The sequence below is a fragment of the Pleurodeles waltl genome, chromosome 8 (genome assembly GCF_031143425.1).
Source record: "Pleurodeles waltl isolate 20211129_DDA chromosome 8, aPleWal1.hap1.20221129, whole genome shotgun sequence".
Lineage (NCBI taxonomy): Eukaryota > Metazoa > Chordata > Amphibia > Caudata > Salamandridae > Pleurodeles > Pleurodeles waltl.
In genome coordinates this window covers 984,265,341-984,409,519 of record NC_090447.1, presented here as the reverse complement: position 1 = coordinate 984,409,519, position 144,179 = coordinate 984,265,341, and positions in this window count along the sequence as shown.

Here is a 144,179-nt window from a genome sequence, read left to right as displayed (position 1 = left end):
ACAGGTTCAGCAAACATCAATTGCCAGGAAAATGGAGTTGTGACAAAGAATAGTTGACAGAGTCAATTCTGTAGGTAGTTATCCATGCACAAGACGAGACATCAGGAAGAGGTGGAACAACCTCAGGGGGAAGGTACGGTCCAGGACATCCATGCACCAGCTGGAGGTAATGAAGACTGACGGTGGGACCCCACCTTCCCCCTCCCTACTTTCACACCTTGGGAGAAGAAGGTCTTGGACATACTGCATCCTGAGGGCATGAAAAGAATACCTGGGGGAGTGGAGTTGGGTAAGTAAACACATAATCCATGTCACTGAATTATCATGTCTTGCATGCTCCCTCACCACCCCAACCCACCCCAATTAACATCACAACCACTACACCTATGTCCAAATCACCTAATACCCCTATCTGGCATGCCACATGTCCACTAAAGTCACCTGCCCCCACAGCCTTTGGATATGGCACTTGAAGTATTGGCTAATTATATCACTACAACTCCCAGAATGCAATATCCCATCATTGTGAAAATCTGGACAGTGCACCAAATATTAAATGCCATGTATGTTAAACTAATTTCCTATCTAAACCATCTTGAATGTTCTAGGGTGGAACAGTACCTGGCAATGAAAGTAATGCAATGGTTCACTCACACTATCATCTCAAGCAAAACACAGCTATAGCTGAGTGCCCATTTATAATGGCCTCAGATTAAAGATTTCTAAGCTAGAAATATACTCACCTGGGTTGGAATGTTGGAAAGTCAGATGGCTGAGTGGATGCATATGCAGTACATTCAGATACAGGGCAATGTCCATTGCTTACTCACATACTGTGTCCCTACAATGACACTAATGTGCATTGTACAGCTCTCATTTATGCTGTCTATCATGCCAGACAGTTCACAAGGTAACAGAGATGAACAGCCATGTCATTAATCAGACAGCATCAGATGCCATCAGCAGTACAATCAGTACCAACCTAGTCTAACAACTCTCTACATGGAGTATGGAATTCAAGATACAGTTTTGTATGTTGTACTAAGTTATTCTGCATAGCAGCTGTCAATGTCATTGCTGGGGATCATGTTAAGACACTGTCTGCAACTCACACAACTGCAACAATACCCCCAATTTATCCTGAACTCTGTGTTCTACTTCTCCCACAGGTAACCTTGCCTGTGTCACCATGGAGAGGATACCTGAGACTATCACTACCCCTGTAGAGGAGGGCACCAGTGAGGACAACACCCCTGGATGTTTGGACACTGAAGCCAAACTTGGCCCATCAGGGATACCTGGTCAGTCAACACCATGTCCACATCCACTTCTCCCACCCCTATTGCATCTACAACACAGACAACCATTCACCCCCCAACCTGTGTTCCAAGGACAGAAACGTTCATTGTGTGCCCCACTGCAGAGATAGCTGAGTCTCCTCTTGTCACCCTTGACATCGACGGGCCTGCCACCAGTGGAAGTGGGCACACTGTGCCAGGGACACAGGCATGTGGGGTAGGCTGTGTGGGAGGGATGCTGTGGGCCAGAGGATGGGATATCAAAGGGACAACACTGACCAGGAAACCATCTCCCAAGTCTTGGAAGCCTCTCAAAATTCCCAAGGCGTAATGGGCCAAGTAATCACAATGTTGGGGAAAATCCAAAAGCTGCAGAGGAACAACCACCAGAAAGTCATGCAGCAGTGGCAGGCACAAACTGCTATCCTGGCTTCTATTGCTGGGTGCTGAAGGACATCAACACTACTGGGATAGGTCTACAGTACAACATCAGGCCTGTTCCACCAGTAATGACTCTTCGGGCCCTTCAACATCTGCGTCTGCTAGGGGAATTGAGGCCCTGCCAGGGGAAAGACATGCCTCAGACACCTCACCCTCTGTAGCTCCTGCAAACATGGACACCCACCCAGACATCCAGCAGGAGCAAATGCCAAGACCAACCCCACTTCTAGGAGGTGAACCTCTCCTGACTTGTTCCCCTCGTGTGCCACAGATACACCCTGTTGAATGTTCTGTACCAATCAGCCTTTTTCCTTTTTTGCAAAGATACTGGACTTGTGTATCCTAATGGTGTAGCAGCTACCCTCCTGATTCCAGCCACCTTGACTGAACCCTGCACTGTTTATTGTGCGTGTGTTTTAAGTAACTAGTCACACACATTGTTTTACTGTTCACAATAAATCAAACTTAAACCCAGGTCCTGTGTATGTGTCATTTATCATCCATGTACAAAAGTCATGCACAGGGTGTACAGGGTTTTTGCACCCTTTGTTATGGACATCACACATGGACTTTATCACCAGGAGACTCATAGCATTAGGACTGTAACATGGACAGATTCTCAAAACGTTGTAAACTACATCTACACACATGTATTGGCAGATATGTAAACAGCACATAGAGCATGATTGAGAAAAACATCAGGATGTTTGCTGAGGTGTCACACACTGCTAGACCACAGGATACAGAAGTAAGGGTCATGTTAGTCTTCCTACAAGGCAGGAGGCACACTGATTGGTCCCCTGTATCACCTGGTAAAGCCTTATCACATACCCATACCATAGCTTCCAAATATTCATATCCCATGGTACAGACAGAGATCAGTACTGATGTCCCCAGTCCAGGGATCTCTCACGTATATTAGTAACATACCTGGAGGCTTGTCACTCACCTATGTCAGTCCACATTGACATGCACATTGGTCTGCAGGGTTAGAACACACTGACAGCTAGGTTCAAGGTAGATTACATACAACAGAAACCATTGTGATGGTAGAGGCTATGGTCCTACATTTACACGTGAGTCAAAAACATATGGAGACACAAATGACACCAGTTGACTACCCCTTGTACCCTACAGGTGAGTTTGATGGGAAAACACATTCCCACCCCTGTGTCCTGACAGTCTAACAATGTTAGTTGCACTCCACATACTCATGAATATTAGTATCTGGTTTCAGGCATGTCCACTTCTCATGTCTGCCTGCAATTCCCACCTGCTTATGACACTGTCTGTCATTTGCCAAGGTTGATGAGCCAAACAGGATCTAAGCAAATCTGCGATTGACAGAGAAAAGGGATAGGACATAGCAGAATACATTCCTCAAATCAGAAGTCATGTCCACAAGTGTGACTTTGCATCTGCTATAACAAAACATGATACAGTAGACCACTTTGTCCTGTACACAATACAGACTTTCAGTCTGCATGCACAACTCACTCATAGGCACTGGAGCTACCTACAACCCCATAGATGATGTAATAAAGGAGGTGATATGCTACCCATCAACTTCAGGTTACAAAATTAAATCACAACATTAAGTAAACATCCCATACCTTTTAGTCAGTTGAAGTACTGATTGATGAGATCTGACCTGGGGTCTCCTGCTTCATCTTCCTCTGGCTCTTCATCACTTGGCAAATCTGAATTTCCACCCACAGGTTCTACTGCCTCCCCTCATCTGGTAAAAATGTATATGATGTCTCAGGGCAAGATTGTGAAGCATGCAGCAGGCAACTATTATTTGACATACCTTGTTGGGTGAGTAGAGGAGGGCTCATCCTGGAAAATCCAAGCACCTAAATCCTGCCTTCAGGAGCCCATATGTCCGCTCAACGACATGCCTTGTCCTACCATGGGCCTCATTGTAACGGACTTCCCCTGGCGTGGTTGGGTACCTCACTGGTGTCAACAGCCAAAGACGGTTTGGATAGCCAGACTTACCTGTGAGCAATTTGGTAGAACATAAACATATATGTGAGACATGCAACATTGTGATGGCAGGAGACATACATTGCAAGCACACATTTCAATTGCAACTTGTCAACCAGCCAGGCACCCTCTGTGTGGATTTGTGTCATCAGCAGTGGGACATTTCTAGTACGCATGATGAAGGAATCATGGACGGATTCTGGATACTTAGCACTGACTTGTGAAATGTACTGGGCTGCCAGACACACCATTTGAACGCTTATGGAGTGGTAGTTTTTCCTGTTCCTATACATCTGTTAATTGGCCCTTACCTGTGTGTGAGGGCACCCGTGCACTATCAAACATGTTGGAATCATACCCTAATGTTTTTGCAAGCATTGGTTCTATGATTCCATGCTCTCTGGTGGCTTCTTAGAGGACCCCCAGTATTGCCATTACAGCCTTCTGAGGTTCTCCAGGCACCCCAAGCTGCTGCCACCTCACAGACAGGCTTCTGCCCTCTGGTTGCTTAAGCAGTTCAAGCCCAGGAAGGCAGAATAAGTGTTTTCAGCCTGAACCAGAAAGAAGAAGGAATCTCCCTTGGGGTGAAGGAGTCACTCCTGTGCATCTGCACCAACTGCAACAACCACTGGCTGCGTGAATCCCCTCTCCTGCTTAGCTGCATAGATCCTGCAACATGGGTGGTAGACTGAAGTGGTCCTGGCAGACCTCTCTTCCAGCTGTCCAACTCGAGTGGAGGGAAGCACGGTCCTGTCCAAGCAGGACAGTACTCACATGCACTGCGTCATTTGCAGCTGCCAAGGCTTGTTGGCATTTTTTCCAAGGGATCTTCAGGTATCTTGAAGCTCTAACCTCCATCACTCCATCCTGTAATGCACAGCTCCCTGAGTGGTTCTCCGGCAGTGTGGGATCCCTTTTTGTAGTGCTGCATGGGCTCCTTCTTTGACTTTTGTGACCCTCTCCTGTGGGACTCCTGGGGGTGCTGCCTGTGCTTTTGTGGTCTCTCCGTGTTGCTGAGGGCCCCCTCTGGCTCCTTCTCCTGGATAAAGTCCACCTGGTCCTTCCTTGTTCACTTTCTTCCAACCGTGAGTTTTGCGTGCGCCAAGGCTTGTTGGTGGAATCCGAAGACTCAACCCAGGCTGCAATCCTCCTCCCAGCATGGGTCATCACGTGCATCCTCCAGGAACTTGACTTAACCTCCTTGGGTGCAGTGCTGACTCTCCTTCATCACCATCGACTCATCTCTTGCATCTTCAGTCTGGTGGGTAGGAGCTCATGCCCTTCCTGGACTCTGCTGTGCGTGTTGGACTTGGTCCCTTTCTTCCACAGGTCCTCTTGTCTAGAAATTCACTGTTGGTGTCTTGCAGTCTCTTCTGGGCTTTATATTCTTCTTCTTTTCTTCCAAGTGGGTGTTCTGGGGAATTTACTGTGATTTACTCCTGCTTTCTGGTCGCTGGGGGGGGGCTGTTGTGGTACTTTCCTTTGGGCTTTCCTAGTACACCCAGCTCCCCTCTACACACTCCACTTACCTAGGTGGGGGACCAATTATATGGTTTGTGCTCCCCCTAAGGCTATTTCTCTCTATTGTGATTTTTACGAATTGCACTGTTTTCTAACTGTTTGTATGCCTATTTCTGCATACTAGTGTATATAATGTGTGTATTACTTACCTCCTAAGGGAGTATAGCCTTTATGGTATTTTTGGCATTTGTGTCACCTTTATTTTTGTAACACTGAGTGTTCTCATTCATGTGTGTAAGTACTGTGCGACTGGAGTGATATTGCATGAGCTTTGCATGTCCCCTAGATAAGCCTCGGATGCTCATTCACAGCTTCCTCTAGAGAGCCCTGCTTCTAGACACTGACTACACTACACTAATAAGGGGTACCTGGACCTGCTATAAGGTGTAAGTGCAATAGGTACCCACCACACATAAGAGCAGCCTCCTACAGATGGGGGAGTGAGGGCAGCACAGCAGCCACAGGGGGGTAAGTACTGACAGAACACGTGTAAGCAAGTTCAGTGTATCATGTCTAAGTATCTCATCTGTGACAATGTAGTAAGTGCTACATTTAAAGTGTCACCTAGGTAGACATAGTATTACAGTTGGCAACACTGAAACACAGGTGTGGCCATTGTATTGTGTATAGGGACAAGTTAATTACCTATGTAAACCAAATAGTATGACTGCATGTGGAGATGCACATGTGACTGTGTCATATGTATCATTCTACTCAGCCATATATATGTCTGTCCAGCTGTGTCATCCTTCCCACCTAGTGCTCCGAAGTCCAGTTACCCAATTGGTCAGTTGTATATCTCTTTGGTCTCTGACCAGTCTTATTCCACGTGATCTTGCTCTATGTGCATCTTTGGGTCTGACTGGTGAGTTACCATGTAATCCTGTGTACTGAAATAGATGAAAACTTCATGTGAGGCTGCCATCCCAATCAGGATTTAGCTATGTCAAACTTACTACACCCCCTTTGAGGTTGGAGGAGATCTCCAATTGCCAGGTCAGATTCATACATTGGGATTGGTGAACTTTGAGCAGGGTGGACATCCTGCATAGTGAAAATCAAATTGGTGATATTACATTGACATTTCAAGACATAACATTGACATGTGTACAAATACATTTTACTGTAATATATATGGTGTTGAGAAGGTAAGTGGCTAGGCTGTTGATCCCTTAGACCATGTATATTGTTCATGCTGCATAGGGCAATACCATACCTATATAGGTGCAACATAAACTGTTTAGTGCCTACATCATGTGTCAATTGATACTTCATGCCTATTGTAATGTTGAAACCTCTTCTTTGCCAGACTTACCTTTGCTAATCTGAGGCAGTTTGGATAGTTCTAGTAATGGATCTGCTCATTTCTTCCTGACTTCATAGTGTAGCAGGTGTTCCATTTCACATACACATGTTGGTGTTATGGATATGTTGTCATTCAATTTGCTTGACTCTAGGTGAATGTGTCATTCATGGTTACATTAGTAATTGGTTATGTAAATGTTAGTTCTGCACTAAAGTAATAGGATTCACATGCCTGGACAGTTGTTAGTGATGTAGGCGTTTAGATGTTGTCACATAGAGGTTTCTAATCCTCATGTATAGTGGAAAGGCATGAGGCCTTCATGCACATTGTTTGGTGTCCATTGTATTGGTGGTGTTGGTATGCTCCCTGTGGTTGTCTGTGGTTGTATCCTGTGTGATAAGTAGGCCCCTATTGCAGGACATAGAATTGTTGTCTATATGTCAATGAGTTAGATAAGTGGATCCAGATACTCTTTATGAACCTTTTTATAGTATTTAGATAGATATTTCAATGACAGGCTATGTCATTTTGTGAGGCACTGTTTGGGTATGGCACATGTGGTGTCTTCATCTGAGGTGTTGGACATTGTGCAAGATGTGGATAGATTCACAAGTTAAGTATGTGTTTGCAAAGCAACATGCTGTGTTGTATTTGAAGTGAGATGAGTTTACTTTCATGGAACATGACTACTGGTGATAGACTGGGCAGGTGTGGAGTACAGGGAGACACGATATTGTGTTGTCAGTAAACTGCATTTCCTAAGAATGATTTGTTGATAGACAGTGATGATCTGTATGGGGAGAGATTTTAGGTGTAGCTAATTCATCTTGTGCATGATGCTTTTGAGTTATTGCTGAATTGATGGGATGATGATGTAGTGGTCAGATAGTTGGCTTATGTTGTGGGTGAGACTGTGGTCATATGGGAATGTTGGAAGTATGTAGTTGTGACATGATGTAGGTTCTAAATGGTTCCTACCTGGGGCTTTATTAGACCCAGATGTATTGTTACTGTTGTGTATGGTGTAATGTATGTATATTTAAGAATGTGATTACCCTCTCTCTCTCTTTATTTCTGTGCATTAGCATTGGCAGTTGAAAGAGACGGGGCACTGCAGAGTGGGGAGGCTGCTGGCCCCGTGACCCGGAGTGCTGATACCACCCACCCCGAGTGACCCAGTGGCCCAGAGGGCACGGGTAGTGCCACAGGGGAGACAGAATCCAGTTAATCATCTTCTGCATCCTCTTCCAGTGGACACCCCCTGGCAGTGATGGACCCAACTGGGACCACCCCAACACTATATCAGTCCACCACCTCCTCCCTGTAGCTCCCCATCCAGTTGACTGTGCCCGCTTACCCAAGATTGTGGGCGTCTCTGCTGCAGGCATCTCTGCCCCTGTCCCTGCCTCTGTCAACCCTGCTGCCCTCAGTTAGAAGGCTGTTGACCTCCTGAGGTCCATCTCTTTGGGTCAGTCTACCATCATAAATGCATTCCAGGGACTTGCAACTCAGATCCAACAGAGTAATTTATTCCTGGAGGGCATTCACAGTGCACTGGCTGGCCTACAGAGATCCTTTCAGGCTCTCCTCCATAATGATGGCAGCCAGTCACCCTTTGTCTTCCGTCCCCCCTCCACCTTCCTCTTCCTCTTCCCAATCGCAAAACACTCTTCCCCGACCCAGCCAAAGCACACCGACGTATAAGCAAGCATCCACCTCAACATCCAAAGGTAGCTCAGACAAACACAAGCACCGCAAGACACACCACTAGCATGCACACAAGCAACATACACCTGCACACACATCAACAGTCACAACCTGCCCTGACATCCCCACTACCCCCAGAATCACAGACAGTACACCTGACACACCTACAGACACCACACCAACATTCACAGATCCAGCCACTACACCTATCTTACCCACAGACAGCACCACAGCAGACCCCCAGACATGCACCACAGTCACCACATCCATAGACACCACAACCACAGACATGCCTACATGCAGCACATCCACCCTACCTGCAGTCACCACCCCAATAGACACTCACCCACCCACAATGGCTTCTCCCAGCACCTCCACCCCCTCCTCCCAGGGCACATACACATCTACAGTCACTCACTCAACAGAAATCCACCACCCACAAGCATACCTCACAAAAAAACATGTACCCAAGACATCCACAAACACCTCAGACAACCACTTCCTCTCCCTCCACACCTGAACTTTTGCTCTGACCATACCTGTGTGTGAAACAAATCTTTCCTTTCAGAGTTTGGCCTTTTCCATACTCCTCTTCCATCCTGTGATACCCCTAAACAGTCTGTGTCACTCCCCAAATCCGACCCTCCCACCTCCAAGGCCTCTCCTGCCCCCCCTGCAAGTTCCAATGCCCCTCCCTCTGTCAAGAAGTCTACCCCTCCACCTAAAAAACAACCTTCCCCTAAACCTAAATCCAAGCCCAAATCCCACCTCCTGAGTCAGATCCCAAATGCACTCCTCTAAAACCCAAACTCAGCCCCCCTCAACCTCCCCTAGATAACCCCTGAGATCCTTGCCTACCCCATATATGCTCCTACCTGTGGAGATTACATGGCAGTCAGCAGTCAAGTTAGGGCCACACATATGTGCACAGCATGCATTCAGACTTCTATTTAAGTACTGGCCTAGGGTCTTTGTTTTTCCAATAGTTTTTCTTTAATAACTTAATCTAACTTGTTGTTGGTTTCCTGGTTACATCTTAGTCATGCATTTCTTTCCCTAGTATGTAGTTGTTCGTAACTGACACTAGTTGTGTGTCTGTATGTGTGTGTTCTGCTTTGGTGTGTGTTGTTTTGGCAGTACATGTGGCTGTGTCCAGTGATTTTGTCCGAAAGTGGTAGGGTATGAGTTGTGTGATGGACATTTCTGTGTTGAAGGGATTAGTTGCGTTGATATTGGCTGTTGTGATGTGTTTGTTGGTGTGTTGTGTGGCTTTGTGTGCATTGACTGCGTGAGCGTTATGTGCATGAAATGTTAGTCACAGAGTTCTTTGTAAGTCGATCAATAAGGAGTACGATTGTGTATTTGTATGTGTGTTTTGCCTATTGGTATTACGTTGTTTAGTCTGTGTGATGTGTCATTGGGTAGTGTCCCCTGTGTGTCCCTGCCAAGTGATTTGAGATGGTGAGGTTGTGTTGTTTTTGTGACATGTTGTTGTGTTGTGAGGGCCTATGCGGTTTTTCTGTGCGTACCTGTATGTGTTTGTGATGTTTGTGTGTGTGTGTATGTGTATGTGGTGTCTTTAGCGTGTATGTTGTGTATATGCAAGTGTGTGTGGCTGTATGTGAGTGTGCATGTTAGTGTGTAGTTACATGTGAGTGTCGCACTTGCATCCCCTTCCTGAATGTATGTTGTATGTGTGTCAAAGAAATTGACAATATACAACAATCAGGGGTGGCTCCTCCAGTGGTACAGTGAGTCCGGGACTATGTCTGGGTATGCCCTGCTCACTTAGGGCAACAAAAGCAAACAAACACAAATGATAGACGGAATACGGAACCAATCACACATTCACCCCAAGTCACAGATCTGGGTTTAATTAATTAATTATTTTCCCATGATCACTGTGCCACTGGATTCAAGCTAGCTTGGCTGAAGAAGGGTGATACCCTGAAACCGGTCCCAGGATGCTTGTTTCTGGTCCAGGGAGGACCTGACCTGGCAGTCCATGCTGGACTGTTCCCATAGGAACAGGGTCAAGACTGATTTGCATATGGCTGGATCCAAATTGGGGTGGCATGGTGAAGAAAAGAACAATGGTTTAAACTTAGATCTGTGACTGGGGTGAACGTTTGAAAAGTTTCAGCACTCCATCCATTATTGTTTTGTGCATGCAATTTTGGTATCTTAAATTGCAGAAATGTGTCATCACATCGATACTATTAATGTAAATTTTGACATGCTGAGCAGTCTAAAGGCTCTACTCTTCCAAATACAAGTAGTGTTGACATCGGCCAAGGTGATGTATGCACTCCAGATAGTGAGATCATCAGCCAAGATAGAGCTGGTCTTCAGAATTTTCAATGCCTTGAGCACAGCAAGGATTGTACACTTCTTTAATGCTATTTGGTCTGGATTTGTTTCTACCTTCCAGACTGTCTTTGAAGTAATTCCTTCAGTTATCTATTCACTTATTTCAAGTGTGTTTGGAGTATTTCCTGTGAATTTGGCAGTGGTTGGCGGAATACTGTTGCTGCTATTCCTAATACGCAGTGGTTGTGCTTTCTCAGCTAAGCACAGTAACGGAGCTACCACCAGCCCAGGTGTGTCATTATCTCATGGTACAGTTCTTTGGTGCTCTGTTGCTGGAAGAAATGGAGCATGATTGATCATTTTCATTCCAATCAGTCCTGTGGTGTGTGCAACCTGTCTTTCATTGCACCTGGTACCTCTTCGGGTGCCTACCTTCGGTGTTATTTGCTATTCAGCCAGTGACTCCTATGGACAAGGAACTGCTGATGTTCCCAATGCGGGTTCATCCACAGTCATGCCCCATGAGACTGAGGTTGATTTGAGATGCCATTTATGAGCCACCGCTTGTGAACTATTTGGTTCCTATGACATCTGGAACTGGTGATGGTGCTGCCTATGCGGGTGATCCTGCGTTTATGGTATCTGCTCACTTTTGCTCAGTGGATTTGTCTGTCAATCCTTTGATCGATCTGACATCTGAGGATGTGGAGTTCTTCCTGAATGCACTCCAATTTCATGACCTCAGAGACATTCTTCAAAATCATGATTATTGACGAATGATTCGACCATTGGCCTTATTCAAAATTTTGAATCTAATACCAAAGTGCCTTATTAATTTGGCTTGCATTTGGCCTGATGTGCTTCTCATGGTTGACATTTTGGGGGTGATTCTAACCCTGGCGGTCGGTGTTAAAGCGGAGGCCAACCCGCCAACAGGCTGGCGGTAAAAAATATGGGATTCTGACCCTGGCGGGAACCGCCAACACAGACAGCCACTTTAACACTCCGACCGCCACGGCGGTACAAACAAACAGCGCGGCGGTCACCGCCAACAGCCAGGCGGCAGCCAATGTACCGCCCACACTATCACAACTCACCAATCCGCCACCTTTTCCGGGGCGGGAGCACCGCCGATAAAAACACGGCGGAAACAGACTACGGACGGGAAAACGCTCACCACTATGCACTCCAGGAGGAAGGAGGACAGCATGGAACCCGAATTAAACATCCTACCTGCTCTCGTCTACCTTCTCATCTACCACGAGTACGAAGTCCGGCGCAGACGACAACGGTGAGTACTGCACCTACGACACACGGGAGGGGGGAGGACGAAAGGTTACGGGCACACACGTATGCGACCCCCCCCCCCAACTATGTACACACCAATGCAGAGCAACAAGTCACAGTGACACCACCCAAACACCCCTGAAAAATGCTAGGACATAATCAAATTTGGAATAAACATTTATGTACCAAAAAGCTCCTGAAAATTATCGTACAACCATGAAAGATATTCACAACAAAACTAATGACATACACATCAGTGTATAACTGAAGTAACAAGTCCTGCACATCCTACGAATTCATCATGTCCGTGGGCCAAAGTTCTGAGAAACAAGGGCAAAGCCCACACAGGAGACCTGAGTCCTTTGGAGAGAACACTGCAGGGGCATCAGATGTAAAAACTACAGGCACCTCAGGGGGAAGGGAAGGGGGGGGGCACCACAGCCACATGAGTCCACGACGCCAGATCCACGAGGAGCCACTATGCCCACTGTACCATCCTGGGGAGTGCAAAGCCACAGTCTCTCAATGTCTCTACAGTGGGTGGGCTGCCTACTGTACCATCCTGGGGAGTGCAAAGCCACAGTCTCTCAATGTCTCTACAGTGGGTGGGCTGCCCACTGGACCATCCTGGGGAGTGCAAAGCCACAGTCTCTCAATGTCTCTACAGTGGGTGGGCTGCCCACTGGACCATCCTGGGGAGTGCAAAGCCACAGTCTCTCAATGTCTCTACAGTGGGTGGGCTGCCCACTGGACCATCCTGGGGAGTGCAAAGCCACAGTCTCTCAATGTCTCTACAGTGGGTGGGCTGCCCACTGGACCATCCTGGGGAGTGCAAAGCCACAGTCTCTCAATGTCTCTACAGTGGGTGGGCTGCCCACTATACCATCCTGGGGAGTGCAAAGCCACAGTCCATCAGGTGGATGACAGTCTCCACTGGTCAAGGAGGAGGCATGGTGGGCACAGTGAACCATAAACAGTGATTGAGACAGCGGTGCCCAGCGGAGCGGTGCTTGAGATGAAGGGCCCAGCGGAGCGGTGCTTGAGAAGAAGGGCCCAGCGGAGAGGTGGAGAGACAGCGGTGCCCAGCGGAGCGGTGCTTGAGATGAAGGGCCCAGCGGAGCGGTGCTTGAGATGAAGGGCCCAGCGGAGCGGTGCTTGAGACGGTGGTGCCCAGCGGAGCGGTGCATGACAGGAAGGGCCCAGCGGAGTGGTGCTTGAGATGAAGGGCCCAGCGGAGCGGTGCTTGAGATGAAGGGCCCAGCTGAGTGGTGATTGAGACAGCGGTGCCCAGCGGAGCGGTGCATGACAGGAAGGGCCCAGCGGAGCGGTGCTTGAGATGAAGGGCCCAGCGGAGCGGTGATTGAGACAGCGGTGCCCAGTGGAGCGGTGCTTGAGATGAAGGTCCCAGCGGAGCCGTGCTTGAGATGAAGGGCCCAGCGGAGCGGTGCTTGAGAAGAAGGGCCCAGCGGAGCGGTGCATGACAGGAAGGGCCCAGCGGAGCGGTGCTTGAGATGAAGGGCCCAGCGGAGCGGTGCTTGAGATGAAGGGCCCAGCGGAGCGGTGCTTGAGATGAGGGGCCCAGCGGAGCGGTGCTTGAGACGGCGTTGCCCAGCGGAGCGTGCATGACAGGAAGGGCCCAGCGGAGCTGTGCTTGAGATGAAGGGCCCAGCGGAGCGGTGCTTGAGATGATGGGCCCAGCGGAGCGGTGCTTGAGATGAAGGGCCCAGCGGAGCGGTGCTTGAGACGGCGGTGCCCAGCGGAGCGGTGCATGACAGGAAGGGCCCAGCGGAGCGGTGCTTGAGATGAAGGGCCCAGCGGAGCGGTGCTTGAGATGAAGGGCCCAGCGGAGCGGTGCTTGAGAAGAAGGGCCCAGCGGAGAGGTGGAGAGACAGCGGTGCCCAGCGGAGCGGTGCTTGAGATGAAGGGCCCAGCGGAGCGGTGCTTGAGATGAAGGGCCAGGCGGAGCGGTGCTTGAGACAGCGGTGCCCAGCGGAGCGGTGCATGACAGGAAGGGCCCAGCGGAGCGGTGCTTGAGATGAAGGGCCCAGCGGAGCGGTGCTTGAGATGAAGGGCCCAGCGGAGCGGTGATTGAGGCAGCGGTGCCCAGCGGTGCCCAGCGGAGCGGTGCATGACAGGAAGGGCCCAGCGGAGCGGTGCTTGAGATGAAGGGCCCAGCGGAGCGGTGCTTGAGATGAAGGGCCCAGCGGAGCGGTGCTTGAGATGAAGGGCCCAGCGGAGCGGTGCTTGAGATGAAGGGTCCAGCGGAGCGGTGCTTGAGACGGCGGTGCCCAGCGGAGCAGTGCATGACAGGAAGGGCCCAGCGGAGCGGTGCTTGAGATGAAGGGCCCAGCGGAGCGGTGCTTGAGACGGCGTTGCCCAGCGGAGCGGTGCATGACAGGAAGGGCCCAGCGGAGCGGTGCTTGAGATGAAGGGCCCAGCGGAGCGGTGCTTGAGATGAAGGGCCCAGCGGAGCAGTGCTTGAGATGAAGGGCCCAGCGGAGCGGTGATTGAGACAGCGGTGCCCAGCGGAGCGGTGCATGACAGGAAGGGCCCAGCGGAGCGGTGCTTGAGATGAAGGGCCCAGCGGAGCGGTGATTGAGACAGCGGTGCCCAGCGGAGCGGTGCTTGAGATGAAGGGTCCAGCGGAGCGGTGCTTGAGATGAAGGGCCCAGCGGAGCGGTGCTTGAGAAGAAGGGCCCAGTGGAGAGGTGGAGAGACAGCGGTGCCCAGCGGAGCGGTGCTTGAAATGAAGGGCCCAGCGGAGCGGTGCTTGAGATGAAGGGCCCAGCGGAGCGGTGCTTGAGACGGCGTTGCCCAGCGGAGCGGTGCATGACAGAAAGGGCCCAGCGGAGCGGTGCTTGAGAAGAAGGGCCCAGCGGAGCGGTGCTTGAGATGAAGGGCCCAGCGGAGCGGTGCTTGAGACGGCGTTGCCCAGCGGAGCGGTGCATGACAGGAAGGGCCCAGCGGAGCGGTGCTTGAGATGAAGGGCCCAGCGGAGCGGTGCTTGAGATGAAGGGCCCAGCGGAGCGGTGCTTGAGATGAAGGGCCCAGCGGAGCGGTGCTTGACAGGAAGGGCCCAGCGGAGCGGTGCTTGACAGGAAGGGCTCAGCAGAGAGGTGGCGAGACAGCGGTGCCCAGCGGAGCGGTGCTTGAGACGGCGGGGCCCTGTTCAGCGGTGCTCTTCTGCACCGCGGGCCCTGTTCAGCGGTGCTCTTCTGCACCGCGGGCCCTGTTCAGCGGTGCTCTTCTCCACGGCGGGCCCTGTTCAGCGGTGCCTATCTCCACGGCGGGCCCTGTTCAGCGGTGCCTATCTCCACGGCGGGGCCCTGTTCAGCGGTGCTCTTCTGCACCGCGGGCCCTGTTCAGCGTGCCTATCTCCACGGCGGGGCCCTGTTCAGCGGTGCTCTTCTGCACCGCGGGCCCTGTTCAGCGGTGCCTATCTCCACGGCGGGGCCCTGTTCAGCGGTGCTCTTCTGCACCGCGGGCCCTGTTCAGCGGTGCTCTTCTCCACGGCGGGCCCTGTTCAGCGGTGCCTATCTCCACGGCGGGCCCTGTTCAGCGGTGCCTATCTCCACGGCGGGGCCCTGTTCAGCGGTGCTCTTCTGCACCGCGGGCCCTGTTCAGCGGTGCCTATCTCCACGGCGGAGCCCTGTTCAGCGGTGCTCTTCTGCACCGCGGGCCCTGTTCAGTGGTGCTCTTCTGCACCGCGGGCCCTGTTCAGCGGTGCCTATCTCCACGGCGGGGCCCTGTTCAGCGGTGCTCTTCTGCACCGCGGGCCCTGTTCAGCGGTGCTCTTCTGCACTGCGGGCCCTGTTCAGCGGTGCTCTTCTGCCCCGCGGGCCCTGTTCAGCGGTGCTCATCCAGCAGGTCAAGGGAGCCAGACCTGGCCTGGACTCCCGGCTCAGTCGCCCTCGGACCGTGACGTTTCTGGACCCTTCGGGGACGGACTCCTGGCCTCCTTAGTGTCCTCCTTCCCAGCTGGGATGTGGCATGTGGGGTCCACCTTCTCCGCGCTCCTGCTGCCCTTCCGCTCCTTTGATGGGGCTCTCGGGCCCTTGCCTCCCCTAGATGGTGTGGGTGGTGAAGTGGCCGCACATTGCTCCTTGGGGGCAGCCCTGTCGGTCCTCGCACGGCGGCCCTTGTTTTTGCGGGTCCTCTTGCCGGGGGGGGGGCTGGACATGTCCTTGCTGCTGATCGATGTGTCACTGCTGGCAAAGGGTGGGCTCCAGAACCCATGCACAACAGTGACACCCGAAGCTGGGCTGGTGGTGGCTGCGGTGCTCTTGGGACTCTTTGAAGATGGATGGGGGAGCTCATCGGGGGGAAAGAGGTCAAGGTTAGCCAGGAAAAGTTTTTTAAGGCCAAGGTAAAGGGTAGGAGAAGTGGAGATGGAAGTGGAGGTAGAGGAGGTGGTTGTAGGAGAGTCAGGTGTGCTGTCATTGGGTGAAGGTGCTGGTGCTGTCGGCTGTCGTGAGGTGGATGGCTGTTGGGTGGGTGGCTGCCTGCGTTTGTGTGTCTTGGAAGAGGGGGTGACAGACACAGTGGGAGAGGACACAGGGGACGTGTAAATGGCAGTGGGGGTGGTGACTGCACGAGTGTGGACTGTACTGGAGGGTGAGGTGGTGATGGAAGCATTGGCTGATTTTGGGGTGCATGCAGGTGTGAGTGTAGACGTCACAGGGAGGGAGGAGGGAGACGAGAAGGAGGGGGACACAGGGGTGGCAGTGGCTGTTGGCATGTCTGCATCTGGGTGTTGCTTGGGTGAGTGTTTGTGGGATCTGTGGTGCTTGTGTTTGGATGAGCTGCTCTTGGGTGTTGAGGTGTGTGCAGGCTGGTCTGATGGTGTGGATGGGATAGGCTGAGGAACAGGAGACAGAGAAAGGCTGGAGGCAGTAAGAAGAGGGAGGCTGGAAACAGGGACAATGGCTGCCGTCAGTGCTGAGGCCAGAGCAGTGAACGCTCGTTGATGGGCAGCCTGACCCGAATGAATGCCCTCCAGGTACGCATTGCTCTGTTGCACCTCCCTTTGCACACCCTGGATGGCATTCAAAAGGGTCGTCTGCCCAACAATGAGCGTCCTTACCAGGTCAATGAGCTCCGCACTGAGGGCAGCAGGGGCAACAGGGGCAGGGGCTGAGGTGCCTGGGGCGAAGGAGACGCGCGCCTTCCTGGGCGAACCGGCACGGAGCGAAGACTGAGGGGCTGCTGGGAGGGCGGGCTGGTGCGCTGGGTGGCGGCTGTACCTTTTGAGGCGGGGGGCACGGATGTTGCCGCCACCGCTAGGGAGCTCCCATCCGAGGACGTGTCGCTTTCGCTGCTCTCACCAGCGGTCCCCGTCGTGGTGCTCCCCTCGCCCTCCGGATCACTGGTGCCCTCGGTGTCTGTTCCTGGGCCCACCGGGGCCTTGTGTCCTGCAGCTCCCTCGTGCTCCGATGCCAAATCTCCTCCGCCTGATGATGCTAATGCACACATGCACAAGAAGATGAAGAGAAAGGGTGGGGGGAGAAAAAAGAAGACCAGGTTGAGTGCATGCAATGTCAACACCGTTGGCGGAGAGGACAGACACAGGAGCCTAATGCACTAAGCCGCGCATTCGGGGTACACTACTCAGTACTACTGACTAGGACAACAGGCCAAGAGACGTCAAACACGCACATGGGAGATGCTGGACCCTCAATGGCTGTACTTGTCACCCTACCGAGGTGGGGCCCGGGGGCACAGGGCCATGCCTAAGGGAGAGGACTACACTACAGAAAGCGCCCTGGCCTAATGTCACCCACAGCCCTCCTCCCCCACCCAGACACCTCCACTGCGCAGAAAGATAGGAGAATGTGCTGATACTCACCCCCTTGTGTCTGCTGTGATGTCTTAAAGCGCCCATCCAATTCTGGGTAGGCCACCGCCAGGATCCGGGACATCAGGGGGGTCATGGTGCTACTGGCACCCCTCCTAGGTTGGGAGGCCATCCCCAGCAGTGTTTCTGCAGTCTTCCTTGTTCCGCGGCGGATGTCCTCCCACCTCTTGCGGCAGTGGGTGCCCCGTCTGTTGTGGACCCCCAAGTTCCGGACTTCCTTGGCGATGGCACGCCAAATCTCGATCTTCTGATGGGCGCTGACCTATTTGACATGTACAGGGTGGAAAGGAGGAAATCATCAATGACCTGCATGTTAGATGTGATTGGCCCCCCCCACCAACTTTGCCATATGGCACATGCTCTCATCTGTCGTGCGTTGCACTCCTCATTCGCCCCCCACCCCACCAACTTACATCCACCCCAATCCACACAGGCATAGCCCATTCCATGTGCACCCGGTGTACTCACTTGTTGGTCTGGAGGACCGTAGAGTAGCGCATACTGGGGGAGGACCCCATCCACGAGCTTCTCCAACTCTTCAGACGTGAAGGCAGGGGCCCTTTCCCCAGTCGCAGCAGCCATTGTATCTTCCAGACCGAGGTCACAGCAGCACTTGCAGTATAGGTCCTCTCCTGTGGATGATCAGGTCTCGAGTGATTAAGCAGATAGAAAATGGCGGTCACGCCCGCGGCGGTGCGTACCGCGGCGGTGCGTACCGCGACCGCCGGCGCACTTCGTCATTGGCTCCTGAAACCCATAGGCTTCAATGTTAACCAATGCGGCTTTGCGCCGCGGTCTTCGACCGCCTACCGCCACGGTGTGCCCCGCCAGCGCATTGACCTCACATCCCATTGTCCCACTTCACAGGTCAGGCAGCCGCCATTTCAAGGGCCTACATGGCTTAATTTTGACTGCGACACACAGGCCTAGGCCTTGCATTGCCACACATACACGCCTTTCAACCCATTGCCATTCTTTAACTGTGCAAGCTGTATGTACGTACCTGTGGTTTGGCTGACTCTGTGCTCCATGTTGTCCTTCCTAGGCACCGTCCGCTGGGACTTGGGATGAGAAGGAGGAATCCTCGCGTGTACCGACCGCTGGTGGACCTGTCGACAATGGAAGAACGCCATATAATACTTCGATACAGACTTGACCGTGCCACTATCCATGAACTGTGTGCCCAGCTGGAGCCAGCCCTGATGTCCCCCATCCGCCAACCCACAGGGATTCCCCCTCTGGTGCAGGTTTTGTCAGTCCTCCATTTTTTGGCAAGTGGGTCATTCCAGACCACAGTGGCCATGTCATCTGGAATGTCTCAGCCTATGTTTTCAAAGATTTTGAGTAGAGTGTTGTCTGCCCTGATGAAACTCATGCGGAGCTACATCATTTTCCCAGAGGAGGGTGACTTGCCTACAGTGAAGGGTGATTTCTATGCCCTTGGACATATCCCTAACATCATTGGTGCTATTGATGGGACCCATGTGGCTTTGGTACCCCCAAAAGACGATGAGCAGGTGTACCGAAACAGAAAAAGTTATCATTCGATTAATGTCCAGGTGGTCTGTTTGGCTGACCAGTACATCTCCCATGTAAATGCCAAGTTCCCAGGGTCAGTGCATGACGCGTATGTGATGCGAAATAGCAGCATCCCCTATGTGATGGAGCAGCTACAGAGACAACGTGTGTGGCTAATAGGTGACTCTGGTTGCCCCAACCTGCCTTGGCTACTGACCCCAGTAAGGAATCCCCGGACCAGGGCAGAGGAACGGTACAATGAGGCCCATGGGCGAACTAGGAGGATCATCGAAAGGACCTTTGGCCTCCTGAAGGCCAGGTTTAGGTGCCTGCATATGACTGGGGGATCCCTGATGTACTCACCAAAGAAGGTGTGCCACATCATCGTGGCCTGCTGTATGCTTCACAATCTGGCATTGCGACGTCAGGTTCCTTTCCTGCAGGAGGATGGTGCAGATGGTGGTGTTGAAGTAGCTGTGGAGCCTGCGGAGAGTGAAGAGGAGGAAGACTCAGAGGACGACACAGACAACAGGGACAGAGTAATAGCACAGTATTTCCAGTAGCACACAGGTAATGATCACCCATGCCATTTAACATTTCCTGAAAGCCTCCTGCATCTCAACTTTGTCGGTTTCCCCCCAGACCTATGGACATGATGTTTGAATTTCCCTTCCCTTTTCTGTGCTGTATGAGCCACTGCGTGACCTCGGCTTGGTTGGCCCATGGACTAATGCTAAGTTACCTCGGTATGTGTAATTCACAATGTTCACAATACGTAATTGATATGTAATGTGTCATACATTTGTAAATAAGACAGCCTGAGTCCTGATTGATTTCAGTGCAATGTGTGATTTATTATTAGTGCATAGATATTGGTACATGATAGTGAAACAGTGATGGGTGGGGGTGGAGTAATGTCCATGGCGGAGTCCAGTTCTCAGTCTCACAGGTGCATTGTCCATACGCCTGTGGCAGGATGGAGCAGGGGCAGTTCAAGGTTTGACAGGGTGGCAATGTGGGACAGTGGGAGGACTTCAGGGGGTATGTGATGCTGGCGGGGGACTTGACATCCTACTCTGTCGGTTTTTTGGATCTCAGGCTCCTTTTGCGGGGCGGTTGTTCTTCAGCAGGAGGTGGGGTTCTGGTGGGCTGTCGTTCTGGTGGGGCCTCCTGTCCACTAGCGCCGGCGGAGGTGGTAGGCTGTTCCTGTTCCTGGCTAGTGACAGGGGCCCTGTGTGATGCCACATGGTCCCGAAACGTGTCCTCTATGCGGTTCAGGGCCTGGACTATGCTCCCCATAGCGGTTGAGATGTTGCTGAGTTGGTCGCTGAACCCCATGTAGCGTTGCTCCTGCTGTGCCTGGATCTCCTGGAACCTGGCCAGTACCGTCGCCATCGTCTCTTGTGAGTGGTGGTAGGCAGCCATGATGGTGGTGAGGGCCTCTTGGAGAGTGGGTTCCCTGGGCCTCTCCTCCCCCCCCTGTCGCACAGCAGCCCTCCGAGTTGCCCTGTTTCCCTGGGCCTCTGTCCCCTGGACGGTGTGCCCACTCCCACTGCCCCAGGTCCCTGTTGTTGTTGGGTTGGTGGGTTACCCTGGGGGCCCTGTAGTGGTAGACACACCGCTGCTTGACCTGTCCTAGAGACAGAGGCATGGGCCCGCTGGGTGGGAGCTGTGCGGTTGTTCCCAGAGGGGGTTGGGTCTGCAGTGGCCTGTGTCTGGGTGAGGAGAACCGACTGCCCAGAGGTCCCCGATGGTCCGGGCTGGTCGTCAGGTTCCAGGTCGACAGAGCTGCTGCATCACTAGTGGCCTGTTCCGGGGGTGGGATGGACATTTCTGGTCCCTCCTGACCGGTGTGTTGTTGTTCGGGTCCTGCATGGGGTAAGAGGGTATGGTTATTGTTTTTGTGTGTGCATTAGCTTGCGTTTTATAGGTGCCCTTGTCCCCCAGTGCTGGCATTCCCTTGGGGGAGGTGTTGTGAGGCTGTTTTGTGGGGGGGGGGGGTGATGGGTATGTGCAGTGGTCATGCTTAGGTGATGGGTGTCCATAGTTTGGGGGTGGCATGCAGGGGTTGGTGTTGGGTGGGTTGTGCTGGGGAGACATTCTCAGGGAGGATGTGTGCTGGGGGGTTGGGGGTGAGGGTGGGGGTTAGCATGCTGGGGGTGGGGTGAAGTGGTTGGCCTTGTACTTACCAGAGTCCATTCCTCCGTGTACTCCAGCGAGGCCATCAGGATGCAGGATGTTGAGTACCTCCTGCTCCCATGTTGTGAATTCGGGTGGAGTGGGTGGGGGTCCCCCGCAAGTCTTCTGCACTGCGATGTTGTGTTGCGAGACCATCGAGCGCACCTTCCCCCGTAGGTCGTTCCATCGTTTGCGGATGTCCTCTCCATTTCTGGGATGCTGTCCCACCGCGTTGACCCTGTCCACGATCCGCTGCCAGAGCTCCGCCTTCCTCGCTATGGTGGTGTGCTGGACCTGTGAGCCGAAGAGCTGGGGTTCCACTCTTATGATCTCCTCCACCATGACCCGGAGTTTTTGGTCCGAAAAGCGTGGGTGCCTTTGTGGTGCCATGGGGTGGAGTGTATGAGGTGTGGGGTGGTGTATGTGATGATGTGTGTGTTGGTGTGTGGTGCTTTGTGCTTCTATGTGGTGTGTGTGATGTTGCGGTGTGCCTCTGTGTGTCTGGCTATCTATTCTCTGATGTGTCTCTCTCTCTCCTTCGTCTCTGGTTTTTGTTGGTAGGGGTTTGTGGGTGATGTGGGTGTGTGTTTTATATGGTATTGGATGTGTGGGAGTGGTGTGTGTATGGGTTTCAGGTGTGTGCCTTTCAAATTGTCCAATGTGGTAGGGATTTGTAAAGGTGTGTGTATTTTGACCGCGGCGGGGTCTACCGCCAATGGAATACCACGGTTGAATGACCGCCGTGTGGATTTGCGGGTCATAATGGGATGGGCGTATTTCTGTTGGCGTGGCGGTGGAGGTTTGGTCTTCTCCAGTTTACCGCTGGCCGCTGATGTGGCGGACTGCAGTGGAGGGCGGATTTTCGGAGGTTTTGCAGTTGTGGGTCAGAATGTCCGTGGCGGCTGACCGCGGCCGCGGCGGTATTGTGGCGGCCTTCTGACCGGCGGTAAGCGGCTTTTACCGCCGAGGTCAGAATGACCCCCTTTATCTCTTTGTATTATTTTAGCTTAGTTTTTAATTAGATTTAGACATTTTAGCTCAGAGCATTCTAGCTTTGGACTCGTGCACCCTCACTAGCGAGTAAGCATCCTGGTTCCGGCAATGGGGATTGTGTTGCGAATCCATTTGAGTTCTTATTGAGACTCAGGAGCTTAGCTTAGCCTTTTGGTTTGCAGGCCTGCGCCCCAGTCACCTAGTGACTTTTAACCTACTTAGCTTTCCCTGTTTTATTTCAATTATTTTATTATTTCTCCTAAGATGGCTACCATTGTTTATATCTTATAAGATTTGTTTTGATTTGAATTCTCATTGCAACTCTGAGAAGGTGTCATTATCAGCATCATGATCAGTGATGTATGTAGGTTTTATTATCATGTCCATTTCTCACTTACGTGTGATACGAACATAGGCCCTCATTATGACCCTGGTGGTCAGTGATAAAGTGGCGGTAATACAGGCAACAGGCTGGCGGTAACTACTGCCAAATTATGACCATGATGGAAAGATCTCCGAAAGACAGCCAATGTACCACACCGACCGCCAGGGCGGAAAAAACAGCCACCATGGAGGTAGCCGCCTACAGCCCGGCAGAAGTCAATGTTCCACTCACCATATGATGACCAGACAATCTGCCAACTTTTCCGGGGCGGTACCAACGTCATCAAAAGCCTGGCGGAAACAGAGCTCAGAAGGGAGAGTACTCATCATTGGAGACACAGGGAACAACCATGCCACCATAGAACCTGAACTGCATGTCTTCCCGATGATCTTCTACGTTCTGCTCCACCACGAACGCCGGCGAAGACAGCTGCCTAGCACACAAGGGAGGGGAAAGGAAAAAGAGAGTGACACACACATGCACAACACACACACCCCCCACACACACCATACACACAACCAGATGCATTATAAAAACAATTTTACCCGGTCACTTGGCTGAATAATGCAAGGACAAAACGATTTAAAAAAAGTGAATGTAATGAGATCAACACAGTATAAAAAATACGCTAGGCAATTAATAGATAGATACATATGTACAGAGAAAGGGACGCAGCCCAGTCCACAATGTTCGTAGGCCACATGGCAACAGGCCAAAGTCCAATACCACACATGTCACCTGCTTCAACACGGAGAGAACACTTCAGGGGCATCAGCTGGTAAATAGGCAGGCACCTCAGGGGGACAGGGGATGGGGGCACCTCAGCCGGGAGATGTTGCAAGACCACTGGTTCTGGAGGGGGCAACATACCCTGTGCTTGATCTTGGGGAGTGATGGGCCACAGTCTCTCAGGTGGGTGTCTTACCAACTGGTTCTAGAGGGGACAATGTGCCCTGTGCTTGGTCCTGGGGAATTATGGACATGTGGGTGTCATACCCACTGGTTCTGGAGGGGACAACATGCCCTGTGCTTGATCCTGAGGAGTGCAAGGCCACATTCTTTCAGGTGGGTGTCATACCCACTGGCTTTGGAGGGGGCAGGCTGCACAGCGGCCCATGGAGGCAGGATTACATACCGTCCGCCAGCGGTGACAGCTGCAAGGTGGTGGTGCTGCTGGTGGGGGGAGGGTCCTGCTCATCCCCTGCAATCTCGGACGGCTGGACAGTGGTGGTGGTGGTGCTGGTGGGGGAAGGCTCCTGCCCAATCCCTGCAACCTCGGACAGCTGCACAGTGGTGGTGCTGCTGGTGGGGGGAGGCTCCTGCCCTTCCCCTGCAACCTCGGATGGCTGCACAACCATGTTTGGGGGTGGGTGCTCCATCACAGTTCCTGTCCCTTGGTCTTCCTGCCTGCTGGTGCAGGCTCCTTGTCTTCCTGGCTGCTGGGGCAGGCTCCTTTCCCTTCTTGCCTGCTGATGCAGGCTCCTTGGTCTTCCTGCCTGCTGGGGCAAGCTCCTTTCCCTTCGTACCTGCTGGTGCAGGCTCCTTGGACTTCCTGCCTTCTGGGGCAGGCTCCTTTCCCTTCTTGCCTGTTGGTGCAGGCTCTTTGGTCTTCCTGCCTACTGGGGCAGGCTCCTTTTCCTTGAGGCTGCCTGGTGCAGGCTCCTTCACCTACAGGGCATGTGACCTGGATCTCTTTCCACCGCGAGTTGGAGTGATCACGACTGGGCCTGTGGACTGTGTGGCTGAGGTGCTTGTCTGGGTTCTTCCTACCCTGGCCATACTTGGAGGACGGGGGTTAGGCAAGAGGTCAATGTTGTATAGGAACCGTTTTTTAGGGACATTGCGGTGGGAAGAGGGAAAAGGAATGGGAGAGGAGTATGAGGGAATGGTTGTTGGAGGTGTTTGTCTGCTGCTTTTGGGTGCAGGTGCATTGGCTGAATGCTGTTGTTAGGTGGACGCTGTTGGATGTCTGAGTGCTTGCCTTTGTGTACTTTAGGAGGGGGGAACAGACACAGTGGGAGCGGACACAGGGGACGTGTGCATGGCTGTTGTGGAGGTGTCTGCCAGTGAGGCGTGTGTTCTGGTTGGTGTGCTGATGCTGGTAGTGGATGATGATGTAGTGCATGCAGGTGTGAGTGTGGACGGAACTGTGTGGGAGGTGGTGGAGGAGGATGAGGGGGAGACAGTGGAAATAGTGGATGTTGGTGTGTCTGCAACTGGATGGTGTTTGTGTGAGTGCCTGTGGGATAAAATGTGGTGCTTGTGTTTTCCTGTGACACTCTTGGGTGTTGTCTTGTGTGCATGCTCGTCTGCCTGTGTGCTTGGGATAGGTTGGGGTTGAGGACAATGGGACTGGGGAGTGGAAGTTGGAGTAGGGAGGGTAGAAACAGGGACAATGGCTGCCATCAGAGAGGAGGCCAGAGCCTGAATCATTCTCTGTTGGGCCACCAATCCAGTGTGAATGTCCTCCAGGAATGCATTAGATTGATGCATCTGGGCTGCCAGGCCCTGGATGGCATTCACAATGGCTGACCCCCTATGGAGATGGATCTCAGGAGGTCAATCGCCTCCTCACTCAGGGAAGCAGGGCTAACTGGGGCAGAGCCTGAGGTGCCTGGGGCGAAGGAGATGCCCACCCTCCTGGGTGAGTGGGCACAGCCAACTCACTGAGGGGCTGCTGGGAGGGTGGTGCTGGTACAGGGGTGGCGGATGTACCTGTAGCTGGGGTCCGCCACCACCAGGGAGCTTCCATCGGAGGAGGTATCTGTGTTAGAACTGTCCCCTCCAGTCTCTGCCGTGGTGCTCCCCTCGCCCTCCGTCCCACTGGTGCACTCAGCATTGGTGGTCTCTGCCTCCTGGGTCCTGTGGGATGCAGCTCCCTCCGTCACCAGAGCCTCTGCTCCTCCGCCAGATGATGCTAATGCACATAAGGACAGGATGACAAAACAAAAACAGGGTGGAAGAAACAAAGGATACACTTGGTCAATGGCTGCACCACTCCACCGTTGGTGTACAGAGCACCCTCAAACACAGGGAACAGCCCTACGCAATATGCCATTGCACTACCAGATAAATAGTTAGCGAACAAGGCATGGGAAAGGGCACACACCGCCAAATGCAGCACACCTGGGACCCACGCAGCCCTGACCAGTAGTATATGCCTACGAGCTTGGTAGCAAGATTTTCCCTTCTGCACCCTAGCCACCAGGGGACCTATGCTGCAATGTCAGGCCTGGCCTAGGGGCACCCACCTACACACATCCCCCACCCAGCTCTGGATAGGCCACCGTCAGTATGCGAGCCATCAGGGGGGTCAGGGTTCGCCAGTACCCCTTCCTCATTGGGATACCATCCCCAGCTGGGCCTCCGCCATCTTCCGTGCCCAGCGTCTCAGGTCCTTCCACCGTTTGTGACAGTGGGTGCTCCGCCTGCCATAGACCCCGAGGCTCCGCACCTCCATGGCGATGGCATGCCATATACCCTTCTTTTGATGGGCGCTGACCTGCTGAGGCAATACACACAGGAAAATAGATTTAGACAAACAGTCCTGCCTGTTAAACATATGGCCCACCATACCTGTTTCCATCACCATTTACACCCACATGGCCCAGCACACAACTTGTATGCCTCCCAGAGGACATCCACCCACCCCCTTACACGAGGCCTTCACACACACAACTCCATGCATTCATGCCACATGCATCGTGCCCACAGTGCACTCACCTGCTGGTCTGGAGGTCCATACCGCAGTCCATACTGGGGTAGGATCCCATACACCAGTCTCTCCAACTCCTCCAATGTGAAGACTGGGGCCCTTTCCCTGGTCACACGGGCCATGGTAGGTTCCAGACATAGGTCACAGCAGCACATGCAGTGTAGGCCCTCTCCTGTGGAAGGTCAGGTAGCAAGTGAAGAATTAGATAGAAAATGACGGTCACGTCTGCGGCGGTGTATACCGTCACCGCCGGTGTAGATCACCATCGGCCACTGTGACCTATAGGGCCCAATTATAACCAATGAGGAGTTGTACGGCGGTTCCTGGCCGCCTCCCGCAATGGCACACAACGTCAGCGGAATTACATCACTTCCACCTTTCCCGCCACACAGGACAGGTGGACGCCATTTCAGGGGGGGGCAGACCCCTGGTGAACTTGGCAACACTGGAGGACATGCACATTATCCTCACCTACAGACTTGACAGGGCCACAATCCCAGAGCTGTGTGCTCAATTGGAGCCTGACCTGATATCTGCTATCCGTCTTCCCACTGGGATCCCCCCTCTTATGCAAGTGCTATTATACTCCATTTCCTGGCAACTGGTTCTTTCCAAGTGACAGTGGGCTTGGCAGCAGGAATGTCGCTGCCAATGTTCTCAAACGTGCTGACAAGAGTGTTGTCTGTCCTCATTAAACACATGTGCAGCTACATTGTTTTCCCCCAGGGTTGAAGATTTGGCCACAGTGAAGGCCAAGTTCTATGCAATGGGAAATATTCCCAACATAATTGGGGCAAGTGATGGAACACAAATTGCATTTGTCCCCACCGCCAGAATGAACAGGTGTTCAGAAATGGGAAGAGTTTCCACTCTATGAATGTACAGATGGTGTGCCTTGCCGACCAGTACATCTCCCACGTCAACGCTAAGTGTCCTGGGTCGGTGCATGATGCCTTTGTCCTGAGGAATAGCAGCATCCCAAATGTGATGGCCCAACTACAGAAGTACAGGGTGTGGCTAATAGGTGAGCCATGGTTCCCTCTAAGTAGATGTTGGTGTATGGGTATGGTGTGGGCCGTATGGGATAGTGTGTGGCTAAATGTTGTCCCTCAATATTTCAGGTGACTATGGTTACACCAACCTATCATGGCTGCTGGCCCCTGTGAGGAATTGCCAGGACAAGGGCAGAAGAACATTATAATGAGGCCCATGGGTGAACCAGAAGGATAATTGAAAGGACCTTTGGCCTCCTGAAGGCCAGGTTCCGGTGCCTCCATCTGACAGGTGGATCCCTGTGCTACTTACCCAAGAAGGTCTGCCAGATAGTGGTGGCATGCTGCATGTTGCATAAGCTGGCCCTCAGACGTCATGTCCATTCCTGTAGGAGGAAGAGGCTGGAGATGCCCGTGTGCCAGCAGTGGACCCTGTGGACAGTAAGGATGAGGAGGCAGAGGATGAGGATGAGGACAACAGAACATCTGTGATCAGACAATACTTCCAATGACACACAGGTAGGACAGTGTTACTTCAAATTTCAATGACATTTGTTTGAATTTCTGTGACACTGGCATGCTGTTTTTTCACACATCTATGCCCATTTACTGTAGCCTTTGGCAATTCCGTTTGTAGATGTTGGTGACCTCACATATGCTCCCGGTGTGATCACTGCAGCCAGCTACAGGTCATTAATCTATGCTCATTTTCTGTACAGTTGAATTGCAATGTTTATACCTTTTTCAATGAATACATAATTGATATTCATGACATACTCCAAACTTCTTTTTCTTTTCAAGGGCATTTATTGAAGTGTTAAAATATAGAGAAACAAGTGCAATGGGATGGGGTGATGATGGAGGAAAGTCCAGAGTAATGTCCCAGTCTGTTTGTAGCACAGGTGCATTGTCCAAGGGCCAAAGGAATGGGAGCAATGGCAGATCAAGGTGGACATGGTGACTGAGTGGGACACAAGGGTGACAATCAGGAGAGTCTCATTTCCTGGTGGGGGTCTTGGCAAGTGTCTCTGGCTTCTGTCTGGATCGCAGGGAACATTTGCAGGGTGGTTTACCTTCTGCAGGGGGAGGGGTGCTGGTGGCCTGTGAGTCCTGTGGCGAGGCCTCCTGGCCACTAGCGGTAGCGGAGGTGGAAGGCTGTTCAGATGTCTGGCTAGTGACAGGGGCCGCTGTTGTGTGACTGCCTCCCTCATAATATTGGCCATGTCTGCCAGCACCCCATCTATAGAGATCAGGGTGTTGTTGATGGCCTGCAAGTCCTCCCTGATCCCCTGGTACTGGTACTGTTCTCCTGCACATTGTCCAGGATCTGGCCCATCGTGTCCTGGGAATGTTGATAGGCTTCCAGGATCTATTCAAGTTCCTCCTCGAGAGTCAATTCTCTGGGCCTGTCCTCCCATTGGCACACAGCAGTCCTCCCAGTTTCCCTGTTGGCCTGTGCCTCCGTCCCCTGAACCGTGTGCTCACTGCCACTGATCCCACGTCCCTGATTGTCTTTGGTATGAGGTGTGGCCTGGGGTCCCTGTAGAGGTGGACACACTGCTGATTGATGTGTCCTGGGGACAGAGGTGTGGGCCCGCTGGGTGGGTGCTGAGGTAGTGTTTCCTGATGGGGGAGGCTTTGTGGTGGTGTGTTACTGGGCCTGGGTAACCGGCGGGCTAGGAAGGTCATCCCGATCCTGAAGACCAGAGTTGCTGTCATCACTGTGAGCCTCTTCAGTTAGGGGACTGGATAGTGCTGGCACCTTCTCTCCGCTGACCTTGGCTGGGGTACTTGTGGGGACGTAAATTATGTGTTATGGTTTCTGTTTCTGACATATTGTGCATCCAAGGCTTGCCCTCGTTGGTTGTATTTGCCCTGGCAGCTTTCACTTGTGTACGTTGGTGTATGGTTGGATGATTAGTTCTTTATAGTGTGCATGCTTTAGTGATGAGTGCCAATGCAAGGCTGTGAGTGGTGTCCATGCACTGGTAGAGTATGCAGGGCTTGGCATTGGGATGAGTGAGATGTGATGGTAGAGTGTGTGGGATGGAGTGGAGTGATGGGAGTGAGGGTGGGGGTATGTGATGGCATGGAGATAGGAGGGTAGTAGTAGTAGAGAGTTGACTTACCAGAGTCCAGTCCTCCTCCTACTCCTGCCAGGCCCTCAGGATGCAGGAATTGCCAAAACTTGTGGGGAACTAGGTGGGGGTCCACCGCCAGTCCTCTGTACAGCGAGCTGGTGTCTTGCTGCAATGGAATGTACCTCCCCCGTAGGTTGTTCCACCTCTTCCTGATGTCATCCCTAGTTCTTGGGTGCAGTCCCACAGCGTTGACCCTGTCCACAGTTCTCCGCCATAGCGCTATCTTCCTAGCTATTGATATTGGCTGCACCTGTGCTCCAAAGAACTGTGGCTCTGATAATTCCTCCACCATGACTCTTAGCTCCTCCTCTGTGAAACAGGGGTGTCTTTGTGGTGCCATGGGTGTTGTGTGAGGTGTGTAGGTGAGGGTGTGTTGGGGTGTGTAATGTAGGGTGCGTGAGTGGTGTATTGGTGTGAATAGCATGTGGCTCTAGTTGTGTCAGTGGTCTTGATGTCTCTCTGCTGGCAATGGTTTGAAATGGTAAAGGGTTGTGGGTACTGTGGTTGTGTGTTTTATAGTGGTGTGGGTGTGGTGTGTGTATGGGTGTGAGGTGTGTGTTGTTTGAATTGTCTAATGTGGTATTGCTTTGTTTGTGTGTGTATATTTTGAGCGCGGCGGAATGTCCGCCGTGGTGATTCGTGGGTCATAATGTGATAGGCGTATTTCTATTGGCGTAACGGTGTGGGTTTTGATCCTGCCAGTTTATCCCTGACCTTTTGGCTGGCGAAGTTGTGTATGTGGCTGAATACTGATGGATTGGTGTGTGTGTCATAATATGATGAACAGATATCCGCTGCAGTGGCGGTAAGTTGGTGGCCGTCAGCGTGTCGGTAAGTGGGATTTACCGCCAATGTCATAATGAGGCCCATTATTTACACTGGCTGGGGATTGTATATATAATTGCGCCACAAGTCTGTGTCCTTATCAGTTGTTTAGGAATATACCTGCATCAGGGATCCTACATTATCTGTTTAACTACATCTCACATGGATGTTATTGGAGGGGGTCTTCCCAGATTCCATCTGCACTGCATGTCACCTTGCTGCAGAACTCAGCCTTTGTGTCACCGTGGAGACTGACCTAGAGACCTCATTCCAGGGTAATAAGGGCTGGGGGGACACTTGTCATGTATTTGGACATGGTGCTGGCAGATTAGGTTTATCATACCTAGCTCTCATTAGGTTAGAGATTAGGTTCTCTTTGCTAGGAATTTTATATCTCATGTTTATTGTAAGATGGCCGGGAAGTTATATTCACAACTCTCATCTTCACAATTATGCTTCTTTTACTGTTCATTATCCTAATCATTGCAGCTCATACATTTAATCGGAGATTGCAATCTTTTCAATACATACACTGAAAACTCCCCTGCATCTCCTTCATTACTTGTGATTGTATGAGACTGGTTGCTAACGTGAAAAAAGGGTAACTGATGTTCCACCATGACTTCCCTGAGATGTCCCAATCTAGAGTCCATGCATAAGGTTGCCATAAATCCCCTTTGCTTTCTGAACTTCGGTGAGGTACTGCTGGTGAGCCGGGAGGGTTGGGCCAACAGTTGCGATGTGTTATAGGAGTGGCTCAGTCACCTACTGAAGTCTTGTCACCCCTAAACCAGCAGTCTTGCCTAGGAGCGAGAGTCCAACTATGAGAAAGTCACAGGGCAAGGTTTGCGTACAACTGGGAGAGCTATTCCAATGCAACCCAGATGCAGGGCTCATTTGCAAAATATGTGCCGAAGCGAAGATTGCAGTTGACTTTTCTATTGTGAAGAAATCGGGTGATGGCTAGAAGCTGGACTACTTGAAACACTGGCTATCTAGCAAAGTTCATGAATATGCTATGGTGTCCTTAAGAAACAAAAGCCCTGCTGTCAGACTGGGTTTTGGAGTGCACACCATGCTGACAGAAACCACCAGTGAGAGATCAAACAGACTAGAAGTAGTTGGACAGCAAAGATTCCTGACCGAAGAGATAAAGATTCTCATCAACAATGTCAAGCAGTCAAGATGAGCACTTCAATGTTGTCTGTTCAAGACATCCTTGACCACCTCACATTGTATGTGAAGATACCAGTCAGCTGGAGGAGCAACAGATATGCTTTTGAGTTTTTGGTGGCCATCAGCAGCATGATCCGCTCTGATGTCATGTCAGAAATTTACAGTGCTCAATATCACACATTGATAATTGATGAGAGCATAGATATTTCAGTTACAAAATGCTCATCCTCTACTTCAAGTTTTGGTAATATCAACAGAGCACAAACACTGTTTGAGGGAATGGTAACTCTGAGTACATGTAATGCAGAGGCTATCACTATAGCTGTAAAAGACTTCTACACTGCCTATAAATTGGACCGAATGAAAATGGTCATGTTTACATCAAATGGTGTATCAGTGATACTGGAAAATAACAATGGTGTTGCTACCCTCCTTAATCAATCATTACCTTTCTAGTTCATCAGCACTGTGCTGCACATTGAGACGATTTGGGAGTTGCTGATGCCTGGAAAAAAGTGCTGACGATCAGGGAAATTGAGACATTACTGAGGACTATCTACACTGTGTTCTCAAGGAGGTCTCCTGTAAGGAAGTCCAAGATGGATGAAATTGCTTTGATCACTGAATGTGAAGCAGTATGCTTCCGGTCACTAAATGAAGTGCAGTGGCTTTCAAGGCATTTTGTTCTTGGTGCACTCTTGTGTAGTTATGAACTTGCTCTCAAATAGTTTGAGCATGAAAATGTTGAAGAGAATGACCCAATTGCTAAATATTGCTACAAAAGAAAATATCTAATGCAAACTACCATATTTCCCTTGCAGCACTGAATAACATTCTGGGTGAACTTGCATCTTTGTGGAAGTTGTTTCAGAAAAGCTATTTGACCACTGTTGAAGCTGTGCAGTATGGAAGAGTGAAAATTGGTCAAATCAAGGAAAAGTATTTGGGTGACACTGCTTTTGGAGCAACACAGTAAGAGATCTGATGGCTTTGTACAGAGAAAACCGAGAGTATGATTGTGAGCCGACATTATCTTTCATTAAACCTCTTTGTAAGGACATGGAAAGAAGGTTCCCAGAAGATGAATTAAAGGAATGGACAGGTTTTGATTTCCATGCAGTAGCAGCACAATTACAGTTTGATTTTGGGGGTGAGAATGTACAAAGACTTTTTGAAAGTATAAGAAGTTCTTGGTCCTGGGTGATTGTGATACACCTGATGATGTTCAGCAATACAGAGATTATAAATATGTGATGGCAGATCATGTAAAAGGCGGGTTATTACGGACCTTCCAAGACATGGTGAATTTCACTCTGCAGAATGCTGCAAAGTATAATGTTGTTTTTCAGTTTGTTGATGTCTGTGCAACTTTTCAGGCTTCAAGTGTAGACTGTTAATGAGGATTCAGCCTCATGAACTCAATCAAGTCTCAATTAAGAAAGAGACTAGAGGAGAGTCATCCATATATGCTGATGAGGACAATGTCCTACCTCTCAAATGGGAAAGTTGACTTAGATAGAGTGTGTCAGCACTGGAAGAATGGCAAGGACCGGCGAAAGAAGCAGACGTGTCACGCATCTAGTGTCGGCACCTGACTTGTCTAAACTCTGACGCGGCTCCTCCTACATTCCATATGTGGCTTGGTTATTATCATTTCTCACCCTGCTCCTTGGCAGGGGCATCATGGCATTTATCAGTAGTATGTGCATCAAATTGTAAATGTTATGTAATTGTACAACTTCCTGTGATTGATGTACAGAGCACTCTGAGAGTGTTCAGTAAAGTTTCATAATGGTTCAACTTCCTGATTTCTGTTTTTTCTAACTGGGGTGTAAGTGTTACTTAACAGGTCATGTCCTTGAGGTGTGCCATTAGGTCGCAAAATTGACTTAATGCCCTATTACATTGAGCAATGTTCGTAAAAATACTCCTAGTTTCTTTAATTATAAAACAAAAGTATGGAGTGGCAAATGCCACTCCTCTGGGAATTGTGAGCTGCACTCACATGAATGGTCAGTTTATTGGCACAGGCACCCTTGGCTGCAGTGCACAGAGACCTTACACTGCCGCACACAGTGGAAAAAAATAGAGGGAACATTGCTCAGCAGCATTCTGTCTTCTTTGGCAAATAAAGAGGTCATCTATGTATCTCTCTTTGTCTCTCTGTTAAGGCTTTAATATCTAAATATACATACACATATATATTGACAGAAAAACAAAGGTTAAAGTCACAAATGTTATATAGGCATTGAAATACTCCAAAAAATAATGTTTCAAACTAGAAAACACTGACGTTGAGCAGTTATATTTCACTGAGCTAACTGTAACTTGTGTCCCCATTGTGCACTGCTAATGACCTAAGATATTACATTAAGCATGAAACATTAAATTATATCATTGATGATATCACTGATGACATCTCAATTTTTATCATTGATAACAACACTAATGACATCATTGATAACACAATAGTCATTTACATCATAGAGTTACTGAGTGTTTCTGTGCTGATACATAGCATGCAAATAGTGTAAGTCTTGGATGAATTTTTTGCATGTTGAAAGTTATATGGTGCAGGGTTTAGAAATCATTAAAGATAAGGGTGGAAGTAGAGCTCCAAGTTAAACAAGGTAAAGGCTGAGCACACCTGACGTAGGTTGTAAAGTTATGATTGAATTTAGGTTGTGGCTTAAAGTTAAAGCCTGTTTCACAAAATCTGTGATAAAGGCTACAGTTACAGTTAACAATAGAGTATAAAACTGTAGATGTCTAGCCATGTGGAATCACACAACCAATACCTAGGTCAAAAAGAGGGTTTATGGGGAAACCTAAGTGATCTTGTTTAAGTCTTTATCCAGTAGTAAATCCAAGACTTTGGACCGGTCGCCTCACCCACAATTTACTGTGGCATACTTTACCACAGGTGACCTATCCATGCCAAGGTAGGTGGATACCACCCTGGCAGATTTGACCACAAATGGGAGTTCTCAGTGAACTTTCACTAGATTAAAGCAGGGATTCAGAGTAATGGAGCAATGACAGGGAAACAAATCATGGTGTCTTTGGAGCACATAATTGTTAGACCTGACAGCCTTAGGGTGGTCACCCCTAACTTTTTGCCTGCCTCCCTCCACTTTTTGGACACTGTTTTTGTTGGCATTTAGACTCTGCGCACTTTACCACTACTAACCAGTGCTAAAGTGCATATGCTCTCTCCCTTAAAACATGGTAACCTTGAATCATACCTGATTGGACTATTAATTTACTTATAAGTCCCTAGTAATGTGCACTCTATGTGCATAGGGCCGGTAGATTAAATGCTACTAGTGGGCCTGCAGCACTGGTTGTGCCACCCACTTAAGTAGCCCCTTTCCCTTGTCTCAGGCCTGCCGTTGCAAGGCCTGTGTGTGCAGTTTCACTGTCACCTCGACTTGGCATTTAAAAGTACTTGCCAAGCCTAAACCTCCCCTTTCTCCACATATAGGTCACCTCTAATGTGTGCCCTAGGTAACCCCTAGAGCAGGGTGCTGTGTGGGTGAAAGGCAGGACATGTCCTGGTAGTGTAAAACTCCTAAATTCGTTTTTGCACTACTGTGAGGCCTGCTCCCTTCATAGGCTAACATTGGGGCTGCCCTCATACAGTATTGAATTGGTAGCTGCTGATCTGAAAGGAGTAGGAAGGTCATATTTAGTATGGCCAGAATGGTAATATAAAGTCCTGCTGACTGGTGAAGTTGGATTTAATATTACTATTCTAGAAATGCCACTTTTAGAAAGTGAGCATTTCTTTGCACTTAAATCTTTCTGTGCCTTACAATCCACATCTGGCTGGGCTTAGTTGACAGCTCCTTGTGCATTCACTCAGACACACCTCAAACACAGGGTACTCAGCCTCACTTGCATACATCTGCATTTGGAATGGGTCTTCCTGGGCTGGGAGGGTGGAGGGTCTGCTCTCACACAAAGGACTGCCACACCCCCTACTGGGACCCTGGCAGACAGGATTGAACTGAAAGGGGACCTGGTGCACTTCTTAGCCACTCTTTGAAGTCTCCCCCACTTCAAAGGCACATTTGGGTATAAAACAGGTCCTCTGCCCTACATCATCAGACACTTGCTGGAGAAGAAACCTGAACCAGAACCTGCATCCTGCCATGAAGAACTGCCTGGCTGCCTAAAGGACTCAGCTGACTGCTTTCTACAAAGGACTGCTGCCTTGCTGTTGCCCTGCTGCCTTGGGGAACTCTTGTCTGGCTGTAAAAGTGCTCTCCAAGAGCTTGAAAGAGACTTGGTTTGCTTTTTAAAGACTTAAGAAACTTTATATCACTTTTCAGTGATATCTCTACAAATTCACATTGCAACTTTATTCGTTTTGACCTACAATTATCCTGATAAATATTATATATTTTTCTAAACACTGTGTGGTGTATTGTTGTGGCGCTATATGGTGGTATTGTATGATTTATTGCACAAATACTTTACACATTGCCTTCTAAGTTAAGCCTGACTGCTCGTGCCAAGCTACCAGAGGGTGGGCACAGGATAATCTTGGATTGTGTGTGACTTACCCTGACTAGAGTGAGGGCTTTTGCTTGGACAGGGGGTAACCTGACTGCCAACCAAAAACCCCATTTCTAACAAGAATAACTTATCTTACAAGACAATAAATGTACTAAATTATTCTGTTTCTTACAAGCATTGTCTTTGTTAGACTTGGCATCATTGGCATGGTCTCCTTTAACTTGTTGCCCCTACTTCCCAGGTTGTTTCTGTGTGTTGGACTTTGTTTTTGCTGTTTTGTTTGCTCTGGCCACTTTACCACTACAGACCAGTGCTAAAGTCTAAGTGTTCCCTGTATAAATTGTATTTGTACATTGGCTTATGCATGATTGGCATATTTGATTTACTAGTAAGTCCATAGTAAAGTGCACAAGATGTGCCCAGGGCCTGTAAATCAAATGCTACTACTGGCCTGCAGCACTGGTTGTGCCACCCACATTAGTAGCCCTGTAAACATGGCTCAGACATGCCACTGCAGTGTCTGTGATTGTAGTTTTAAACTGCTAATTCGACTTGGAAAGTGTACCCACTTGCCAGGCCTAAACTGTCCCTTTTTATACATGTAAGGCACCACTAAGGTAGGCACTCGGTAGCCCCATGGGCAGGGTGCAGTATGTGTCAAAGGTGGCACATGTACTTAAGTGGTTTACATGTGCTGACAGTGACGTACTGCTGAATTCGGTTTTCACTGTTGCAGGGCTATCTCTCTCATAGGTAAACATGGGGGATGCCTTTAAATATTATTAAAGTGCAGATTCCCTTTGGGAGCAGATCGACATGTGGAGATTGGGATCTCTGAACTCACAATTTAAAAATACATATATTAGTGAAGTTGGTTTTGGAATGGTGTGTTGGAAAATGCCACTTTTAGAAAGTAGGTGTTTTCTTGCTTAAACCATCCTGTGATGCTGCTTGTTTGTGGATTCTCTGATAGGGTCAGTTTGACAGTTGGGCTGTTTTGCACTCTCCTCTAGACAGTGACAGAAAGGGAGCTGGGGTGTAGCCTGCATATCCTGAACTGAGGGGAGGAGTGGTCACTTACACCTGAAAGGGCTGTGCCTGCCCTCACACAATGCAGTCTCCTACCCCCCGGTGTGTGTCTGGGGCCTGGGCAGGGCAAGGCAGGATCTTGAAAACAATAGAGACTTCTCTTTGAAGTAGGCCTACTTCAGAGGCAGAAAGGGGTATAAGAAGAGCACCCAAACCTCCTGAAAATCAGATTACTTCAGGAGCCAAAAGGAACCTCTGCCAAGGAGAAGAGCTGGAAGCTGGCGGAGGAGTACTGACCCTTTGCCTGTGACTGTGCATTGCTGGGTTGGCCTACAGAAGCTGCTTCTGGCCTGAGAGAGGACAAATACTGACTTTTGTGTGACTTCCCTTTGGTGAAGAATCTCCAAGGGCTTCAACTGAGCTTGCCTCCTGTTGTTGAAATCTCAGGGACATCAAAGACTTCTCTCTGCCAGCACTTAGGCTTTCTGCTGAGAGTTCTGCCTGCCAAGTGGTTCCCTAACCTGTCTCTGTGCCCTTGAAAGGTGCAGCTGGTGGAAAAGGACCAAACTCCACGCAAAGACCACTGTGCAGGGAAACTTTTGACGCACCAAATGCCTCGTGGCTGAAAGATTATGTGCAGCCGGCCTTGCAGCTAATATCGATGCACCACCTACATTGCAACTGGAAGATCAACACAACGCGGCTGAAGAAACGACTTGCACCATTCACAGCGGCTGCTGTTAACAATGCAAGACCCCACGCAGCACGGTTTCTTGACACCGTGCGATTGGTTTTCGACGCAACATTGTAGGAAAATCAATGCAAAGCCTGCCCGGACCGGAGGTGCTTGTCTGGATCAATGCATCGCTCTCTTGCGCAAGAGAAGAACTGACAAAAGCTGACCCAACCGTAGGAGGAACGACATATGTTCTTGCTTGCAAGTGAGAAATTGATGCATAGCTTCTAAAGTTAAGCCTGCCTGCTTGTGCCAAGCTACAAAGGAGGTGAGTGGGGGTTAACTAAGGGTGATTTTGCTTTACCCTGACTAGAGTGAGGGTCCTTGCTTGGACAGGGGGTAATCTGACTGCCAACCAAAGACCCCATTTCTAACAGTCTTCGAAATGATGTATTGTTCTGGGTAGAATGATGAGTAATGAACTCAGCAGGCAGATGAAATAGATCGGATCAGAATTCTGGCTCTGGCTAGGCTCTGTGACCTGTCCTCAGAGTTGGCTTTAGCTTTGGTTGTGTTACACATATAACCAACAATAACTATCAACCCCTTGCTCTTGCACCCCACGAGATTCATTGTCAATTTCTCACTTCAATTATTGTAAAACCTGTGTACGTCTAGGTTGATAAGAGGTATCACTCTTATACAGTGGTGGATGCTGTCACAAAAAGGTAAGAGACACCTCACATAAGTCACCGTTCATTGCCAGTTGGCTAACAGTCCAACAGACAAGGCTTTTCATCACTGGCACACACCTATTCATGCAAGTTGTGTCCAAAGAGCTGTTTTCATACTGTATTTATACAGACCCTGGATTAGAACCCAAATTAGATGCTTAGATCACTGTGTTAAAGTTGGTCAATTATTTTCAATTGCCAAGAATATTTGCGGCAAATTCATTAGGGCACAGGGACCCCAAGATCACCCACTGAATTACCATCCCAAGGGCCACAGGGTGAATGTCTACCAGTGGACAATTATATTAATTCCTAATAGCAGTTGAACCTTCATGACCACCTGCGGTCCATTGCAGTGCAGATGTTGGCGTAGTGATACTTTCCCCCAATACATCCATGCTCCTCTTATTCTCTTAAATTAACCCAGCAATATCTAGCGATGTTGAACTACACCAGATGGCAGACTATTCCCATTATAATGTACCAAACAACGCCGAAAGGAAATTACATTCTTTCATATATATGCCATGTACAAATATTGTATTACTATTGTTCGAAACACCCTTGCGATTTCTGCGATTACTTTATGTTCCGATGTACAAACTACATGACACAGGATTTCTAACCTTTGATAAAATGCTAATAAAAATACATTTAAAGAAGTGGGGCAGTGAACAGGATCTCGAAAGCATGAGAAAAGTGCATGTTTGGCTTAATTCACCCTGCGGACTGTGTCACATAACGTGAGCTGTGGGGGGAATATCCTACAAAGTGTGCACTGAGAGTACAGTCTCTGCACAGTTTTTCACTATTGTCTTAATTAGTTGAATAGCTGGAGCAGGGCTACTTTACCACCACAGACAATGGTAAATGATTGCTTTTCATAGGACTGTCAAGGCATGTGCTGCTTCTGACTGGACATTTAGTATAATTTGTTTATATATCTAAAGTGAACTACAGAACATAACACACTGCCATAGTATTGCATGCATTGCACCACTTTGTAAATATGGCAAAACATGTTTGGTCTCCCAACACCACATTAGTGTAAAAAAATGATGCTAATGTGGCGATTGAATGGCGCTAGGCCCACAGAAACCTGGGCCATACTGTTTAAATATGAGCTTAGAACTATTTATCTGCCACGCTCCACCCTTGCGACAGGGCCATTAGTGAACTACAAGACAATTTAGTTGTCATGTGAACACTGTATATGGCCCAGATTTGTATTGATCGAGCAAGATTGCAGTCTATTAAATCAAACACAATAGGTTTTTGTACAACTTGTATTCTAAACTTTGGTATTTGAAGGTGTTTTTATTTCTGAGAGAGAATAAGAAGCAGGATCAGTAAAATAAAATATTTGCCCCAAATCACACAGTTTGGTTAAATGGAGAAGCCACGAGCAAAGCAGGTTTTCTAGTTTCCATTTGGAAAAATCAGCCACTAAAACGTTATCTACTTGTCTCTCCATTTTACCTCAAATGTTATTGCTTTGCTTTCACCTGTTTGTGCACGAGGCTAGAGCCAGGATGGCAAGTAGAAACCACACGAAAGGTCGGCTAGTTATGGGGTCGAGGTTCCCTTAGGACCTCGAGCTGATCCAGAGACAGACTTCAGGCTAAAGCCTGGCTGAGACTTTTAGTACATCGTCCAACTATAGTTAGAATTCAACAAAATGCCCAAAAAACGGAGACACACCTAATTGCTGATGTGATGTCTTAATTAGCTTGTTGCAAGTGCATTGAGCTCAAATCTGAACAAAGAACACTACTCTTAATTACGAGCCTAGTTTGATAGTGGTAGCAGATTTAGTGGATGTGATATATTTTTTAAAATAGTATATACTGACTATGATATAATGGTAGAACACCATTGTAGTGCCACAAAACAAAAGATAGATCTTGAAAATCAACATTGAATAGGGCAAATTACTCCCCAAAATATCGCATGCTATTTAGTGTTACAACCAGTAGAATAGATACCACAGCTCACACACCTCAGCACTGCAGCTTCAAGGGAGCAGTAAAAGCAGTGCTTAACATTGACAGGTGTTGTTAAAGGGGACTTGTGAAAAGTGATTTGTTTATATTTTGCTTCTTCTGCATTATGGCCTAGCATGCCTGTTTTGTGACCATCGCACTTACGGAGGTGCACATCTGCTGGCAATCAGGATGTTTTTCACTTTCTTACTCGTCATTCTCCATCTGTTTCCTGGTTCTCACTTTGTAGGTTCCTGCTGAATCTCATGGACAAGGATTTCTTCCCACCTCCTCTTGCCAGACAGACAAGTGGGAGGATGGGAGTGGAGGGAAGCTACTGTTGAAGGGTGCTCAGCTCACTCCGATATCCAGTGTCCAGCCCTGAATTTTTCAATTACAAATCAATGTTTTTGGATGTATTAGTCTGATTAGTTAAATGGCAGCAAAACAAGACTACAACACCCAGAGTTGTTAAGGATATCAAATGAAAGTCCAGTATTGGAAACAGTGTCCATAATGACCTGACAGGAGGTGGTCACCCTATAATTAGGGTCAGTGGAATTATGCACAAGGGGTAGACCAAATTGTGGTGAACAGATCACTAAATTATGCAGCAAGGAAAGGCAAATAATGCTGCATAATGCAGCACTTTGTGTTACAGTATTACGTCCTTATTTTGTCAGTTTTCCTCGTGGCAACACTGTCTGGGCAACAAGTTCACCTCATTAGTACCAGTTTAACAACCAAATACAGCAATATGCAGCAGAAAGGTGACCAGTAAACGTTTGTGAAGGGCCTTCCTTTGTGCATGAACACGTTACAACATTTTTTGCAACCTTTGCTCCTTTTGAGAAACAAATTGTTTTTTTTTTAAATTTGCAGATTATGCAGCAGATGATGAATTATGGGGAAAAAGTGGCAAATCCGTAATTATGTGTGTGGGGGGGGCACAGTACCACAGAATCACGTAATTCATATGGGCACACCTATAGCATACTCTTTAAAGAAGGGGTATGTCATTTAGCCTGCACCAGCCCCCCATTAATACCCTTCACTTAGTATTGTTTCCGTGAAGCAAAGCGACAGGGACTAAAAGAGTGTTGTGCAAAAGACAGTTAATCTCTTATGTCAGTTTCCCAGCATAGAATGACTAGCTTTTTTACGAAACCTACTGCCATTTTGATGTTACTCTTTATTTAGACTTAGGCCTTCATTCCATGAGCCATGCTAATTGTGATGTGGGTGCAAATTAAAGTCTGCAACTAATCAGAATTACAAGATGTGCAATCCAAGCCCCAGTGTTTGTTCCTCTGAACGAATTTAACTGGTGAAACCTTGATGGACCTTGAAAGCAATATCACAATATTCTGAGATTTGTAGCTCAGAACTGAGGAAAAGGTGGTATAACTGTGTTATCCACTATTTTGATTTAAGGTACTATAAATTATGTGCTACTATTACTCATTAGAAAAAGAACAGCACAGTATTGGTAATACATTGGGCAGAATTACCACAACATTTAAGGGCAGCACTCAGAATGAACCATTTTCAGTGAACTGGCCCACATAAAATGATCGGATCAAAAATACCCTTCATAAATAGGTCACGTACAAAAATCAGCTACAAGAGTATGCATATTAACACATAATCCAAAACCTCTTGCCAAAATTCCATTTAAGGAAATTACCCATAAAGGTCGAGCAGTTTATTTGAATACATTATCAAAGGTTAGGAAGCAGATACAAAAATGCCCACAGCACTTTCCAGCCACGCTGTACTGTAGCTAACTGAATACAGTCACAAACACATAAACAAGCATTGACAAACAAAGCCAAAAACTCTGGCCTTGGCAAACCTGGTGAGGTGTTATCTTTTTATTCTTTATTGCAAACATAAACCCAAAAAAATAAGATAAAATGAAAATGTGCTAATGCCTAAATATGGCAGCCGCATGCTTGCATAAAAAATTGTAACTTAAAAAACAAATAGTTGCTCAAAATACACTTAATAAAACAAATGGCTTTTCAAGGCAGTTATATGTACTTAGAACAGGTGTGAAAACCCTTTTTAGTTTTAATACACATTACAGAAAAATTTGATTCATTAAACCTCAAAGAAAATGTACTATTGAATTACTAGAACCTGAGCACAGTGTAAACACAGGCGTCATCTCTGACAGGACTGCACCACAGCAATCAGTACTTCAGTAAGGAACTGAAGGAAGAGGAAAAAAGAAGCTGTGCAGACTGACCATAGTACATTTAAAAAAAAACGAAGACCTAACCTTCTATTAACCATGAAAGAAATACAGATATTTTACAAGAAAACCATTTGGGCAGCCAACAACAATGCTAGGGCAGGGCTATGGAACAAGCTAATTACCTCCTGCAGCAACCATTATCCCAGACTATTCTGGGCAATAATCAATAGGATGTCCAACAAAAACGTGATATTGCGAAAACAGCTTATCACATAAAAGCACAGGGTTCAGTCGTACAAACCGTATATGAGGAACCATCCTTCAGCGGAATTCTATAACTAGACTTTTTCCCTTCCTGTCCGAAACAGTTATATGCTCCTCCTAAAGGCGAAGCCAGAAGAATCCCATTAAATAAGTACTGTCAGTGTGACTGCAGTCGTGAGGGTGGGCCTCCAATTCAGTGCACCAGGCCCTAATGGTCTACCAGCTGTGTTTTTTAACAAAACCTAGAATTGTGGTGCAAGGTGCTCACATCTTTTTTAGGGTCGAGGTTGCAAATCCTTGCACTAGAGCATCCATTTCACTTGAGACACACTTGTTTACAAAAAAGGGCCAAGAGCATGAAAGTATCAAAAATGCATCATGCTTCTTACAAAAAGAAAAAAATCAAACTGTGCAAACATACAAATATCTTGGGATCATTTTGACCGCTGCAGATCCTTTCATGCACACACACTTGCTCTAGAACTAAAGGCTACCTCATTCGGTCAGGTTTTAAAATTATTGCACTCGTAACTACAATGTCCATCCCTTGCACCTTCAATTATAATTATTATCAGACCTGGCAGCTCTTGGCGTGGTTTCTCCTGTCTTTTTGCTTCTGGCCTCCTGTTTTTGATCCTGTGCTGAATTTCGTATTTAGGACTCTGGGCACTCTACCACTGCTGACAAGGGCTAGAATTCAAGAGCTCCCTATCTAAATTGTTTTGCTGATTGATTTATCCATGAATGGCATATTTGATTTACTAGTAAGCCTCTAGCATAGTTCAACAGGTGTGTCTAGATCCTGTAAATCAAAGGCTACTAGTAGGCCTTCAGCACTGATTGTGCTACTCACATGAGTAGCCCTGCAAACTTGTCTCAGGCCTGCCATTGCTGTGCCTGTGTGTGCAGTTTCAAACTGCCACATCAAACTGGCAAGTGCACCCACTTGCCACGCCCAAATCTTCCCTTTTATTACCTGTAAGTCATCCGTAAAATAGGTCAAGGCAGCCACATGGGCAGGGCATAGTGTATTTAAAAGGCAGGACAGGTTCTGATATGTTTTACATGTCCTGATAGTGAAATACTACTAATTTTGTTTTTCAATATTGTAAGACCTATCTTTCCCATAGGGTAACATGGAGATTGCCTTGAAATATCTACTAAGTGTAATAAGGGAGCAGATAGAGATGTGGAGTTCGGGGTCTCTGAACTCTCAATTTAAAAATACATCTTTTGGTGAAGTTGTTTTTTTAATTGTAAGTTTGAAAATGCCAATTTTTGAAAGTGAGCATTTTCTTGCTTAACCATTCTGTGCCTCTGCCTGTCTGCTGAGTACACATCTGGGCCAGGATGACAGTTGGGCTGTTTGTGCATTCACTCTAGATAGTCACACAAAGGGAGATGAGGTGTGCCCTGCATATCCTGATGGCCCATCACCAAGCCAATGGGACCTCTTTAGCTAAAGTGGTGGGAAAAGCTGACACTTGCACCTGAATAGGGGCCTGCCTATCTTCACAAAAAGGAGTCATCAGCCAATTGGAGTGTGTCTGGGGCCAGGGGCAGGGAACAAAAGTGTCTTATGCACTACCAAGACTTCTCTTTGAAGCTTGCCTACTTCAAAGACAGAAATGGTTATAAGTACTGGACCTCTGACACCACATAGTTAGAACACTTCCGGACTGCGGACATTTTGCCAAGAAGAGGAGCTGAATGCTGTAGGAGGGACTGCCACTCTGCCTGTTGCTTTGTTGTGCTGTCCTGCTGCTTCTGCCCTGGGAGTGAAAGGACTGGACTTTGCATTCTACAATCTGCTTTCCAAGGTTCACCCAGGGTTTGAACTGAGCTTGTCTCCTGTTAAGAAGTCTCAGGGCCATCAAAGATTTCATCTGCCAGTACCTTGGCTCTCTTTTTGAGAGTCCTGACTTACCAAGTGGTGCCAAATCCAGTTCTGGGCCCTTGGGAGTGAGTTTTGGTGCAACCAGGAAGAAACTGGTATATCGACTTCCAGAGCGACTTTGGAACTGGAGCCGGTCCCTGACTCAGCGCTGCTGCCTGCACCGAAGTCATGGTCCCCACTGAGTGCAATGACCATGACCTACAACGCAGGACCTGATGCCGCTGCACCTCCAAAGTCTTACCACAGCGTGAGTCCAGAGTACCATGTCACTGACATCTGTGACAGCTGACTCTGACTGTGCTGCAGCACAGGTGGCCTTGTGGTGTAATTGTGACACCGCAAAGTGGACACCTCGCATCTTGACCTGCTGTATTCATTGACCCTGCCTTGTGATAAGGGACCGACGTGCCACCACCAATTCTGCATCACCTCCCCTGCAACGGTAAGGAACCAATGCCTCACCTCCTCTGCCTAGCAGTAAGGAACCGATGCCTCAACTTTCTGGTGGCAGTAAGGAACTGACGCTGCACCCGCTCTAGCAATGCCTTACCTCCTTGACACTGTGCAACCTCTTTGTCTGCTCACCATTTTCCAAGACACTGGAAGCCGGGTCCATACGACTCCTTAGCCAGCCGGCACTTCCTCGCGGTTGGCGCCAGACTGCTAGAAGCGACTCCATCAAGCCGTTGTGAAAGCCCCATTTGGACCTATTGTGTTTCTAAGCACTATACTACTTTTAATATTTGAAAATGGGCATCTTTACTTGTGTATATTGGATTTTTGTTGTTTTGGTCTTGTTTTACCCAGAGAAATATTGACTATTTTCTAAACTGATGTGGAGTCCTTTAGTAGTGTTTTCACTGTGTTACTGTGTGTGTACTAATACTTTGCACATTGCATCTGAGATAAGCCGGACTGCTCGTGCGTACCTACCAATGGGGTGAGCAGGGGTTATCTTAACTGTGTGACTCCTTTATCCTGACTAGACTGAGGGTCCCTACTTGGGCAGGGTGCAAACCACTGCCAACTAGAGACCCCATTTCTAACAATTATGAAAAGGAAAATTTAGCCAACTCAAGCCTACGGTTTGGCTGCCATGCCTGAGGTCATAGCCTCCACAATAAATACTTTAATCTCTAAAATTTACAAGCAAACATTCAGCATTACATCAAATGCTACTCACAACAAATTAAACACTAATTCAACCTATCCAATCAAAAAATAGAAAGATTTTGATCTATACAAAACTCATGCATAAAACCAAAAACAGTTGTCAAAAGTCAGTGGGTTATGTTTTTGAGGCAGGACACAGCCTCATAGGCAAACATACCAAGCAATATGTGGCTGAATCTTCTAATAACGAAAATAGTCCCAATTGAAATGAACAGAACTGAATTTAGAAATCATTCACATAATTGGCCTGTAATGCACTAACTCTCGACCAATGCGGAGCAGGAACGTATTCATCAGACATTCTCTCTAAAATAAAAAGTTAAAGCTAAAACATCATCGTTTTGAGATTTAGCCATGACAGCCCTATGCTCCACTGTGGGTCCTCAAATAAAGGGACAGCTCTTGTAGGTAATGTATCTACCATAAAGAGTCCACTTTACATATTTTATATGCATGTCCTTTTTTTAAGAAAGGCTTGATTGTTTCTTTTGAAATCCCTCTTTTTAGCTCTGAGAACATAAACTTGTCACCAAGCATGCTTTGATGAGGAAAACATCCAGGTGAACTGCAGATTTGTAAAATTTATGTTGCTTGTGGACAAGTCCCTCAGCCCATAGACTCAGCTTTTAATACTGTTTTGTTCTGATCATTTTTCACAACTGTATGTGTATTTGTCTACTTTTTTATTTAAATGGTTTTAAGTAATCCTCCAATAAAGTGTTCACAGATTAACAGTTTCAAACATTTAAACACACAATGGTAACAAAACAATTGTAAAGAGAAAAACATTGTTAAAGTGGTGGCCCAGCAATATTGACAAGCACGTGCACTTGTTTTTAGATGGATGTGCACCTGTGATCTGGAAAAATGCTGTCACTCATGCAACAGAGCCAATGGTTGAAGTTGGCTGATCTGTATGCTGTGGAGGGCAGAAGAAAATATGAATTTCAGCTGAAAGGAACAAAGATTGAATAGGACTGACCCAAACCCTTCTAAGTTTGCAAATATGTACTTATTTTTTATTTATGATTATTTTTGTTACTCATGATTGGCAGAACAGTTAAAACTGTCTCTAGCCCAGAACCTAAAAAGAATGGTACATTTCAACAAGCATGTAAAAGGTGCATGCAACCCAAAGACATACAAATGGATGAGACCCATTCACAATAGCAGAATACAATGCATATAGAAGCATAAAATCTTCATATCCAAAATGACCTCATCATCAAGTCACCCATCTGAGATTAGACAATATTGCATGTGCTGTTTCCATCTCCAAAGAAGTAACAAAAGTCCTGTAGAAGGCATGGAAATGCTGTGCTGCCTCAAATGTTTTCTTTTGGCCTGTTTTACATTTTTCCTCTAATAAACTTGACAATCTGCAGTTGAAATGCGGGTGCTCCATGTTTTTAATGTGCTGTTTGTCAATAGAAGCCTGCTCTGCTGACAAGATGTCAATCATATTGAACCTGAAACCTCACAGCACATTTTGAGGAGCCTTTTTACATGCATACAGTGAGGAAACTGTCTACATGTTATCCACTGACAAGGTAGATCAAATCCTCATAAACATAGGTCCAATGACTATTCTTATGGGTGGCTAGTGTGGATGTTGTAAGTGGATGTCATCACATTAACAAGAGTGAATGATGATGTCCACTGGGACACCACATGAATTTGTCATGAAATGGTTGTCTCCTCACAGACTATCCTTTGTCCATGGTGGACAAGATAGCCTGAGTGTCCCTTACTGAGGTATCCTTACCAGGTGGTGGTGGATTTCCAGACTCTTCCTTTGTTTATTATTGACTTCCTATGATCTGTGGGTCCCCACGCCCCTTCCATTTTTCCATTGCTGGCTTGCATTAATGGTCCTCTGCATAACTTTGCCTGAGAATGCACAACAAGTTGAATAACTCAAATTGTCCAGATATTTGACTCTGCTTTTCAACTTGCAAAAACCAAAGGACAAAGGGAAAGATGCACTTATTCCACATTGGAAAAAGTACTTGAATTTTTGTAAGAAATCTATACTTTGGTTGGCCTAGGCTTTCTTCCTGTAAATACAAAGTGGAATATACATTGGTCTTGTAGTTTTAGTGAGTTGTACATTGTCTGGCTACTGAGGGAACAAAGTGCATCAGCTAATAGCAAATGCTTGCCTGGAGCTGAGGCTATGCTATGTTACAATTTTGATACTCAGAATTAAGACAAGAAGCCTTGCTTCTGTAACCCGTGGAAAGAAAAGGAGAATAGGAGATATCATGACCTGGGAGAAAGGAGCTGTGTTCCCCATTCAGGGATAAATACTGCTGTGGTGTGGAGAAGATCAGTTCAAGGTCAGCTCACTGGAGAATGTGTGCATATAGCACCTCAGGAAAGAAGGTGTCCCTAAATCCACATCATCCCTGCATCCCCATTAGTGGTGAGAATAAGGGCTGAAAAGGCATCTTTCGTGATGTGATCTGATGAGAATTCACTGTTCATGACAAACTTCTAATGCGCCTATATCACTTCTTTCTCCATCCAAGTGAGATGAAAAGTTATTGTGTCGAAACATCCCACCTTGGGGTCAAGTTCTGTTGGCTGGGTGGTGGAGGCTGTAATCTTTACAGAACTAGTTGTACACTCTCCATGGTCCTTACACTTCCAGACAAATCGTCATTTATAATTGAGGTTGAAACCTAGCCCTAAATCTGAGTTTCAAATGGTGACTGGTATAGCTTAGGTTCCATTTGGTGCCCCTGGTCTCATTTCCCCAAGAAAAGGTTCCAGAGTGAACGCTGAGCCACTGCTATGTCTAGTCTGCCCCCTCTTTCTTACAAATATTACCAGACCTTAACTGGGCTAAATGAAAAACTTTCATGGTGTCCAATCTGGACATTAATACTCAGACCCTGGTCATCATTAACTTGGGCACCGAGATTCTGAAGCAACTTTAACCACATTGGGTGGAATCCTTTTCCAGAGGTAACATTTGGGGAACATGTTTCTACTTTCTGTAAATGGGAAATTTAGCTCACTTATATATCTAAGACTGTGCAGCCCACTTCTCTTGAGCTCTTTACTGCCACCATGTGTGCACCGTATTTAAAATTCGGCGTACCATGGCGCAGGGTAGGGGAAAAAGCGTAATTTGTTATGATGCTATTGATATACTCTGCAGGGGCAGAGTCAAAATTTGGCGCTACTCCTGCACAGTACAAAGGGCCCCATTGTAAACAATGGTGTGCCCCTTTTTAACGCCTGCTCTGAGCAGGTGTTAAAAGTGCCCATAAAAATAACACAAGAAAATCTATCAGATTTCCTTGCACCCTTTTTTCACCCCTCCCCACACTGGTGAAAGCCCCCTTTCTATACATTACACCTGGCGCAGGCATAATGTAGCTCAAAGGGTTACAGAGTGGAGCAATGCATGCATTGCGCCTCTTTGTAAACATGGTGCTGGGATTTTGGCCTAGTTGGGCCACATTAGCATAAAAAAATATATGCTAATGTGGCACAAGGAGGCGCTGGGGCTCTTAAATATACCCCTTACTTGCCCAGTCACTCAGCGCAGAACCAAAGGGCCAGGTATATGATTGCAAGGTTGCCACATTGTATCATTTTTTCAGGGGATCGCTTTATCAACTTCAGCTCATGTCAAGGGAGAGGGAGTGATTTCAGAGTGTAATGCACCATTTTACCTAATGTTGTCCACTGTAACATTAAAAGAGAACAGGTGAATCTGAATTTTAAAAAAAATAATTAATAGAATGTTTTTCAAACTATAAAAAAAATTGCGTGAAGCAGCAACGGGCAGGAGGTGGTGGTGGGGGACAGCACCGCATGTGGAGATCAAATGAACTATGAGCACCGACGGGTGCCAAAGAATGCATGCTATGTACATTTTTAACCCAAAAAGAGGATGATGCACATGTGTAGCAATGATGGGCAGGAGGTGGTGGTGAGGGGAACTGCACTGCATGGGAAGATTACGTGAACTGCGTGCTGCGATTAGTGATGTCCTTGGATTCTTAGTTTCTGCAATGTTGATGGTTGCTGCTCCTGGCAGGATGCATAGCCCTGTTGTGTGAGAAAAATATTTTTTTTAGTATTAACCCCTGTACAGTTGTGCACCTCATTGAAAGTCCTGTGATTTAAATCTGCCATCTATTTATATTTTTTGGTGCAGTGCAAGAGACATTTTTCATGGATGTGCATTATATAATTTTTTTAACTTAGTATGAGGATGTTGCCTGTGCAAAGCAACGACGGGCCAAAGGCAGTGTTGGTAGGACCGCACCGCACTGAGAGATTAAATGAACTGTGCACTGCGACAGGTGCCGAAGAATGCGCATTATAATAACAGATTGAGAGTATGTTGCCCATGTGAAGCAGTGATGGGAAGTCACCAAAAGGGAAGCTTTGCCAACCATGACCAGTAATAAAAGAAAAATAATTGTACCACAAAAGAACACATAAAGAACCAAAGTGTAAAGATACAGTACTTGGGTGGTGCTCTGTAGGAGGAATCCAGATCTCTGTGCGGTACCAAAATACCTTGATTTACAAAAAACATAGAGGGACGAGACTGACGTAAAGACTGATGCAGAACAGACATTTCTTCATTCGGGACAAGTGAGAATACAGGGAATGCACAGTGAGTGCACAGTTCAAAATAGCAAAAAACATATCTATTTCCCTTTGACCATTTAATGTAAACCAAGACTAGACACATCTGGAAGCAACATAAACGGTTCTACAATGCAGAAAATTATAATCATGTGCTATCTAATGAGAAAGGGACTCCTTCATATGCAATTGCACCTTTGTCAGCAGGTGCTTTATTCAGAGAAAAGAACGTCTCACCCACATGTGCACTTTCATATTCTTACAGACTGTGACACCACCACCTGTGCAGAGAGCCTTTATGATATTCAAGGGTCATGACAGAGGATTTCACTGGCCATTCTTTCTTGACGACTTTAGCAACTGAAGGAAAGGCAGTCTCCCTCAAAAAATTGCCACATGTTCCAGGATAAGACAGAAAGCTGCCACTTTGCGTACCCATAAGACTTTGATAGCATTTGCTTTATGTATACGCCCACATCAGTGTCACTAAACCCACTAAGAAAGCAGGTTCTTTGATCAAAGAAGAGCAGAATATAGGACACACTGGGAATCACCGGGTTTTAATGTATGAAATAAAATCTAATATGAAGACGTCTTCCTGTTCCTAAAGTTGCACTTGAGGACAATCTGCAACTGGTCCAACTTGAAGTCAACCACCAACTGATCCCTTGATACACAACATCACTTCTACATGTCCTTGAATGCCTGCCACATTTTGACAGATATTTACATAGAGTTGGATTTCCCAGATAACCATTCTGTAAGAAACTTCTATTTAAACAGGCAGCCTTTCGTAGAAACAATGGCAACATGGCCCATGGATATGGGGCCAGGCCGAAATTAGTATGGCCAGCTGTTGTTAACGATCCAGCCTACCCTGCTGCCTTTCTGATCTTGGAGGAGCCTGCACTCCATTTGAGCAGACCCTGAGCAGTTCGGTGTTCCCTGGAGACATCTGGGAACTGATCTTCTCAGTTAGGAGACCGACTATGGGACAACAGTTACTGTCTGCAGCTCTGTAAAGCACAACCTTCAGATTGAGCACCAGGATCAAGGCTGGTGGGTGAAGACTCACTTCCACAGAAGCCATCACTGCATGCAATGTCCTGGTTGACCTTGGTGGGTCTTTCCCTTTCTACTTTCAGTGTGGCTCTGGACGTTGTGGCATGCTGCAATGTTGTGATGACCAGGGCCAGGATAACGCAGAATGGAATGCCATGACACACTGTTGGAAGGCCCGGATCTGAGTGATTCAGCAGGGTTGCCCCATGGTGAATACTACAGCAGCAACCCAAAAAGTATTGGTGTCAGAGCCTCTCCCTGAATTGCTTGATCAGATTCGACGACATACTATGCAGACCTGTCTCAATATAATAATTTGACATATATGAGCTTCATACATTGGCGTAACAAAGACCCCTTCAGCCCCACAGTGCGGGGGCCCTGATTTCCAGGGGGCCACATCAGAACAGTAAAGTGTGCACAGGTGGCAGGCCTCTGACTGGGTCCAGAGGGGCGGGGTCCCCATCAAGGTACTTTGCAGGGGGGCCCCTCAAATTTTGTTACGCCACCGGCTACATACTGACTATGTACAGTGTGATACACATTGCATATTTGTATCACCTTAGTCTGAACCTGAGCACTTTTATTCTTACCCCACTGCTATTTACACACAAAATAATTGTTTTTTTTAATTACTTGCTATTATAGCCTTGTTTTGTTTTGTTATTTTCACTGGCATCATATTTCCTCTTGTTGTTCTCCAAGGATGACCATAAGCGCCACCTAGTGCTCTGCTTGTGTGTCATTGCTGTTATGATGACTTTGTTAACGCGTCCGTCTATGTCAATTTATACACATCAGGACTCGTTTTAGGACGATGAATCTTTGGGCCCAGTGGTGAGACACCGTAGGACGAGATAACTGATCAATATATCAAACAATACGTCAATAACATTGTCAATAGTTAACACCAAAATATATCTTACTTTAGTCATTAATAAACCTTCGGCGCAATCATGACCTTTCAGTCACGAATAACCACACCTTAATGGAGTTTTATGAATTTTATTCCCTATTGATTACAATCTAATAGCAAAAGCATCAATCTCAAAGCCAGGAAACATATAAGCACAGTCACAAGATGATAATCATAATAAGCTTTCAATAATGCATAGATCAGTAGCATAGATAATCAGATGGATATAAGTGAATCGTAATACATTGAATACCTCGAATGTTCTAAGATACTAGTTCAGCATAGCATCACGTCAGTCACGTCGGTTTGTCAGTCAAAATGAATACCTCATCTAACCTCTAATTAGCATTAGCATGTTGGGCTTCATGCAAAACAATTTGAACACCAATTTGGAAAACATCTAAGGTCTCTAATCAAAACATACAGCAGTTGGTACCTAGAAAGAAAAGGCAAATAAATGAATTTTCATTAGCAATTTTATATTTACCCTCCTCTGATTAAGTCAGCATTCAGGATCGGTCTTCGTCTTCAGGACATCAGTTAGATCGCCAACAGTCTATCTAAGTTAAAGGCAAAGACACTCTCCTCTTACGGAGAAAAGTGTAAGGGGCAGTCTATGGGCAAAAATAGTTTTCTCTAAGTCTCAAGTCACCAAATAGAGTGACAGAGTTTCGAGATGCAATCAATATCATTCCCTACCTAATGAACGTTTGTCTCCTGTGTCATGGGTTTTTATCCCTTTTTCGTGATACATTCCCCCAAAATTCTATTGGTCAGCCAATACACCCCACCATTGTTAACCTATCAAATTATACATTAAGTAATGCATTTTGTCATTTTCGATAAAACATTATGTTCTAATTGGTCATCATAATTGACGTATTTTCGTAGGTGGTTCATCCGGAATTACTTCATTGTCTTTACACATATCAGGTCACAAGTTCTCTTCTTCTTCGCTCCATCGTCCTTGGAAGTGTCAAATAATGTTTCGAAGCACATAACTCTAAACTAAAAACTTCTAGCATGCGGATGGGAAAATGTGGTTCTGGTGCAAACTATTGAAAGGAAAAGAACAATCGCTGGGTCATGGTCTTTTACAAGTCAGCACACTGAAGAGACAGAAAATACACTTTAATATGAGAGCTACACAGCTTTGCTTGGCTCATGCTAACTTAAGATATACGAGTTCTAAAGAATGCAGTTTTATACGTTTTAATAGGCACAGTTTTAGCAATCTATGAACGATTATTTCTTATAGTTGACATTAGTTTACACACATAAAATCATTTATGTTAATGTATATATTTCAATGAATATTTTATTTAATGTAGCATTGTTAATCATAAGCATTTCACGTCTATAATATGTAATAAAAATTACGCTCTCTCAACTTTGACATGCCATGTAGCAGTACAGCCTTGGTGCAACCTCTTGTTACTTCGTTGCCACATACGCTACACTAACCTATGACAGCCAATATCAGTGTTGAATGTGATCGGAAAAAACAAGGAGTGTTCAGGCAACTTGTGACATGTGCAGTGCTTTAATCACTGTACATATTCATTTAAGAGTTTTATATAGTGCCTTATAGTGAGCTCTGTACAGTTCTGAATAGAAGTTGAAGATTTAGTAGTGTAGGAGCTATCCAGCAGATTGTTAGGAAGGAATTACTCTGATCCTATGTTCCTCACTCGCTACCAAGTCGTCTGTAACCTGGTCTTGTCCTCTACCAAGCCTTTATCGGAATGCCGTGTTGAAAAGTTCTGCTCTCGAGGACAGATTGAAGAATTCCAGAGTTTGAGGCATGGGTCACCACTGCCCTTCTCCCAACTTTTCTTTATCTGATCTGATCTGATGAAGTTGAAAGTTGGATGACTGAAGGTTCGTAGCAAGAGCGTAGTGGGAGGCCATGAATTGAAGGTGTGGGAGTTATTTGGTACAGTTAGCCTTGTAGAAGGTAAAGAATACCTTTCATTTGATCTTCGACTTCAGTGGGAGCCAGTGGAGGGGTTTTAATGCTGGCTTGGAGTAATCTCTTTTCTACATGCTGAGGCATAATTTGGCTGCCTGATTTTGAGTGAGCTTCCAATGGAGCCTTGTGTACATATTATTAAACTAACCAAAATGACCTAAAGAGTATTGTCCTGAGTAAGAAAATAATTCGGTTTGTACCTTTCACTATTACATTCCTTTATGGCAAGAAAGATACTTCTGTGTTGAGCATGATCCCCAAGTGATTTACTTTTTGTACATTGCCTCGGAAGTGCCGAAGGTTCGAGACACTTGAATGGAATCAATGCATTCCACTACAAGTATCTCTGTTTTTGCTCCATTCACAGAAACCTTTCTTTGATTCGAACAAAGGTGTAGTCAAGGCTTTAGTGATGTGTATCGGGTTTCCTGGGTGTGATTTTGTAAGCATTGGATTTGGGTATGGTCGGCATACAATTTGAATTGGACTGACATACTCCGTAGCATATGGGTGGGAGCACTCAAAATTCACTTTTCAAATTCAGGATTCAACTTGAATGCATTCTGGCTGCCGATGAACTGCACTGGATATCCTAGTTCACTCACTGAGTCTGCTTCATAGGATTTCGTGGTTCACAGTATCACGGGCTGCTGTAAAGCATTAGAAGTGATTGCTTGTCTTCATCTAATGTGATCAGGGGGTCTTCAATGAAATTCGCAAGTGTAGCTTCTGGTCCTCACACAGGACTGAAGCCTAATTGTAGATATAGCATTGCAGATGGCTTGTTGCCTCCTTGTCTAGGTTTTTAATTGAGAAAGGCACACAAACGCATGTACTTGGAGAGATTGTGTGGGATTGACACAGTTTTTTCCTGAGAGCGGCATAATATATGTCAACAAATGTCTGCAGATGGAAAGGGAATGATTTAATAGGTTTGTGGTCCCATCTCCTAGTGCCAATAGGAAATGCTAAATGTAGACTACAGGACAAGTCTGTTTTCCCACGTTAAATCTTTAAAATGTATGTGCTAATATTGTATTAATAAATCAATCACTCAAACAGTAATTGTATATGGCAGCACTGTCACTCCTAAGGGTATCTGTGCGCTTGTCTTATTTGTTCAATTGAATGCAGAGTGGGAAATTCTGATATGGTGGTGACTGGGACGTGGGTAAAATGAATGGACGGTACATGGTTAGCTAAAATGGAATCAGATGAAGGCCACTTTTATTTCAAAGAAAGTCATGAGGTTGTGACAAAATTGTTGGGAGATGTGAAGTCTTTAAAATGTCAGCAACCATATCAGTGTGTTCTTTTCCTTCAATTTGTATTCAATCGTTTTCTATCCAGATTAAAATAATTAATATTTATTTGCTTATGACATTAAGATGATCTAACTGTTATATCTATTAAAGGATTACAGTGAATATATATAATGGAAAAAGAGTTGGGCCATTCAGCTTATGAATGCAGGTGGTGACCAGTCGTGAATTGTCCATAGTTGATGAAGTTAATGGCAGTGTCAGGTGCCAGGACACTGAACCCATGAATTCAATCAAAATAAAAGACTGAAAGAAAAACAAGAAACACAAGTGAAAAATAAACTAGTCACAAAATTTAGAAGTGTTACTGGCAGCACCATTATTTGGTGAAGGTTGTCACCGTTCATTGTCAGTGACCATTCAAAGATTTGTACTGATAGACATGGGAGTGACATTAAGGCTAAATTTAAGATCTGGATTGCCATAGGTACCATGCACTTCATGCATTTCCCTTTTGGTCTATTTGAGAAATTGGGTTGTTGGTTGACTGGGGTGTGAGCCCTGGTGATGCAACAGCCACAATCCCTTGCAGTGTGAACCACAACCAGTTACTAATTTATCCTGTGCTTAACCTGGGTAGTATGGGCACAAAAAGCAGTCAGGCTAAACTTAAAGGCAAAGTGTTAAGTATTTGTGAAGTACACAAACAGCAACACACTGAAAACACACCACAATAAAAATCCCAAATCAATTTTTTTTAAATAGAGAAAATATTAATACATTATTTGACACCAGAAACCATGTCAATCCAATTAGTAGAACCAGAGTTCAGATTTTTTTAAGTTTAGGTTTCAAAATAGCAAGTCCTTAGTTTTGGAAAATGGCCACCTGGGCACTTTTAGCACCACAACCAAGGGTCCCAGAGTGGATGGAGGCCTCGTGGAGGTTCAAGACTCACTCTGGTTGGGTCCAGGTGCATGTTTAAGATGGTGTTTTCCTGTGGCTCAGAAGAGGAGGCCCGCTAAGCTAGCCCTTGGAGTCACTTCTGAGGTCCTGGGTGCTTTTGGTGATGAAGGGCTCTACAGCAGGGCTGGCCTCTGAAAGTTCCAAGCAGGCTCCAGGCAGCAAAGCAGTCCTTCCAGGTACAGCAGCAGTCTGGAAGAGTGCACAGTAGGTCACAGCAGCGGTCAGTCCTCTGAAAGTCCTTTCGCAGGTTCAGTAGTGAACAGAGAAACAGGTCTACGAGCCCTATTTTTACACCCTGGTGCCCTGCTCCTAGAAGTTTGGTTGTTTCCAGAAAGGTTCTCTGAAGTTCCAGGAATTTCCTGCCTCCCCTGCCCTGGCTCCTAGCTGGCTGCACTGACAATACAGGGTCATTATGCCTTTGTTTGGTGGCAGAGCCCAGCCTATTCAGTTGAAAATGGGGCTGTGCTTAACTCCCCCCCCCCAATCAAGTCAGTTAATGATGCATTCGGGCTCTACTAATTATCCTATTGTGTGATTGTCTGGGGTAAATTCACAAAGTCCCAACTGTTATTTACACCCATTCATGTGATCTAAGGCAGGTTACAGACACAGAGGGCAGGAAAATGCCAAGTTTTGAAGAGTGCATTTTCAAACTTAAGATGATAACTATGACTTTACCATTAAAGAGGGTTTATCATTACAAGTTCGTAGGAGCCAAACACAACATAACTAACACCTCCGGTTTAGGAATCACAGCTTAATAATTTTAATAAGGAATCCCCAAAGTTACCTTGAGGGAGGGGTAGGCCTCTCTGTAGTGATAAACAAATTCAGTAGTTTTTCACTACTAGGGCATGTACTAACAAGAACATGTCCCACCATTTAATTACACAGCACCCTGCCCTATGGGCTACTTAAGGCCTACCTTAGGGGTGACTTATATGTAATAAAAGGGGAGTTTAAGGCTTGGCAGGGGGTTTTAAATGGCAAGTCGACATGGCAGTGGTGCACTGCCTTCAGGCTGCAATGGCAGGCTTGGGACAAGTTTTAAGGTGCTACATAAGTGGGTAACAATAAGCCCTAGAGATCCACTGGTAACATTTATTGTACAGGCCGTGGGTATAAGGCATACCACTTTACAAGGGACTTACATGTAAATTAAATACTCCACTCAGGTATATGCCAATCAAACCCTGTTTAGGGGAGTGAGCACATGCACTTTAGCATTGCTTGGCAGTGGTAAAGTGAAGAGTCCTAAGGCCAACAAAGCAAATATTCAGACAAGATGGAGGCAGACAGGAAAAACGTTGGGGGAAGACCACCCTAAGGCTGACAGGTCTAACATTTGTCCCCCACAGCTGAAAGTGGGGAGAGCTACCCAACCTCCTGGCAGTTCTCATCACTAAGGCAAAAAAACGTAGATGGGCCATCAGCATTGGCCTGGTCTGGCCAGGTCTACATTCTACTGTAAAGTACATTCTCTGTAGGGAGATGGACCAACTCAACAATTGTGGATTTTCACCCCTCATTTGCATTAGCCAGTCTATGTGTCAATGTATGTGTAATTTGTCAATTTGATTGTCATTCTTCAATGACTGAAACACTTACTAGACAACACAGAGGTGTCAATGCACAGAAAAATATTGTGTCACACTAAAAGACTCCAAGTCATGGATTTTACATAATTGGCTAGTTCTACAAGGGATGCAGTGATTTCTGCAGCACACAAAGTTCCTTGTGTATACTTGGGCAAAATATCTTTGATATTCAGTTAAGGAAATCATCATGTACAATTATGCTAGCTCACGGAGTGTGGCTCACAGTCTACATTTAGAGAAGCATAACGTTTAGAAACTGCTGCATCTTATTCATTTACCTTTATCAGAGAGCATAAGGTAAGTAAATTTGATTTTCTTCCTAAAGAAATAAGACTACTGTAAGAAATTGGGTTGTTGTTTGACTCCAGTGGGAGCAACCGCAATTCTTGTCTAGATAAGACACAAGAAACCCCAGATTAACCTGTGCTCAACCCCCTGGTGGCTTGGCACTGAGCAGTTAGGCTTAACTTTGAGGCGATGTGTAAAGCACTTGTGGAACACTTCAAAAAGTAGCACAGTGACAGTAAAAAACACCCCACAAAAGGATCCCACATCACAGTTAGGAAAATAGAGTAGATTTTAATAAATAAAACAAGACCAAAAAGACAAAAATCCAATTAGTAGAACCAGAGATATTGAATTGTAACAAGTAAAAATAGGGCCAAAAACCTCAAAGTGCTATTGGGGATAGCTAGTTGCATCGGACCAGGACTAATTCACAAGTTCAGGCCAACCACGATATAGCGTAGTCCAGCTACAGGGACCCAGTTATGCCCAATGGACAAGGTACTTAAATCCTGGGTGCAGAGCGTTGCATGAATCTCTGTCGAAGATGGGTCATGCAGTCCAGGTGATGCGTCAGTTCCGAGATGTGGTGAGGCTGTGATGTGAGGTCCTGTTGCATCAAAGTCAAGGATCCCCTTGACGGGGCTTGAGATGCAAAGGTGCAGTTGAGACAATGTATAATTTCTGAAGAGCTGTTAAGCTGCGATGCGACAGTTCAGATTCCTCATCAAGGCAGTTTTCAATGAGAAATTCAAGGATATGTTCCAGGGAAGTGTCATGGCCAAGATGCAGTATGCAGCGTTAATGTGAGTCTTTTGCGATGTGTCCAATCCACATAGCAGCAATGATGCATCTGTTTTGATCAGGAATGCACTGTTGAACTGAGTAGATGAGTTGCTTCTGCTCAACTATGTGTCACTCAGCAGAGAAGATGCGTTGGTTCATCTGGCAAGCCCATTTGACCCACTTCCAAGGGTCCATGACTAGGGTGGCACGATTCGGCAGAGTAGACTCATGGATGCCAGATTCCAAGTGCAAGAGCAAAGTTATTAAAACTCTGTTATGTCCCTGTGACTTCAGATCAAGAGGTCAGCCAACTACCCCTTGGAGTCACTCTGGGTTCTGGTTTCAAGAGATGCAGGTCCAGTCCTTCTCACCCAGGCAATAGGTCAGCAGGTCAGCATAGCAATGCAGAAGTCCAGCAGAATGCATTCCAGCAGAGTGTCAATTCTGCAGCAGCAGCACAGCTGTCCTTCTTCCTGGCAGAGTATCCATACTCCCAGAAGTGTACTGCAGTGGTGATGCTTGAGGTATACCCAGCAGAGGGAGAATTTAAAGACAAGCCTTTGAAGTGCACAGTGTCCTTTCCTTCCTTCTTTGGCTCCCAACTAACCTCAGTAGATCTGCAGCCCTTTGTGTGGGGACAGGACACAGCCTATTCAGGTGTAATAAGGCTGAGGCTCTTCCCTCCCATCCCTGGCCCATGAAGTCACACCTAAGCTCCCATTGTGTGTGGCTGTCTGTACAAATACACAAAGCCCAACTGCTACTGCAGGCATCAAATGGCTAAGGCAAGAAAATGCCAACTTTGTCAAAGTGGCATTTTTAGAATAGCAATTTAAAATCTGACTTCACCATAAGTAAAAACAATTTAATTGTGATTCCAGGGACACCAAACCTGAATATATTTCCTCTTCCCATTTGAAAATTCCACGTATTAAATGTAATAAGGCAACTTTAATGTTATACTGGGAGAGAGTGGGTAGTAAACAACAAATTGAAGAGTTTTCACTACCGGGATATGAAAAACTAAAAATATGTTCTAGAAAGGAAGATTTGGGCCTGGCAGAAGATTTATTTTGCCAAGTCGAAATGGCAGTGTAAAACAGCACACACAGGCTCTGTAATGGCAGGCCTGAGACTTGGTTGCAGGGCTGGTACAATCAGTGCTGCAGGCACACTAGTAGCATTTAATTTACAGGCAGTGGGCACATTCAGAGTATTTTGGTAGGAATGTATAACTAAACTATATATGCCAAATGCGGATAATGCAATGTCAAATTGTTCAGACTAGAGAAATAATCCATTGAGACCTATTTTCAGTTGAGTAAATTTAAGAACTGAAAATGAAGTTATGAATTGTATTACGTTGTATGAACTATATAGTCAGGTTTGGACAAGGACCTTTATTTTGTGTTTGTACTATTATTTGAGGTCTATCAATTTTGGCCAGGAAATAATACATCATGCACTTTTATTGTGTGTCTATTTCATTTTCAGGCTAAACGTTGACCAAATAATGATTATGAGCACAGTGCAAAGGTTGTCACTGGTCTCTGCTCAGCAGCATATGGTTTCCAATAAACCCAGACTGCTACAATATGAGGCTTCAGCTGAACTGCTTCTATGAATCCTTTCTGTGAAGACAGTGGGGCTGTTCCTTGGATCTACTTTATAGTGTGGTAAATTGAGGATTTTTCTCATGGAAATGAACTACCAGTTTTCTATATTTTTGTTACAGTTCAATGGTTGTATTGTTTACTGTTGCCCACCATGGTCTACAGAAACGGTAACTTCTTGATATAAATTACAATCTGGAGATGCAAATTAAAGAAAGTGTTTCTGTCATGGTGGAAATACCAGAGAACACACATGCTGCTCCTGTGTTCACACTCAATTTACTTGCTGTGATCATTCGCTCTGCCTGCCATGCCTTCCCAACCTATCCTATTATAAACCCAACAATCCAATACAACACTATACATTACTATAGAAAATTCAATAAAAATCACTATATTTAAAAACAAAATAATGTTTATATAAACAATGGTAACACATACAACTAATATGTCAACTGAAACACATTCAAATAATTTAAAAAATAGTTTTTAACTTCTAGATTATTGAAAAAAATATGAAAAACATTGATATTATTGAAAATGATAGTACTTATCTCAAAAAACACCATTCTTGTCAACGATATTTGTATATCATGATAATTGTGCATCACAATATTTATTTTCCAATATTTCTGCCATTCAATATTTTTAAATCGAATATTTTGTCCAAACACCCTTCCTCCTTAGTTTGTGTGGGGTTCCGCCCCTGAAGCTCAGCATGTTTACCCAGACTTTTGGTTGGCTCATTTTTCCATTGCTGAAGTCAAGGAAGTACTTTGTTTTACATTTCATTACCCTGTGCTTTGCCATGGAGCACAGCACCTGATCATGGCTGTGGTTATGCTCTGGACGTTGTCTTACTGCACTTTGTTACACCACACTGGTAGCCACTTTTAACTTTGGCAGCACCAGAGGCTTTTAAAGTCTGCCAGCATTAGGAAAGCCGAAGGAATTGAAGAAACATGTGGGTGCAGATATTTAAAAGAACCAAAGAGCTAAAATGCAAAGCACACCAGAACCAAGTAGTACAGAACTTTAAACTATTTTTGAGAACATATTATTTCCGCAAAAGTTATGTTAGGAATTGGAAAACATGAATTAGTATGACTTTTATGGATAATGCACTGGAATATTTACTATATGTGTATATCTATCCTGCTGTTAAAAATGCAGATTCAGGAGCCACACACACTAGTGTATAGTTATTCTGAATATGAAATCATCCTGCATTCAGATAAGGCACATCAGTGTACATGTCTTGCCTCGCCTCCCTCTCTTCTTCCTATTGTCTCTCCTATTTGCTCTATGACCACCTTTCAGAATTACTTTACAGCTGGGCAGTAGCATATATTGTGCAGGAGGCTTCTTGCAAAGAATCTTAGGTGCATGTCCCTTTCTTTTAAATATCACACAATACACTTATGGTCTCCCTATTTCTTCAAGAAAAGGATCATTAATGAACTCTCTCAGGTCTTCATTGTTTTGCAAATAGCCTTATATGACTGACTTTGCCACTGGGCAAACTTCCTTTTGCATTATGTTTGAATTTATACCTAGTACATCCTCAATGGCAATTATACTCTTGCTTCTGGAATCCTGCCAGGGAAAGGATTTACTGCCTATTTTACATTGTATTATATTTCATATTATTGTTGCATTTGTATAACACATACTACCCCTATGCATGGCACTTAAGCACTTCCTCATGTGCATAGCAAACTACTCTGTATAGGGTGTATATTGCGAAGGTTGTTATTTTTTTGTTTGGGCTGATGTTGGAAGTGTTTTAATGTCATGTGTGATTATGACCAAGGTGAAGGTTTCTTGTTGTAGGAGTTAGGGCCACATGTACAAACCAACAAATGTGTGATTTCCAATTTATGAATCAATGCAAAACGCAAATAGGAAATCACAAATCATCATGTACCTACGATGTGAGCCCAAAAATAGCGTGTCAGTAACAAGTCTCATTGCAATTTTGGCAATCGAAAATAGTGATTACCAAAATTTGGAAGTGCATTGCATATTGCGATTTGAGTTGCAATTGCGCACTGCATCACAAATAGGGAAAAAACAACTTTTGTGGTCATCGGTAATCACCTCTGAATGAGGAAGTGCCTCACAGAACCTGCCTGGAGACCAGCCTGCGTGAAGGAGGAGTGCATCTGCCATATACTGCATAGGCCCAACAACCTCAAGCATCAGTCTTTGCCAGCAAAACTGCAGAGAAAACACCCGGAGGGAGAAAAAGAAAACTTAAATTCACTGAAAAGGAGTTGGCGATCCTCTCAGAGCAATGCTGTGAGAACCATGATGTTGTACTTGAAAGGGAATTAATGCCAGTTTCAGAGTCACAGAAAAAGAAGATCTGGCAGGAAATCCGACCTAAAATAAATATTATTGGAGTCACCACCATGCCATTCATGAAATCTGCAAGAGGTGGTATGACCTCAGGTCATGGACAAAATAAAATATGGTCCAGTGACTCTTGGAATCCAAGGGAACAGGAGGCAGCCCACCAACAGCACCACTAGCCACTGCACTTGAGACCATGGTGGAGATCACACTGGAGCCTGAGGCTGTTGTGGGTATTGTGAACATCAACAATTCTGCACAAGGAACATCACAAAGTAACTGTATAATATTTACTTTTCTTATATCTCACACCCCACATCTATGTCCAAATCCACACAGTCCATCAGCATACATCAGATGGTTGTTCCCTAAATGTAAAGTATCTTATCATGATAATGCATTATGGGAGATGTAGTCAAAAAGTCATTTTAGGAGTCACATATACATTTATTGGGCCACACATCCTATAGGTGAATGTAATGTATCTCGTTTGTCCCACAGAACTCCCATAATTGTTCTTGTGTACAAGCATGGCATCTAGGAAACTCTTAAAGAAACATGACAGGGCACTTTGGGACACCTGACCAGCAACAGCTGCCACCCATGGTAGCTACCGGAGGCCAAAAGGTTACAGTGAGCACAACACTTGCACATGTGTAGCCATGGATATACTTTCTACATGTGGTTTAAGCATATCTATCAAATCTAATATCAAAGCACTACTCAGCCTGTATTTCTTAAAGATTTCTTCTCTGTCTGTTAGAATATGGTAATTCTCATTCTAAAGATCCTTTCCTTCCTTCTCCTCTGTGGAGCAGGCAGGGAATCCTCTCCTTATTACACTCAAGTACAGCCAAATGTTTTCAAGAGTTAAAGCTTGAGCATTCTCTTTAAAAGCTTGAGTTCTGCTAACATTGCTTTTTGTGGGCTTATCATTAATTAATGCTTCCTCAAGGCAAAACATTATTTAGGCATCCTTTCATTTCAATCTGTGTGCTTTTACATTAAGGAATGTGTGCTACAGAACAACTAACATTGTTCATCTGTGAAGACTTTGATGGGCTTCCAACCGGATAAATAAGAGGGTATTTATGTCATGCCTTTGCAGTAAAAATGATTTTTGAGATAGCCACAGGAACTGGATGATCTATTATGTCAGTGTTAAGTATCTTAAATTGCATTATATTCTTTCCAGATGGTGCATATTTTGAGCAGATATGACTCTTGGTAGAGTTAATATGGGGCGTATGGTTACCCAGGCACGGATTTGAGCTAGTGATTCCCTTTTTCTTGACACTGTTATAGTATTGATCATCCAATCACCGTGGACATCTATCTACTTATTCATTTATTTAGGAGTTTTGTTGAGCAACACATATCCGTTTTTAACCACTGATCAGAGCTGTAATAAGAAACAATATATATGAGAGCCAAAGTTAAGGCTCAAACATAATTGGTCTATATCTGGTATTTGACAGTTGCTGCCCCACATGTGACAGGATTTCAGCCGAATGGCAAGATTAAGAGCTGATTCTTCAGGAATTTTTCGAATCAATGGTAAAATAACAAGGCAAAAAGCAATCAAGGAAGCAATATGTTTCCATATTGGACTATTAGAACATTATATTTTGGTAAGATTTTTTCTCTGGGGGTGGCCAACTTAGACATTTCATTAGGTATAAAGAGTATTAAGATTTTTTTGCTTACAAAAAATTAAAATTAAATTATTCTTTTAACCCCTTTGCTGCCAGGCCTTTTCCCCTCTGTTGCCGAGCCGTTTTTTGGCTATTTGGCGCAGTTCGCACTTAGTCCCTCATAACTTTTTGTCCACATAAGCTACCCACGTGAAATTTGCGTCCTCTTTTTCCAACAACCTAGGGATTCTAGAGGTACCCAGAGTTTGTGGGTTCCCCTGGAAGAGATCAAGAAATTAGCCAAAATACTGCTAAAAGTTCTTCTTTTTTAACGAAATGGGAAAAAAGGGCTGCAGAAGACTGCTTGTGTTTTTTCCATGAAAAGGGCATTAACAAAGGGTTTGTGGTGATAAAATCACCATCTTCCCAGCTTTCAGGAACAGGCCGAGTTGAATCAGAAAACCACATTTTTCAACACATTTTTGGTCATTTTACTGGGACATACCCCTTTTTTACCATTTTTTGTGCTTTTAGCCTCCTTCCAGTTAGTGACAGAAATGGGTGTGAAACCAATGCTGGATCCCGAACAGCTAAACATTTCTGAAAAGTAGACAAAATTCTGAATTCAGCAATGCCATTTGTCTTTTGTGTAGATCATTCAAGGTTTCCTACAGAAAGGAGCAGTTAAAATAAAAAAATATTGAAATTTAGGTGAAAAAAAAAACCCATTTCTGTCCACGTTTTCTTATATAACTTCTTCCAACTATATCAGATTTTTGAAAGCAATATACCATTATATCTGCTGGACTCTTCTGGTTGCGGGGAAATATAGGGCTTGTAGGTTCATCAAGAACCCTAGGTACCCAGAGTCAACAAAGGAGCTGCACCTTGCAATGGATATTCATTGAATACCGGGTATACAGAAATTAATTTGATGAAATATAAAGAGTGAAAAATAGGTATCAAGGAAACCTTTGTATTTCCAATGTGGGCACAAGATAAGGTATTGAGAAGTGTTAGAAATGGGGTCTCTGGTTGGCAGTCATGTTACCACCTGTCCAAGCAAGGACCCTCACTCTAGTTAGGGAAAGTCACACACAATCCAAATTATCCTGTGCCCACCCTCTGGTAGCTTGACACTGAGCAGTCAGGGTTAACTTAGAAGGCAATGTGTAAAGTATTTGGCAATAAATCATGCAATAACACACTATAGCACCACCAAACACACCACGCAGTGTTTAGAAAAATATATCATATCTATCTGATAAGATGAAGGTCAATACGATTAAAATGCCATAAGTATATGTAGGGATATCACTGTAAAAGTTATATAAAGTGTCTTTAGTCTTTGAAAAACAATAAATGTCTCTTTAAAGCACAAAGTACCTGGTTCGCGTGCAAAATCTCGGCAAAGAAATGCAGAGGAGGAGATGCGTGGAAACAAAGGGGGTGTGCGTTGATTTCTCGGGCCGCACACAGAGATGAGTCGTTTAGTGTTCACGCAGGGACGGCTGTGTGTGGATTTCCTGCGCTCGGTCGTGGATCCTCTTTGGGTTGCGGGGTTTTCAGATGCCCCGGGGATGTTGCGTGGATTTCCAGTGCTGACAGGATGAAGTCACAGGGGCTGCGTTGATCCGGTGGGCGTTACGTGGAAATTTCTACGGCAATGCAGGCGCTCTTCTCGTTGCAAAGTCGGGCAGCGTCATTCCCGCTCGGCGTGTGGTGAAGTTTTCACAGCGGTGCAGGCTGTGCGTCATTTCTGGCAGGCTGTGCGTCAATTTACACCGCACAAGGAGTTCTTCTTGTAGAGATGAAGTCTTTTTGGTCCGGAGACTTCAGAGAACAGGAAGCAAGCTGTATCCAAGCCCTTGGAGAGCACTTCTCACCACAGCCAGAGAGTAACAAGGCAGTAGGGCAACAGCAAGGCAGCAGTCCTTCACAGAAAGCAGTCAGGTGAGTCCTTTGGGCAGCCAGGCAGTTTTTCTTGGCAGGATGCAAGTTCTGGGTCAGGTTCTCTTCTCCAGGAAGTGTCTGAGTTGGTAGGGGCAGAGGCCCTGTTTAAATACCCAAATGTGCCTTTGAAGTGGGGGAGACTTCAAAGAGTGGCTTAGAAGTGCACAATATCCCCTTTCAGTTCAATCCTGTCTGCCAGGGTCCCGGTAGGGGGTGTGGCAGTCCTTTGTGTGAGGGCAGGCTACTGTCCTTCGACATGCAAGTGTCAGGCCCTCCACCCTCCCAGCCCAGGAAGACCCATTCAAAATGCAGATGTATGCAAGTGAGGCTGAGTATCCTGTGTTTGTGGTGTGTCTGAGTGAATGCACAAGGGAGCTGTCAACTAAACCCAGCCAGATGTGGATTGTAAGGCACAGAAGGATTTAAGTGCAGAGAAATTCTCACTTTCTAAAAGTAGCATTTCTAAAATAGTAATATTAAATCCAACTTCACAAGTCAGCAGGATTTTGTATCACCATTCTGGCCATACTAAATGTGACCTTTCTATTCCTTTCAGATCAGCAGCTACCACTCAAACAATATATGAGGGTAGCCCCAATGTTAGCCTATGAAGGGAACAGGCCTCACAGCAGTGTAAAAACGAATTTAGGAGTTTTACACTACCAGGGCATGTAAACTACACAGGAATATGTCCTGCCTTTTGCCTACACAGCACTCTGCCCTATGGGTTACCTAGGGCATACCTTGGGGGTGACGTATGTGAAGAAAAAGGGGAGTTTTAGGCTTGGCAAGTACTTTTAAACGCCAAGTCGAATTGGCAGTGAAACTGCACACACAGGCCTTGCAATGGCAGGCCTGAGTCAAGGTTAAGGAGCTACTTAAGTGGGTGTAGCATTTAATTTACAGGCCCAGGGCACATATAGTGCACTTTACTAGGGATTTATAAGTAGATTAAATAATCCAATAGGGTATGATCCAATGTTACCATGTTTAAAGGGAGAAAGCATATGCACTTTAGCACTGGTTAGCAGTGGTAAAGTATGCAGAGTCTTAAAACCAGCACAAACAGTATCTAAAAAGTGGAGAGAGGCAGGCAAAACGTTAGGGGTGACCCCCCTAATGCTGTTAGGTCTAACAAGAAGTTTTTTGCACATTTCTGACTTCTGGGGCATACGAGCATGTGATTTACAGGGCTTTTCTCAAATGGACGTCTTTTTTGTACACTGTCTTACATTTGGAAGGAAGAAATGTAGAGAAAGACAAGGGGCAATAACACTTGTTCTTATATTCTGTGTTCCCCCCAAGTCTCCCAATAAAAATGGTACCTCACTTGTGTGGTAGGCCTAATGCCTGCAACAGGAAACGCAACATGGACACATCACATTTTTACATTGAAATCTGACGTGTTTTTTGGAAAGTGCCTAGCTGTGCATTTTGACTTCTAGCTCATCCGGCACCTAGGGAAACCTACCAAACATGTGCATTTTCTAAAACTAGACACGCAGGGGATTCCAGGATAGGTGACTTCTGGGGCTCTCACAGGTTCTGTTACCCAGAATCATTTGCAAACCTCAAAATTTAGCCAAAAAAACACTTTTTCTTCACATTTTGGTGATAGAAAGTTTAGTAATCTGAGGGGAACCACAAATTTCTTTCGACCCAGCATTCCCCCAAGTCTCCCAATGAAAATAGTCCCTCAGTTGTGAGGGTAGGCCTAACGCCCGCGAAAGGAAATGCCTGAAAACACAACATGGACACATCACATTTTCCCAGAGAAAACTGACCTGTTTTTTGCAAAGTGCCTAGCTGTGGATTTTGGCCTCTAGCTCAGCCTGCACCTAGGGAAACCTAGCAAACCTATACATTTTTTAAAACTAGACACCTAGGAAAATTCAGAATGGGGTGATTTGTGGGGCTCTCACCAGGTTCTGGCACCCAGAATCCTTTGCAAACCTCAAAATATGGAAAAATAAAACACTTTTCTCTCACATTTCGGTGCTGCAAAGTTCTGGAATCTGACGGGAGCCACAAACTTCCTTCCACTCAGCATCCCCCCAAGTTTCCCAATACAAATGGTACCTCACTTGTGTGGTTAGGCCCAGTGCCCACAACAGGAAATTCCTCAAAACACAACTTGGACACATCACATTTTCCCAAAGAAAACAGACCTTTTCTGCAAAGTGCCTAGCTGTGGATTTTGGCCTCTAGCTCAGCCAGCACCTCGGGAAACCTAGCAAACCTATACGTTTAAAAAAACTAAACACCTAGGGGAATCCAGGATGGGGTGACTTGTGGGGCTCTCATCTTGTTCTAATACCCAGAAACCTTTGCAAACCTCAAAATGTGGCCAAAAAAACACTTTTTCCTCACATTTCAGGTGTGGAAAGTTCTGGAATCTGAGGGGAGCTACAAACTTCCTTCTAACCAGTGTTCCCCCAGGTCCTTTGATAAAAATGATACCTCACTTGTGTGTAGGCCTAGTGCCTACGATAGGAAATGCCCCAAAACACACCATGGACACATCACATTTTCCCAAAGAAAACTGACCTGTTTTTTGCAAAGTGCCTAGCTTTGAATTTTGGCCTATAGCTCATCAAGCACCTAGGGAAACCAAGCAAACCTATACATTTTTGAAAACTAGACACCTATGGGAATCTAGGATCGGGTGACTTGTGGGGCTCTCACCAGGTTCTATTACCCATAATCTTTTGCACACCTCAAAATTTGGCCAAAAAACATTTTTTTTTTCTCACATTTCGGTGAGAGAAAGTTCTGGAGACTGAGGGGAGCCACAAACTTCCTTCTACCCAGCATTCCCCCTGGTCTCCTGATAAAAAAGGTACTTCACTTGTGTGGGTAGGCCTAGTGCCCGCGACACGGAAGGGTCCAAAACACAATATGGACACAACAAAATTATCTATTACGAAACTACCTGTTTTTGCAAGGGGGCATCTGGGTTTTTGGTCCTGGGCTTGGCAGCCATCTAGAGAAACCTATCAAGCCCAGACATTTTTTTAAACTAGATATCTGGTGGAGTCCAGAGAGGTGTGGCTTGTGTGGATTCCCCTACATTTTCTTACCCAGAACCCCTTGCAAACCTCAAATTTAGGTAAAAAAATCAAATTTTCCTCACTTTTCTTTGTAAGATCACTGGTGCAGCATACATTTCCTGCCACCTAATGTTCCCCTCGGTCGGCCAATAAAAACAGTACCTCACTTGTGTGGGTGACCCAGGTCCCTGAAACAGGGAAGGGCCTAAAACTCATAGAGATTGAGGGGGTAGCACAGCGAGTTGATAAGCACAATTTTCTTTATACATTTGTAGGCAGGCTCAGCTTTGGGGACCCACACAACTGAGGCATAATTTTATTTGGGAGACTGAGGGGAACGCTGGTGGTAGGAAATTTGTGCCAGCGTGGTGATCTTCCAAAGAAAAGTGAGGAAAATGTGCTTTTTTAAACAAATTTTGAGGTTTGCAGAGGAGTCTGGGTAGGACAATTTGGGGGATATATGCAAGCCACACCTTCCTGGATTCCACCGGGTGTCTAGTTTTCAAAAATGTCTGGGTTTGGTAGGTTTTCCTAGATGACCGCCACACACAGGTCCAAGAACACAGCCCCCCCCTGCAAAATCAGGTAGTTCTTTAATAGATCATTTTTATGTGTCCTCATCCTTCTGTGATTCTCCAAACATTCAAATTATGAAAGGAAATGTCCTTAGGTTATGATAAAAAGACCCCTCACCCACCGACCTACTTTCAACCTCAGGGTCCTACCCTAGACACCTAGCATATCACGGGGTGCTTTGACGCCCGATTATAGTGGAGCAAGTTTTTTCATTGTTAATTTTACCACAAATACTGCTTGGATTTGGCAAGAGGGTGAATGATGGTTCAATAGATCAAATTTCATTAACAAGAGATTTTACAAAACTTAAACGCACTGTTAATAACTGAAAGGCCAAAAACTGAACCAATGACTCACAGCTCATGAGCTGTAATGCCACGTCAAGGCACTAACCGCTTTACGGTTCATTCACACACCCATCATACATGACATGCACAAGACAATTCACACCGCCAGCCGTGGGCCAGCACATTACAACACTCACATCAAAAGACAGCGTGATTCAAGGGCACATCACTTTCTCAAGCCCACATCGGTGACACAGCAATCACACCGGCTGATGGAGTCTGTGGACTGGCATTTGGCTAGCTGTGTGACTATTTACACCCTCAGCCAAGCACCATTCCACACACATCGCCATCACTTTTTTAAACAAAAAACAAAACAATAACTAATTATAAGTAAGTACAAAACTACAAACACAAAAGCTCTAACTAAATACATGAATGTAATGCCTACTGAGAAACTGAACAAAAAATATACAACAATGTAGAACAGGCAGTTTACTCTCACGGAAGTTACAAATAATTCTTTTGGGTGTGGTAACTCCTGAAACAGCCGGCCACAAACAGCCCAGGCTTAGAAGGACAATCGGGCAGTACATACGAGTCTCCCCCCCGGATAGCTCTTTGGGCACAGGCTCTACATTTCTTAGTGGGAAAGTCTTTTTCGGGAGTGGGAGGAATCTGATCAGGAAAGTGGCAATCTTTCAATCTTGCCACATCCTCCCCCACTGCTATTCTAGGAACTCTTGCCTGTTCCACCACAACAAGGCTCTCTATCACTGACTCCTGAAATTTAACAAATTTCCTCCTTGACTCAGGCGAACAATGCTTGAACACAATAAAAACATTAAAAGTTGCTAAATGGAACAAGTGTATAACCAACCTTTTTTACCAAACATAAGACTTACGAACTGCAGTGTAATCTTCCAACCTCTGGTCAATTCTATCAACACCACCTCTGTGCTTTTTGTAGTCCAAAATGACCGTATGTTGGTGCACTTCGGCAACCTGACCCCAAACAGTCACAGGGGCAGTTTGCTCATCATGGATGGTAGTCAGCTTGCACACATTTCTCCTGTCTGCAAATTTCAGAGCTAGAAGCTCATCATTACGCCTGGACCGCGCCCAGCGCCAGACCCCCTGGCCCCTGCCGCTGCGAGCCTACCCGCCGGACCTACGAAGCCGCCACCCTCATCGCACTCAACACCGGCCGGATCCCCGGGTGCTGGCGTGCCGCCCCAAGACGCACCCACGGACCCTTCACCTGCCAATCCTTCAAATTCTCCTGCATCCAGACCCGCACCGCGCCCGCCAAACCAAGCACCAACAGCAACCACCTGAGGTGCATCCTGCTTAACACCCGCTCCATCCACAGACACGCCGTGGAACTCTGGAACCTGCTCGATACCACATCTCCAGACGTCGCCTTCCTCACAGAAACCTGGATGAACGCCTCCTCAGCGCCCGACATCGCCATCGCCTTCCCGGACGGATACAAGATCACCCGGAGGGACCGCATCAACCAGACAGGGGGAGGCATCGCCATTGTCCACAAGAACACCATCCGCATCACAACCAACTCCGACGACACCCTCACAGCTGCCGAACATCTCCACTTCCAGATTCACACCGACCCCAAGACCACACTCAGAGGCACCCTCATCTATAGACCCCCAGGACCCCGCACACAATTCAGCGAAGACATCGCAGACTTCATCAGCCCTCACGCCCTCTCCTCCGCCGACTACATCCTCCTAGGGGACCTCAACTTCCACCTGGAGAACAACAACGACAACAACACCACCACCCTGCTGGACAACCTCGCCAACCTCGGACTCAAACAACTGGTGAACACCCCCACCCACTACGCCGGACACACGCTTGACCCAGTCTTCTCCTCCAGCAAGTACATCTCCTTCAGCCACTCCACCGGACTCCACTGGACAGACCACAGCTGCGTCCACTTCAGCTTCAGAAAAACCACGACTCACCACCACCCACAACAGGCTCCCCGCAGGAGCTGGAACAAGATCACCACCGACCAGCTCTCCACATCACTGAGCCAGAACCCTCCCGCCAGCTCAGCGGACCCCAACCAAGCAGCCAACAACCTTACACAGTGGATCACCAACTGCGCTGACAACCTCGCACCTCTGAAAACCCATCCCATCAGGCCCAACAGCAAGAAAGCCTCCTGGTTCAACAACGACCTCAAGAACTCCAAGAAGAACTGCCGCACCCTCGAGAAAGCCTGGCGAAAAAACCCGACTACAGACAACATGACCGCCCTCAAGTACGCGTCCCGTAAACACCACCAGCTGATCCACACCACCAAGAAGACAGCATTCAAAGAACGACTAGACAACAACGCACACAACAGCAAGGAACTCTTCAGCATCGTCAAAGAGCTCTCCAACCCCAGCGCCGGAAACAACGACATCACCCCCTCACAAGACCTCTGCGACTCACTCGCCTCGTTCTTTCACCGCAAGATCACCGACATACACAACAGCTTCGGCGCACAGACCACGCACCCAACCACCAAACCGACGCCCCCCAACACCACCCTCCGCGCCTGTACCCCGGTCAGCACCGAAGACACCATCCATACGATGAACACTATCCATTCCGGATCACCAACCGACCCATGCCCCCACCACGTCTTCAACAAGGCCGACTCCGTCATCGCACCCTATCTCCGGGACATCATCAATTGCTCCTTCAACACCGCCACCTACCCGGAGAGCTGGAAGCATGCCAAACTTAGCGCCCTCCTGAAGAAACCATCAGCAGACCCCACCGACCTCAAGAACTACCGCCCCATCTCGCTCCTCCCGTTTCCTGCCAAAGTCATCGAGAAGACCGTCAACAGACAGCTGGCCGCCTTCCTCGAGACTAATAGATCCCTCGACCACTCACAGTCCGGCTTCCGAGCCAACCACAGCACCGAGACCGCCCTCATCGCAGCCACTGACGACATCCGAGCCCTGCTCGACAACGGGGAAACAGCGGCCCTCATCCTCCTGGACCTCTCCGCAGCGTTCGACACGGTCTGCCACCGCACCCTAGTGCAGCGCCTCAGCAACATCGGAATTCAAGAGAAGGCTCTAGAGTGGATCATCTCGCTCCTCACCGGAAGAACCCAGAGAGTCCGCCTCCCCCCGTTCAGATCCGAGGCCACCGAAGTCATCTGCGGCGTACCACAAGGATCATCACTCAGCCCCACCCTCTTCAACGTCTACATGAGCCCCCTCGCAGCCATCGCACGCCATCACAACCTCAACATCATCTCCTACGCCGACGACACCCAGCTGATCCTCTCCCTCACCAACGACCCAGCCACCGCCAGAACCAACCTGCACGAACGGATGAAAGACGTAGCCGAGTGGATGATGAACAGCCGCCTGAAACTGAACTCAGACAAGACGGAAGTCCTCATCCTTGGATCATCACCCACTGCCTGGGACGACTCCTGGTGGCCCCCTGCCCTGGGCAGCGCACCCAAACCAACGGACCACGCACGCAACCTGGGCTTCATCCTGGACTCCTCCCTCTCGATGACCAGACAAGTCAACGCCGTCTCTTCATCATGCTTCAACATCCTACGCATGCTCCGAAAGATCTTCCGATGGATCCCCACCGAAACCAGGAAGACGGTCACCCAGGCACTCGTCACCAGCCGACTGGACTACGGTAACACCCTCTACACCGGAACCACGGTCAAACTACAGAAAAGACTCCAACGCATCCAGAACGCCTCCGCACGCCTCATCCTTGACATCCCCCGACACAGCCACATCTCCGGATACCTGAGAGACTTGCACTGGCTCCCCATCAGCAAGAGAATCACGTTCCGCCTCCTCACCCACGCACACAAGGCCCTCCACGACCTGGGCCCCAGGTACCTCAACAACCGCCTGACCTTCTACACTCCCACCCGCCAGCTACGATTGACCAGCCAAGCCCTCGCCGCCGTGCCACGCATTAGAAAAGCCACCATGGGTGGAAGATCCTTCTCCTACCTTGCAGCCAAGACTTGGAACTCCCTCCTCATCCACCTCCGTCTTACCCACGACCACCTCTCCTTCAGGAAGCAACTCAAGACCTGGCTGTTTGAGCAGTAGCGGTCCACCCTCCCCCCAGCGCCTTGAGACCCTCCGGGTGAGCAGCGCGCTATACAAATTTTTTGATTGATTGATTGATTGATTACGCAAGGCACTGCACTGTCCCCTCTCAAGTTCTTTTAACAGACAAGCTCCCTTGGATATTCTTGCCGGTTACAGCGGATTGTGCCACAAGCAACAGTGTCCACTCTGAACAATTCCCTGAACAACTGCACTCCAGTGTAGAAGTTATCAACGTACAAATGGTGACCTTTGTTAAACAGTTGTCTATCAAGTTCCCACACACTTTTCTCACTAACTCCAAAACTAGGCGGACAACCAGGGGGGTCAATAATAGAATCCCTACCAGTGTAGCCCCGAAAATTATAAACATATCCTGTACTACTTTCAGATAGCACATACATCTTAATTCCATACTGTGCCCTCTCGCTAGGAATGTACTGCTTAAACACCAAATGGCCCTTGAACAGGACCAAAGACTCATCTACAGATATTTATTTCCCTAGACCATCGACCTCTGAAAACCGCTCTACAAAATGATCAAGGACAGGCCTAATCTTAAAAAGACGGTCAGAATCACGGTGATCTTGTGGCAAGGCTAGAGCATTGCCAACAAAATGCAGCATCCGAAGAAGAAGCAAATACCGATTATGAGTCATGGTTGCAGGAAATATAGCCGTTGCCATCAAGGGACTGGTAGACCAATAAGAAGCCAGTGATGGCTTCCTTATCAACCCCATCAAAAAAGTCAGACCCAAGAACTTTTTCATCTCTTCCGGATTTGGGGTAATCCACTGGGAAGATCCAGACTGTGGCCTCAGTCTGGAAGATTTGTCCCTCAAACACTGCTCTGCATACAAATTAGCCTGGTCAACAATTTCTTCCAAAAATACATTGTCCATAAATAACTGAAAGAAATTGATAGGCAAAAAGTTTTCTGTATTCACTCTACACCCTGGGAGACCCGTAAAGGCAGGCAACTCTGGCTGCTCCATGCTTAGGGCAACCCTGAGTTCAGGTCTTCCAATGGGAAACCTTTCAGCCCCAGGCTGCTGCACTATTGGAACTTCAGTGTCATCCTCTAAAACAGGCCCCTCATCTGCACTGAGAGTGGCGTCCTCATCAGAAGATTCCTCTCAGACAGAAAATCTCCCACTTCCTCCTCTGCCTCAGATGCAGAGTCAGTCTCATGATCATGATCAGAAGACGACTCAAAAAGCATACCAACAACCTGCTGAGCTGACACCCTGCGGCTAGCCATGATCCTTTCTAAGAAAAGTAACTTGACAAATGTGCCAACAACAACCAGCACTGTCTAAAATAAGTAATAAAAAAATTGTGGCTTTATCACAAAGAGTTATGTACTCAAAAACTATGCCACTCACTTGCCTGAAAAAGCTAGGCTCACCAGCAATTACTCTGCACAGACACAGCAATCACTAATGATCTCCCACTAAAAAGAAAAAAGAAAAGAAAATTAGACATAAGCTAACACAAATATCATTGTGCACAAATCTAAGGACAATTTCCCACACAGTCCTGCATTTAGTACACCACCTACAAAAATGTCACTCATGCATGGCAACAATACTCTTTTGGAGTAAAGTGTTTTTTCTTACCTAAAACATGCAACTACTCAAACCCTCAACCACTACCAAAACCACAAGGAGTCACAGGAATGGAATCAAAAGCTTTGAACTAGAACAAAAAGGAGAAATAAACTGTTATATTCACAAATGCAAATACTTTGCCAGTAGACAATTACCCCGTCACCAAACATTAAGAAATGTTCCCTTGTGTCTAGTGGGTCCTGCCCCCCCTTTGGGGCAAATGAGCCTAAAAAAACGAGGCTGACCTGCCTCCAAGGGGGACAGAAATGGCCAACAGTTATGTGTCCCCTTTGGGGGGGGACCCTTTGCCAAGGGACTGCCCCCCCACAAAAAAGAAAATCAATCCCTGGTGCCTTAGTGGATACTGCCCCCCTTGGGGGTAGATGGGCCTAAAAAAATAGTCTGATCTGCCCCAATGGGGGCAGAAATGGCTAACACTTGTGTGTCCCCTTTGGGGAGTGACCCTTGCCAAAGGGGTCGCCCCACCACACACAGAAAACAAGCTAAAAATAAACCCTGACATCTTTGTGGCTTCTGTCTCCCTTGGGGGCAGATAGGCCTAAACAAAATAGGCTGGTCTGCCTCCAAGGGGGGTGGAAATGGCCAACAGTCATCTGCCCCCTTTGGGGGTGCGCCCCTTGGCCAAGGGTCTGCCCCTCCACACAAAAAAAACAGAACAAAAGCAATCCCTGGCACCTTGTAGGATTCTGTCCATCTTTGGGGCAAATGGGCCTAAATGAAATAGGTCGATCTGCCCCCAAAGGGGTCAGAAATGGCCAACAGTTGTGTGCCCCCTTTGGGGAACAACCCTTGCCCAAGGGGTCTCCACCTCACACAAAAAAACAAACTAAAAAAAAAAAACCTCTGGTGTCTTTGTAGCTGCTGCCCCCCTTGTGGGCAGATTGGCCTAAAAATAATAGGCTGATCTGCCCCCAAGGGAGGCAGAAATGGCCACCAGTCATGTGTCCCCTTTGAGGTGGTGACCCTTGCCCAAGGGGTCCCGCGACAAACAAAGCACACACACAAACACACAGATCCCTGGCATCTAGTGGGTTTCGATCCCCCAGGGGCCAGATCAGCAGAAAACATGGCCGATCTAGCCCCAGGGGGGACCAAAACATACAAAAAATTCTTGCCCTCAGGGCAGTCACCCTTCCCCAAGGGGTCGCTGCCCTAAAACATAATTATAATTTAATCCCTGGTGTCTAGAGGGGTTCAACCCCCCCGGGTGGCAGATCGGCCGAAAAAACTGCAGAAACACTGATTGGATTTTGCCCCCCATGGAGCGACCCTTGCCTAAGGAGATGCCCCACAAAATAAACAAAAAAACATCTTTGGCGTTCTAGTGGGTGGATTCCTGCTCCACAAATTGCGGGCCTCATCTGCGATCGTGGAGCAGGAATCCATTGAAAACAGGCAGAGGGGGGGAGGAAAAGCTCTTTCCTTTCCCCGTGTGTCTGTTTTCCACCAACCCCCCCCCCAGGAGAATGACTTACCTAAAAGGTGTCCTCTCTCCAAACATGCTGGAAGCAAATGGCTTCCAGAGCGTCCCTGCAGCATTTGATGACGTTGGTGCGCTGTGAGCACATAGATGTCATCAGAATGCTGAGGGGGGTTGAGGGGTGGAAAGGGAAGCGATTCCCCTTCCATCCCTGCCTTGGGGAGGGAGAGATGGGTGGCCCCTGGGGGCAGCATTAGCGCTCCCCCCTGTGGGCCAATTGTAGGACGAGCTGGTCTCGTCCTCTGCACATGACAACCAAGGGGTTAAACACAAAAATGTGGTATTTGACCCAGTGCTCCAATGACTCGGGGATTTGATCTTGGTTTTTCCACTTAACCAAATACCTCTGTGAAATTTGGCAAACTGCTTTACCTCCCTTGCCTGTAACCTACAATTTGTTTAATGGTGTGTAAGCATAGGCAATGAAATAACTTTTTTATTGTGTGTTTCTCATCCGTTTCCTAATTACATGGCTTCTCTAAAGTCCTTCTTTCTGTCATTTACTTTTAAACAGACGGCACAAAACCCCCCTTTTAAGTGCAACACCTTTTGTTTGATATTTCCTTGATTATCAAATGTCTAAGATAAAGCGCAGGGCCATTGATGGAAAATTGTATGTTTTGCCACATTGATATCTAGAGATGCGACCTTATGAGTGGATAACAAATCATCTAAGGGTGTGTGTTACTCCTTTCTTAGTTGTGGGCCACACCTAAATAACTAGAGCTGATTCAGGAGGAACATTATGTGAGCCACATTTAAGAATATTCCAGGCTTACTTTCAGAAACCCAGAAGAAGAATGTCTTGCTCCTGAAAATTCTGAAAATTCATATGTCACATTTAAGCCTTTAGTAAGACACTCAGAGACATACTCACAAGAAAGTGGTGCATCAGCTCTAATATGCCACTTTTGTTGTGTTGAAGCCAATATGTTAATTAGAGATATTAGTAAGTGTTTATGCATTTTGAATAATAATAATAAATGTATAGAAAAATCATGTAGAAAAATAATGTGCACGTTGGAAAATGTGCCCTCGGAGAGTGGTCATCAAGATTCACAAATATACTAATAATATGAATAACATATGGAATATAGAAAACGTATTTAAATAATATAGTATTATGTCATATTGAGATATATAACGTGTGTTTTGCATTATATTGTAGAGTTAACTTAGCCAAAGTTGTGGCCTACTTTTGCCAGGCCTCATGCAGAATTACTAGCACAATGTAGAGAAGCTAATGTGCTGAACTGACCCTGAACTACTTAATGTTTAATAAAATCTGCTCAGCAAAAATCCTGTGCGTGAACCGATGGACAGGAGATGATAGAATCATAATTGTAACAAGGACTGTGTAAAGCAGATGAGATGTACTTTCCCAGGACTCGAACAATGGAGACATTGACTGGAGAAGAAGATGAATCATTTTTGATACCTGACGAGCCGGATGATAAGGACATTGTACAGTGAACCAATTGACACCTTGAGAACCATGTAATGATAGAATTCATAGATTTGAGGAACTGAATTTATTGGTTAGAGTCATAACCGGTGACTAATTGACCAATTAGGAATTGGGGGATAGTCTGGTTAACTTAAATATAATGTCGTGACAGAGCGAAAAACTGGCAGACCTTATTCTGAAATTGATGTGATATAGGGGAGAGAGATTTGAGATTCTGTCATTGGGCTCATGCTCTTGAGAGTCTGATGGGATGCTGATCGATTGATGACCTGAAGAGGAACACTGACATTGTTGCTGATCCACACCGTGGATAGGTAGCTATGACAATATGACTAATTGACTTTTTGTGCCTTTTCTTTCTAGGTACCAACTGCGCTGTTTTATAGTTTTCTCCTAAGCTAGATGTTTTTCCAAATTCATGTTCTAAAATGTTTTCACATGAAGTACCACATGCTAATGCTAATCTGGGTTAGTTAAGGTTCCTAGTCTGAGACGTTGACATATACAGTGACTAATGATTAACAGAATGATTTGCTGAACTCTGCTACTCATGTTAACATATTCATCGTTATTGGCATATGTTGAGGCATTAGAACACATGTTTTCTCAAGTTCTGATTAGATTATGTTATTGATGGTCATTAATGAATTAATCTTGAGTGGAATTGAATAAAGTTTGAACTAACCTCATGACTTAGTATTGTAACTAATAGGGAAATCAATTATTTTTAGAAAGTATATTGAGTTGTGGTTATTCATGAATGCTGAGGTTATTAACTACTGACTAATGTTTTACTTATTGGCTATTGGTTATGTGTATTGATTATTGGTATACATTGGTTACCCCGTAGTTAGGATACTCCATGTGAATCAAAAGGTTCATCGGCCTATATGCGTCCCCTTGTAAGTTTACTTACTAAAGACCAGGCGCGCTAGCACTTGCATCACCCTGCGCCCCCCAGTGCCACCATGGTAGCACTGTATTTACTATACAGCACACCATGGCACATGCTACCACAATAGTGTCATTACTTATGATGCTATTGTGGCACTTTGCTGGGTTAGCACCATAAATGATGGCGCTAGTTAGGCAAAACACAGGGAGGCCCATAGGTTATTATGGGAGCGTCACTTTAAATCCTGCCATGAGCAAGCATTAAAAATGACAGAAATAATGGCACAGTCCATTTAATTGCGCCCTTTTTTGGGGGTTTCCCTACATGGGAACGCCCCCCTTGCATATATTATACCTGTTGTAGGTATAATGTGGTGCAAGGGGTTACAAAGTGGCACAATGCATGCAGTGCACCACTTTGTAAATATGGCACACGGTGGGGGCCTCCTTAACGCCTCCTTAGCATAAAAAAAATTACGCTTGGGGGGCACAAAGAGGTGAAAGGGACTTGTAAATATGCCCCTCTGCATCACAGAAAACACTTTGTGAATCAGGCCTGGGAATTCATATGTAAGGGACACCCAAGCCAAGCGTGAGAAACATGAACTCAGAAAAAGCTTGCTTGTCTGGCTTACTGCAAGGCGTGCAATTTCTTCATTTAATTGGCTATAATTTGTGAGGTTCTGTAGAGCCTCTTTATTAGGTCTACAGGATATTTTGAGAACTCACCTTACAGTAGGTCAGACTCGGACTATATTTAGCAAAGAGGATGTTTTCAAGTGTTGGCTTACAACACGTCATAGAAAGCTTTGTTTCTCACTAAAGTCTGAGGTGCCCTTCCTTCCTTCAGGCTGCTTCGTCATGGTCTGAACCGGTTTCCTGCTTCCTCCTCTCCCATGACCCCCCTTCCTGATTGTATTGAAAACCTGGAATCAGATAACTCATCGAACCATTCACACTCACTCAGGATTCAACACTTGGCGCCTTTGCACAGAATGATGACGCATTACATATTACGCCTGTTTACTTTGGTGGCTGAACACTAAAGCTTAGTTTGCGTTATCATGACAAACAAAGGGGTGTAAAAGTCAAAAATGTTGCCTCACCACAACTCTTCCCATAAAAATATATTTATTCATTTTTTAGAGGAGATGCTTTAACTGTGCGTGTCTCATCACATCATTCACGCGGTTTTGTAATAATATGACCCTGCTCGTTGTAGGACCAAATGGGAGAAAAATCTAGAAGAGTTTTTGAATGACCAACAAATTTCTCCAGAGGAGGTTACTACGTGCAGATTTCTCTCATGCACATGCTTGCGGATCGCCACCCTTATTGTTTTTAATTGACATTTATGAGGAACTCAATTCACCGAAGTAACATGGGTAACAAAATGACATCATATACGTTTTGATCGCCCCAGAGACATCACAGGGGTTTACATGGTTGCATCGCATGACATATAACGCCCATGAAATCACAGAACACATTATTATGAGATACTCGACACAGGTGATATCGCATGTCGTTATTATGGAAGGCAAAGAAAGGGCATTCCCTCAATCCCATTGTAATACATTGGGATGCAGGTTGGAGGTAGAGGAATAAGCTATAAGATGAAAGATGCCAGTGTTTTGCCCAAATGCAGATGAATGGGCAGATTTTCCAAAAAGATGAGCCGTTAGGAACTATTCTCTTTTCTTACTTGAAGATCTTAGTTCCAATTTAGGTGTCCGTTTTTTTGGACCTCAATTCATGAAAGTGAGCTCCCAGGCAAAATGCTTTTTGTATTGGTAGCAATCAATAAGCAGGTAAAAGCATTTGGCACACAGAGGATTCAACGACTGCATTACCTTTGCAGTGTTAGGTAAGCATCTACCGTAGATAGGAAACCACTGGTAAAATGATATAAATATCGTAAACGTTTAGTTAACTCCATACACAGTTAAGAACAAAAACAAATCAAACAATGTAAATCACAAAAGAAAAGACAGTGACCCAGGAGTTTCCGCGTGATGCCATTGTAATAAACGCTCAGAAATAACAAGCAATTTTCTAGTTTTGAGTTTGCATACTGTCCCTTTTACAAGCGTTCTGAGTGGGAGAGGTAACAGCTGATTTTACTACCCTTCCAGTTGACGTGGTGGTTGCGGTGGGGGCGGGGGGGAGTAGGGGGTACATTTACTGGCTTGCCTCAGTTCCCATGTCTCTAATGCTACCTCACATAAGGAAGGTCATGCTGTTAACAATTTTGATAAATCATACACTAACAAACAACTACAGTTATGGAGAGGCGCGGAACAGTCAGTTGTCTCATGATATCACTGCCTTCCTGAAAATATACCTCGAAAACATAAATAATTATGTTAGTATGGACAGTGAGGGAACTCCAAAACAAAACTCAATGAGAAACACTTAAAGAGGAGCTTCTGCAAGTGGATGGTGTTGTACTCAAATGTGATCCCTGGGTAGTGATAAAACCATAAATTCTGGATAACCATATAATTCAATGTTAATATAATCTGAAGAGTACTCAAAAGCAGTGGCGGCCGGCAGCTTTAGGAGGGAGGGGGTGGGCGGGGCACACACACACGCTCATTCTTTCACACACAGACACGCACGCACATCCATTAACAACACTTATACCATTCAAACATGCACGCACGCACCAAACATTCATTTTAAAACATCACACACACTCATTCTTTCACAAAAGCACGCACGCACATCCATTAACAACATTCATACCATTCAAACATGCACGCACGCACCAAACATTCAATTTGTAACATCACACACATACACACACACACGCACACTTAACTTCGGCCTCCAGGTCCCAGGAGGGTTGGGACTGCTGCCTTCCCTCACTGGCTGACCTGAGGTCAGCCAGTGAGGAAAGGCAGCAGTCCCAGCCTCCTCACAGAGTGGGATGGGGTCAGTGAGACTGCTGACCCCACCCCACTCTGTGACGAAGTGTCACTGATTGACACTCGCCCTAGGCACTTCAGGGCTTAAACTGAAGCGCCCAGGGAGAGTGTCAATTGGTGACGCTTTCCTCGTCACCCAGGGGAGGGCCTCGAGGCACCTTTGCTGGGCTGAGGAGGTCACACCCATAGGAGCTGTGATCTCCTCAGCCCAGCAAAGTTCAGCTCAGGCAGCCAGGAGTCTGCGCAAATCGCGCAAGTCTGCTCCTAGCTGCCTGACCTGAACATGAAGAGTGTCTGTCAGGCTGACCTTTGTTCAGCCTGACAGACACTCTTCATGGGGGGCAAAAGGTGGGGGGGCGTGGCCCCTCCGCCCTAAAGGACGGGCCGCCACTGCTCAAAAGGTACAGGGGATTCTTGGTGCTGAGCAGATAAACGAACAAAAGACAGAAGCATTGGCAAAGCCCCTACGTTTTGCCTCTGCAAAATCTATTGGTTTTGTCAATTGTTTTAAAAATTACTGGGGCATATTTAGAACCCCCTTGTGCCCCTTAGAGCCACCATAGAATCATTTTTTTACGCTACTGCTGCACTAAAAAGGTCCTCATACTGTGCCATATTTACAAAGTGGAGGTGTGCATCGATTGCGCCACTTTGTAACCCCTTGTGTCACATTATACCTGCGCCAGGTGTAATGTATAAAAGGGGAGTGTTCCCCCGCAGGGAGGCCCAAAAAATAGATAGAAAACGACAAGTTTTCACTGCACCATTCTAGTGTCATTTTTAGATGCCTGCTCAGAGCAGACATTAAAGTGACGCCAGTGCATTCGCCTATGGGCCTCCCTGTGCTTTGCTGGTCTAGTGCCAAACTTTTTGGCATTAGTCCAACAAAACACCACAATAGCGTCAAAAATGTTGACTCTTTTGTCCTTATGTGCATCATGGTGCGCTTTATTCTAAATACAGCACTATTATGGTGTTATTAGGGGGCGCAGGGTGACGCAAGGAAACTGGCGCATCGGAGCCGATGTGCCAGTTCCTTGTAAATATGCCCCATTATGTTATCTTATACATACTTGGTATTGCACACAACTCCCTTCTGAAGGAGTATCTCGATGTTGTGCTGTAAAGGAATAGGTAGGGACTGTCTAGAACAACCATGTTTTGGGCATCTTCTTAAAATTCACAAAATTGGGGCACGTACAGATGTGGAAAGGGAGATTGTTCCATTGTCATGGAGACAGATATGAAAATGCTTTGCCTCCCTATCTGGCAAGGTCAAGTGTGTTTTATAGCAGCAGGAGCTACTGTGGAAATGGCTTAAAGTTAAAAATAACCTCCATGAGGTAGGCTTTTTTCTTTTAACCCCTTCCCCACCAAGGACGTAGTGGTTACGTCTGGTGTCTCGGAGCTGAGGAGCAACGTACGTAACCACTATGTCCTGGAATAGGCCCTCGGGGGAAGCATTGGCGCTCGCCCCGAAGGCTTCCCTCCCACCCCCCCAGGGCAAGGCTGGAAGGGGAATCGCTTCCCCTTCCACCCCGACCCCCTGTGACGTCTCAATATGTCAGCGCCCGATCGCGTGCTGACCTCATCACAGGTCAACTCCCATCGCGCTTGAAGCATGCTTCTAGCACAATGCAGAAGAGAAATGCTCAGCATTTCTATTCCACTCGGGAGGAGGGGGCAGGCAGAGGCATGATAGGAAAGGAAAGGCCTTTCCTTTCCTTTCATGTCTCTGCAAGCATTTCTGCTGCCCGATCGCGATGCGATCGGGCAGCAGAAATGCCCACTAGACACCAGGGAATTTTTGATACTTACTCATAAGTGGAGTGGCACCTTGGGCAAGGGCCGCTCCCCAGGGGGCCAAATTATTTTTATGGCATTTCTGCCCCCTTCTTGGGGCAGATTGGCCTAATATAATTAGGCCGACAGAAACCCCCTGGACACCAGGGATCATTTTTTTTTGTTTATTTTTTTTTATGTGGGTAGCGACCCCCTTAGGCAAGGGTCGATCCCGGGGGGGGGGGAATTACTTTGAGGCCATTTCTGCCCCCCTTGGGGGCAGATCGGCCTATTTTTATTAGGCCAATCTGTCCCCAAGGGGGGCAGAAACCACTAGACACCCGGGATTTCTCTTTTTATATACTTACACATAAGGGGAGCGGCCCCTTGGGCAAGGGCTGCTCCCCAGGGGGGTAAACTATTTTTAGGCCTTTTCTGACCCCCTTGGGGTCATATCGACCTATTATAATTGGGCTGATCTGCCCCCGGGGGGGTAGAAACCTCTAGATACCAGGAATATATTTTTTTGTTTACTTTATATTTTTATGTATGGGGAGCGACCCCTTAGGCAAAGGTCGCTCCTCTGGGGGGCAAATTGTATTTAGGCCATTTCTGCCCCCCTTGAAGGCAGATCGGCCTATTTTTATTAGGCCAATCAGTCCCCAAGGGGGGCAGAAACCACTAGACAGAAGGGATTTCTTTTTTTATATACTGGCTCATAAGGGGAGTGGCCCATTGGGCAAGGGCCGCTCCCCAGGAGGTCAAAATAGTTGTAGGCCTTTTCTGCCCCCCGGGGGCATATCGGCCTATTATGATTAGGCTGATCTGCCCCCGGGGGGTAGAAACCTCTAGACACCAGGGATATATTTTTTTTAATGTTTACTTTTGTTTTTTATATATGGGCAGCGACCCCTTAGGCAAGGCTCGCTCCCCTGGGGGCAGATTGTATTTAGGCCATTTCTGCCCCACAGCCTATTTTTGGAAGGCCATACCCCCACCCAAAATAAATAGGGCCAAAGTTGTTCTGCCCACCAGTGGGCAGATGGGGCAATTACTCCCGATTCACACCTGGGGGGGCAGAAAGTCTACTAGATGCCAGGGAATTAAAAAACAATAAAAAACAGTGGGGTGGTGGCTACCAACCAGTATGGGCCTGGTTATTTCCCCCCCCCCAACTGAAGGGGTAACAGTCTTTCAGCTCTCCCCCCGCACACTAAAACATCTTAACCCACGGCAAGCAAGAGGATATATGAATATTTTGGGTTTTGGTTTTACATTTGGGCCATGAGAGCTTGGCTAACTCTCAAAATCATCCCACTTCGAATGGTGAGGGCTGCACTGTTTGGACTTTGTGACGCTGCCATGTAGAAAAATCGACAAGACCTAGACACATCTGAAAACGAAACATCTGGGTGATTCCAGGGTGGTGTGTTTCAAATGCACTCCGCACCATTTTCTTACCCACAATGCCCTGCAAACCTCCAACTTTGCTGGAAATCACACATTTTTCCCACATTTTTGTGATGGAACCTTCCAGAATCTGCAAGAATCCACAAAATTCCTACCACCCAGCATTTTCTCATCTATACCGATAAAAATTCTGCTGCACTTGTCAGCCTAAAAATGTTTTTTTTTCAAACTGCCCTTTTGGACCCGCTTTGGTTCCCCCTCAATTTCGTCACAGGCAGGTGGCCCACCTACACAAGTGAGGTATCGTTTTTACCGGGAGACTGAGGGGAATGTTGGGTGGTAGGAAATTTGTCCCGGTGCAGTGATCCCACGCAGAAATGTGGAAAAATTTGATTTTTTTAGCTAAATTTGAGGTTTGCTGAGGATTCTGGGTAAGAAAACATTAGGGGATCCACGCAAGTCACACCTCCCTGGGCTCCCTTGGGTGTCTAGTTTTCAGAAATGTCTGGGTTTGGTAGGTTTCCCTAGATGGCTTCTGAGCCCAGGACAAAAATTGCAGGTGCCCCCCGCCCGCAAAAACAGGTAGTTCAGTATTTGATCATTTTGATGTGTCCAGATAGTGTTTTGGGACATTTCCTTTCGCAAGCACTAGGCCTACCCACACAAATGAGGTACCATTTTTATCGGGAGACTTGAGGGAATGCTAGGTGGAAGGAAATTTGTGTCTCCTCTCAGATTCCTTAATTTTCTGTCACCAAAATTTGAGGAAAAGGTGTTTTTTTTGCCAAATATTGAGGTGTGCAAAGGATTCTGGGTATGAGAACCTGGTGAGAGCCCCACAAGTCACCCCATCTTGGATTCCCCTAGATGCCTAGTTTTAAAAAATGTGCAGGTTTTGTAGGTTTCCCTAGGTGCCGGCTGAGCTAGAGGCCAAAATCCACAGCTAGGCACTTTGCAAAAAACAGCTCTGTTTTCTGTGGGAAAATGTGATGTGTCCAAGTTGTGTTTTGGGGCATTTCCTGTCACTAGTGCAAGGCCTACCCACACAAGTGAGGTACCATTTTTATCGGGTGACTTGGGGGAACGCTGGGTGGAAGGAAATTCGTGGCTCCTCTCAGTTACCAGAACTTACTGTCACCAAAATGTGAGGAAAGTGTTTTTTTGGCTAAATTGTGAGGTTTGCAGAGGATTCTGGGTAACAGAACTTGGTGAGAGCCCCACAAGTCACCCCATCTTTGATTTCCCTAGGTGTCTAGTTTTCATAAATGTGCAGGTTTGGTAGGTTTCCCTAGGTGCTGGCTGAGCTAGAGGCCAAAATCTACAGCTAGGCACTTTGCAAAAATCACGTCAGATTTCAATGTAAAAATGTGATGTGTCCATGTTACATTTCCTGTCGCAAGCATTAGGCCTATCCACGCAAGTGAGGTACCATTTGCATCGGGAGAATTGGGGGAACACAGAATAGCAAAACAAGTGTTATTGCTCCTTGTTTTTCTCTAAATTTTTTCCTTCCAAATGTAAGACAGTGTGTAAAAAAGACATTTATTTGAGAAATGCCCTGTAATTCACATGCTAGTATGGGCACCTGGAAGTCAGAGATGTGCAAATAACCACTGCTTCTCAACACCCTATTTTGTGCCCATTTTGGAAATACAAAGGTTTTCTTGATACCTATTCTTCACTCTTCATATTTCAGCAAATAAATTGCTGTATACCCGGTATAGAATGAAAACCCATTGCAAGGTGCAGTTTATTTATTGGCTCTGGGTACCTAGGGTTTTTGATGAACCTACAATCCCTATAGATCCCCGCAACCAGAAGAGTCCAGCAGACGTAACGGTATATTGCTTTCAAAAAATCTCACATCGCAGGAAAAAGTTATAGAGTAAAACGTGGAGAAAAATGGCTGTTTTTTTCACCTCAATTTCAAAATCTTTTATTTCAGCTGTTATTTTCTATAGGAACACCTTGTAGGATCGACACAAATTACCCCTTTCTGAATTCAGAATGTTGTCTACTTTTCAGAAATATTTAGCTTTCTGGGATCCAGGATTGGTTTCACACCCATTTCTGTCACTAACTGGAAGGAGGCTGAAAGCAGAAAAAATAGTAAAAATGGGGCATGTCCAGTAAAATGCCAAAATTGTGTTGAAAAATTGGGTTTTCTGATTCAAGTCTGCCTGTTCTTGAAATCTGGGAAGATGGTGATTTTAGTACCGCAAACTCTTTGTTGATGCCATTTTCATTCTAAAAAACAAAAGCCTTCTTCTGCAGCCCTTTTCCCCATTTTATTTTAACAAAACTAAGTTTTTGCTGTATTTTGGCTAATTTCTTGGTCTCCTTTAGGGGAAGCCACAAAGTCTGGGTACCACTAGAATCCCTAGGATGTTGGAAAGGAAGCACACAAATTAGGTGTGGGTAGCTTATGTGGACAAAAAGTTGTGCATGCCTAAGCGCAAACTGCCCCAAACAGCCAAAAAAGGGCTTGGCACCTGAGGGGGAAAAGGCCTGGCAGCGAAGGGGTTAAAACATGTTGCCCAGAAGCTTATGCTGCTGTGTAATGTGTGTAAAAACTGCACTGGGGAAGTGAGTGGTTAAGTAGCATGAGGGAAGGGAGTGGAGGGGAACAAAAAAGACAAGGTGGGTGTAATAACATACAGGAGGTGGGGTGAAAACATACAGGAGGGTGGCAAGGGGGGTGGGACTAAAAACAAATGGTGGGGTGGAGAGGGTGAGAAAACAGGTAGTAGAGAGAAGCGACTGGCAGAGATGGGGAGCATGTACAGTGCCATGCACTTTTATTGAGTGGTTGGCTAAAACTAAAAAAAAAAAGGCCCTTCAGGAGAGCGCACTCATGGAAGAACACTGGCTGCAAACAGGAAGCTTGCTGAGTCAGAACTCCATGCAGGGAGAGAATGCCCAGGTGGGGGTGAGGAGCTGGGAGGAAGCAGGAGGCATGGGCAATGGGCAGTAAAAAGTAAGCAACAGAGACTAAAGTGGGTGCCAACTAATGAAAAGTATTGGTAAGTAATGGATAAGCTCTAAGCTCATTTTTAAGCTTTATTTTTGTATCAACAGCTTTCCTGACAACACTTGCACAATGTAGATGAAACCTAAAAAAACATTGGGGCATATTTATACTCTGTTTGTGCCGGATTAGCGTAATTTTTTTTACACAAATCTGGCGCAAACTTAACTCCATATTTATACTTTGGCGCTAAACCCATCTAGTGCCAAATTCATGGAGTTTGAGTCATTTTTTTACCGTGGAATCCTGCCTTGTGTTAATGAGATGCAAGGTAGGCATTCCAGGGGAAAAAATGACTCTAAGGCCTTTGCGCCTTATTTATACTCCTGTGCGAAAATGAAGCACAGGAGGGGGAGGGCCTTAAAAAATGACTCTAAACTAGTTTAGAGCAATTTTTTACCTCCTGGGTCATGGCAGGCGTTAAGGGACCTGTGGGCTCATTTCCATGGTCTCCGACCATGGAAGCAGTCCACAGGTGCCCTTCCCTGCCCCCAGGGACACCCCCTGCCGCCCTTGCCCACCTCTGGAGGACACCCATGGATGGGGGGACCCATCTATGGTAAGTAGAGGTAAGTATTTTTTTTTTTTAAGTGGCATAGGGGGGCCTAACTTGGGCCCCCTTACATGCCGTTGTGCCCAATGGCCATGCCCAGGGGACAGAAGTGTCATGGGCATGGCCATTGGGCAAGGGGGCATGACTCCTGTCTTTGCTAAGACAGGAGTCATTTCCATGGGGGTTGTGCGTCAAAATATTACGCTAGCCAGGTTTGAGTCAATATTTTTGACTCTAACCTGACTTGCACCATTCTTTGATGCACAACCCCCATTCTTCCCTACACCTCCGCTGCCCGGTTAGAGTCATTTATTTTTACACTAACCAGGCCGCAGCACTGGCTAACGTCATTCCATAAATAAGGCGCCCGGCTGGCGCGTTGGAATGGCATTAGCAGGCGGTAAACGTTTTGACGCAAATCTGCGCTAGCGCTGATTTGCATCAAAAAATATAAATATGGGCCATTATGCGCAAAGAGGGGTCTGACCATCTTGTGAAGTTTGGGAGCCTGCTACAGAGTGGGGCAGACAGAGCTAAGAATATTTGTCAGCACATGAGCATAGCAGAGGGAACATGATAAGAGACACTGGTGAAATTTGGGTAAATCAGGAACAGTAAAAGAATGGAGACGGTGCTTCAGGCATTGGGCTTTATAATGGGGAAGGTTTTCCACCAGCATCCTGTTCGGGGACATCATAGCTGCAGCAAAATAGACTTCCTACCAATCAGCAGTCTAGCAAATGCATTTTGCACTCTCTGAACATTAAGAAGTGCGAGCAATGGGCAGGAGTAAATAGGTAGGAGACGAATGATTCTACACTAACAATCGTGCTAGAATGAAGAAATTATTATTTCCCAAGATCTCAGGTGGAAAACAGGTTGGATGAGTGTTCTCTCTAAGAGGGATACCCCTTGGCCCAATTGTAACTGGCCCAGTGTTCTTGCCTGTGGATTTCCAAAGTGTGTGAATTTCAGAACTGATTTTACTCATCTGCGAATCCAGCTTTGTTTAGGGCTGCAAGTGCAGGCCCTCTCAGATCAGCCCTATAGCATAGGGGAACAGGTCATACTTCCCTGTTCTAGGCCATATCTGCCCCTGACTACTGTAACTGGCTGGAATCTTTATTTCCATCTACATGGTGTTTCGCACATTAAACTACATTGACCGTAAACTTGCCCCTTAGAAGAAAAAGATCACCTTAATACTCTATAATGCTCACCTTGAAAACAATACAACAAGCAGTGAGAAGATCAATAGGTCTGACCTCAGCAAGGTAGCATAGTGGTCACTTTTTATTTTTATCACAAGAACATGCCACAAAAAGGGAAAAAAATATGCTGCCACTTAAATGTGGCAGCTGTAGGTTTACAATAATAAATGCTATTTAAAAACATTGCCCACAAAACTAATAGAAGATTATGGGTGCTTCCTAGCAGGTAGGTGTATTTAAATAAGTATAGGCACACTTTTTAGTTTGAATGCACCGCACAGAAAAATTTGATTCTTATTGGAGATAAGAATATGTACTATTGGCTTTGAATTACTGACATGGAGACATAATATAAGCACATGGATGACTAAAACAAACGAAAAAGTATAACAAGTGATGTGAAAACTGTCCATCAGTTCTGGCACCAAAGTGAAGTTGGTTTTAGGCAGATGTGCAAATGTGATCAGAAAAAATGCTACCATTCATACTGCAAGAGAGCCATTGACTTAACTTGGCTGACTGACTGCCCCATGCGGTATGCTGTAGTGCATTGAAGAAAAATTTGAATTACAGTTGAACAGACAAATGGATGAAGACAACTGACTCAAAACCCCTAAAGAACAGTTCACAAAACTTTGGATCAGTAACCTGCACATACAAATTACATTTTTTCCAGTTTTATTATATAGTGTGAACTCGACAGAAGGTATTGGAGCACTTCACATGAGCACCAGTTATATTACACATGGCCACCTTAATTTTTAAGTTTTAAGCACTATCTTCTACAATGTACTCTCTACTACGCATATTGTATGACCGACTTTTCCACGTTTAATAGTATCTGCATGATCTCTCCTCCTGGAGTTCTTTCCTGCAAGCCTGAGTCTCACTGCACCTCTTTAGGAAAACAAGTTGTTACTGCTGTTCTTATTAAGTACTATCTCTCTTCTTTGCTGTACGTTGGTGTTAAAGCAGAAATCTCGGCTATTTTTTATTTATAAGAAACTAGATAGCTGATTTTATGCTACAGGTCAATGAACCAAAACAAGTCCGCTTTAAAGAAAATGTCAGAGGCATCAAATCAAATATCAAGCAATACTATACACATCATTACAAAGACAATGAAAACCACAGCATGATCAATGTGACCATAAATAACCAAACCAGTTTATTAAGAAGTTAAAAGGTTTATTTCCCTATATTAACAATGCTAAATTCATGAATATTAATCTCAAGCTGAATTGATACATGTAGAGAAACAACGAAGGCTGATTGAGACGGTGAAAGAATCTAAGCTTAATCAATGCAATGAGAATTATTATTTCATTAGAGAATACACAAAACAATAACAATAGAATCTGAGCAAGAGAAATTGAATATATTGAATTAACAAACGGAAAGTCAATGACCATTCATGAGTATGAGAGTAACACCTCACTAACCACCAGTGCTTAATTTGTAAATAAAAACATGCCGGTGCTCAAAGCCCTCCTCCTAAACATGGGGCTGTTGCAATTAAATGTGCGAACATGGAATACTGGGGCAGCATAATCCTGAAGCCACCTCTGGCCTCTTTAATCTATTTAAAGCTTCTCCCTGCCCTTTCAGCTCACTCCTGCAGCTTTCTGCTTTCTCCCATTATGACGCTTTTTCTTTTTTCTCTTCCTCCGTCTTTCCCATATGTGTCTTTTGCTCACAGCAAAAGATTAGGGTAGAATAATAAGCCCCGGCCCTCAAAAATAAGTGCCGGTACTCAGCACTTGAAACAACAAGCACAAATTAAGCACCTCTAACCACTAATTAGCATTAGCATGTTGGGCTTCATGCAAAAGATTTAGGGCCAGATGTATCAAAAAAATTTGCACTCGCAAATGGCAAAATCGGCCGTTTGCGAGTGCAAAATCGTTGTCTGCAATGCATCAAAGGCATTCGCAGACCACAAAAATAGAAATCGCAAGAATTGCGATTTTTTGCATTGCAACCTGGATTTTGCAAATCGCAATTTGTGATTCGCAAAATCCAGGTCGCAAGGCAATTCTGAAAAAATTGCAAATTGCGATTTTTCGCAGAATGGTATTTTGCACATGCAAAATACCATTGTCTGCAACCAGGTGGTAACCTGGTGCAAAATTTAAAAATGCAGTAAAACTGCATTTTTCAATGTAATATGTAAAGCACACATGCCCTTTTGGCATGTGTGTACTTTACATGGTCAAAACAAAACAATTGGGGTGCAGGAGAGGGGGCCTTAGGCCCCCAGCACCCTGGCCTTTTGCATTTCCAAAATTGCGATTTCTGGTTCAGAAATCGCAATTTTGGAAATGCAAAAAATTTGCAGCTATGGGCCAACAGGCCCATATCTGCGAATGGGGCTAGTATCGCAATTTGCGATTCGGTAATAGCATTTGCGATTTTTAAGAAATCGCTATTACCGATTCGCAAATGTGATACATGGCCCTTTGCAAGTCGGTAATAGCGATTTCTTAAAAATCGCAATTACCGAATCGCAATGGGCCAGATTCATACATCTGGCCCTTAGGGCCAGATGTATGAACATATTTTCCCATAGACACAGATTGTGCAAAACCCTTTGATACATCTGGCCCTTAGTAACATGAATTTAGAAAACATCTAGCTATGGCACTATCAAAACAAGCAGCAGTTTGGTACCTGTAAAACAAAATACAAAGACCAAGACATTATTTTATATGATTATCTATCCTAATAGAACAGCAAACGGCTCAGCTTCATCAAAGGGGACAGCAGTGTCAGCATCAGGACAGAAACAGGGAATTGGGTCCGGTTTAGAATTTGGACTATAAGATTACCAAACCATCAGAGTATTAGTTCAGTATTTAACAGGCATAGTAAACTCAGAAAATTATAAACCACCAGAATGTCAGTAGACTGACAAGTAAAGCATGAAGTGCCAAAGTGACAGATCACACCAAGAATACAAAGTCAAGTCTCTGGAAATCAGGAAAGAATGCAATGAATAACAAATGACGACTGATATTAAATTAAACTTACTAAACATTTTCCATTGGTTGAAAATATCATGTGAAGAAAGAATATCCAATTACGAAGACTTTAGGCATCATAAATATACTAAAGATGATACAACAATTATTTGTAATACACTGATTGGCTCCTGCTCCATTGGCGAAATTCATAATGTATCTTGCACACATCCTTCCCTGGCTGCGATCTGGGGACCCATTGTTTTAGCACCTTCCGAATGCGCTGTTACTGGACAGTAGTTACAAAGATATGGAAACATTTTCTTCACACCATATCCTTGAGAAAAACACATGGGTTAGAAACATAACTACAGACAAGTATGTGAATTCAATGAATGGAGTCTGTTAAACAATTGATGTTGAAGTGTACAATTGTATCCACAGTAGGAACACCAAGTGTTAGATAACTTCTCACTGTGGCCTTGTCTGCTTGGGGCCCAGCAGAAAACAAGAAATACTCATTTTATTTCAGTATTTAATTTTACCAGAGAACATATTCTTAAAGATACAGAATATTTTCCATTACAACATTAGTTCAACGTGCAGGCCTTTGACTTAATGGCAGCCACTAAGTAAAGCACAATTTTCATGTTAACATAATTTTTTATAGTTGAATTATTTCACACACTAGTATATAAGTATGATTATGTAACAGATAATTATTCACACTAAATTTTGGCTCCCACATTGGTGCCCTTTCAGTTACCGCAATTATATGTTTGTTTCCCAGCACATGTATTTATCCTCCTGGAGCAAGGCTAGTTGATCCATAGCATTTACATTTTCCAGGTGTGGCACGTCCTCCTTATTCAAACACTGTTGAATATTTTCTTTCAAGTTTGTTTCATTTCATAATACGAGAAATACCAAAATGTGCACAATGAAATCCCCTCCACATTGTTTGGAAATCCTGAAAGTGGGAGTTTTCCTGTAGTATTTTCGTTGAGAATCTTTAGTCTGTTGTTGCTACTTGGATTTCTTTTTCTATCTTCATTTAGTCTGAAGATCACCAAAGGGTATTTTAAACAAGAATTACATTTTTACCAGCACTATAGTCTGTGCATCAGCCAGCATCATAATTGATATGATTTCAAACCTCTTTCACACTGAGCCTGAAACCTCCCTCTACCATAATTTGCTGCAATTTTTTAAATTAGTCTATTTGTGGTGTTTGCTTTCTTTAAGAGGAGGAGAGGGGAGTGTTTGCTCCTTTTTCTATGTATTTACCAGGTGCCTTTTGTTCAGTGCCCTGAGAAGAGATTTCTAACACCACTGATCAGCCCCTGAGGTCCCCATTACAAGATGAAAGGCAGTTGAAGAAAAAGTACTGCGCCCAAAAGTACTAATTACGGCTAGTAACTCCGTCATGAGTTTAAGAGTTTGAAATGGGGAATAACACACAGGACTTGAAATTACCACATCCATTCCTGCAGTCAGTGTCCTAATTATTTGTCCTTTTCTGTGCACAATTTCCACCTGTGTTCAGAAAGTGGCAAAGGTGTACATAAAAGCCAGTGGTGCTGGGACTATTTTCAGTGGGCGTGCTGGCTAGTGGTGTTGTCTCACAGAAGTTGTAAAGATGTACCAGCAACTTTAGAAGCAACCAAGCCAGTGGGGGCATATGACATTTTGAAAGTGGTGGGGCATAAAATTCTGGGTATGACTTTTATCTAACGAGTGATGTGAGCAAGCTCAATGGACAAACGTGGGGTCCAGTGTGGGTCCTCGTCCCAAGAAAAATAAATAAAAAATTATTGACAAATGATGCATTTAAAAAAATATATAATTTAGTGAGAAAGTAAGTTTTATAAAGCAGTGGGAATGTATAGTCTTGAAATATTAATCACATTAAAAATTGCCCCATATCTCACTGCATTAATATGTTCATCCTTGATTTAAACGTGTGAATTGTGCACTGCAGCAACTTCAGGCCCTTGAAAGTGTGTGCTTACCTCGTGTCTTGCACTGTATGCTGCATCAACATTGGAAGAAAATGCTCTAACAAGGCATAAGGAAGCACCCACAGCTGTTGGCTGCAATCAGTCATACAGAAATATGTGCAGACAGGCGTTTAAGTGGGATGAAAAAAGTGGGGCTCTCTAAAAGGTAACACACAAATTACACTTCTGTGAGTCCTATAGAACGCCAACCAGACTGTATTTTGGTTTCTCTCTGATGTTATTGCATCCAGATATAACACAACAACTGACATACACCTAAATCCTGTCAGTACTATTGGCTTTGTCAATGGTTGTTAACTGTTTAAGATAAATGAGTTACAACAATGATTAGTTATAAATATTTAACATTGGAAATGTTTCAATTCTGAAATTGTGAGACTGTGAAATAAATAATACTGAGGCCCGTGGAAGGAGTAGGGCCTTTAGTTATGTGTGCTTTATGTTAGATATATTTGCCCTTTTTTTCTTCACATCTCATTAATCTGCACATTTTCAACCTCCTCTCTCCTCGGTTTAGGGCAGGAAATTGTCAACTTTCTAAAAGTGGCATTTTCAAAATTGAAATCTAAAACCCGACTTTACCATTAAAGAGGATTCCAAATTGCAGTTCATTTGAGTCTAAACACAGTATTTCTACCTACTCCCAATCAAAAGTTAGCACTTATTAAATGTGATAAGGTAACCTAATGTTATCCTATGGGAGAGGCAGGTCTCACAGTAGTGAAAAACAAGTTTGTGAGTTTTTCACTACCAGTACATGTAAAACCTAAAACTAAATGCCCTAGCCCTTAACCATAGTGTACCACACCTAAGGCTGTTTAAGGCATACCATAAGGGTGATGTATGTACTAAAATGGAAGGTTTAGTTTCAGTAAAAGTTTTATCTTGCCAGGTTGAATTGACAGTTTAAAACTGCAAAGGGCTGCAATGGCAGGCCTGAGACATGTTTTTAAAGGGCTGCTGCAATGGGTGGCACAATAAATTCCACAGGCCCACCAGTAGCATTTCATTTTCAGGAACTGGGTACATTTAGTTCCACTTTACTAGGGACTTATGAAAACATGAAATGTGACAATTGGATGTACACCAATTTTACCATATTTAAAAGAGAAAGCACAAGCACTTTAGCATTGGTAGTAGTGTTAAAGTGCACAAAATCCTTATGCCAACGAAAACTAATTTCAGCAAATTGGAGAGGAGAAGGCAAAATGTTTTGGGGAAAACCACACCAAGGCTATTGAGTCTAACAATGATAAATTATGCAGGCCTCTGTTCTTGATAATAAATACAATCATCAAGAGGCCTTGGTGGGAGGTATGTCCGAACAAGACAAAAAAGCCTGTGAGTGTGGGAGAGAGATCTCCTGTAGAGTTGAAGACCCTACTTTGTGTAGGCTGCTTAGAGTATTATATCCCTTGTACAACTTGATGAAGTAACCTTGAATTCTCAGATGAGCTAGAATAGTATTCAAAAGTAGATGACCTGTTGGTGTGGTGTGATTTTTCACCATCCCAGGCAGATAAAACGCACGTTCTGAAAGACTAAACTCAAGAGAAATCTTTATTCTCCTTAGAACACACACTCCCAGTGTTGAGACCCAGACCTCTATCGTGTGTCTGTTGAGTCAGTGTGGAATAATATACCCCTAATTTTAATGTTGTATATCAGAGGAGAGTGTAAATTGGACCAGAATTCTCCTCGCCCTCCCAAGTATAGATGGATACTTCTTATCAGCATCTGGGAAACAATGACATTTTTTAATGGCATAGTGGTCCAGTGAGTGTAATGCCTGCTGCATACATTAGGCAGAGAAAGTACCAATAGCACTGGTCAGAGCCAGGAGAAATATCCCAAAACTGCTAATAAGTAACACACAGCAATGATGTGTGCAATATTTCAACAGACTTGTTATGACACTAGAAATGTGAAAAATTTACTATTTTTTCTGTAATGGGGTAAATTTCCCATTAAAATGTCTAAAAAGTAGCAATGAAAGAATTAATGAGTTAGTGAGTTTTATAAAGCGTGTGATTGCCAGAGGGTGTCTTGGCGGGGAGAGCTATAACATAGTGGAAAAACTGCTGAGAGGCATAACACCTTAGAGAGAATAATAGAAAAACCATGATTTCAGCTGTTTCCAAAATTAGAAAGATTAGATTGATTTCTGAGATGAAAAGGCATTTTATTCCACAGCTGATAAGCGATGTAAACAAAGCTGCATCCCCCCCAGGAAACTTTCTTTATCTTGGGGAGTTGCACATAAAATAATGCAGTTGATTTCAGTTTTCTGATTGATTGGTGCCATTTGAATTTCCCAGCCAGACAGTTGAATTGTGTATTATATCAGGCCTGTGGGCTAGACAATGTGCCTTAAATGCTATGTGTTTCATAACTAGAAGCCAATGCAAATTGGTTAGAACACTATCCACTGAGCTGTATTTGGGGCTTTCTTTAGGAGGCAGGCAGCTGCATATTGCATTGTCTGAAGCTTTTTAGTTCTGATTGTGTAATGTTCATATAAAGGGCATTATAGTAGTCAATGCTGGATAATACCAGAGCAATACCTATGTTTTTTTTTAAAGCTGGAAAGTTAGAAAAGGCAACAATTTTTTTAAGGACCTAAGCACTAAAAAGTAGGATGATGTACATTTGTTAACTTGCTCGCTCAGTAAAGGATAAATCAGCATCTAAAATTACTCCTAAGTTTCTCACCTTGGAGATAGGGTCTGATGGAGATCCCAGTACCTGGGGCCACCAAGACAAATAAGGACTTCCATTTTATCTGAATTTAATTTAAGACAATTGGTGGTCATCCCATGAACAATTGCACTCATACAGTTATTAAACCTGGCTGCAACTTCTTCCACATTACCTGGAATTGATATCATGATCTGAGTGTCATTAGCACATACTACGGAAGCAAAACCTCAGGAATGGATTTCCTTTACTAGCGGTGCCAAATAAGTGTAGGTCTGAGAGGTGACCCCAAGGGAGAGGAAAAGGTTTTGAATGGAATTCCCCAAGAGACAGTGACTGCACTATATCACTTAAGAAAGAGGCAATAAGTTTATGTTCAATACCCCTGATACCAAGCTCAGACAGACGATCCAACAAAACACTATGGCTAACCCTGTCAAATGTGGCAGAAAGGTCCAACAGGACCACAGCTGCTCTGCCTCCATTATCTTTAATAGCTCTAATTTTAACAATGTACACTAAGGCCCTCATTACAACCCTGGTGGTTGGTGATAAAGTGGAGGTAATACTGCCAACAGGCTGGTGGTAAATACTGCCAAATTATGACCATGGCAGAAAGAGCTCAGAAGACAGTCACTTTAACACCCCGACCGCCAGGGCTGAATCGTCAGGCACCACTGCGGTAGCCGCCTAACACCAGGCGGAAGTCAATGTTTCGCCCACCCTACTAAGACAACCCAGTCCACCACCTTTTCTGTGGCGGTACCAACGACATCAAAAGACTGGTGGAAACACTACACAGAAGGGAAATGACTCACCTTTGGACACTCAAGGAAGAACCACGCTGCCCTGGACCCTGAACTGCATTTATTCCCAATACTGTTCTACGTCCTGCTCCACCACGAAAACCAGCGACGGTGAAGACGACCACAGTGAATACAGCTGCCTAGCACACAGGGGATAGGGGGAGGAAAAAGAAAGTGACACACACACACAACACTCCCACCCCCAACACCATACACACAAGCAGATGCAGTAACAGAACATATACACACTGTACCCCTCAGGAATAATTCAAGGACAACACTAATAGACAAAAGTGAGTTTAATAAGATAAATAAAGTAGCAATACATGAATCCAATATAAAAGTATATACATATTTACAAATCAAGGGACAATGCCCAGTCCTCAATGTTTGTGGGCCACAGGGCCACATCACAAAGTCCAAGGCCCCACTAGTCTCCTGCACCAACACAGAGAGAACACTGCAGGGGCATCAGTTCAAAAATAGCCAGGCACCTCAGAGGAACAGGGAATGGGGGGACCTCAGCCGGCAGATGGAACAACACAACTGGTCCTGGAGGGGGCAACATGCCCTGTGCGCTGTCCTGGGGAGTGCAAGGCCACAGTTTCTCAAGTGGGTGACATGCCCACTGAATCTGGAGGGGGCAACATGCCCTGTGCACTGTCCTGGGGATGCTGGGCTGGGTGGGTGTCTTACCCACTGGTTCTTGAGGGGGCATTGTGCCCTGTGCTCTTCATCCTGTGGAGGATGGGGTGAGTGGATGGCTTCTCCACTGGTTCTGGAGGGGGCATCGTGCTGTGTGCTTCTGATCCTGGGGAGGATGGGGTGAGTGGATGGCTTCTCCACTGGTTCTGGAGGGGGCATCGTGCCCTGTGATCTACATCCTGGGGAGGATGGGGTGAGTGGATGGCTTCTCCACTGGTTCTGGAGGGGGCATTGTGTCCTGTGCTCTTCATCCTGGGGAGGATGGTGTGGGTGAGTGTCTTACCCACTGGTTCTGGACGAGGCATTGTGCCCTTTGCTCTTCATCCTAGGGAGGATGGGGTGAGTGGGTGGCTTCTCCACTGGTTCTGGAGGGGGCATCTTGCCCTGTGCTCTTCATCCTGGGGAGGATGGGGTGAGTGGATGGCTTCTCCACTGGTTCTGGAGGGGGCATTGTGCCCTGTGATCTACATCCTGGGGAGGATGGGGTGAGTGGATGGCTTCTCCACTGGTTCTGGAGGGGGCATCGTGCTCTGTGCTCTTCATCCTGGGGAGGATGGTGTAGGTGGGTGTCTTACCCACTGGTTCTGGAGGGGGCATTGTGCCCTTTGTTCTTCAACCTCGGGAGGCTGGGGTGAGTGGATGGCTTCTCCACTGGTTCTGGAGGGGGTATTGTGCCCTGTAATTCTGATCCTGGGGAGGATGGGGTGAGTGGATGGCTTTCCCACTGGGTCTGAAGGGGGCATCCTGCCCTGTGCTCTTTATCCTGGGGAGGATGGGGTGAGTGAGTGGTTTGCCCACTGGTTCTAGAGGGGGCATTGTGCCCTGTGCTCTTCATCCTGGGAAGGATGGGGTGAGTGGATGGCTTCTCCACTGGTTCTGGAGGTGGCATTGTGCCCTGTGATGCAGGTCTTGGGGAGTGCAAGGTCACAGTCTCTCAGGTGGGTGTCAATCCCACAGGATTTGCAGGGGCAACCCACACAACAGCCCATGGCTCAGTGGTGGTGATGGTGATGATGCCGCTGGTTGTGAGGGGAAGCTCCTGCCCATCCCCTACAGCCTCAGGAGGCTGCCCACTGGTGCTGCTGCTGTTGCTGGTGGTGGTTGTGGGGGGAAGCTCCTGCCCATCCCCTGTAGCCTTGGATGGCTGCCCACTGGTGCTGCTGATGGTGGTTGTGGGGGGAAGCTCCTGCCCATCCCCTGGAGCCTTGGACGGCTGCCGACTGCTGGTGGCGATGCTGCTGCTGCTGATGGTGGTGGTAGTGAGGGGAAGCTCCTGCACATCCCCTGCAGCCTTGCACGGCTGCCCACTGCTGGTGGCGGTGCTGCTGCAGCTGATGGTGGTTGTGGGGGGAAGGTCCTGCCCATCCACTGCAGCAATGGAGGGCTGCACCACCATGGTTGGTGGTGGGGGCTCCGTCTGAGTGCCAGCACAAGGCCCCTTGTCCTTTCTGACTGCGGGTGCAGGCCCCTTGCCCTTCCTTTGCAGCAACTGGGGAGTGCTCCTTGCTCTTCTTGGCAGGAACTGGTGTTGGCTCCTCGCTCCTCTTGGCAGCTGCTGGGGATGGCTCCTTGCTCCTCTTGGCAGCAGCTGGGGGGGCACCTTTACCTTCACGGTAGCAGCTGGGGGTGGCACTTTTACCTTCATGGTAGCAGCTGGGATTGGCACCTACTTGGGGCAGACACTCTTTCTGTGTGGCTGCCTGTTGCCCGGGATCCCTTCCCACCACGAGTTGCTGTGGACACTACTGGGCCCATGGACTGGGTGGCTGGGATGCTTGCCTGGGTTTTTCACACCCTGGCCAGACGTGAAGGACGGGGGAAAGGGGGCGGGAAGAGATCAATGGTGGAGAGGAAAAGCATCTTAGGGACATTGGGGCAGGAAGAGGGAGAAGATCTGGGAGTGGAGGAAGAGGGAGTGGTTGTAGGAGGTGTCTGTCTGTTGTGTTTGGGTGCAGGTGCATGGGCTGGATGATATTGTGAGGTAGATGGCTGTTGGGTGTCTAAGTGCTTGCGTTTGTGTACCTTGGGAAGAGGTGGCACAGACACAGTGGGAGAGGACACAGGGGACATGTGCATGGATGTTGGGGTAGTGACTGCCAGTGAGGTGTGTGTTCTGATAGGTGTGCTGGTTATGGGGGTAGTGGATGAGGATGTAGTGAATACAGGTGTGGGGTGTAGACGCAACTGGGAAGTGGAGGACGAGGAGGATGGGGGACACAATGGAGGCTTTGGATGTTGGTATGTCTGCATCTGGATGGTGTTTGTGTGAGTGCCTGTGGGATGAGTGTGGTGCTTGTGTTTGCCTGTGCCACTCTTGTGTGTTGTCCTGTGTGCATGCTTGTCTGCCTGTGTGCTTGGGATAGGTTGGATTTGAGGGGAATGGGATTGGGTAGAGGAAGTTGGAAGGGGGAGGGTGGAAACAGGGACAATGGCTGCCATCAGAGAAGATGCCAGAGCCTGGATTGATCTCTGTTGGGCCGCCAAGCCAGTGTGAATGCCCTCCAGAAATGCATTGGTCTGTTGCATTTGGGCTGCCAGCCCCTGGACGGCATTAACAATGGTTGACTGCCCAACAGAGATGGATCGCAGGAGGTCAATAGCCACCTCACTCAGGGCAGCAGGGTTAACTGGGGCAGGGCCTGAGGTGCCTGGGGCGAAGGAGATGCCCACCCTCCTGGGTGAGCGTGCACAGGCTACTCGCTGAGGGGCTGCTGGGAGGGCGGTGCTGGTATGGGGTGGCGGCTGTACCTGTAGACGGGGTGGGCACAGAGTTGTCCACCACCACCAGGGAGCTTCCATCGGAGGAGGTATCCGTGTCCGAACTGTCCCCTCAAGTCTCCGCCGTGGTGCTCCCCTCGCCCTCCGTCCCACTGGTGCCCTCACTGTCCGTGGACTCTGCCTTCTGGGTCCTGTGGGATGCAGCTCTCTCCATCACTGGTGCTTCTGCTCCTCCGCCAGATGATGCTAATGCACATAAGGACAGGATGACAATACAAGAGGTGGGGGGAGAGATAAAGGATACACTTGGTCAGTAGCTGCACCAACACTAGTGTTGGCATACACAGCACCCTCACACACAGGGAACACCCCTACGCACTATGCATGGCACTACCAGTAACAATGCTAGTCACCGAGGCATGGGGAGGGACACATACCACCCACTGCAACCTACCTGGGACCAATACACCCATGCCCAGTAGTGGATGCCTACTAGCTAGGTTGGAGGAATATCACATCAGAACCCTGCTCAACATGGGACCTACACTGCAATGTCAGCCCTGGCCTAGGGGCACCCACAGGCACACATCCCTCACCCAGATACCACCCCACCAGATGTAAGTAGTAATGATGGGCACTGAACTCACCCCCTTGTTGCTGCTGTGATGTCCCCAAGACCCCATTCAACTCCGGATAGGCCACCGCCAGTGTGCGGGCCATCAGGGGTGTCAGGGTTTGACGGGCACCCCTTCATCGTTGGGAGGCCATCCCCAGTTGGGCCTCCGCCGTCTTCCATGCCCAGCATCTCAGGTCCTCCCACCATTTACGACAGTGGGTCCTCCACCTCTCGTAGACCCACAGGGTCCACACATCCTTCCTGATGACACACCATCTACCTTTCTTTTGATGGGCGCTGACCTGCAGAGGAAATATACACAGGGAAAGGTATTAGTGAGACCGTCCCTGCCTGTTACACACATGGCCCACCATAGCCCTCCTATCCCCTTTTGCACAGACATGGCCCAGCATACATGCTGCCTGCTTGCAAGGGCCCATCCACCAACCCCCTCTACACGAGGCCTTCACACACACCACTCCATGCATTCATGCCCCATGCATCGTGCTCACATTGTACTCACCTGTTGGTCTGGAGGCCCATACAGCAGTCTGTACTGGGGTAGGACCCCATCCGCCAGTCACTCCAACTCCGCTGAGGTGAAGGCAGGGGCCCATTCCCCAGTCACATGGGCCATGGTAGGTTTCAGACACAGAGCACAGCAGCACATGCAGTGTAGGTCCTCTCCTGTTGAAGGTCAGGTAGAAAGTGAGTGAACAGATAGAAGATGGCGGTCACGTCCGTGGCAGTGCATACTGTCACCGCCGGCGTATATCACCTTTGGCCACTGTAACCCATAGGGCCCAATTATAACCAAAGAGGAGTTCCACTGTGGTTCCTGACCTCCTCCCGCAACGGCACACAACGTCAGCAGAATTACCTCACTTCCACCTGACCCTCCATACAGGACAGGTGGATGCCATTTCAAGGGGGGGGGTAGGCCATAGATCCTAACTGCTTCACAGATCACAATTGTACATTCAAGACATATGCCACTAATACACATCAAGCATTGAACTGTACTGGCTACATTGTACATATCATGACCTGCTCCTCACTCTTTTGCCCCATAGATTACAAGCGCTGCGGATAAATGTGAAATGAAGACATCCCCCATGTACAGACCCCTGGTGGACTTGGCAACAAAGGAGGACCTGCATGTTACACTCACCTACAGACTTGACAGGGCCACAATTACAGAGCTGTGTGCCCAATTGGAGCCTGACCTGATATCTGCTATCCGTCACCCCACTGGTATCCCCCATCTTGTGCAAGTGCTATTTGTGCTCCATTTCTTGACAACTGGTTCTTTCCACGTGACAGTGGGCTTGGCAGCAGGAATGTCACAGCAAGAGTTGTCAATAGTGCTGACCAGAGTGTTGTCTGCCCAGATTAAACACATATGCAGCTACATTGTTTTCCCCCAAGTGGAGGATTTGGCCACAGTGAAGGCTGGCTTCCATGCAATGGGACATATCCCCAACATCATTGGGACGATTGATGGAACACATATTACATTTGACCCCCCCCCCGCCAGTATGAACAGATTTTCAGAAATCGTAAAAGCTTTCACTCGATGAATGTGCAGATGGTGTGTTTGGCAGGCCAGTACATCTCCCATGTCAATGCTAAGTATCCAGGCTTGGTGCATGATGCTTTTATCCTGAGGAATAGCAGCATCCCAATTGTGTTGGCCTAACTCCAGAGGCACAGGGTGTGGCTAATAGTTGAGCCCTGGTTCCCACCCAGTGGCTGTTTGTGTATGGGTATGGTGTGGGCCATTTGGCAAAGTGTGGGGCTAACAGTTGTCCCTCGAAATTTGCAGGTAACTCTGGTTACCCCAACCTCTCATGGCTACTGACCCCTGTGAGGAATCCCAGGACAAGGGTAGAGGAATGTTACAATGAGGCACATGGGCAAACAAGAAGGATAAAAGAACGAACCTTCGGCCTCCTGATGGCCAGGTTTTGGTGGCTCCATCTAACAGGTGGATCCCTGTGCTACTCACCCAAGAAGGTCTGCCAGATAATCGTGGTATGCTGCATGTTGCACAACCTTGCCTTGAGATGCCATGTGCCTTTTCTGCATGAGGAGGAAGCTGGAGATGGCCGTGAGGTAGCAGGGGACCCTGTGGACAGTGAAGGTGAGGCAGCAGAGGATGGGGATGAGGACAGCAACAGAACTGCAGTGATATGTCAATACTTCCAATGACACACAGGTAAGACAGTGTAACTTCACATTTTATTTACAGTTTTGTGTTTGCCATTGTCACTGGCAGGCTGTGAATTCCCACTTCTATGTCCACTCACTGTACCCTTTGGCAACTCTTTTTGCAGATGTTGGTGCCCCACTATTGCTCCTGGTGTGTTCACTGCAGCCAACTACAGGTCTTTCCTATGTATACATTACTGTACAGTTGAATTGCAATGTTTAAACCTTGTTAAACTAATACATACTTCAATCATTTGACATACTCCATACTTGTATTTTTTCAAAGGGTATTTATTTAATGCTATGAAGAAAAGGGGGTAGTGCAATGGGCTGGGGTGATAATGGAGGAATGTCCATGGTAGAGCCCAGTCTGTTGGTAACACAGGTGGATTGTCCAAGGGGGCATAGGAAGGGGAGCAATGGCAGTTCAATGTGGAGAGGGTGACAGAGTGGGACACAAGGGTGACATTCAGGAGAGTCTTATTTCCTGGCGGGGGTCTTGGCAATAGTCTCTGGCTTCTGTCTGGATTGCAGGGAATGTTTGTGGGTTGGTTCTCCTTCTGGAGGGGGAGGGATGCTGGTGGCCTGTTGGTCCTGTGGTTGGGTCTCCTGTTTACTAGCGGCAGCAGAGGTGGAGGGCTGTTCAGATGTTTGGCTAGTGGCAGGTCCCTCTGGGGTGACACTGCCTCCCTCATAATGGTGGCCATGTCTGCCAGCACCCCTGCAATGGAGACCAGGGTGGTGTTAATGGCCTTCAAGTTCTCCCTGATCCCCTGGTACTGTTCCTCCTGCAGCCGCATGTTCTCCTGCAACTTGTCCACGATCTGGGAATGTTGGTATGCTCCCAGGATCGTGGTGAGTGCCTTCTGGAGAGTCAGTTCCCTGGGCCTGTCCTCCCCCTGGCGCACAGTGGCCCTCCCAGCTTCCTTGTTGTCCTGTGCTCGGTCCCCTGAACAGTGTGGCCACTGCCATTGACCCCAGGTCCCTGGTTGTCTTGAGTGTGGGGACTGCCCTGGGGTCCCTGTAGTGGTGGACACACTGCTGATTGACGTGTCCTGGGGACAGATGTATGGGCACGCTGGGTGGGTGCTGTGGTGGTGTTTCCTGAGGGGGAGGCTCTGTGGTGGTGTGTGACTGTGCCCAGGTAACGGACTGTCCGGAGGTCCCTGATGGGCCAGATTTGTCATCCAGATCCAAGCGAGCAGAGTCGCTGTCATCACTGTGGGCTTCTTGTGTGGGGATACTGGATGTTGCTGACACCTCTTCTCTGGTGACATTGGCTGGGATACCTGTGGGGATACATACAGGGAGTGCAGAATTATTAGGCAAATGAGTATTTTGACCACATCATCCTCTTTATGCATGTTGTCTTACTCCAAACTGTATAGGCTCGAAAGCCTACTACCAATTAAGCATACAGTATTAGGTGATGTGCATCTCTGTAATGAGAAGGGGTGTGGCCTAATGACATCAACACCCTATATCAGGTGTGCATAATTATTAGGCAACTTTCTTTCCTTTGGCAAAATGGGTCAAAAGAAGGACTTGACAGGCTCAGAAAAGTCAAAAATAGTGAGATATCTTGCAGAGGGATGCAGCACTCTTAAAATTGCAAAGCTTCTGAAGCGTGATCATCGAACAATCAAGCGTTTCATTCAAAATAGTCAACAGGGTCGCAAGAAGCGTGTGGAAAAACCAAGGCGCAAAATAACTGCCCATGAACTGAGAAAAGTCAAGCGTGCAGCTGCCACGATGCCACTTGCCACCAGTTTGGCCATATTTCAGAGCTGCAACATCACAGGAGTGCCCAAAAGCACAAGGTGTGCAATACTCAGAGACATGGCCAAGGTAAGAAAGGCTGAAAGACGACCACCACTGAACAAGACACACAAGCTGAAACGTCAAGACTGGGCCAAGAAATATCTCAAGACTGATTTTTCTAAGGTTTTATGGACTGATGAAATGAGAGTGAGTCTTGATGGGCCAGATGGATGGGCCCGTGGCTGGATTGGTAAAGGGCAGAGAGCTCAGTCCGACTCAGACACCAGCAAGGTGGAGGTGGAGTACTGGTTTGGGCTGGTATCATCAAAGATGAGCTTGTGGGGCCTTTTCGGGTTGAGGATGGAGTCAAGCTCAACTCCCAGTCCTACTGCCAGTTCCTGGAAGACACCTTCTTCAAGCAGTGGTACAGGAAGAAGTCTGCATCCTTCAAGAAAAACATGATTTTCATGCAGGACAATGCTCCATCACACGCGTCCAAGTACTCCACAGCGTGGCTGGCAAGAAAGGGTATAAAAGAAGGAAATCTAATGACATGGCCTCCTTGATTACCTGATCTGAACCCCATTGAGAACCTGTGGTCCATCATCAAATGTGAGATTTACAAGGAGGGAAAACAGTACACCTCTCTGAACAGTGTCTGGGAAGCTGTGGTTGCTGCTGCACTCAATGTTGATGGTGAACAGATCAAAACACTGACAGAATCCATGGATGGCAGGCTTTTGAGTGTCCTTGCAAAGAAAGGTGGCTATATTGGTCACTGATTTGTTTTTGTTTTGTTTTTGAATGTCAGAAATGTATATTTGTGAATGTTGAGATGTTATATTGGTTTCACTGGTAATAATAAATAATTGAAATGGGTATATATATTTTTTTGTTAAGTTGCCTAATAATTATGCACAGTAATAGTCACCTGCACACACAGATATCCCCCTAACATAGCTAAAACTAAAAACAAACTAAAAACTACTTCCAAAAATATTCAGCTTTGATATTAATGAGTTTTTTGGGTTCATTGAGAACATGGTTGTTGTTCAATAATAAAATTAATCCTCAAAAATACAACTTGCCTAATAATTCTGCACTCCCTGTATGCACTGTTATTATTTCTGTGTATGCCATATTGTGCATGGGTGGGTTGCCCTCTACGGTTGTAATTGCCCTGGCAGCTTTTCCTTGTGTGAGTTGTTATGTGGTGGGCTATGTGATTCTCCAGTGTGCATGCTTTAGTAATAGGTGTCCATGCAGGTCTGTGAGTGGTGTTCATGCATTAGTGGTGCATGCTAGGCTTGGCATTGGGATGAGAGGGTTGTGATGGTGGGGTGTGTGGGAGGTGGTGGAGTGATGGGAGTGAGGGTGGGGTGGGGGTATGTGATGGCATGCAGGTATGGGGGGTAGTAGTAGTATAGAGTTGACTTAAAAGAGCCCAGTCCCCCTCCTACGCCTGCCAGGCCCTCAGGATGCATGATTGCCAAGACTTGCTCCTCCCATGTTGTTAGTTGTAGGGGAGGAGGTGGGGGTCCACCGCCAGTCCTCCGTACTGCAAGCTGGTGTCTTGCAGCAACGGAATGTACCTTCCCCCTTAGGTTGTTTCACCTCTTCCTGATGTCGTCCCTGGTTCTTGGGTACTATCCCATTGCATTGACTCTGTCCACAATCCTCTGCCATATCTCCATCTTCCTAGCAATGGATATCTGCTGCACCTGTGCTCCAAATAGCTGTGGCTCTACCCGGATGATTTCCTCCACCATGACCCTTAGCTCATCCTCAGAGAATTTGGGGTGTTGTTGTGGTGCCATGTAGTGTGAGTGGTGTGTGTGACTGTGTGTAGGGTAATGTGTTGGGGTGTGTGTTGTGAGGTGCATGGGTGGTGTATGTGGCTCTGGTTTGTTTGTGCTCGTGCTCTCTCTCTCTGTTGGCAATTAATTGTAGTCGTAAAGAGTTGTGGATAGTGTGGGTGGGTGTTTTATAGTGGTGTGGGTGTGGTGTGTGTATGGGTGTCAGGTGTGTGTAGTTTGAATTGTCCAATGTGGTGCTGTTTTGTTTGAGTGAGTGTATTTTGAGTGTGGCGGTCTGTTCCGCCAATGGTTTACCTCCATTGAATGTCCGCCGTGGTGATTCGTGGGTCATAATGTTGTGGGCGTTGTTCTGTTGGCGTAAAGGTGTGGGTTTTGATACTGCCAGTTTATCACTGACCTTTGGTGTGGTGGAGTTGTGTCAGTGGCTGCATAGTGACGGATTATTGTAGTGTATGTGTATCATAATATGGTGAACGGATATCCACGGCAGGGGTATGTTGGCAGCAGTCAGCATGGCAGTAAGTGGGATTTACCACCAATGTCATAATGAGGGCCTATTTATTCTAATCTGTCTGTAAAGGTAAAGTGGTTTAGCATGTGTGCGATAGTGTTCCTTCATGCATTTTCAGCCTTTTAAAATTCATTGATAGTATGGGACTCCACAATTATAATAACATAAACAAAGATGTATATATTAAAATAAATTCATGCAGTCCCTCAGTGTAGCAGACAGTTGTTGCTCTCACACATATAGTGAGTTAATAGTCCACTTCTTCCAATGAAGGAATACTTTATTATATTATTACTAATCTTTCTTGTGTAGAATATGCAATTCTGTACAAAATATCATCCATTGCATAATCAGGCTGATAAGAATACATAGTGTACATTGTTAAAATCACCTCATCAGACTACAAAAAACAAACTACTGTAAAGAGGGCATTAAAATAAAAGTAGATTGACCACTCTTACTATGGCTACTAAAGTGCACTCATAGAAGTGACATAGAATATGCTCTGCTGTTTGTAAGGCATGCTGAAAAGGAACATACCATTCATAGAGATAGGTCTGTCATAATAAGTCTACCAAAGTGTTTCCATAAAAGTTACATAAAATAATTTCTGCTGTTTTTACAGATTTGTTAATTGATGTATTTTGTTTTGAGTCTTTCATATGTTACATCCATAATCTTATTAGTTCCCTAATAAAGGCAATTGATTGTATTGTAAAACAAGTTGAAGATGCCTCCTTCAGAGTGCACATAGATAGCTTCCTGAAGGAAGTAAATATTTGCTGAGAATATCCCTCAGCCGGGGACAAAGGCAGATAATATGATTGACGGCTTCCTTGTAATAACTGCAAAGTCTGCAATTGGGGGTAATGCGTGGATCTCCATGCACCTTCAAACTCTTTCAAATGAATAAATAGCAAAGAGTATCTGTTTTTTTTGTTTGGTTAATGCTTCTAGATTGGAAACAATATATTGCTGGTTCGACTGAAATATGATTCCATGAGGAGCTCAGAGTGTTTATATTGTAGAGCTTTTAATAAATCTAATAAAGGCAGAGACTCCTGAAGTCTTTCCCTAATAGCTCTTTCATGGATTAGTGCTGACACTTGCTTAAGATCCTCTATAGAAGGTAAAATGCGATTCTGGAGGAACCTATTACTTCCATCACAAGAGAGACACGAGCTAGATACAGAGGGCCTCATTCACGAGGCCGGTGGTGCAGTGCGCTGCAGCAAGTACTGTCTGTCATTCTTATGTCACCTTGAGGTGGCATTGGAATCTGATGTATTCCCAGACTTGTAAACCTGGCAATGCATCAGATTCCTTCAGGTTCCAACAGGGTGGCATCGGATCACCCCAAGCAAGACCCATGGATCGTCCCTTTCACACAGTGTTATGGGTGTAAGGTGTCTAATTTACAAGGCCATGAAAAGCCATGAAAAGTGGCTTTGTGTGGCCTTGTAAATATGGGCTGGCACACTGTGCCACCGGAGCGTCAAAAAACCTAGGCCATCATTACAACCCTGGCGGTCGGTGTTAAAGTGGCGGTAATACCGCAAACTGGCTGGCGGAAAAAAATGGGATTATGACCGTGGCGGAAACAGCCAACATAGACAGCCACTTTAACACTCCGACCGCCACGGCGGTACAAACAAACAGCGCGGAAGACACCGCCAACAGACAGGAGGAACAGTATACAGAAGGGAAAACACTCACCCCTCCACACCCCACGAGGAACCAGGACGCCATGGAGCCCGAACTGCAGATCCTGCAGGCGATGGTCTTCCAGCTCCTCTATCAGGAGCTCCAACGACAGTGGCGATGACCACGGTGAGTACTGCACCTACAACACAGGGGAGGGTAAAGAGAGTGACACACACACTCGCAACACACAATGCCCCACCCCCACCCTCACCCACAACACCATACACACAAACACATGCTGCAACATTACACATACACCCTCCCTTGAATAACGCAAGGACAAAAGGAAATGATTGTAACGAATGTAATAAAAAAAAATCCACCAGTCAAAAATAAAAATCCAGTATATACAATTATGTACACCAACTACACAAGTCTGGATAGTGCACCAATCATTGCCCGTGGACCACTGGGCCCAAAATGCATGGGCAAGGCCCACACTAGATACCTGACTCCAAACGGAGAGAACACTGGAGGGGCATCACATAGAAAATATAAAGGCACCTCAGTGGGAGTGGGGGGGGGGTGCACCTCAGCCTGATGAAAGCACCACGCCACTGCTCCACGAGGGGCTCCATGTCCACTGCTGCATCCTGGGGAGTGCAAAGCCACAGTCTCCCACTGGTGACTTCAGACTCCGTTGTTTCACCCTCCAGGGCCAAGTGGGATGCAGCACCTGCTCCGGTGCCACTGCTCCTGTGCCTGATGATGCTATTGCACACAAGAACAGGGAGACCACAAAAAGGGGGGGGAAGACAGAAGAAAGACATGTTCAGTGCACGCAACACCACTACCGTTGGTGGACACAACAGACACAGCAGCCCTCTGCACTACGCCATGCACTTATAGGTCCTAGATTTATCACATGCCCATGGGGTACAAGGCCTAAGCCCGATTGCTGCACACCTGGAAGTCACAGGAGCCTGACTATGTGTAGATGGCACTAACCACTAGTGGGGTTGGGGTGCCACAGAGCCTGCCTCACAAGGGACCTTGCCTACAAAGCTCGCCCTGGCCTAGGGGGACCCACTGCCCACCTCTCCCGCCCAGATACCTTGTAATGCGTGCAAAGTCAGCAGAATGATAGTGTACTCACCCCCTTGTGGCTGCTGTGATGCCCTCAAATGCCCATCCAACTCCGGATACGCCACTGCCAGGATCTGGAACATCACGGGGGTCATGGTGCGACGGGCACTCCTCCCACGTTAGGAGGTCATCCCCAGCTGGGCCTCCGCCATCTTCTTGCTTCAGCGGCGAAGGCCCTCCCATCTTTTCCGGCAGTGGGTGCTCCGTCTGTGGTGGACTCCCAGGGTCCGGAGGTCCTTGGCGATGGCACACAAAATATTCTTCTTCTGGTAGGCGCTGACCTAGAGGAATACTACAGGGGAAAAGGAAAATCTTTACCCGTCCGGAACGTCATCCTCTTTGGCCCATGTTCCCACCCTTGCCCTGACGCACATACACTCACCGTCCGCACATGCCGGCCCCAGTCCCCCCCCCATTTTTCTTCCATCCACACCACTCCAAACAGGCATTGCCCATGCAGCATTCCCACAGTGTACTCACCTGTTTGTCTGGAGGACCGTACAGTTGTATGTACTGGGGGAGAACCCCGTCCACTAGTTTCTCCAGGGGCCCCTTCCCCAGACACATGAGCCATCATCGCTTCCAGACTGAGGTCACAGCAGCACTTGCAGTGTAGGTCCTCTCCTGTTGAAGTTCAGGTATCAAGTGAGTGAACAGAGAGAAAATGGCAGTCACATTGGCAGCAGTGCGTACCATCACTGCCAGAGTACATCGTCATTGGCTCCTTGGACCCATTGGGTCCAATGTTAACCAATGCAGGATTGCGCCGCGGTCTTCAACCGCCTACCGCGACGGTGTACAACGCCAGCGCAGTTACCTCATATTCCCTTGTCCCACCTTGCAGGTCAGGCAGCCGCAATTTCAGGGGGCCACATGGCATTAATTTTAACTGCTTCACACCAATGTAGGTCGTGCATACACACAGTAACAGGCACATTGCGGATTAATAAATGTGTGCAAATTAAGTTTTGTGATACCTCAGTGTTGGCTGACTCTGTGCTCGCTGTTCTCTTCCATAGGGCACGTCCGCTGGGGCAGGTGATGAGATGGCAGCATCCTCTGGTGTACAGATCGCTGGTGGACCTGTCGACAATGGAAGAGAGACACGTAAGAGTTACCTACAGACTTGATCGTGCAACAATCCATGAACTGTGGGCTCAGTTGGAGCCAGACCTGATGTCAGCTATCCGCCATCCCACAGGGATACCACCTCTGGTGCAGGTCCTGTCAGTACCCCATTTCCTGGCAAGTGGTTCCTTTCAAACAACAGTGGCCATTGCATCAGGGATGTCCCAGCCAATGTTCTCTAACGTGTTGGTCAGAGTGTTGTCTGCCCTGCTGAAACACATGCGCAGCTACATCGTGTTCCCTCAGGTGGAGGATTTGCCCACAGGGAAAGGTGACTTCTATGTCCTGGAACATATCCACAACATCATACGTGCCATTGATGGGACACATGTGGCCTTGGTCCCCCCACAAGAGTGAACAGGTGTAGAGAAACCGTTAGAGCTACCATTCGATGAATGTGCAGATGGTGTGTTTGGCCGACCAGTACACCTCCCATGTGAATGCCAAATTTCCTGGCTCAGTGCATGACGCTTACTTTCTGAGGAATAGCAGCATCCCTTTTGTGATGTGGCAACTCCAGAGGCACCGTGTGTGGCAAGGTGACAACAAGGACCCTATACAGTGTGAATAGTTGTCTGGGTCTGGAGTTGTCCCTACGGGTTAGTGTGTGTCTAACAGTTGTCCCTCGACATTTGCAGGTGATTGAACGGACCTTCGGCCTCCTGATGGCCAGGTTCTGGTGCCTCCATATGACAGGTGGTTCTCTCTACTACTCACCAAAGAAGGTGTGCCAGATCATCGTGGCCTGCTGTATGTTGCACAACCTGGCTTTGCGACGGCAGGTGACCTTTCTGCAGGAGGATGGTCCAGCTGGTGGTCTTGTGGCAGCTGTGGAGCCTGTGGACAGTGAAGAAAAGGAAGCAGAAGAGGATATCGACAACAGAAACAACATTATCCAGCAATACTTCCAGGGAGACACAGGTAAGAAGATGTCACTGCCTCACACATCTCATACTATTGTTGGAGCTGGCATAAGTCTGTCATTTTCACTCAGTGTATGGACCTTGACTTGTCACTTTGCCTTTCCATTTAACAGATGTGGGTCCCACTTTGTGCCCTCTGCTATATTTCCTCCAGCCCTACAGCTGTGTTTCATCGGTATGTGAACAATTAAATTGACATTCCTATATCCCATAGTTATTGCAATTACACATTTGTGAAAGCACAGACTGACTCCAGATTGTTTTGTGACTGAAGTGTGTTTATTTCTGTTCACATAAGTGGAGGGGGTTGTAAAATGGGCAGGGGTGATGATGGAGGAATGTCCATGGCAGAGTCTAGTCTATTTGTTTCAAAGGTGCATTGTCCAAAGGGGCAAAGGAAATGGAGCTGGGGTAGTTTGAGGATGGACAGGGTGACAAAGTGGGACAGAAGGGTGACATTCAGGGGGGTCTCATTTCCTGGCAGGGCTCTTGGCAATGTTCTCTGTCTTGTTCCTGGATCTCAGGGACCGTTTGCAGGGTGTCTCTCCATCTGCAGGGGTTGGGGTGCTGGTGTCATGTTCCTGTGGCGGTGCCTCCTGTCCACTAGCGCCGGCAGAGCTGGAAGGCTGTTCATCATCCAGGCTAGTGTCAGGGGCCCCTTGTTGTGCCACAGTGTCCCTCCTGGTGTTGACGAGGTCTTGCAGCACTCCTGCAATGGTGACCAGGGTGGTGTTAATGGACTTCAGTTCCTCCCTGATCCCCAGATAGTGTTCCTCCTGCAGCCGCTGGGTCTCCTGAAACTTGGCCAGTACCGTTGCCATCGTCTCCTGGGAATGATGGTATGTTCCAATGATGTGAGAGAGGGCCTCGTGGAGAGTGGGTTCCCTGGGCCTGTCCTCCCCCTGTCGCACAGCAGTCCTCCCAGTTCTCCTGTTTTCCAGTTCCTCTGTCCCCTGAACCGCATGCCCACTACCACTGTCCCCAGGTCCCTGATTATCTTGGGTTGGTGGGTTTGCCTGGGTTCCTGTAGTGGTGGACACACTGCTGATTGACGTGTCCTGGGGACCGAGGGATGGGCGTGGCGGGTGGGTGCTGTGCTGGTGTTTCCTGAGGGGGGAGGCTCTGTGGTGGCTTGTGCCAGTGTCAGGGGAACCGACTGTCCCGAGGTCCCTGATGGGTCGGGCTGGTCATCTTGATCCAGTTGTGCAGAGCTGCCATCATCACTGTGGGTCTCTTCTGTGGGGGGGCTGGATATGTCTGGTGCCTCCTGTCCGGTGACATTGGGTAGGGGTCCTGCAGGGGTGTAAAGGAATGATTATTGCATCTGTGTGTGCCATTGTGTACAATGGGTGAGTGACCCTGTACTCAAGTGCTTGCATTCTTGTCTAGGTCCTTGTGTGATAATTGGTTTGGGGTCTGTGTGGGTATCTGTAGTGGACATGCTTGGGTGATGGGTGTCCATGCATTGGTGTTACATGCAGGGCTTGGTTTTGGGATGTGTGGGTTGTGTTGGTGGGGTATCTGTGAGTTGTTGGGGTGATGGGTGTGAGGGTAAGGGTGGGAGTATGTGATGGCATGCAGGTGGGGTGGGGGGATAAGGTATAAAGATTTGCCTTACCAGAGTCCAGTCCTCCTCCTACTCCTGCGAGGCCCTCAGGATGCAGTATTGCCAAAATTTGCTCTTCCCATAATGTTAGTTGTGGGGGAGGAGGTGGGGGTCCACCGCTAGTCCTCTGTACAGTAATCTGGTGTCTGGAGACCACAGAACGCACCTTCCCCCGTGGGTCGTTCCACCTCTTCCGGAAGTCATCCCTAGTTCTTGGATGCTGTCCCACTGTGTTGACCCTGTCGAGGATTCTGCGGCATAGCTCCATCTTCCTAGCAATGGAGGTGTGCTGCACCTGTGATCCGAATAGCTGTGGCTCTACCCAGATGATTTCCTTCACCATGACCCTGAGCTCCTCCTCAGAGAACCTGGGGTGTCGTTGAGGTGCCATGATGTGGTGTGGGTGAGGTGTGAGGTGGTATGTGTTGTGATGTGTGAGGGGATGTGTTGATGTGTGTTGTTTGAGGTGCGTGGATGTTGTGTGAGTGATGATGTTGTGTGTCTCTGGATGCTGCTGTTGTTTAAGGTAGTGTATCTCTCTGGCCTGCTTTCAATTTCTGGTAGTAAGGGTTTGTGGGTGATGTGGGTGTGTGCTTTATATTGGATTGGGTGTGTGGGAGTGGTGTGTGTATGTGTATCAGGTGTGTGTATTTTGAATTGTCCAATGTGGGTGTGTTTTGTAAATGTGTGTGTATTTTGAGCGCGGCTGTGTGTACCGCCAATGGAATACCGCGGTTGAAAGACCGCCGCATGGATTCGTGGGTTGTGATAGTGTGGGCGTATTCCTGTTGGTGTGACGGTGTCGGTTTTGTTATCGCCAGTTTATCACTGACCTTTGGTGTGGCGGACTTGTGTGGGTGTCGGAATTATGGCGGATTCCGAGCTGTGGGTCATAATAGCTGTAGCGGAATTCCGCTGCCACAGTGGTGTGTTGGCGGTCTTCTGCACAGCGGTAAGCAGGATTTACCGCCAGGGTTGTGATGAGGGCCATAATGCTCCGGTGGCGCAGTGTGCCGCTAGGGCCTCGTAAATGAAGCACCATGGTCCATGTCAACTCCTGACATATCAGATGTCTTAAGGAGTCTGCTCTTTCAGAAGCACATTCACAGTAGTAGGTAAACTTTCTGGACGAGTGGGCCTCCTCCATTGATGAGATACTTAATTAAACTCTGATCATTGCATGTGGACTACTACTTCCTCAGGTGAATAAAGAGCAAGCGTTTTGGATAAGCATTGCACTTATTTAGTTGATCTTTTCATTTATTGCTTTTGAGGCATAGCTCAGAAGAGGAATTAGTTTAGCCCTAAAGGCGATTGCGATGTTGCTAGCCTTTGTTTTTTAGTGAGTATAATGTTGTGCAACAGTTCGGTGCTTATCCAGATGGAACCCCAGATGGACAAATGAATTTACTGACTCCACTGTGTTGTTTCCTAACTTCCATTTAAACTTATGTGAACCCCTCACAAAAAAATAATTTTGTTTTACTGGTGTCATCAAAAAGACCATTAATCTGGTTATGTTCATTGAGTACTGTGAGTTGGCCTTGTAATCCTATTGGAGTCTGAGAGCAGATCACTAGGTCATCTGCATATGCCAGATAGCTGACTGGATAGTTTCCTAGTTTTGGTGGCAGGAAGTCTCATATTTGAACGTCTTTGTCCAAGTAAGAAATGTATAATGAAAAAACAGAGATGATGCTAGTAGTCAGCCCAGCCATACCCATTTTTGGTGGTAATTTTAGGGGAGATATGCTGTTTGGGTGACAACTTGATTTGCATCTGTGATATTAATTTTAAGGGGGACATGCTGCTTGGTCAACAGCTTGATTTGTATCCATGAGTTGGTGTTTAAGGCTTTTATCAGGTGTAACAAATTGGAGTCAATACCCAATGTGGAGAGTTTTAACCATAAGTGGTTGTGATCTATTCTGACAAATGTTGAAGAATAATCCACAAAGCAAACATATAGGGGGTCATTCTGACCTCGGCGGTAAAATGCCCTTACCGCCGGTCATAAGACCGCCATAACACCGCCGCGGCCGCGGTCAACCGCCACGGTCATTCTGACCCACAACGGCCAAACCTCCAAAAATCCGTCCTCCACTGCAGCCCGCCACATCGGCGGGCAGCGATAAACTGGAGATGACCAAACCTCCACCGTCACAACAACAGAAATACGCCCATGCCATTACGACCCACGAATCCACACAGCGGTCATTCAAACGCGGTATTCCATTGGCGCTACACACCGCCGCGGTCAGAATACACACACATCACCAAAACACAGCCACATTGGACAATTTGAAATACACACACTTGATACACATACACACACCACTCCCACACAATCAACCAACTATAAAACACACACCCACATCACCCACAAACCCCTGCGACCCTAATTACTGAGAGAAGGAGAGAGAGACACAGCAGACAATCCATAGCAAGACACACTGAGGCACACTACACCATCACACACACCACATAGTAGCACAAAGCACCACTCACCAACACACTCCTCATCACATACACCACCCCACACCTCACCCACACCACCCCATGGCACCCCAAAGGCACCCGCGCTTTTCGGACCAAGAACTCCGGGTCATGGTGGAGGAAATCCTAAGAGTGGAACCCCAGCTCTTCTGCTCGCAGGTGCAGCACACCAGTATAGCCAGGAAGGCGGAGCTATGGCAGCGGATCGTGGACAGGGTCAACGCGGTGGGACAGCATCCCAGGAATAGGGAGGACATCCGCAAAAGATGGAACGACCTACGGGGGAAGGTCCGATCGATGGACTCCAGGCACAACATCGCGGTCCAGAAGACTGGCGGCGGACCCCCACCCACCCCTCCCGAATTTACATCGTGGGAGCAAGAGGTCTTGACCATCCTGCATCCTCAGGGCCTCGCTGGAGTAGCCGGAGGAATGGACTCTGGTAAGTCCCATCTCAACTACTATATCCCCCCCACCCCACCAGCATGCCAACCCACACCCCCACCCTCACCCCCAACCCCCCAGCACACATCCTCCCTGACAATGTCTCACCAGCACAACCCACCCATCCCAACACCAACTCCTGCATGCCAACACAAATCATGGGCACCCATCACCTAAGCATGACCACTGCACTAACCCCTCCCCCCCACTAACTACCCTCACAACACCTCCCTCCAGGGAATGCCTGCACTGGGGGACAAGGGCACCCATAACACGCATGCTATTGCACACACAGAAACAATAACCAAACTCTCTTACCCCATGCAGGACCCGAACGACAACACACCAGCCAGGAGGGTCCAGAAGTGTCCATCCCACCACCGGAACAGGCCCACACTGAGGATAGCAGCTCTGTCGACAGTGAACCTGATGACCAGCCCGGACCATCGGGGACCTCTGGGCAGTCGGTTCCCCTCAGGCAGCCACAGGCCACACCAGACCCGACCCCCTCTGCCGACACCAGCACAGCTCCCACCCAGCGGGCCCATGCCTCTGTCTCTAGGACAGCTCAATCAGCGGTGTGTCTGCCACTACAGGGCACCCAGGCTAACCCAACACCCCAACAACAACAGGGACCTGGGGGCAGTGGTAGCGGGCACACCGTCCAGGGGACAGAGGCCGGGGGAAACCGGGCAGCTCGGAGGGCTGCTGTGCGACAGGGGGGGGAGGAGAGGCCCAGGGAACCCACTCTCCAAGAGGCCCTCACCACCATCATGGGGGCATACCACCACTCCCAAGAGACGATGGCGACGGTACTGGCCAGGTTCACGGAGATCCAGGCACAGCAGGAGGAACGCTACATGGGGTTCAGGGAGGAGCTGAGAATCATCAGGACCGCAATGGGGACCATCGTCCTGGCCCTCAACAGGATAGAAGAGGCGTTGCGGGACCATGTGGCACCACACAGGGCCCCTGTCACTAGCCCGGACCAGGAACAGCCTACCACCTCCGCCGGCGCTAGTGGACAGGAGGCCCCAACACCACGGCAGGCCACCGGAACCCCACCTCCTGCTGAAGAACAACCACCCCGTAAGAGGAGCCTGAGATCCAAAAAAAAGACAGAGTAGGATGTCAAGACCCCCGCCAGCAGGACATACCCCCTGAACTCTTCCCACTGTTCCACATTGCCACCCTGTCCAACCATGAACTGCCTCTGCTCCATCCTTCCACAGGCAAAAGGACAATGCACCTGTGAGACTGAGAACTGGACTCTGCCATGGACATTACTCCACCCCCACCCATCACCCTTATAATCACATGTACCAATATCTAGCCCTGTAAATAAATCACATATTGCACACAAATCAGTTTGGAGTCATGCTGTATTATTAGCAAATGTATTACATATTACTGTTCAATATCTGTTCTGTCAATTAGTGATGACAACATACCAATGTCAATACGCTGTAGTTCATGGGCAAACCAAGCAGAAGTCAGGCACTGCGTCATACAGCACTGAGAAGGGAAGGGAAAATCAAAAATTACCCAAAAATATCTGGTGGGAACTACAGAAAGAACAGATGCAGGAGGCAAGAAGCAATTGGGAAATGGCGTGGGTGATTCTTACCTGGGTGTTACTGGAAATACTGTTGTATCACTCTGTCCCTATTGTCTGTGTCGTCCTCTGAGTCTTCCTCCTCTTCACTCTCCACAGGCTCCACGGCTTCTACAACACCACCATCTGGACCATCCTCCTGCAGGAAAGGCACCTGGCGTCACAAAGCCAGGTTGTGAAGCATACTGCACGCCACGATGATATGGCACACCTTCTTTGGTGAGTACATTAGGGATCCACCTGTCATATGCAGGCACCTAAACCTGGCCTTCAGGAGGCCAAAGGTTCGCTCAATCACCCTCCTAGTACGCCCATGGGCCTCATTGTAGCGTTTCTCTGCCCTTGTCCGGGGATTCCTCACTGGGGTCAGTAGCCACGGCAGGTTGGGGTAACCAGATTCACCTATTAGCCACACACGTTGTCTCTGTAGCTGCTCCATCACATAGGGGATGCTGCTATTTCGCATCACATACGCGTCATGCACTGACCCTGGGAACTTGGCATTTACATGGGAGATGTACTGGTCAGCCAAACAGACCACCTGGACATTCATCGAATGATAATTTTTCCTGTTTCAGTACACCTGCTCATCGTCTTTTGGGGGTACCAAAGCCACATGGGTCCCATCAATGGCACCAATGATGTTGGGGATATGTCCAAGGGCATAGAAATCACCCTTCACTGTAGGCAAGTCACCCTCCTCGGGGAAAATGATGTAGCTCCGCATGAGTTTCATCAGGACAGACAACACTCTGCTCAAAATCTTAGAAAACATAGGCTGAGACATTCCAGATGACATGGCCACTGTGGTCTGGAATGACCCACTGGCCAAAAAATGGAGGACTGACAAAACCTGCACCAGAGGGGGAATCCCTGTGGGTTGGCGGATGGGGGACATCAGGGCTGGCTCCAGCTGGGCACACAGTTCATGGATAGTGGCACAGTCAAGTCTGTATCGAAGTATTATATGGCGTTCTTCCATTGTCGACAGGTCCACCAGCGGTCGGTACACGCGAGGATTCCTCCCTCTCATCGCAAGTCCCAGCGGACGGTGCCTAGGAAGGACAACATGGAGCACAGAGTCAGCCAAACCACAGGTACGTACAGACAGCTTGCACAGTTAAAGAATGGCAATGGGTTGAAAGGCGTGTATGTGTGGCAATGCAAGGCCTAGGCCTGTGTGTCGCAGTCAAAATTAAGCCATGTAGGCCCTTGAAATGGCGGCTGCCTGACCTGTGAAGTGGGACAATGGGATGTGAGGTCAATGCGCTGGCGGGGCACACCGTGGCGGTAGGCGGTCGAAGACCGCGGCGCAAAGCCGCATTGGTTAACATTGAAGCCTATGGGTTTCAGGAGCCAATAACGAAGTGCGCCGGCGGTCGCGGTACGCACCGCCGCGGTACGCACCGCCGCGGGCGTGACCGCCATTTTCTATCTGCTTAATCACTCGAGACCTGATCATCCGCAGGAGAGGACCTATACTGCAAGTGCTGCTGTGACCTCGGTCTGGAAGATACAATGGCTGCTGCGACTGGGGAAAGGGCCCCTGCCTTCACGTCTGAAGAGTTGGAGAAGCTCGTGGATGGGGTCCTCCCCCAGTATGCGCTACTCTACGGTCCTCCAGACCAACAAGTGAGTACACCGGGTGCACATGGAATGGGCTATGCCTGTGTGGATTGGGGTGGATGTAAGTTGGTGGGGTGGGGGCTGAATGAGGAGTGCAACGCCCGACAGATGAGAGCATGTGCCATATGGCAAAGTGGGTGGGGGGGGGCCAATTACATCTAACATGCAGGTCATTGATGATTTGCTCCTTTCCACCCTGTACATGTCTAATAGGTCAGCGCCCATCAGAAGATCGAGATTTGGCGTGCCATCGCCAAGGAAGTCCGGACCTTGGGGGTCCACAACAGACGGGGCACCCACTGCCGCAAGAGGTGGGAGGACATCCGCCGCGGAACAAGGAAGACCGCAGAAACACTGCTGGGGATGGCCTCCCAACCTAGGAGGGGTGCCAGTCGCACCATGACCCCCCTGATGTCCCGGATCCTGGCGGTGGCCTACCCTGAATTGGATGGGCGCTTTAAGACATCACAGCAGACACAAGGGGGTGAGTATCAGCACATTCTCCTATCTTTCTGCGCAGTGGAGGCGTCTGGGTGGGGGAGGAGGGCTGTGGGTGACATTAGGCCAGGGCGCTTTCTGTAGTGTAGTCCTCTCCCTTAGGCATGGCCCTGTGCCCCCGGCCCCCACCTCGGTCGGGTGACAAGTACGGCCATTGAAGGTCCAGCATCTCCCATGTGCGCGTTTGACGTCTCTTGGCCTGTTGTCTTAGTCAGTAGTACTGAGTAGTGTACCCCGAATGCGCGGCTTAGTGCATTAGGCACCTGTGTCTGTCCTCTCCGCCAACGGTGTTGACATTGCATGCACTCAACCTGGTCTTCTTTTTTCTCCCCCCACCCTTTCTCTTCATCTTCTTGTGCATGTGTGCATTAGCATCATCAGGCGGAGGAGATATGGCATCGGAGCACGAGGGAGCTGCAGGACACAAGGCCCCGGTGGGCCCAGGAACAGACACCGAGGGCACCAGTGATCCGGAGGGCGAGGGGAGCACCACGATGGGGACCGCTGGTGAGAGCAGCGAAAGCGACACGTCCTCGGATGGGAGCTCCCTAGGGGTGGCGGCAACATCCGTGCCCCCCGCCTCTACAGGTACAGCCGCCACCCAGCGCACCAGCCCCGCCCTCCCAGCAGCCCCTCAGTCTTCGCTCCGTGCCGGTTCGCCCAGGAAGGCGCGCGTCTCCTTCGCCCCAGGCACCTCAGCCCCTGCCCCTGTTGCCCCTGCTGCCCTCAGTGCGGAGCTCATTGACCTGGTAAGGACGCTCATTGTTGGGCAGACGACCCTTTTGAATGCCATCCAGGGTGTGCAAAGGGAGGTGCAACAGAGCAATGCGTACCTGGAGGGCATTCATTCGGGTCAGGCTGCCCATCAACGAGCGTTCACTGCTCTGGCCTCAGCACTGACGGCAGCCATTGTCCCTGTTTCCAGCCTCCCTCTTCTGACTGCCTCCAGCCTGTCTCTGTCTCCTGTTCCTCAGCCTATCCCATCCACACCATCAGACCAGCCTGCACACACCTCAACACCCAAGAGCAGCTCATCCAAACACAAGCACCACAGATCCCGCAAACACTCACCCGAGCAACACCCAGATGCAGACATGCCAACAGCCACTGCCACCCCTGTGTCCCCCTCCTCCTCGTCTCCCTCCTCCCTCCCTGTGACGTCTACACTCACACCTGCATGCACCCCAACATCAGCCAGTGCTTCCATCACCACCTCACCCTCCAGTACAGTCCACACTCGTGCAGTCACCACCCCCACTGCCATGTACACGTCCCCTGTGTCCTCTCCCACTGTGTCTGTCACCCCCTCTTCCAAGACACACAAACGCAGGCAGCCACCCAGCCAACAGCCATCCACCTCACGACAGCCTACAGCACCAGCACCTTCACCCAATGACAGCAAACCTGACTCTCCTACAACCACCTCCTCTACCTCCACTTCCATCTCCACTTCTCCTACCCTTTACCTTGGCCATAAAAAAAATTTCCTGGCTAACCTTAACCTCTTTCCCCCCGATGAGCTCCCCCATCCATCTTCAAAGAGTCCCAAGAGCACCGCAGCCACCACCAGCCCAGCTTTGGGTGTCACTGTTGTGCCTGGGTTCTGGAGCCCACCCTTTGCCAGCAGTGACACATCGATCAGCAGCAAGGACACGTCCAGCCCCCCCCCCCCGGCAAGAGGACCCGCAAAAACAAGGACCGCCGTGCGAGGACCGACAGGTCTGCCCCCAAGGAGCAATGTGCGGCCACTTCACCACCCACACCATCTAGGGGAGGCAAGGGCCCGAGAGCCCCATCAAAGGAGCGGAAGGGCAGCAGGAGCGCGGAGAAGGTGGACCCCACATGCCACATCCCAGCTGGGAAGGAGGACACTAAGGAGGCCAGGAGTCCGTCCCCGAAGGGTCCAGAAACGTCACGGTCCGAGGGCGACTGAGCAGGGAGTCGAGGCCAGGTCTGGCTCCCTTGACCTGCTGGATGAGCACCGCTGAACAGGGCCCGCGGTGCAGAAGAGCACCGCTGAACAGGGCCCGCGGTGCAGAAGAGCACCGCTGAACAGGGCCCGCCGTGGAGATAGGCACCGCTGAACCGGGCCCCGCCGTGGAGAAGAGCACCGCTGAACAGGGCCCGCCGTGGAGATAGGCACCGCTGAACAGGGCCCCGCCGTGGAGAAGAGCACCGCTGAACAGGGCCCGCGGTGCAGAAGAGCACCGCTGAACAGGGCCCGCCGTGGAGATAGGCACCGCTGAACAGGGCCCCGCCGTGGAGAAGAGCACCGCTGAAGAGGGCCCGCGGTGCAGAAGAGCACTGCTGAACAGGGCCCGCCGTGGAGATAGGCACCGCTGAACAGGGCCCCGCCGTGGAGAAGAGCACCGCTGAACAGGGCCCGCGGTGCAGAAGAGCACCGCTGAACAGGGCCCGCCGTGGAGATAGGCACCGCTGAACAGGGCCCCGCCGTGGAGAAGAGCACCGCTGAAGAGGGCCCGCGGTGCAGAAGAGCACCGCTGAACAGGGCCCGCCGTGGAGATAGGCACCGCTGAACCGGGCCCCGCCGTGGAGAAGAGCACCGCTGAACAGGGCCCGCCGTGGAGATAGGCACCGCTGAACAGGGCCCCGCCGTGGAGAAGAGCACCGCTGAACAGGGCCCGCGGTGCAGAAGAGCACCGCTGAACAGGGCCCGCCGTGGAGATAGGCACCGCTGAACAGGGCCCCGCCGTGGAGAAGAGCACTGCTGAACAGGGCCCGCGGTGCAGAAGAGCACCGCTGAACAGGGCCCGCCGTGGAGATAGGCACCGCTGAACCGGGCCCCGCCGTGGAGAAGAGCACCGCTGAACAGGGCCCGCCGTGGAGATAGGCACCGCTGAACAGGGCCCCGCCGTGGAGAAGAGCACCGCTGAACAGGGCCCGCGGTGCAGAAGAGCACCGCTGAACAGGGCCCGCCGTGGAGATAGGCACCGCTGAACAGGGCCCCGCCGTGGAGAAGAGCACCGCTGAACAGGGCCCGCGGTGCAGAAGAGCACCGCTGAACAGGGCCCGCCGTGGAGATAGGCACCGCTGAACCGGGCCCTGCCGTGGAGAAGAGCACCGCTGAACAGGGCCCCGCCGTCTCAAGCACCGCTCCGCTGGGCCCTTCCTCTCAAGCACCGCTCCGCTGGGCACCGCCGTCTCAAGCACCGCTCCGCTGGGCCCCGCCGTCTCAAGCACCGCTCCGTTGGGCCCTTCCTCTGAGGCACCGCTCCGCTGGGCCCTTCCTCTCAAGCACCGCTCCGCTGGGCACCGCCGTCTCAAGCACCGCTCCGCTGGGCACCGCCGTCTCAAGCACCGCTCCGCTGGGCCCTTCCTCTCAAGCACCGCTCCGCTGGGCCCTTCCTCTCAAGCACCGCTCCGCTGGGCACCGCCGTCTCAAGCACCGCTCCGCTGGGCACCGCCGTCTCAAGCACCGCTCCGCTGGGCCCTTCCTCTCAAGCACCGCTCTGCTGGGCCCTTCCTCTCAAGCACCGCTCCGCTGGGCACCGCCGTCTCAAGCACCGCTCCGCTGGGCCCTTCCTCTGAGGCACCGCTCCGCTGGGCCCTTCCTCTCAAGCACCGCTCCGCTGGGCACCGCCGTCTCAAGCACCGCTCCGCTGGGCCCTTCCTCTCAAGCACCGCTCCACTGGGCCCTTCCTCTCAAGCACCGCTCCGCTGGGCACCGCCGTCTCAAGCACTGCTCCGCTGGGCACCGCCGTCTCAAGCACCGCTCCGCTGGGCCCTTCCTCTCAAGCACCGCTCCGCTGGGCCCTTCCTCTCAAGCACCGCTCCGCTGGGCACCGCCGTCTCAAGCACCGCTCCGCTGGGCCCTTCCTCTGAGGCACCGCTTCGCTGGGCCCTTCCTCTCAAGCACCGCTCCGCTGGGCACCGCCGTCTCAAGCACCGCTCCGCTGGGCACCGCCGTCTCAAGCACCGTTTATGGTTCACTGTGCCCACCATGCCTCCTCCTTGACCAGTGGAGACTGGCATCCACCTGATGGACTGTGGCTTTGCACTCCCCAGGATGGTCCAGTGGGCAGCCCACCCACTGTAGAGACATTGAGAGACTGTGGCTTTGCACTCCCCAGGATGGTCCAGTGGGCAATCCCCCCGCTGCAGAGACTTGAGAGACTGTGGCTTTGCACTCCCCAGGATGGTCCAGTGGGCAATCCACCCACTGCAGAGACTTGAGAGACTGTGGCTTTGCACTCCCCAGGATGGTCCAGTGGGCAGCCCACCCACTGTAGAGACATTGAGAGACTGTGGCTTTGCACTCCCCAGGATGGTCCAGTGGGCAGCCCACCCACTGTAGAGACATTGAGAGACTGTGGCTTTGCACTCCCCAGGATGGTCCAGTGGGCATGGTGGCTCCTCGTGGATCTGGCGTCGTGGACTCATGTGGCTGTGGTGCCCCCCCCTTCCCTTCCCCCTGAGGTGCCTGTAGTTTTTACATCTGATGCCCCTGCAGTGTTCTCTCCAAAGGACTCAGGTCTCCTGTGTGGGCTTTGCCCTTGTTTCTCAAGACTTTGGCCCACGGACATGCTGAATTCGTAGGATGTGCAGGACTTGGTACTTCAGTTATACACTGATGTGTATGTCATTAGTTTTGTTGTGAATATCTTTCATGGTTGTACGCTAATTTTCTGGAGCTTTTTGGTACATAAATATTTATTCAAAATATGATTATGTCCTAGCATTTTTCAGGGGTGTTTGGGTGGTGTCACTGTGACTTGGTGCTCTGCATTGGTGAGTACATAGTTGGGGGGGGGGGGTCACATATGTGTGTGCCCGTAACCTTTCGTCCTCCCCCTCCCGTGTGTCGTAGGTGCAGTACTCACCGTTGTCGTCTGCGCCGGACTTCGTTCTCGTGGTAGATGAGAAGGTAGACGAGAGCAGGTAGGATGTTTAATTCGGGTTCCATGCTGTCCTCCTTCCTCCTGGAGTGCGTAGTGGTGAGCGTTTTCCCGTCCGTAGTCTGTTTCCGCCGTGTTTTTATCGGCGGTGCTCCCGCCCCGGAAAAGGTGGCGTATTGGTGAGTTGTAATAGTGTGGGCGGTACATTGTCTGCCGCCTGTCTGTTGGCGGTGACCGCCGCGCTGTTTGTTTGTACCGCCGTGGCGGTCGGAGTGTTAAGGTGGCTGTCTGTGTTGGCGGTTCCCGCCAGGCTCAGAATCCCATTTTTTTTACCGCCAGCCTGTTGGCGGGTTGGCCGTCGCTTTAACACCGACCGCCAGGGTTAGAATCACCCCCTTAGTGATGCCCTTAGATTTAATGCTTTTTCGATGAGGGCAGTCAGTGAAACTATGGTGTTTAAAGTTATGCATCATGCTCTGAAGCCTGTTTATTAAAGGCAGATTGATTATTAAATGCTGTCCAGTCGATTAAATGTGAAAGCAGATGTTTGGCAAAAAGCTATCTTCTGCATCTAAAAGAGCTATAAGGAGGTTAGTTAGTTTAGCTTTGCTTCTTATGCAGTGGTTGAAAATGGACTTCAGTATTCAAAATGCAGCAGCAAGACGTATCCGTAGAGTTCCTCTCTGTCAGCCTATTACACCCCATCTGAAGCTGCTACATTGGCAGCCAGTATCTAAGCACATTCAATTCAAACCCCTTACTTTGGTGTTTAGAGCTTTTGCAGGAGAAGGTCCATATTATCTGAGAAATAGACTCTGCCCCTATAAGCAGCATACATCACTCAGATCTCATAACCTCTGCCTGATGCAGGTTTCTAAATTTTCTAAGGTCAGACGGGGAGGCAGTTCCTTCACAGTTCTGACGGCCAAACTTTGGAACTCTCTCCCACTAAATCTCCATAGGGTTCCTCTGGCATCCATCTTTAACTAAAAACCTTTCTTTTTCATAAATATTAGCTCTCAAAGGTACATGTCACTTGTTGTCAGACTTCATAAGCCATGAGCGGGACATTTCTGTTTGAAGCAGTTGTGAGCTGTACGAATGTCTGATTGAATGATTAATTGATTCTACACCACATCTTTGGGTTTTGTTTCATTACAGCAATTGAAATATCGTTAGGGCCAGGGGCTTAGGAGGTCTTGCTTTTTTTATTAAGAATGAAATCTGTATTTCTGATTCTTCCATCCTCTTACAGATGTACTGACTTAGTATACACAGTGGGGATACTTGACTCACATAATGAGACTTTCCCCAGGTTTTCCCAAATGTTTCTCAGCTGTCTTATCGAATATTGTGAACTGTTACTGGCCTATGGGAAATGTAAGCCAGTCCCCACTAAGTGCCAGATTTTTTTGAGTCTTTTGTTGCAATGATTTTATGTAGATTGTCCCATTTTTTATTAGCTTCTCAATTCTTTCACCTTTAAAGCCTTCCTGTTAATCACCTTTAACTCCTTTATTGCACTTGATCGTTGAAGGCTTTGTGGAGAGGTGCGTAGATATTGTAAGGATTTCCTGTATTTAGAAACAATATTTTGTTGTGTCTCCTAAATGACTGTGGGCCATATGTACGAACACTTTTTCCGATAGACACAGAATGGGTAAAAACCTTTGCTACATCTGGCCCTGTCTACCTTGAGATTGTAGCTTAGTTCCAGTATCTTGTGAAGACAAATGATCAGTGATACTTTTTGTGATTTTGATCCATATTTCTCTCCACGAACCATTCTTCCCATTGGAATTATTGAGTTTGTTCAACACTTCTGAGAGCATCAGATTTGTCTATCGGGAAGCCAACTTCTCCTGAAACTTTATAGTCCATGCTACATTTTTGTTATTTAATGCCGTTGGGGAAATTGTCTGAAAATGAGCGAAAACCTGTTTAGGGTTGTTGCTTGCAGATTATGGTAATTTCCCCCTTGAAATACCTAGTAATTTTTACTCATATGAAAATGTGAGAAATTAATCAGTGTAAAACAGATTGTAGAGTTTGTAATTGATGGGACATTTATTTTGCGGGTTGGTCTTTCAGAAAACAGCCATTGAGGCAACAGAGCCCTGATTCCACAACAAAGGATTTCAGTAGTTTCAATATCTGGGAGTTGCTCTGCATTTGTCTCTGGGGGCACCAATAAGGGAATTAGAACAAGTTCAACAGGCCCTTAATGGGAAGTTTCCAATTCAGAGAATACTTCAAGAAGCTCTTCAGCAAAATCTCCAGGAAAGATGCAGGGGAATCTCTACAGTGCTCTGTTAGATGTTCTAAGTCATCCAATATTTACGCAAAGTGTATCAGATCTGTCCTTGAGGAAGGTAAATAGATGTTTATATTGTATAACTGTTCCTTTCAGGAGTTGGCCACCTTTACAGCCAAAATTTTGTTGGAAATAATCAAGATATCTGTGCAGTTAAATTGCCACTGAATGTTGATTAATGTAACTGGACCTCATGAGGGAAGGCCAAATCTAGCCTTAGTGTCCTTTTTCTCAAAAGTTAGGAAATTGTGAATAATTTTTCCAAGAATCTTGTGGAACCTGTTTTAAAAAGAGTCAAGGTCGAGCTTTGCACTTTTCAGTTGTAAAAGGTGACATTCTAAAATAATCCGCTATAATTTGACAGGGGTAATTATTTCAAGCTCACTGCTAAATTAGGATTCATGATTGACACCCCAGCATGAGTATTTGAACAAATAAATTATGAAATATTTCAAAGGACAGCATTCTGTCACAGTGTTCTAGTATCTGCCACAATATGAAAGGATGCTGCAGCACCTTGCACACCCCTAATTCCACCACAACTGATAAAACATTTTATTTTACTTGGTGGATGTTAGCTCTCAATAAAACTTTGAACTATGTGAGTTGATTTCTGCTTCAGAAATATCCACTTGCCACAACTTGTAATGGGGCCATGGCTATTTCTTTCCCAATGGTATGTGATCCAGTCTCTTGCTAGGAAAATGTTATTTAGCAGATGGAACATGAGTTCACTCAGATACTGTGACAAGGTCCAGCTTCCCCTATATCTTTCCTCTCAATCCTGTAGTTGTAACATGTTTCTTAAATTATTTTGTAAGACTCGCCTAAGGATCATTTGCTAAGCTAGTGTTCATTGATTTATGTCAAAATATTTTATCACCATTACTGTTCCCACTGTAGTGGAGCTGACAATTTCAGATATTATTATGCACTACTGAACTGAACAGTCAGAAGAAAATTCAAATGGATCATATTGGTTATTGTTGGACATGGCCCTTCTTGGGGGATTTCCCTGAAACATTTTCCTTTTTCTCACAGTTTTTGCTGACTCTCTGTGCATGTCCTTTGGACTCTGGGCACTTTTGCACTGTACCGCGGGGGTAATGTGTGTGTGCCCTTCCTACTCATGCCATGATTGGTTGAGCTGCTGTAGCCAGAAGTGCCCTGTAAAAAGGTACACAACATACCCAGGGCGGGTACGGCCCTGGCTACAAGTGGGACGTTGCAGTGAGTGTGCCACCCACCTGAGTAGCCCTACCTACATGTAACAGGCTTGGTAGTGCAGGCCTGTGGAGCCCTAGGTGCTCTTAAAACCATGGTGGCATTTTCCCCACTTGGGCCAACCCTGAGCAAGCCTTCCCCTGCCCCTAAAGCACCCACCTGGAGGGTGGAGCAGGTGATATTAGGAAGGCAGGGCAGGTACACAAGGGTGTTCCATGCCCTGGAAGGAGAGAACCTCCATGTGGGTTTCCCTACCAAGGACATTGGCTCTTTCTCAAGGTTTTGCTGATCTTCTCTGAGGGGCCTTAAGGCCCTTGGCATTTTCCCACCATAAGTACAGTGTGAAAGTGTATGTGCACCCATGCTGCATAAGTTGGGAAGTGGCACCTACCAGTACAGCACATTGGTGATTTCCATGTGTATACTGAGTCTGGTCTATATGTGTACCCTTGTACATTGGTGTTTTCATGTATATACTGAGTCTGGCATGGCTCACCTAGATGTGAACACTTGCACATTGGTGTTTTCATCTATATATTGAGCCTGGCAAGGCTTACTTATATGTGCACACTTGTACATTGGTGTTTTTCATGTATATACTGAACCTGGCCTGGTTGGGCTATATGTGCACTCTTGCACCTTGGTATTTTCATGTTTATACTGAGCCTGGCATGGCTTGCCCAAATATGCACATTTGCACAATGCTGTTTGCAGGTATATACTGGGCCTAGCATGGCTTGCCAATATGTACACACTTTGGTGTTTTCATATGTACACTGAGCCTGGCACAACTTGGCAGTATGTGCATACTTGCACAATATTTGTTTTATATATATATTGAGCCTGTCACAGCAGGCCTGTATCGGTGCACTTGCACCTTTGTGGTGTTCTCAAAGCTGGTGTCCAACCTGCCCCTGCAGAATTGGGCGTACGCTAGGGCACAGGTGCCAATGGATTGAAGAATGCCCATGTGTGTTTTCTCTATAATTGAGAGCTACTCTCCCCAGAGGTTAATATGGGAGAAGTCTATAATTAATCCTAGCTGCAATAGTGGATTGCAGTGGAGCAGCCTCATAATTTTTACTATCATTAGATTCCTAAGGACAAACCCTTTCCAATGGTAAAGGTGGGTCTGTCAGTAATACCTTGGAAATACCACTTCTAGAAAGTGGGCATTTTCATGTTCTAAAGTTCCTTTTGTGTGCCTTTTTAATTCAAACTTCATTCCACTGGAGCCTGAGGGAAACCACAACTGTGCATTCCCCAAACACAGCTAAAAACCTTGGACAACTGGAATGAAAGACCTCTGTCAATTGCAGGCATGGTTGGATGAATTGGAGGGAGAGGTTTTGACACGACTTCAAAGAGTCAGATTATGGCTCCACTAAAGATAAAGATGTACATTGCATGGCCCCATGGCAGACAGAACTGAAATTTAAGGGAAATATCTGTGGTTCAAAGGGGAACCCTTTGAACCATCCACAACTTCAAAGGCACACTTGAGTATAGCAGGGACATCACACTGTACCAATTTACATTCACTTGCAGGAGCACAGGGTGGAGTCCCCAAACTGTGTGGCACACACTGCCAGAGGAATCTGTTGTGCACAGGAGTATTTACTGTCCTAGGAAGGGATCAATCACCCTTATGCATCATGGCTGGCCTGGCACATTGCTTGCTGCAGTGTGACACTCTGAAGTGTGCTCTCCAAGGGCTTGTTGGCTTGCCCCCTGTACTGTGTGGAGATCTCAGGGACATCAAGGCCCATATTTATACCTTTTTACGCAAACCAGCGCCGGCGCTGGTTTGCGTCAAAAATTTTACTGCCAGCTAACGCCATTCCTACGCGCCATGCGGGCGCCTTATTTAAGGAATGACGTTCGCCGGCGCTGCGGACTGGTGAGAGTAAAAAAAAAAGACTCAAACTAGGCAGCGCCGGCATAGGGGAAAATGGGGGTTGTGTGTCAAAAAATGGTGCAAGTCAGGTTTGAAGAAAAATCATGCCTCAAACCGGACTCGCGCCTTTGTTTGACGCACAACCCCCATTAAAATGACTCCTGTCTTAGCAAAGACAGGAGTCATGCCCCCTTGCCCAATGGCCATGCCCAGGGGACAGAAGTCCCCTGGGCATGGTCATTGGGCACAGTGGCATGTAGGGGGGGCCAAAATAGGCCCCCCATGCCATTTTAAAAAAATAAAATAAAATACTTACCTCAACTTACCTGGGATGGGTCCCCCCATCCATAGGTGTCCTCCAGGGGTGGACGAGGGTGGCAGGGGGTGTCCCTGAGGGCAGGGAAGGGCACCTCTGGACTCCTTCCATGGTCAGAGCCCACAGGTCCCTTAATGCCTGCCATGACCCAGGCGTTAAAAAACGGCGCACATCAGGCTGTGGACCGTTTTTTAAGGCCCGCCCTCTCCTGTGCATCAAAATGACGCAGGAGTATAAATAAGGCGCACAGGCCTTAAAGTTATTTTTTGGGCGGGAACGCCTACCTTGCATGTCATTAACACAAGGCAGTTTCCCGCATCCAAAAAATGACTCACACAGAGGAATTTTGACATCCGCGGGCTCGGGCATCAATGTTTAAATATGGGGCACGGTTTGCGCCGAATGTGCGTCAAAATGTTTGACGCACATTTGGCGCAAACAGAGTATAAATATGCCCCCAAATACCTCTTTTGAGGGATCTACACCTTCTACTGTGTCATCTGGAGAGCTGTGCCCTCCTACACGTCTACGTCATCTGCTGGATTCTACTGGGTAGCAGCAGAGTGAGCGTAGGACTAAGAATTGTGCCTGGAGATCCAATTTGCCTGGTGTAGAGCTTGAAAAGTGCTGCCCACATTCAAGGAGTGCGGCCCTTCCTCATGGGGCCACATCAAGAATAAGCGTTTGTTTGATAGAGAATATTGTTGTCAAGTGTGCCACATTTCTCTCCTGTGACATCCAACTGCATGTTCATTGCATGTGGTGTCCATGTCACTGGTTGTGACTCTCGGAGGTGGCGGAGTTCCCGGAGCAGCGGTGAATTCTTCCTTGTGCGGTACCGTTGAACTGCTGTCACTGCGTGTGTGTCAGAATGGTCTGGTGCGGCTCATGTCATCTCACACCAGACCTTGTACCTCATTCCAGAGAGGTACGGAATGGGAACTGATTGTATGTTCAGAAGTGCCTGGTGTGACTCAAGTCATTGTGCACAAGCTGTGGCTTCTCTTTCCCAAGAGGCACTGATGGGAGTGGCAGGTTCTGCTTGGCTAGGACCTTGCCTCAGCCAGCCAGAATGTGGCCTCTCCAACAGTTATTTAGTGGTTTTAAGGCAGTGAGTGAAGCTGTTGGCCACGTGAGAGAGCAAGGAAAACAATCATATTTGTTTTAAGAAATGAGCCAACAAACGATCCTGCACAACGCCTACCATAATGCATGTGGGGAGGACTGTTACAGGCTTCCTGCTAAATTCTGTTGTTGACATTTGACAAAATCCAGCCCCTCAGAATGAGCTGGTGATGTTTTTCTCAGCTAGTGCTCTTCACCCGAATGCTTTTGAGCAGTGATTGATCTGTTATTGAGTCGGAACAAATAGTGGGCGTACCTTAAAGGCAGGATGAATGTTTTTTTATTACGTGGCTAGCCTGAAAGTCTGGCATGCATCTGTATCTCATAGAAGCTATGCTGAACACCTTGCAATATCATGTATTCTGCAGCCAGGGCTGGAGGCACGTTAACAGGCTGCAGTAATTAATTCAAACTCCAGGCACCTCATTATTAAGGAGGGTGTCATTTGCTCGCCCAACTCAAAGCTCTCCGTGATTTTGGTCAGGGGAATTGTGTGCTTTTTGTTTGCTTTCTGACCTATTGGAACGCATGGCCATAGAGGAAATACCCATATTCAAATATGTTTTCATGTTTTGAACATTTCCCTTACGGTGTTCGTTCATTTCTAGCACAAATACATAGGTTCATGTAGTTGGCACATACCTGCTTTTGAAAAAACAAAAAGTGATCGGTTGAATGCTTGAAGTAATCACTGAGCGTTCGATTCCATTCCTTTGTTTTTTGCCCACAATGGCAGTATAAACAGACCCCAGCTATAAGCAAATCAGAACCGGTCCTGCTCCCGTAGGAAAAGTCCTCACAAAGTGCCAGACCTGAGCTAAGATCAAAAGCATACTGGAGGAACTGGTGAGATCAACATCTGTATCATTTCGTTAACAAAATATTTTCGAGCCATCAATCAAAGATGGAACAGTAAACAATTATCGTTATCAATCATGCTTGACCTGTAGGATCCCTCAACTGCTTCACAGGCAGCAGCTCGTCATTAACAAACATGCAGCCGTAAAATATAAACTGGATTATCGCGGTGAAGTTTGCCTCGGTCTCAAAGGTAAAAGTTGTCAAAAGCTTGCATCCTCTCCAGACTGAATCCGGTCACCTATGTATGAAGAACCTACACCAGCTCCTTGTCCAAATTCCCAGTGCACTGGCCAGTCTACAACTCAGCTCCAGGTTACCTAACCTACCTATTCCCGCTTTACCAGTCAGCAACACTACCTTGCTTTGCCTCCCACAAGGAACGCCCAATAAAGTGTAAATGAGCTGGAAGCAAATAGATCCTTGTCCACGTCTCCCACTTATAGAACTTTCTCCCACATAACATCTGTCTTACAACATAATTTAGAATTTCAGGAAAAAGCCGAAGAACTACCTAGGCATTTAAACCCACATCAATACCTCATTACACAAAACTCAGACCAACCAAAACTTTGGTTTCAGATCAGCACTCCGAAAAATCCGAATGGTGCTATAAGCACTATGCAAAGGAACAAAAAATAAATAAACATTGGAATAAGAAACATGGGTTCATATCACCAATCGCATTTCATTGAACCCCTACTTCACTATTCAATTTCTTTGCATCCAGTACTGAAAAAAGATGTATTTGGCCAACAGCATACCTTCATGATTTGTATTTATTAGTGAAATGTCTTTTTTTTAAACCATTTTGTTCGAAGGTATACATACATTTCTAAATATGAAGACGGGAGCTTGATAGTTATGGAACAGTCACTGATGTTTTTCCTTTGTGATGGGACTGGCCAAAATATATAGAAACTATTAATTTTCTTTCCAAGATTCATAACATTCTTATAATACAAAACTTGTTCCAATGTAAATTTCGATTTTAGCGTTTTCAAAGATTTATTCCAACCCCAAAATAAAGCTTCTCCGAAACAGAACGATTTGTCGTGGCCAGGCAAGGGCATTTATAAGGTTATGAAACAATGTTTTTAGTTTTCTGTACAGCAGCCCTAGGGGTTTTCGCAGTTCATCCTCAGTGACCTGCGCCAGCTGTTACCACACCAGGGCTTGCCTTGTCATGACAATACCCCCTATTATAAGATGATAAAAAAACAGACAGTCTCTATAAAGTCATCTATAAAAGCCTCGCCTTCCCTGGATTACAGCGCGACTTTAGAGGGCATAGTGGTCTTTCTCGATCAGTCACCCCCCATTAGCAGAAGAATGGCTTCTCAGAGGCCCAGTCAGACCCCGAGGGCGTAATTGAAAGTGAGGACAGACACCCTTTGTGTTTATTTCTTCGCACATTATTAATAGAGATGGGAGGCTCGACCAAGGGTTGCTGCCTGTCTCTTGCAATTTGTCTTCTATTACAGTTTAAACTATTTTTGTTTGTGGCGGGCCAGTGGTTGGACAGATAACCCTGAATAATCATTACTTGCAAGGACCCCCTAAATATGATGTAAACATTAAAAACATGGTGAAGACAATATACCTGAAAGCTGGCTCCTTGTTTCTATCTGCAGTGTGAGTGAAGACAAACGAATATCTAGCTTTTGCACTAGATTGTAAAATCGAATTTGTTCATCCATAAGAAAACAGTGGAATAAAACACTATTACAATCTAAAGAGCTGTTCAAGTACCTTATTGTTTTTGCACACAGGCAGCCAACTACATGTATTTCCTTTTGATGTCTACAGCAAAAGAAAAGACATTTCCGAGGGCACTAGAAAGCAAAGGGAAGTGGGTCGGCAAAATGGGTCCGCCAGAAGCCAGTTCTATTAAGATATGAATCGTGTTCATATTGAGCCCTGATTGTCACTGTGAAGTCAACCTGTGAAAGAAACTCAGATGTGAAATGGCCAAATTGAACCATCACAAAACAACACCATGCAGAAACGCATTGCAATAGTCACATATGGTTCACTGGAATTATGCTTCAGAGGAGGAAGAAATTATGCTGCAAGGTCGTTTAAACTGTCTAAATTATGCATCAAGAACAGGCAAATTATACGGCGTAATGCGCCTCATTTTGTGCCGGTATTTCTCAATTAAGCAAAAGAAGGGAAGGAGCATACTTCCTCACATCCCAATATTATTTTATTACTTTTTAATTTTTACACATGTTACCACTATCTGGACAAACGTTTCACCTCATTAGTACAGGATTAACACCCTAATACAGCGATAAACCACAGAAAGGTGACTGGTCATCCTTTCACTATGCAGCAACATGTATTACCTTGCATGATAGGGAAAGGGCAGGAATGTGCGGTATTTTACATTATATGATGCATTCCTGTCTTTTTCCTGTGCTTGCCCACACTGTGCCGCCTAGCACCAATTTAGGCACCCTTGCACCGTGGGGCAAGGGTGGCTGCATTGCAGACAGGATTGTTTTTGTGCAGGAATGCAGCACACATTGATAGTAAAAAAGGAGGAGAAATAAACATATTTTTCCTCGTACCATTTTGATACATTCCCAGGTCTACCAGTAATGGTAAATCTGTGAATGCAACAAAATCCATTGATGGATGTATGGGAACACCCACGCTCCCCTCATTGAACACCTTCCCAAGGTAGAGTAATGCAACACAGCAAAAAACGAAAGACAGGAGGCATTTTGCAAAACGGAAACAGTTTGTTGAATTAAACATTACGGCCGGGAGAACGGTAACAGAAACGGGGTCTGAGGACTGCTCATAAGTACAATTGATCTGAGCTGCATTTTATACATTTCTTGGGGTACCATAAAACAGTTTCAATATTCCTTATTTGGTGTGGTATGTGGGACATTGTCTTGGAGTCGTAAATAAGGTTCTGATAGCAAATGCAGGTATGCCTCAACCTTGGACACAATGAAGGACAGTGGATAACGTGTCCAGATGTCTGGCATGAGGGGCGTGTGCTCGCTGTGTGTTACTGTCTGTGCTGTGTTCTGAATGGCTGAGTGTTCCTAAATTCATGTGCCATCTGACTTTACTGTGTTTTAGGAGTGCGCCACCCCTCCGGCCATATGTGCTTTATTGAAGCTAATCTCCTGGGACTATTGTGGTGTTGTTGTACCTATCTGCTTGATTGATCTTGGGTTGATCTGAGTTTCCTGTTCATGCATTTGTCTGCCGGCAATGTGCTGCCCCACCTGTGACCCGTCAATCAGTAACCTCAGGCCTAGGTCTCAGAGCCTGCCTGACCACATACTTCTGAGTCAAGGTTGATCGAGAGTTCATGATGGGTAAATTCAACAATAGTGATGCAATTTTGTTTCTGTATGTGAAAATATCATGGTGCACATCAACATTTTTCAACATTAACATTCCCTCCGCTAGTTGAATTTTCAACTACACTATCTAACCCACAATTCATGTCAATCACATCATTAGGGTTTGTTGTTCTACTTCTCTAGCTACTTGCATTCTCTCCAATTTGAGGACTGCGTTTTTACAGCAGGAAACCCCAACTTGCAGGAAACCACACATAAACAATAATAGTATGGAAACGGGCAACAATGATGTGCACTGATTGGTCAGCTTCCGGGAAGCCAGGAGAACCTGTTTGTGAACCACTCTTGCTCAGGGGCACCTCCCTCCTCATGCATGTCTCTTTGGAAATGGTGCAATTCTTGGATGGTAAGAGTTCCGTTGTACATGTCATTGCTTGTATAAACGTGCAGCAGGAGGCACCAATCTTGGTACATAGCTCTCCTTCGATTGCTATCATTAAGTCCAAACATATTGATGTTGCATCATCATGAGGCGGATGGCTCTCAGTTCTTTCTTGTTCCAATTATGGCCGATCCCAGTGCTGTTCATTATCTTGAACATTTCCCACCTGGTTATTTGTGACCAGCGGGCGTTCCCTTTTTTCAGCACAGTGAAGAAGGGTATAGACCCTCCCGCTGATATTTGTGCATCAGAGAAGAGGCTGAATTCTTCTGGAATGTCCTTGTACTGATCCCAGCCAAAATAATCAGCAGTTCATTTTTCTCAAGCCTGATGCAACAAAGTTGTCTTCTTCTTTAGTGGGTGTTAGCACAACTCTGATAGATCTTCTCTGGGAATGACCAGGGTCGGGGTGTGTATGGTGACAAGGGAGCAGCAGCCACGCCATCCGGGTACAGCTGAGTGTAGTCAAATGCGCCTCATTGCTAGTAAGTGATCCTCAGCATGGAGGTGCCCTATTGCATTTCCGGAATGTGCGGGATTATGCCAACAGTTTTCATTTATTCCCAAATGGGGTATCTATGCTGTTATTCAACCCTCTCCTACAAGACTCATTTCCCTTAGTATCATTGAGGTGGATGGCCCTACACTGGAACTTCACATCTGGGGCCCATTTTTTATTGAGAGGATAGCCCAAGATACGCTAAGGGACACCCAGGGTAAACAGATGGAAGCCGGAGCGGACGTGTTCGTGCATTGGTTTGGTGGTTTCGCTACCTCTAAAAATCTATTTTCTGATAAGTCTTGGGGCCATACAATATCCTCCCCTATTGTGCCCCTCGTGTGCATCCTATCTAGCACAATTTGAATATCGCTAGGCTTGGTGAAAAGGTACAGTGCTGTGGGATTGCTCTTGTATCGGGTCAAATTCACAACTATATATGAGGTTCTACTTTGTTGGGTTGTAGCTTGGCCCTAATCCTACATAGGTATAGGTGGAGACAGTATTTTGCCTTTTCAGGGGCTACCTCTTGGGAAAAGTAAACCTTGTCTGTGCCTACTGCATATGGTATCATCGAACAGACTTAACATTGCCTGGCAGATGTCTTGGAACCCACATCAGTCATGTTCTGATATCATGTGTTGTGTAAGAGGATGCTATCTAGTGCAAGTGGAATGCTAGTGCTGGGTGCAGAGTAATTTCTGGTGATATGGGAGAGGTCCCTACACAAGCGCTGTGATAATTTCTGGATGGACTCCATTTGCCTTGGCAGTTCTTTGGTAATGAATGGATACGGCTGTACCCCTAGTAAACATGGGGTATTCAAATGTGCAACAATACTTAACTTTTAGTACATTGCATGACTTGATATAAATCCATGGCAAATATCTGTAGTCCTCTGGTGATTGGGAATTTCTTAGTTATGACAGTTTGAAAAAAAGTTCTTAGTGAAGTTCATAGTTCTTGATCCTGTTGGGAGTATTGATGTGGCTTCTGAAAAAGTGACTGTCCACTGTAAAGGTTGGGCACTTGGAGGCTCAATTGCATACCTGTTAGATAAAAGCTAGGTTAGTTGGTTATTTTATAAAACATTGCATCCTTGCAAGTGTCGTCACCAATTATTTCTTAGGAGTTCCTGCGCTTTTTACAATTTTGGTGAGGCACTGGAAAGTGGCCTCATTCCTGGTATTTAACTTGAAAAGAAATGGGCTGTTGTTCACAGATGTATAAATTTTATGGTTTGTTGGACTTCCCCCATCTCTGTGCCTGACAAGGTGTATGGCGGTAAAGCATTTTTTACGGAGTGATCTCGTGAGCATGTGAGTGATTTCAGTTATTAACTAGTGCTCTGTGGGCATTGCCAGCCCTCCAGTATCCTAGTGTGTGCATGAGGGTGTCATCGGTGTGGGTAGTGTCATTTGACCTACACATGCTCAAGGTGATGTATAAAGGAGAGTAGTGCCGCAACTGAAAGTTAATTAGCAATCGCAATGTTCCCTTAGTTCACTTGTATACCCCTCTAGCTCCGGCATGTGGCATGCAATGTGAGCCTCCCTAGTGGGGCCAGGTGTCTTGACTATGCCATCTTTTAGAGGCTTCTTTTGGGCTAGCTTTGGGCTTCTTTTTATTGGTCTTTGGGCTCGTTCCTAGATCTTCAAATGATCTGTTATCTCAATTGTGATAAACTGGAGGGGGTCAGAGAGTTATTCTGTGGACCCAGTGTGCCTCTGATATTTTGGTGTCTGAGATTGGGGCTATTGCTTCCTCCAGTGTGCATAAGGTCTTGTATGTTGTCTGATTACTACACCTGATATGGAGGTGAGCATATCTCTGCATTCTATTCAGCTTGGAGCTGTAATGGATCTTTTTGAACTTCCTTTTCTTCGGCACCCCAATCTCTCTCGGAGGGAGAAGAGGAGGCAAAATAATGCTGCATGGAGAGTCTGGTGCAAGGCAAATAACTCTTTGACATTTGCCCAAAAGACGGTAATGGACTGGAATGGCTGTTTTTTCTGGTGAACCCCCCTCTACTGACTCAGCATCGTGCAGTGCTTGGCAATTTGTCGGACTTTGTGCATTCACTGTGGAGGTTATGGGGTCTTCACTATACCAACCGTACAGGAAATCTGGCTACAGACACAGGAGGACAGCTTCATTCTGCAACTACTAGTGGACTCCATTTGGCTAGAGGGTGCGCTAGCTTTCTGTAGGCACTGTTGGGACCACATGCCATGAAATAATTTTGGTCCTGGGCTAGGTGCCCAAGAATGGTGACCTTCTGACTTGGTCATTGGAACCTGCCACAATGGACTTGAAGGCGCAGGGACCCGGGTGCCTGTTTTTAAGCACTGGTCAGGGAGCTGCCCTGCCCTCCTCATCAGACTGCCCTCCCCCTGGGGTGTGGGCAGCCAAACCCACCCTGGAGTATCAGCAGCAGAGTGGGGCCTAGGCTCCTGTGTGCACATTGAATGGCTGACTCTAGTGAGGATACCCGATCGACAAAACACGTACAGCAGCCCTGAACTTTGTTGGTCTGCTCTCCAATAAGACTACTTAGTTGACTTCTGACATTGCCTATCGCTAGGTTTATTACTGTAGTGTTCTTCTCAAGACATGACATCCATTTCCCTGTCCCATCCAACAATGGTGGCAATTTGGTTCTTAGCCCTCTTTAGGCATCTGAGCCCATGGCACATAGATGGTACCTGGTGTGCCCATCTGCAGTACAGGGCATATTTTGGCTGTGGGTAACTCCACTGGATTCTCCCTAACATAGTGTTCTCTTCTTCTGAGACAATCCTGCATGCAAGGGAAGTTCTACTTGGGAACTCCCTCAATGTTCCGGATGCAGTCTTCCATGTCCTCTGGTTCGAACGACCCTCCTCTGGACAGGGTGTATTGTGGTGGTCTCTTCCATGGTACAGCGGGCTAGCAGGGGAAAGAATGGCCGCACAATGTTCTCGCCTTCCTCTCGAGTCATTATCTATCTTGGGGTTAGTTTATCTGCCCTGTGAGTTTGGGAGGAGCATCAGCCGTCTTTCTTGGTGCTCTTCTCGTGCTCATGCAAAGGTGCCATCTTGCTTCTCCTGTGTTTAAGTTGAGTTTGCACCAGGCTACCTTAGTCTCCTATTTCCAAATCAGCCCTTCTCCTAGATTTACGATCTGATGAGGCTTGGCTCCCAGCAATAAGCCTCTCCTCTAGTACTGCCTCAGACTCTTACCCGAACAGTGCTCTATCCCCCCTGCTTCTCAAGTAGAGGGCATGCTGCTCTACTTTCTCATTGTGGCTCCAGGGTGTGAGCACTCTCTTCTTAGTTTGCACCTTTCTTCTAAATCCCGCCTATGTAGCCTCCTTCGTTCTGAGCTATACATTGTTGTTATTGGTCAGGACTTGCCCTTAAGACTTGCTTTCTATTGTTTCTTCGGCTACCTGAGAAAACACTGTGGGTCTCTCCTCATCATTGGATCCCAGAGAACTGGGACCCCTTTCCTCAGCCTCATTAGTTGTGTCACTATCCAGAACTTCTGTGAATCTCCCTGTCACTTGAGTGTGTTCACCAGAACCAGTGGGAATGCATGTTCTCCGTGCCCCAAAAGTTTGATAGGAAGAACGTGATGGATGGGGGGGTTGAACTCCGGGGTGCTCTAGAGCTGAACGGGGGTTGCGCTGGGATTGCCTGGGCCTTCTGGCTTGCTAGATGGTCATGCTTGGACCTAACAGTTTGTTGTTCAATAGGGGACCCTCCGGTGCCCTGACCAGTGGATTGGTATAACCTAATGCAGGGGTACCCGGCATCGGGGAAAGCATGTGTTTTAAT